Source organism: Dendrobates tinctorius, unplaced genomic scaffold (genome assembly GCF_039654945.1).
Source record: "Dendrobates tinctorius isolate UK_male_01 unplaced genomic scaffold, ASM3965494v1 ptg000200l, whole genome shotgun sequence".
Lineage (NCBI taxonomy): Eukaryota > Metazoa > Chordata > Amphibia > Anura > Dendrobatidae > Dendrobates > Dendrobates tinctorius.
The window spans coordinates 543705-687883 of NW_027361867.1; the positions used below are offsets into that span (position 1 = coordinate 543705).

The 144179-nt window shown below is 47.3% G+C and overlaps 1 protein-coding gene across 1 annotated transcript; it reads right to left on the bottom strand.

Annotated features, from left to right (window-relative positions):
* Positions 1–32717: 32717 nt before the first annotated feature.
* On the bottom strand, positions 32718–118193 carry LOC141056805 (uncharacterized). The gene is made up of 3 exons (XM_073553288.1): positions 118077–118193; positions 54463–54553; positions 32718–33960 (listed from the first exon to the last, which is right to left on the bottom strand). Exons 1-3 carry the CDS (start codon positions 118191–118193, stop codon positions 32843–32845), a joined length of 1326 nt encoding a protein of 441 aa, XP_073409389.1. The 3' UTR covers positions 32718–32842.
* Positions 118194–144179: the final 25986 nt, after the last annotated feature.

Consider the following 144179-nt stretch of genomic DNA (forward strand, 5'->3'; position numbering starts at 1 on the left):
GTGGGGAATTCAGCTCTTTTCACACTTAAGGGATCTGTATATGGAGTCTACAAACTACAGTGGGGGAAATAAGGATTTGTTACGCTGCCAATTTTGGGGCTAAAGTCACATTTTTGTGAGAAAAAAAGTAAAACTGTCATTTTTTCCTTCCACATTGCTTATATTCCTGTCACACTGTCCGAATTCAGATATTGTCCTGTCAGAATTGAGAATACAGGGAGCAAAAGGGTTAATAGGACTCACAGGAGGAACCGACCCAGAAAGCAGAAGGTCCAGGAGTGTCTGCCACATATATGACTGCTCTGTGTACAGGACCTGTGATGAGGTCACAGGAGGGGAGGAGTCAGGGGTCACATGATCAGGGCCTCAGTGTGTGCAGGACTCAGTGTGCTGGAGCGCTCCTGATCATCAGCTGCGTGTGTCGCGCTGTGTGATAGTCACAGCACCTGCATGGAGGGCGACACACGCAGCTGATTATCGGGAGCGCTCCAGGGATCCGGGGTCCCGATGCAGCTATTCGGTAAGCGGTATTACCCAATAACAACTTCTCCGACGATATTCACTCATCTCTAGTAATAACAGCTCAAAGAAATTCACCGAACTTTTCATTAAGTTTAATAGTAAGACCCTATTAAATATTGAGCACCAGCGGGATGAAGCATTCACAGCGGCATGTAAAAGTGTGGGCGCCCCTGGTCAAAATGACTGTGAACAGTAGTAAGATGAAGATGAAATGATCTCTAAAAGGCCGAACCTCTAAGATGACACATGGCCTTTGTATTCTAGGCAAAAATAATAATAATAAAATATATATATAGACTTTTTTACAATTTCATAATTGCAAAAAGGAAAAAGGGCGATGCAAAACTTTGGGCACCTTTAGAGATTTGTGTACTGAGATAATTTTGACCAAGATTTCAAACCTTAGTTAGCTTGTTAGGGTTATGGTGAGATCACATGGTGACCAGGAGCTACAGTCTGAGGAAAGGGCTAAAAAGCCTTCACTAGACTCCTGTACAGCTGTATAATGAGGCCCAGGCTTTATAGTGAAGGGACAGGAGTGAGGGCCTGTTCCCAGGAGCTACAGTCTGAGGAAAGGGCTAAAAAGCCTTCACTAGACCCCTGTACAGTTGTATAATGAGGCCAAGGCTTTATAGTGAAGGGACAGGAGAGAGGGCCTATGCCCAGGAGCTACAGTCTGAGGAAAGGGCTAAAAAGCCTTCACTAGACCCCTGTACAGCTGTATAATGAGGCCCAGGCTTTATAGTGAAGGGAAGGAGTGAGGGCCTGTGCCCAGGAGCTACAGACTGAGGAAAGGGCTAAAAAGCCTTCACTAGACCCCTGTACAGCTGTATAATGAGACCCAGGCTTTATAGTGAAGGGACAGGAGTGAGGGCTTGTGCCCAGGAGCTACAGTCTGAGGAAAGGGCGAAAAAGCCTTCACTAGACCCCTGTACAGCTGTATAATGAGGCCAAGGCTTTATAGTGAAGGGAAGGAGTGAGGGCCTGTGCCCAGGAGCTACAGACTGAGGAAAGGGCTAAAAAGCCTTCACTAGACCCCTGTACAGCTGTATAATGAGACCCAGGCTTTATAGTGAAGGGACAGGAGTGAGGGCCTGTTCCCAGGAGCTACAGTCTGAGGAAAGGGCGAAAAAGCCTTCACTAGACCCCTGTACAGCTGTATAATGAGGCCAAGGCTTTATAGTGAAGGGACAGGAGAGAGGGCCTATGCCCAGGAGCTACAGTCTGAGGAAAGGGCTAAAAAGCCTTCACTAGACCCCTGTACAGCTGTATAATGAGGCCAAGGCTTTATAGTGAAGGGACAGGAGTGAGGGCCTGTGCCCAGGAGTTACAGTCTGAGGAAAGGGCTAAAAAGCCTTCACTAGACCCCTGTACAGCTGTATAATGAGGCCAAGGCTTTATAGTGAAGGGACAGGAGAGAGGGCCTATGCCCAGGAGCTACAGTCTGAGGAAAGGGCTAAAAAGCCTTCACTAGACCCCTGTACAGCTGTATAATGAGGCCCAAGCTTTATAGTGAAGGGACAGGAGTGAAGGCCTGTTCCCAGGAGCTACAGACTGAGGAAAGAGCTAAAAAGCCTTCACTAGACCCCTGTACAGCTGTATAATGAGGCCCAGGCTTTATAGTGAAGGGACAGGAGTGAAGGCCTGTTCCCAGGAGCTACAGACTGAGGAAAGAGCTAAAAAGCCTTCACTAGACCCCTGTACAGCTGTATAATGAGGCCCAGGCTTTATAGTGAAGGGACAGCAGTGAGGGCTTGCCTGTGCCCAGGAGCTACAGACTGAGGAAAGGGCTAAAAAGCCTTCACTAGACCCCTGTACAGCTGTATAATGAGGCCCAGGCTTTATAGTGAAGGGACAGGAGTGAGGGCCTGTGCCCAGGAGCTACAGACTGAGGAAAGGGCTAAAAAGCCTTCACTAGACCCCTGTACAGCTGTATAATGAGGTCCAGGCTTTATAGTGAAGGGACAGGAGTGAGGGCCTGTGCACAGGAGCTACAGACTGAGGAAAGGGCTAAAAAACATTCACTAGACCCCTGTACAGCTGTGTAATGAGGCCCAGGCTTTATAGTGAAGGGACAGGAGTGAGGGCCTGTGCCCAGGAGCTACAGTCTGAGGAAAGGGCTAAAAAGCCTTCACTAGACCCCTGTACAGCTGTATAATGAGGCCAAGGCTTTATAGTGAAGGGACAGGAGAGAGGGCCTATGCCCAGGAGCTACAGTCTGAGGAAAGGGCTAAAAAGCCTTCACTAGACCCCTGTACAGCTGTATAATGAGGCCCAGGCTTTATAGTGAAGGGACAGGAGTGAGGGCCTGTGCCCAGGAGCTACAGTCTGAGGAAAGGGCTAAAAAGCCTTCACTAGACCCCTGTACAGCTGTATAATGAGGCCAAGGCTTTATAGTGAAGGGACAGGAGAGAGGGCCTATGCCCAGGAGCTACAGTCTGAGGAAAGGGCTAAAAAGCCTTCACTAGACCCCTGTACAGCTGTATAATGAGACCCAGGCTTTATAGTGAAGGGACAGGAGTGAGGGCCTATGCCCAGGAGCTACAGTCTGAGGAAAGGGCTAAAAAGCCTTCACTAGACCCCTGTACAGCTGTATAATGAGACCCAGGCTTTATAGTGAAGGGACAGGAGTGAGGGCCTATGCCCAGGAGCTACAGTCTGAGGAAAGGGCTAAAAAGCCTTCACTAGACCCCTGTACAGCTGTATAATGAGGCCCAGGCTTTATAGTGAAGGGACAGGAGTGAGGGCCTGTGCCCAGGAGCTACAGTCTGAGGAAAGAGCTAAAAAGCCTTCACTAGACCCCTGTACAGCTGTATAATGAGGCCCAGGCTTTATAGTGAAGGGACAGGAGTGAGGGCCTGTTCCCAGGAGCTACAGTCTGAGGAAAGAGCTAAAAAGCCTTCACTAGACCCCTGTACAGCTGTATAATGAGGCCCAGGCTTTACAGTGAAGGGACAGGAGTGAGGGCCTGTTCCCAGGAGCTACAGTCTGAGGAAAGAGCTAAAAAGCCTTCACTAGACCCCTGTACAGCTGTATAATGAGGCCCAGGCTTTATAGTGAAGGGACAGGAGGGAGAAAAGTGGGGAAAGGAGCCAGAAGAGCCGGACTGCCCATCACTAACCTGCAGAGCCGCACTCCACATATATGGCTGCTCTGTGCACAGGACCTGTGATGAGGTCACAGGAGGGGAGGAGTCAGGGGTCACATGATCTCCGGAGTGCAGACCTCCATGGAGCCTTCTCCTCAGTGACATTCCCGCCATTATTCGCCCCTCACTACTGGCACAATTACCCCGCGCCGCCTTCTCTACACAGTGTTATGTGTGGAATGTAACGTGTGATTTCTCTGGAGGGAAATAGACCCCACACAGGAGGGAATTCTCCCCAGTTGCCGGCCGTCTACTATATGGCGGCATATGATTGTGCTATCGACTCCACACCAGGAGCTAAAATGCCCAAATCTCTAATGTAACCGCTATAAGAGAAGATATAACAAATTTCCCATAAACTCACACAGCGGAGGAGGCCTCACTTGGAGCAATGTGACTCGCGCACAGAAAATCTATTCCCGGTTCTGTGATAAGTTATCGGCCGACAGGAAGAAGAAAGGTCTGAATTACAGCCCAGACTGGAGGAGAAACTGCAGGAGTCAGAATTGGCCAATCAGCGCTCTTCACCCCTATACTTATCTACACAAATACAAGATATGAAATGACAATTAGACGCCATTCTCACCACCAGAACGGAGAGGCGCTAACTTGGAGTAAAGCCGCGTTTTATCACCATGCCAATAAGCCTAATAAGATGCCGCTCGTAAGCTCAGAATGAGAGAGTCACTGCATATAATCTCCTCTATAAAAGACCCTAAGGGTCAGATCTCAGCCCACCCCGATGTCATGTATAGCACTTATAATGAATACCCCCAGAGTTTGTATTCGCCCCCACAATCACCCCCCCCTCACTACTGGAGTCATTCCTTCACACACTACATCTACCTAACCTGACTGAGTCCGCGGCACAACAACTCCATTTACACATCTCTGAGGAGGAAATAGTTTCACCAACCAAAAAACTAAAAAGAGGAAAGGCCCCGGGACCGGATGGTCTTACAGCAATATATTATATAAAATGCAGCGATGTGCTGACACCACATATAAAAACCTCTGTAATTCACTACTAAATGGCTCACAGCTGCCCCCTGAGCTCTACGTGGCGCATGTAACCGTAATCCCTAATCCTAAGAAAGATCATCTCACCACAAATTATAGACCTATATCCCTCTTATACATTGACTTCAAAATCTTTACATCCATTGTGACTAACAGGACCAATAAAATCCTCCCTCACCTCATCCATCGGGATCAGGTTGGTTTTATACCAGTGCGACAGGCCCCAGATAATATTAGGAGAGCGTTAAATATTATTCATACAACTAACCTACAGCGAAAGCGACTTCTCCTGCTTGCATTAGTTACTGAGAGGGCTTTCGATTCGGTGTCCTGGACGTATCTCTTTACGGTTCTATCGGAAGTCGGATTCTCCCCTAAACTTATAAAGTGCCTCCAATTGTTATATGATAGCCCTATCGCTTATGTAAAACTCCCGTCACCACACCCCCCTCCAATTAATATTCAGAGGGTACCAGGCAGGGCTGTCCTCTATCTCCGGATCTTTTTGCACTTACAATGGAACCCATTGTGGAAGCAATAAGGAGAGATCAGAATATCCTGGGCCCTGAGAATATGGGAGACCAATATAAAGTCAGCCTCTTTGCGGATGATCTCCTGCTAACATTAATAAGTCCCCACACTACACTCCCTCACTTGTTTTCCCTCCTTCAAGTATTTGAGAAGATCTCAGGGTTAAAGATTAACATTGAGAAATCCGAAGCATTATTTGTAAATTTTCCTAAGAGCAAACTATTATAGCCTCCCATTTTGGGTTTATACACAAAGAACATTATCTAACATATCTGGGTATCAACTTAACAGCCAACAGGTCACCTCTGTTTAGGTGGAATTACACTCCACTGATCCAAAACTTCCAGAGGGACCTGGATAGTTGGGCTTCCTCAAAGTTATCCTGGCTTGGCAAAATACATGCATTAAAAATGGTGTCACTGCCTCGCTTCTTATATCTATTTAGGTCCCTCCCAATTATGGTACCAGCCAGAACGTTCACTCAGTTACACTCTATGATGTCTTGGTTTCTTTGGCTAGGAAAACAACCCAGAATTGTGCAAAAACTTATGTTCCGTCACAGAAAAGAAGGGGGTTTATCCCTCCCTAATTTTACACTTTATTACAAGTCGGCACAGATTGCTCCATTAATAAGTGCGTGTTCATATCCCAATAGTCCGAGATGGGTTATTCTGGAATCATTTCTCTCCAAACCATTCTCTTTATCAGGCCTAATGTGGACCACAGACCGACTTCCACGGGGGTTAATGAATGTGGCTCCTTTTACAGTCCACTCGTTGCTTCTTTGGAGGAAAGTCCGATTTAAATATAACTTACAATCAAGCCCTTCTCCCCTGACAGCTATATTACAAAACCCCATGTTCCCGCCAGGCCTTGAGCCACAAATTTTTTCTTGGTGGAAGCTGAAAGGTATTCATATACTTAAACATTTGTGTTCCCCATTTAATATCTTACTTGACAGACAGGAATTTGTTCAAAAATTTGAACCTCCAGTTAGTGAGGTAATGCGACTGAACCAGATCTTCCACTTTGCAAAGCAGATCCTCCCGAGCGGTACTACTCTCAGGGCAATGAGTTTTGAAAAAAAATGTCTAAATGACCCTTTGGGCAGGGGAACGATCTCATTGATCTACTATGCTATAAATTCTCCACAAAATGATAAAAAATTGAAGTATATGTTACAATGGGAGGAGGATCTGGGGTTTGAACAGTCAATTGATGAATGGTATCGTAGCTATGACGCCATATCAAGAGGTAGTCACCAGACTTCCCTTCTTGAGACCTCTGTGGTAAAGTAAAGGGTGTTTTACTGGATGTGAGATACATTTCTCCAAGCAGGTTAATGTTTGGCTGGGTTTTTCCCTAAAGACAGGACCTGCGATGATGTGATGATCACGTGATCAGCCCATGTAATATTTACCTCACTTGTAGGAGGGGTTATGGGCTATGTAATGGAGGTTGGTGTTTGGCACATGGTGAGTGTGTGTCTGGAAGTTACAGGAGCTTGGTTGGACTTAGCCTGAACTTGTATACAGGATCCCAGTGCTGCAGGACTATAGCAGCAAGACTCTCATCAACCCTGGGAATGGCACCTGGCGGATGCTGCGGACCTGGCAGCCACTTAGTTAAGCCCATCCCGTGCAAGGGGTGAGTCTGGGACCAGTGGTTCTCCAAGCTGGAGTATATTTATGTTTTTGCTTACTTTCTGTTAATCTGTTTCCAACATGACATTAAACCACTGAAATTGGATTTTAAGCCTGTGTGTTGCCTCATTACTGCAGCCCTGCCATTACCTACCAGAGTCATTCCCTACAATTGGTGAAGAATGCGGGCAAACGCAGTGAGGCCAGGCTGTTTTTCTTATTTTTGATTTGTACCCCAGCCTATGTCCTGGGTGAAACGACTGGCACAGACCCAGGCGGGGAACTTTCCAGAAATGGAGGCCACAGTAAAAACGCTCATAAAGGCCATGCGACAGCAACAGCAGGCTATGCAGCAGCAGGCTACACAGCAGAAGCAGGCTATGCAGCAGCAGGAGGCCATGCGGCAGCAGCAGGAGGCCATGCAACAGCAGGCTATGCAGCAGCAGGCTATGCAGCAGCAGGAAACCAATCAGCTGTTGATACAGCATATCACAACAGCGCAGACAAAAGGAACTAACCGGGAAATCCATGATGCCCGGAAAGTGGTTCGTACAGCGGTTTCCAAAATGGAGAAGTTGGACGATGTGGAGACGTACCTGGAGATGTTCGAAGGAGTCGCTGAGAGAGAAAAGCTACCCCGGGACCAGTGGGCAGAAATCATCACTCTGTTTCTGGCCCCAGGACCTTTGAAAGCATATCAGGACCTACCCACGGAGCAAAGAGCGATCTACACGGTCTTCAAGGGTCGTCAAGGCACGTCTTGGGGTAAATGTGTTAGTTCGGGCCCAGCGGGTACACCAGTGGGAGTTTACCCCCTCCAAGCTGGCTCGGACCCAGTATTACGACCTGATGCACCTGTTACGAAAGTGCCTGCAGCCTGAGGTGTTTTCCCCCACGGCCATGCTGGACCACATAGTGACTGATAAGTTTTGGAGGGCATAGCCCCCCCTCCAGTCATGGGTCAGACAGGCATCCCCTACTAATGCCATGCAGATGATAAACCTCATAGAAAGAGCTACAGGGAGGGACTCCCCAGAAGGTAACAGGAAGGTTCCCTAAGTCTCCACCCCTGGTTCGGCGAACGGAGCCCAGGAAGGCTGCTCAGGACTTATCTGGGGAAGTAAGGAAGGAGCCCCATAATCATATGAAAGCTGATTGCCCCCACCTGGCTGAGCCCATGGACACAAACTTTGGGTACCGCCAGTCTCACTATGCCGAACCGATGTGTGCAATGGGCACCCCGAAAGGTCCCAATATGGAACATTTGTGCCGGGTTGAAGTGGAAGGCACCCCGGCTGTGGCCCTATTGGACTAAGGGAGTCTTGCAACCCTGGTACGAGCCAGTTGGATACAAACCAGCGAGTATACGGGTCGGAAAATAGGGGTGTTGTGTATATGGGGACTTAAAAGACTATCCCACCGCACTAGTGGTGATAATCACGCCAGCGGGAAGGCAGTGCCACGAGGTGGGGGTTGTGACTAATCTTCACTATGAAGTGATAATTGGAAGAGACTTTCCTTTAGTATCTGTGATGTGTCCATCTGTTGTCCCACCCACGGAGCAACTGCCGGCACCAGAGGCAACCAGGTTACATTCTCCAGAAGTAGGGCATGAACCTGGTGGCCCGGAGGAAGAAGTGCTGGCGGTAGGGATAACGTTCCCTTCGGTGGAGGAGTGGAAGAATTCTCCCATAGAAGTATTGGCTGGAGAGGTGGAAGACTTGCCGCCAGGACCCGAGTTGTCAGACTTGAATGTAGCAGGTGATAATTTTGGTACGGTGCAACTCCGAGACCCTACTTTGGCTCGTGCCAGAGAAAATGTACTGTTTGTAAATGGGGAACCCCAACAACCTGGGGCAACTACAGTGTTGCCACACTTTAAGCTGAACCAAGATTTGTTGTACCGAGTGGAGAAAATACGTGGGGAAATGGTAGAACAGTTACTGGTACCTCAGGCATATCGTAGGCTGGTAATGGACTTTGCGCATGCACATATCTTGGGGGCATTTGGGCCAAAAGAAAACCCTAGACCGAATTCTGCAGCAGTTCTACTGGCTAGGGGTCCATGAAGAAGTTAAACGGTATTGTAATTCCTGTCCAGTGTGCCAGGTAACCAGTCCCCAGCCTCACTTTCGGAGTCCCTTTGTGCCTTTACCAATCATAGAGGTACCCTTCGAAAGAGTGGCAATGGATCTGGTCGGGCCTTTCAATAAGTCGTTAAGGGGACACCAACACATCTTGGTAATTCTAGATTATGCTACCCGATATCCTGAGGCCATTCCTCTGTGCCACACATCAGCTAAGCTTATAGCAAAGGAACTCATGGGTATATTTTCGAGGGTGGGAATTCCTCAAGAAATTTTAACAGACCAGGGAACCCCCTTCATTTAAAAAATTATGAAGGAACTCTGCCGTTTGCGAAATGTTAAACAGTTGCGCACATCGGTCTATCATCCCCAAACAAATGGTCTGGTAGAAAGAGTCAATAAGACGCTGAAGAACATGTTAAAAAAAGCAGTTTCCAAAGATGGGAAGGACTGGGATCTCTTATTGCCAGAATTGTTGTTTGCAGTGTGTATTAGTACAGCAGTGGGGCCAGTGCCTGCGCCACCCAGCTCCCTAGCAAGGGATAGGTGTAGGGTGTGCTAGGGCGACAGGTTCCTGATCAGCGCCCGGTGTGGAGCCGGCATAGGGAACGTTAGGAGCGTTAGGGACACTGACTCAGGGGAGTGCAGGAGGTCTCCACGTCCCCTTTCCCTATCGCAGGGCCCACCATTGTAGCTGTTTCCCTTCCCTTTGTCTTGTTGTTTTAGTTAGCGGCCTGCGAGTCGTGTCACACAGGACAGTATCACGTGCCGCGTCCTGTTGTTCTAGTTACCGGCCTGCTGGTCGCGTCACACAGTACTGGTCCACATGACAGATCATGGAAAGGGTGGGGCCAGTAGACTACAAGGTACAACAGCCAGGACGGAGAAAGTCAGAACAGGTTTACCATGTAAATTTGCTTAAACCATGGAAAGATAGAGAAAACCTTGGTGGGGATAGTCTGCTGCCTGCGTTTCAGATGGAGAAGGCTCCATCACCTCGGGGCGAGGCAGGAGAAGCCCAACCCGCAGTCAAAATTGCAGACACTTTGTCTCCTAGACAAGTTCAGGAGGTCCGGGAGTTCATTAGCCTAAATACAGATGTCTCTTCGGAGCTCCACGGACGCACCTCCCTAATCCAACATGACATTGTCACGGAGCCACAGGCCAAAGTCCGACTAAAGCCATATCGGGTGCCTGAGGCCCGGCGACAAGCCATCTCGGAAGAGGTAAAAACTATGGTACAGTTAGGGGTCATAGAAGAGTCCCAAAGTGAGTGGGCCAGCCCAATAGTCCTAATACCGAAGCCTGATGGGTTGCTAAGATTCTGTAATGATGTTAGAAAACTTAATGACATTTCAAAGTTTGACACCTACCCTATGCCTTGGGTTGACGAGTTGATAGAGCGATTTGGGCAGGCACGGTATTTTACAACTCTGGACCTCACAAATGGTTATTGGCAGGTACTCCTAACAGAGGCGGTGAAGGAAAAAATGGCTTTTGTAACACCTGAGGGGCTGTTCCAGTATAAGGTGTTACCCTTTGGATTGCATGGCGCACCAGCAATGTTCCAGCGATTAATGGATATTGTTCTCCGTCCCCATCGCTGTTATGCCTCAGCCTATCTAGACGATATTATTGTGTACAGCACAGACTGGGAAAGTGACTTAGACTCTCTGCGACAAGCAGGGCTAACTGCCAACCCAAAGAAGTGCTCCATAGGGTTGGAGGAAGCTCGGTACTTGGGTTACGCCATTGGGAGAGGAGTTCTCAAGCCTCAAGTAAACAAAGTGGAGGCAATTCAGAACTGGCCCCATCCCCTCACAACAAAACAGGTAAAAGCCTTTTTAGGTTTGGTGGGATATTACAGGCGGTTCATTCCCAACTTTGCAACCCTGTCAGCGCCTTTAACAGACTGCTTAAAAGAGAGGAAATCAGTGATGGTCCACTGGAATGATCAGTTAGAGGAAGCCTTTACAAAGTTAAAAGGGGTACTGTGTGGTACACCAGTCCTGATCACTCCAAATTTCAAAAAAGAGTTTGTTGTGCAGACGGATGCCTCTGAGATAGGGCTCGGGGCCATCCTGTCCCAGTAGGAAGAGCATCCCGTTAGTTTCCTAAGCCGGAAGCTTACCCCAGCTGAAACCAGGTACAGTATTGTGGAGAGAGAGTGACTGGCTATCAAGTGGGCACTGGAGTCATTGTGCTACTATTTGCTGGGGAGAACATTTCGGTTGATGACAGATCATTCCCCTCTTACGTGGATGAGTCAAGCTAAGGAGAGGAATGCCCGAGTCACCAGGTGGTTCCTGTCCCTGCAAAATTTTAAATTTTCAGTAGAACATCGGACAGGCAGACTACAGGGGAAGCAAAAAAAGAAGAAATATGCAGCACTCACCAATGTAGCTGAAAAACTGTGAGTCTTTATTTCACATAATTTCCATCAAATGTGTGGACATGCAGGACGTGGAGGAATGCTAGGGGAGGGAGGTGCCGGACAACGGTCGTTTCGTGATTACTCGCTTCTACGGGTCCAGGTGAGGGGATTAACTAAAGGTCATTCCCTATATAGGATCATAGACCTTACTAATTAACATACATAACAAGTTGTGAAACAAACATTTACAAAAAAATATATAGTTATACAATATACAGAGTGCAAGATACTAGTAAAGAATAAATCTTTCCATATCGATTTACAAGATAATCTATATTTTTACAATATCATAGGAACATTATAATCTAAATAACTTTACATACAGTTTTTTATATGACATTTTTTATAAAAATACTGATAGACCGATACGGTCATTTAGTCCCAAAGGACCTTGTGCGTTCGTTTTCAGGATCCATTTTGCTTCTTGTTGCAATAAAGCTTTGTCATGGTTACCTCCTTGAGGTGGAAAATTGACCTTTTCAATCCCTGCAAAACTCAAAATTTCTGGGTTGGCTTTCTGCACATCTTGAATATGCTTAATTAGTCGCAGTGAGCCCTTTCCTGATGTAATAGATCTATAGTGTTCACCAAAGCGTATCGTAAGTGGTCTTATAGTTTTTCCAATATAAAAATAACCACATGGACAAAAAATAATACAAACCACGAATTTAGTTTGGCAAGAAATGTAGTTTTGTACCTTATGTTCCATAGAGCCGAAATGTATAGAATTCCCTGTCAGGTGAAGATGACAGTATCTGCAGTGACCATATTTATAATTTCCTTTTATTGATAAATCTCGTAGCCAATTTTTTTTGAGGGGGATGAAGTCTATGATGTACTAATAAATCCCCTATATTATGTGCCCTTTTGTATGCAAATTGAGGAACTAATTTACCATCTGTGTGTAAGGTTTTTTCTGCATCAATGAGATGCCAGTGTTTTCTCACTGCTGCATGTATTGCTCTATCCATTGCACTATGTTTGAAACAAAAATTATTTTTTTTGTAGGTTTGACTACACTATTTAATTTTTAGTCCTTTCCTTTAATAAATCCATCAGAGAAAATGTTTTTACCCTTTCATATGCTTCATTTAATAAATTCATAGGATATCCCCTTTGCAAAAAACGTTGTTTCAGCTCAGAAATTTGTTCATTAAAAATGGTTTCATCATTATTCAGTTTTCTTACTCTTAGCATTTGACTATATGGAAGTCCCTTTTTAGTGTGTAATGGGTGAGCGCTCTTATAATGTAAGTAATTATTTGTTGCGGTTTCTTTTCTAAACACTTCTGTTTTTAAAGAGCCATTTTTTATTTTAAATTTGACATCAAGAAAATCTATTGTGTTTCCCCCAAATGAAAATGTGAAGCGCATGTTGTCACTGTTCACATTGTTCAGGTATTTTACAAAATCTGCAAATTCTTCCTGAGAACCGCCCCAGATAATAAAAATATCATCCACAAAGCGAAAATATGCTTGTAAATGTTTTAAGTGTGGATTTAGGGCTGTTTTTATATAAAACTCTTCAAACCGTGCTAGGAATAAATTTGCATAAACACAAGAGACTGGCGTGCCCATTGCTGTGCCCACCCTTTGTATGACACAAGAGACTGGCATGCCCATTGCTGTGCCCACCCTTTGTACGACACTAGAGACTGGCGTGCCCATTGCTGTGCCCACTCTTTGTATGACACAAGAGACTGGCGTGCCCATTGCTGTGCCCACTCTTTGTATGACACAAGAGACTGGCGTGCCCATTGCTGTGCCCACCCTTTGTATGACACAAGAGACTGGCATGCCCATTGCTGTGCCCACCCTTTGTATGACACAAGAGGCTGGCGTGCCCATTGCTGTGCCCACCCTTTGTATGACACAAGAGACTGGCGTGCCCATTGCTGTGCCCACTCTTTGTATGACACAAGAGACTGGCGTGCCCATTGCTGAGCCCACCCTTTGTATGACACAAGAGACTGGCATGCCCATTTCTGTGCCCACTCTTTGTATGACACAAGAGACTGGCGTGCCCATTGCTGAGCCCACCCTTTGTATGACACAAGAGACTGGCATGCCCATTTCTGTGCCCACTCTTTGTATGACACAAGAGACTGGCGTGCCCATTGCTGTGCCCACTCTTTGTATGACACAAGAGACTGGCGTGCCCATTGCTGTGCCCACCCTTTGTATGACACAAGAGACTGGCGTGCCCATTGCTGTGCCCACCTTTGTATATACCACTTATCCAGAAATTTGAAGGCATTATGTGTCAAAACATAATTGACACACAATGCCAATCACAATGACAATCGAGTGACTCGATAATAAAGGAAATAAAATCCTGTGATTTGTTTGTGTAAAATCTCCTTTATTGCTGCTATGCCTTTATCATGGGGGATGCGGCTATATAGACTCTCAACATCAATAGATGCAAGGGCGAAATGTGGTTGCCAATGAAAATCTTTCAATTTTTTCAATAAATCTCCTGAGTCTTTTACAAAGGATATCACAGCTTTTAGTAAAGGTTTTAGTAGCCAGTCTAAGTATTGTGAAAGTGGTTCAGTCAAAGAGTTTTTCCCTGACATTATAGGGCGACCCGGAGGCTCTTTTAAAGACTTGTGCACTTTTGGCACACTATACCAATAGGGAATTTCTGGGTATTCTGGAAAGAGTTTTTCTGCTCTCTTTTTTGATAATATCCCCAATTGAACATACTTTCTTAAAAGAGATCTTAATTTGTCCTTATATTTATGCAAAGGGTTGTCATTTAGCATACAATAGGTATTACTATCATTCAAGTGATTTAGGGCATCTTGTATATAGTATGTCTTATCCAAAAGAACCAAATTCCCTCCTTTATCAGATCTCCTGAAAACAGTATCACTCCATCCCTTCATTTCTTGCAAAGCTTTCATCTCAGATGCTTTCAAATTTTTTTCTGACATGGGATAGAGTAAAGCTTCTACATCCTTGATGACCATATCATGGAAAAGATCGATACTGTTCCCAGGAGATATAGGAGGCATGAAATTTGATTTTATTCCTCCTTTAAAAGGTATTGGTATTTCTTCATTGGAATTAACTGATTCCAGGGAGAAATCCGGTTCAGTTATACTCATTAACATTTCAACATCACCTAAAAATTGTCTGGGACAGATATCTAAATTTAGCATAAAGCCTAAAGGACCAATAGTTGGAGTTTTCTCACCTTCATGTATAGGAACAGAAACTGCAGCTGAAACACTGGAAAAAGATTTTTTAAGATGTAGCTTTCTTATACTTTTAAACAATTCAATCCTAAAATCGACATAATCAAATTTTTCTGGAATACAAAAATTTAAGCCTTTAGATAGAACTTCAGTATGTTCACTGGATAATTGGCGCTTTGAAAGGTTTATTATACATAGATTGTCCTTGGAGGTGTTATTTCCTCCATGATACTTGCTTGCGTTTCTTTCCTTGATTTTGTAATTTTCCGGCCTCGTCTTGTTTTTTTCCTAAATGGGGCGAATTATTAGAGGTAGAAGGAAAAGTAAGCATGCTTGAGTCCTCTCGATCGTCTGCAACACTTGAGTCCGAATCCGTGGTCCATCCTTCATAGTTATTTTTCTTTTTATGAGCCATGTTGTATCTCTGTTTTTTTAGAAAAAGAGGAACGATTTTTATTCCAGGAAAAACGAAAAAAGTGGTTTGGTACCGTGTTAGCCAGTAGAAAAAAGTATATAAAGTGCTCTCAGTGAGAGAAACAAAATAGGAATCTTGTGGGTATGATACCTTTTAATGGCTAACAAATAATAGTGAATGTTGTTACAAAGCAAGCTTCCTGGACTGCTTATGTCCCTTCATCAGGCTGATATGACAAAATATTTGAAGAAACCTTATTTATATACAGTTTAACCCCTTCACCCCCAAGGGTGGTTTGCATGTTCATGACCAGGCCAATTTTTACAATTCTGACCACTGTACCTTTATGAGGTCATAACTCTGGAACGCTTCCATGGATCCCGGTGATTCTGACATTGTTTTCTCATGACATATTGTACTTCATGTTAGTGGTAAAATTTCATTCAAATAACTTGCGTTTATTTGTGAGAAAAACGGAAATTTGGCGAAAATTTTGAAAATTTTGCAATTTTCCAACTTTGAATTTTTATGCCCTTAAATCACAGAGATATGGCACCCAAAAAACTTGATAACTAACATTTCCCACATGTTTACTTTACATCAGCACAATTTTGGAACCAAAATTTTTTTTTGTTAGGAAGTTATAAGGGTTAAAAGTTGACCAGCGATTTCTCATTTTTACAACACCATTTTATTTTTAGGACCACATCACATTTGAAGCCACTTTGAGGGGTCTATATGATAGAAAAAAATACCCAAAAGTGACACCATTCTAAAAACTGCACCCCTTAAGGTGCTCAAAACCACATTCAAGAAGTTTATTAACCCTTTAGGTGCGTCACAGGAATTTTTTTGAATATTTAAAAAAAAATGAACATTAACTTGTTTTCATAAAAAAAATACTTCAGGTTCAATTTTTTTTATTTTACCAAGGGTAAGGCCGGTTTCACACTAGCGCTTTTTCAGCGCGCGCACGGCCGGGGGTAGCTCCGCCCCCGATCCGGCTCTCTGCCCGGCGTGCCCGCCCCTTCCTTTTAGCGCCGCCTCCTAGCGGACAGCGGCGCCTGCGATCGGCGCACCCTATCTTTAGCATAGGGTGCGCCGATCGTGCGCAGGCCGTGCGCTAGTTGCGCTTTGACCTGCGCTGCGCACTTTTGACGGTGCGCCGTGCGCGCCAAAATCAAACTTTTCGGATTTTGGCGCGCACGGCGCACCGTCAAAAGTGCGCAGCGCAGGTCAAAGCGCAACTAGCGCACGGCCTGCGCACGATCGGCGCACCCTATGCTAAAGATAGGGTGCGCCGATCGCAGGCGCCGCTGTCCGCTAGGAGGCGGCGCTACAAGGAAGGGGCGGGCACGCCGGGCAGAGAGCCGGCTCGGGGGCGGAGCTACCCCCGGCCGTGCGCGCGCTGAAAATGCGCTAATGTGAAACCGGACTTACAGGAGAAATTGGACTGCAAAAGTTATTGTGCAATTTGTCCTGAGTACGCTGATACCTGATATGTGGGGGGAACGACTGTTTCGGCGCATGGCAGAGCTCAGAATGGAAGGAGCGCCGTTTGACTTTTTCAATGCAAAATTGGCTGGAATTCAGATTGGACGCCATGTCACGTTTGGAGAGTCCCTGATGTACCTAAACAGTGGAAACCCCCTACAAGTGACCCCATTTTGGAAACTAGACCCCCCAAAGAACTTATCTAGATATGTGGTGAGAACTTTGAACCCACAAGGGCTTTACAGAAGTTTATAACGTACAGCGGTACAATTAAAAAATCATATTTTTTCCACAAAAATGATCTTTTCACCCCAATTTTTATCTTCCCAAGGGCAACAGGACCCTAAAAGTTATTGTGCAATTTGTCCTGAGTACGCTGATACCCCACATGTGGGGGTAAACCACTATTTGGGCGCATGGCAGAGCTCGGAAGGGAAGCAGCGCCATTTGACGTTTTTGGCTGGAATTGAGATCGGACACCATGTCGTGATTGGAAAACCCCTGATGTACCTAAACAGTGGAACCCCCCCACAAATGACACCATTTTGTAAACTAGACCCCCCAAGGAACTTATCTAGATGTGTGGTGAGCACTTTGAACCCCCCAGTGCTTCACAGAAGTTTATAACGCCCGGGCGTGAAAATAAAAAATTCGTATTTTTTCCACAAACATGATCCTTTAGTCACCATTTTTTTATTTTCCCAAGGGTACCAGGAGAAATTGGACCCCAAAAGTTGTTGTCCAATTTGTCCTGAGTATGCTGATACCCCATATGTGGGATAAAACTACTGTATGGACACACGTCAGGGCTCGGAAGGGAAGTAGTGACGTTTTGGAATGCAGACTTTGATGGAATGGTCTGCGGGTGTCATGTTGCCTTTGGAGAGCCCCTAATGTACCTAAACAGTGGAAACCCCCACAAATGACACCATTTTGTAAACTAGATCCCCCAAGGAACTTATCTAGATGTGTGGTGAGCACTTTGAACCCCCCAGTGCTTCACAGAAGTTTATAACGCCCGGGCGTGAAAATAAAAAATTCGTATTTTTTCCACAAACATGATCAAATAGTCCCCAATTTTTTTTATTTTCCCAAGGGTAACAGGAGAAATTGAACCCTAAAAGTTGTTTTCCAATTTGTCCTGAGTACGTTGACACCCCATATGTGGGATAAAACTACTGTATGGACACACGTCAGGGCTCGGAAGGGAAGTAGTGATGTTTTGGAATGCAGACTTTGATGGAATGGTCTGCGGGTGTCATGTTGCCTTTGGAGAGCCCCTAATGTACTTAAACAGTGAAAACCCCCACAAATGACCCCATTTTGGAAACGAGACCCCCTAAGGAACTTATCTAGATGTGTGGTGAGCACTTTGAACCCCCAAGGGCTTCACAGAAGTTTATAATGCCCGGGCATGAAAATAAAAAAATCGTATTTTTTCCACAAACATGATCAATTAGTTCCCAATTTTTTCATTTTTCCCAAGGGTAACAGGAGAAATTGGATCCCAAAAGTTGTTGTCCAATTTGTCCTGAGTACGCTGGACACCCCATATGTGGGAGAAAACTACTGTATGGACACACGTCAGGGCTCGGAAGGGAAGTAGTGACGTTTTGGAATGCAGACTTTGATGGAATGGTCTGCGGGTGTCATGTTGCCTTTGGAGAGCCCCTAATGTACCTAAAGTGGAAACCCCCCACAAATGACCCCATTTTGGAAACGAGACCCCCTAAGGAACTTATCTAGATGTGAGGTGAGCACTTTGAACCCCCAAGGGCTTCACAGAAGTTTATAATGCCCGGGCATGAAAATAAAAAAATCGTATTTTTTCCACAAACATGATCAATTAGTCCCCAATTTTTTCATTTTCCCAAGGGTAACAGGAGAAATTGGACCCCAAAAGTTGTTGTCCAATTTGTCCTGAGTACGCTGACACCCCATATGTGGGAGAAAACTACTGTATGGATACATGTCGAGGCTCAGAAGGGAAGCAGTGACGTTTTGGAATGCAGACTTTGATGGAATGGTCTGCGGGTGTCATGTGCATTTGGAGAGCCCCTGATGTACCTAAACTATTGAAACTCCCCACAAGTGACCCCATTTTGGACACTAGACCCCCACGGAACTTATCTAGATGTGTGGTGATCACTTTGAACCCCCAAGTGCTTCACAGAAGTTTATAACGCTCGGACGTGAAAATAAAAAAATCATTTTTTTCCACAAAAATGATATTTTTGCCCCCAATTTTTTATTTTCCTAAGGGTAACAGGAGAAATTGGACCCCAAAAATTGTTTTGCAATTTGTCCTGAGTAGGCTGATACCCTACATGTGAGGGTAAAACACTGTTTGGGCGCATGGCAGAGCTTGGAAGGGAAGGAGCACCATTTGACTTTTTCAACTCAGAATTGGCTGGAATTGAGATCAGACGCCATGATGCATTTGGAGAGCCCCTGATGTGCCCAAACAGTGGAAACCCCCAATTCTAACTCCAACCCGAACCCCAACACACCCCTAACCCTAATCTCAGCCCTAACCCTAACCCTAGCCCTAACCCTAGCCCTAGCCCTAACCCTAACCCTATCCCTAACCCTACCTAAACCCTAACCCTAGCCCTAACCCTAATGGAAAAATGGAAATAAATACATTTTTTTTATTTTATTATTTTTCCCTAACTAAGGGGGTGATAACGGGGGGTTTGATTTACTATTTATGGCGGTTTTTATATTTGGCAGCTGTCGCACGCTAAAAGACGCTTTTTATTGTAAAAATAGTTTTTGCATCACCACATATTGAGAGCTATAATTTTTCCGTATTTTGACCCACCGAGTCATGTGAGGTCTTATTTTTTGCGGGACGAGTTGATGTTTTTATTGGTACCAATTTCGGGCACGTGACATTTTTTGATCGCTTTTTATTCCGATTTTTGGGACGCAGAATGAACAAAAACCAGCGTTTCATGAATTTCTTTTGGGGGGGTGCGTTTACACCGTTCCGCGTGCGGTAAAATTGATGAAGCAGTTTTATTCTTTGGGTCAGTACGGTTACAGCGCTACCTCATTTAGGTCTTTTTTTATGTTTTGTCGGTTTTATGCAATGAAAACTATTTTATATAAAAAATAATTATTTTTGCATCGCTTTATTCTGCGAGCTATAACTTTTTTATTTTTTCGCTGATGATGCTGTGTGGCAGCTTGTTTTTTGCGGGACAAGATGACGTTTTCAGCGGTACCATGGATATTTATATGCGTCTTTTTGATCATGCGTTATTACACTTTTTGTTTGGCAGTATGATAATAAATCATTTTTTGCTTCGTTTTTTATTTTTATTTTTTAAGGGGTTCACTAAAGGGGTTAACTAATGGGACAGTTTTATATGGCGGGTCGTTACGGACGCGGCGATACCTAATATGTGTACTTTTATTGTTTTTTTATTTATTTCCAAAAAATGGATTTATTGGGGGAATATTTTTTTTTTTTTTCTAATTTATTTGGCGATTTTTTTTTAATTATTTTAACACTTTTTTTATTTTTTTTTTAGCTTTATTAAATAGTCCCAGGTGAGACATCACTGTCCTGTGACAGATCGCTGATCTGTCACATCAGAGATCACTGTGACAGATCAGCAATCTGTCACAGGCAGTGCAGAAGGCTTCCTCATGCCTGCGCTTTGCAGGCACTGAGGAAGCCAGCTTCCTGCAGGCCCCCGAAGGCCCCCGTCGCCATCTTGGATTCGGGGGCCTGGAGCAAAGGAGCCCCACGCAGCAGCGCTGCACATTGCGCTGCCGTGGGGGGCTCAGGGAAGCATGGAGGGAGCCCCCTCCCTGCCGATGCTTCCCTTTAACCCCCGGTACACCGCGATCATGTTTGATCGCGTTGTGCAAGGGGTTAACATGTCGGGGGCGGTCCGTGACCGCCCCTGACACATTGTGCCGGGTATCAGCTGACACCCGGCCGTGATCAGCGGCGCTCACCACGTGGGCGCCGCTGATCGCGGTAGACGTACTATCCCGTCCATGGGCATAGGGGCCCGGGTCCCATGGACGGGATAGTACGTCGGATGTCAGAAAGGGGTTAAAGCACAACATTTCAATAAACAAACAATGAGCTTGGAGAGAGAATCCTTAATTAATCCAGGGGAAGAGTCTTGAGGAGATCATTTGCATATTCCCAGTGCCTTCTGGGATAAGTGAAGAGTCTCCGCGAGCTCAACGATCACTGGGTTTTGGCCGTTGCAGCTGAAAAGAGGAAATCGGAAAACCAGGGGAAGAGTCTTGAGGAGATCATTTGCATATTCCCAGTGCCTTCTGGGATAAGTGAAGAGTCTCCGCGAGCTCAACGATCACTGGGTTTTGGCCGTTGCAGCTGAAAAGAGGAAATCGGAAAACCAGGGGAAGAGTCTTGAGGAGATCATTTGCATATTCCCAGTGCCTTCTGGGATAAGTGAAGAGTCTCCGCGAGCTCAACGATCACTGGGTTTTGGCCGTTGCAGCTGAAAAGAGGAAATCGGAAAACCAGGGGAAGAGTCTTGAGGAGATCATTTGCATATTCCCAGTGCCTTCTGGGATAAGTGAAGAGTCTCCGCGAGCTCAACGATCACTGGGTTTTGGCCGTTGCAGCTGAAAAGAGGAAATCGGAAAACCAGGGGAAGAGTCTTGAGGAGATCATTTGCATATTCCCAGTGCCTTCTGGGATAAGTGAAGAGTCTCCGCGAGCTCAACGATCACTGGGTTTTGGCCGTTGCAGCTGAAAAGAGGAAATCGGAAAACCAGGGGAAGAGTCTTGAGGAGATCATTTGCATATTCCCAGTGCCTTCTGGGATAAGTGAAGAGTCTCCGCGAGCTCAACGATCACTGGGTTTTGGCCGTTGCAGCTGAAAAGAGGAAATCGGAAAACCAGGGGAAGAGTCTTGAGGAGATCATTTGCATATTCCCAGTGCCTTCTGGGATAAGTGAAGAGTCTCCGCGAGCTCAACGATCACTGGGTTTTGGCCGTTGCAGCTGAAAAGAGGAAATCGGAAAACCAGGGGAAGAGTCTTGAGGAGATCATTTGCATATTCCCAGTGCCTTCTGGGATAAGTGAAGAGTCTCCGCGAGCTCAACGATCACTGGGTTTTGGCCGTTGCAGCTGAAAAGAGGAAATCGGAAAAACCGCGCGCCTATCGGCGCGCGAATTTGGGCTCATCTTTCATCGTTTTTAAGAAATCTCAAGATGGAAGAGGCCAGGAGCCATTTGGTGAGCTGCATTTCTTGCTACATGTTCACAGACTTACCAGTGGAAAAGCCAAACTTCACATGCCACAAATGCAAGCTTGTGTCCCTGTTGGAGGAAAAGTTGCAAAATCTCGAAGAGAGGTTAGCTACGTTGAAGATCATTAAGGAAGGTGAAGAGTTCTTGGACAGAGCAGAATTATCTCTTCATGTTACAGAAAGAGAAGAAATTCGAAGTGCACCTGAAGAAACAGAGGAATGGAGACATGTGACCCAGAGAAGCAGGAGGATCAGGAGGCAGTCAGCACCCATACTGCTCAGAAACCAGTACCAGGCTCTCACGCAGGAAAACAATGAAGAAATACATCAGGATAAGACTTTACCAACAAGCAGCAACCTTGTACGCCTTCAGAGTCCTCCTGGATGGAGAAAGAAAAATGTTGTGAAGAAGAAACGGAGAGTGGTGGTCATGGGGGATTCCCTGTTGAGAGGAACTGAGGCCGCTATCTGCAGACCGGATATTACTTCAAGAGAAATGTGTTGTCTTCCAGGTGCAAAAATTAAAGATGTGTCTGACAGGATATCAGGACTCTTCAGACCTACAGATGACTACCCATTCCTGCTACTACATGTGGGGACAAATGACACTGCAAGAAACGACCTGGAAACCATCTGCAGAGACTTTGAAGACTTAGGCAAGAAAGTGAAAGAACTGGGAGCGCAGGTGGTCTTCTCTTCCATCCTCCCAGTGGATGGCCATGGAACAAGGAGGTGGAATAAGATTCTGCAGGTGAACAACTGGCTACGTCGATGGTGCCGTCAGCAACGATTTGGATTTCTGGATCATGGAGTGAACTACTTATACGATGGACTACTTGCTAGAGATGGGGTGCACCTTACGAAGACTGGAAAGCATGTATTTGGAAGTCGCCTTGCTACACTTGTAAGGAGAGCTTTAAACTAGAACAACATGGGAAGGGAAGCAAAAGACCAGAAAAAGCCATACACCTGACAAATGCTATTGAGAACTCTGCTATTAGAAGTGGAAAGGAAGAACAAAGACGAAAGAATCTAATTAATAAAAATATTGGAGAAAGAGAAACCAATCACAAACTAAAATGTTTCTATACTAATGCACAAAGCATGGGCAACAAACAAGGAGAATTGGAACTACTAACACAGGAAAAGAAATATGATGTCATTGGAATCACTGAAACTTGGTGGGACAATACACATGATTGGAATACAAGACTAGAAGGATACAACTTATTTGCAAGAAACAGACTTGATAAACGAGGAGGGGGTGTCGCATTGTATGTTAGAAACGCGTATATCTGCACAGAGATTGAAGCTTCAGAGACTGGGAGTTCTGTGGAAACTGTTTGGGTAAGAATACAAGGACAGAAAAATGGAAAGGACACCATTGTAGGCATTTACTACAGGCCGCCTGTGCAAGCTGAAGCTATGGATGAACTCTTTATACATCAAATGGCCAAGTTCTCCAAAAAATATGACATAGTTGTCATGGGAGATTTCAACTATCCAGACATTTGTTGGGAATCTCTCTCAGGCAAAACTAACAGGTCAAGGAAATTCTTATCCTCTCTTGCTGACAACTTTATCTTCCAAAAGGTAAGGGAGAAAACAAGGGGAACTGCTACCTTGGATCTAATCCTTATAAACAGGGAGGAAATGGTTGAGGAGGTAAAAGTGGCTGGGACCCTAGGAGGTAGCGACCATGCTATTTTAGAATTTTGGATAACTAGAGGCGGAAGAACTGTGAAGACTCAGACGTCAAGGTTAGATTTCAGAAAGGCAGATTTTAAGGGATTCAGAAAGAGAATTGGAGGAATCCAATGGCTGGATATCCTTAAAGACAAAAATGTCCAGGAAGGATGGGAAATCTTGAAAAATGAAATTCTCAAAGCACAGTTGTTAACAATTCCGAAAAGAGGGAAGAATAGGAAGCAGTTAAGGAAACCAGGATGGATGAACACAGAACTTAAGCACATGCTAAAAAGGAAGAAAAAAATGTTTATAAAATGGAAAGAGGGAGGCATATCTAAAGAAGAATATAATGCTGTCTGCAGAACCTGCAGGGCACAAATCAGATTATCTAAAGCTGAAAATGAATTGAGGCTTGCAAGAGATGTCAAAAGCAATAATAAAGGATTTTGGGGATATGTCAAAAGTAAAAGAAAAGTCAAAGATGCTATAGGATTTTTACAGGATGAAAATGATGAAATGGTAAGACAGGATGTTGAGAAGGCTGAACTTTTAAATTCCTATTTTGCATCTGTTTTCTCTCAGAAAGGAAATGTAACATCAACTGTTATTCACTGTCCTATTAAGGGAATAGAAGAATCCAGGATATCTATAAACAGAAAGATAGTGAGGAAACACTTAGCTAGCCTAAATGAATTCAAGTCTCCAGGTCCAGATGAATTACACCCCAGAGTACTGAAGGAGATAGCAGAAGAAATTTTTGAACCCCTCTCTATAATCTTTGAAAATTCTTGGAGAACAGGAGAAGTGCCAGAAGACTGGAGAAGAGCAAATGTTGTTCCTATCTTCAAAAAGGGGAAGAAGGTGGACCCAGGTAACTATAGGCCGGTGAGTCTGACTTCTATACCAGGAAAGATCTTTGAACAAATTATTAAACAACATGTATGTCAATACCTGGATAAGAATGAAGTGATTAAACAGAGTCAGCATGGGTTTGTAACTAATAAGTCATGTCAGACTAACTTAATTTCCTTCTATGACGGTATCACTGATTGGGTGGATCAAGGAAATGCTGTAGATATAGTATATCTTGACTTCAGCAAAGCATTTGACAAAGTCTCTCATACAATCCTTATTGAAAAAATGATTAAGTATGGAATGGACAAGGCAACTGTTAGGTGGATTCATAACTGGCTTAGTGATCGGACCCAAAGAGTGGTCGTAAATGGCTGCACATCCAGTTGGAAGAATGTCTCAAGTGGGGTACCACAGGGCTCTGTCCTGGGCCCTGTATTGTTCAACATCTTTATCAACGATTTAGATGAAGGAATTGAGGGTAAACTGATTAAATTTGCTGATGACACAAAGCTAGGAGGGATAGCTAATACTAGAGAAGAGAGAGAGAGGATTCAAAAAGACTTAAATAAACTGGAGAAGTGGGCAGCAACAAACAGAATGGTTTTTAACAGGGAGAAATGCAAAGTACTACATCTGGGCAATAAAAATGGAAAAAGCATATATAGAATGGGAGGAATAGGGCTAAGTGACAGCACATGTGAAAAAGACTTGGGTATACTAATAGATCACAGACTGAATATGAGTCAACAGTGTGATGCAGCAGCAAAAAAGGCAAATGCAATTCTAGGATGTATTAACAGAAGCATACAGTCTAGATCACGTGAAGTCATTATTTCCCTCTACTCCTCTTTGGTCAGACCTCATCTGGAATATTGTGTCCAGTTTTGGGCACCACATTTTAAAAAAGACATCAACAAACTGGAGCAAGTTCAGAAAAGAGCGACCAGAATGGTGACCGGTCTGCAAACCCTGTCTTATGAGGAAAGGTTGCAGGATTTGGGAATGTTTAGTTTGCAAAAGAGAAGACTGAGAGGAGACTTAATAGCTGTCTACAAATATCTAAAGGGCTGTCACATTGTAGAAGGATCAACTTTATTCTCATTTGCACAAGGAAAGACTAGAAGCAATGGGATGAAACTGAATGGGAGGAGACACAGATTAGATATTAGAAAAAACTTTTTGACAGTTAGAGTGATCAATGAGTGGAACAGGCTGCCACGAGAAGTGGTGAGTTCTCCTTCAATGGAAGTCTTCAAACAGAGGCTGGACAGACATCTGACTGGGATGATTTAGCGAATCCTGCTTTGAGCAGGGGGTTGGACCAGATGGCCCAGGAGGTCCCTTCCAACTCTACGATTCTATGATTCTATGATTCTATGATTAGGTAAGATCAGATAGTTAGTATGAAAAGTTCTGAAGATCAAAGCGCTACTTGGAGGAGATAGCTCAGATATGGTAATGGGTCATAAAACCTTCTGACAAATTGAGTCCTGTGTGAATAGAATCAAAGATAGTAATGAATTTATGCTCCCACACTCTCCGATGCGTCTGTGATTTAAAATTGCCTTTTAAAATGACAACTTTCATATTGCCTATGTTGTGTCCTGGACCACAGAAATGTTTGGCCACAGGTAAATGGGTTTTTTTGTCTGTAATTGTATGACGATGAGACCTCATCCTTGCTCTCAGTCTCTGTCCTGTTTCTCCAACATAGAGGCCACCCACAGGACATATATTGCATAGAATTAAATACACCACATTGGAAGAGGAACATGTGAATGTCCCTGGGATCTTATAGTCCTGCTGTGTGTTGGGAATTTGGATTTTGTCTTTGGTCTCTATATGAATGCAGGTTTTGCATCTTCTCCCATGTTCCTCTTGGTGAATCTGAGGGCATTGAACTTCGGATAATGATGTTTCTTAGATTGGGAGGTTTTCTGTAACATAGCAAGGGGGGGTCTTTGAATAGTGTTTTTAACCGGTCATCCTTGTGTAGGATATGGTGAAGTTTCTTAGCCATTTTTCTGAGTATTTCAAGCTGTGTGTTGTAGGTCACTACCAGAGGTACACGATTTTCCTCTTTTTTTCTGTATTGAAGTACTTGACTTCTAGGGATCCTTGTGACCCTAACGATCTGACCATCAATGGAGGTGGGATGGTAACCTTGATTTAAAAATGACATTTTAAGCTGGGTTAGGTGTTCATCCCTGTCCTTGGGACTGGAACAGATATGGTTATATCTGAGGGCCTGGCTGTAGACAATGGATTTCTTAATGTGTTTAGGATGGAAGCTGTCCCATTTGAGGTATGTGGGACGGTCAATTGGTTTCCGATATACTGATGTTTGGAATGAACCATTTTGGATTTTTATGGTGGTGTCTAGGAAGTTGATTTTTGTTTTTGAATGGTCTAAAGTCAAGTTTATGGTTGGATGAAATTTGTTGAATTTGTCATGGAAATTTAGAAGTTCTTGTTCAGGCTCAGTCCAGATTATTAATATGTCATCAATGTAACGGAAATAGGCAAAGGGTTTGATGGAGCAGGATGCTAAAAAGTCATTTTCCAGTTTAGCCATGAAGAGATTAGCGTACTGGGGTGCCATTTTACTTCCCATAGCGGTGCCGGTGCGTTGTAGGTATAGCTCCTCACCGAAAGAGAAAACGTTGTGTGTGAGGATGAATCTGGTAAGTGCTATTACAGACTTGGAGGGGATCCCATTGGCCTCAAGAAACATTCGGCAGGCCGCTAGTCCATCTTCGTGTGGGATGTTGGAATATAAGGATTCGACGTCCATGGTGGCTAAGATGGTGCTGTCGGGGAGGGGACCGATCATGGATAGCTTATTAAGCAGGTCTGTAGTGTCCTGTATATAGCTGGCTGTCTTCCTTACCAGCGGCTTGAGGATGTTTTCAATCCACCCTGAGAATTTTTCAGTTAGTGTTCCCACCCCTGAGATGATTGGCCTCCCTGGGTTGCCTGGCTTATGAATCTTGGGAAGCATATAGAAAGTTCACATCCTTGGATTCTCGGGTATTAAGTCCAGAAGGTTTATGGGGTCTGTACATAGACCTTTGATGACTCTTTTCAACTCCCTCAGATATTTTGGAGTTGGGTCATCATCCAGTTTGGTGTAGTACTGTATATCCATCAGTTGTCTGTGAGCCTCTTTGATGTAGTCGGTTGTATTAAGGAGAACTATGGCACCATCTTTATCCGCAGGCTTAATAGTGATCTCCCTGTTGTTCTTAAGGCCGTGAATCGCCTTTTTCTCCTGCAAACTTATATTAGATGTTTCCTTTGCTTTTTTATCCAATATCGTGGACTGCATCGAATGTCTAAATGAGTCAATATATTGGTCCAAAATGGTGTTGCGGCCAGAGGGAGGAGTCCAGTCAGAGTTTTTCTTATTCTCTAGTTTGACTTGAGTTTGGCTGCCCAGAAGCCCCAAGTCCTCTTTGACAGAGAAGAACTCCTTCAGTCTAAGTCTCCTGAAGTATTGTTCCATGTCACTACAAAGTTCTGTTTTGTCTAGAGGTTTTGTAGGACAGAATGTGAGACCTCTGGAAAGTACATTAAGTTCTAGATTAGTGGGTTTGTAAGATGACAGATTAATAACACAGCTGACTGTACCTGTGTCCTTCTGGTGGTTTTGCCCCATGCTGTAGTGTTTAGGAGGGTCTTGACTGGTGCTGGAATGTAATCCTGCTTTCAGTCGAAGTCTGTGGAGTTTCTTTTTCTTGTTGTATATTAGGTACGACTGCAGTGTTGTATAGAAAAGCTGCATTTTCTGCTGTATGTCACCAGCAATTGTACTCCTTAAAGTTTGTATTTCCATTTGGACCGTTTTCTTGGTGCTGTAGAAAACATGAATAAGGTGGTTCCGTAGTCTCTCCGAAGTCCTATAGCAGAGGTGTTGTGAGTAATGAGTATTGTAGGTATTCCGAATGGGATTCTTTAAGCTTAGTCCTTTGGGTATTAAGTGCTCCTTCTTGCATCTTGTTAAAAAGAAGATGTCGCTATCCAGTTGTGCCAGTTTCTTCAGACGATCTTTCAGTTCCATAGATTTACGGTACATTCTGGTATCCTCCATTTAGTAAAACGAAAAAAGTGGTTTGGTACCGTGTTAGCCAGTAGAAAAAAATATATAAAGTGCTCTCAGTGAGAGAAACAAAATAGGAATCTTGTTATAGGAATTTTGAAATAGGAATTTTGTTTCTCTCACTGAGAGCACTTTATATATTTTTTTCTACTGGCTTTTTTCTGCTTCCACGAGATCAGGTAGGGAGTCCTCATCCTCTTGACCGTCTTCTGAAGCTAGCCGACAGCTTGCTATCATTGGAAAGTTCCGGTCATGGTACTCCTTAATCATATTCACATGGACAGTCTTTTGTCTTAGCCCCTGATCATCTAAGCAAGAAGATAATTGGTATCATTTAGTTTTCTGTGAACCCGGAAGGGACCCTCCCATGTTGTCTGCAGTTTATTCTGCCAATAGGGAACAATCATTAAGACCTGTTGTCCGTCTACAAACTCCCGATAGCGTGCTTTACGGTCATACCATGTCTTCTGTCTGGTTTGAGCCATACGCACATGACTCTGGGCTAAACTAGTGAGTTGAGCCAGGGTTTCTCGCAGCTTTAGGACATAAGGGACAACAGGGGCTCCTGTATCTTCAACTTGTCCCTCCCAATATTCTTTTAGCAGGGTTAAGGGTCCTCGGACCTTTCTTCCATAGAGTAGTTCAAAGGGGGAAAACCCGGGGGACTCCTGGGGAACTTCCCGATAGGTAAACAAGAGATGGGGTAGGTACTTCTCCCAGTCTGAATCTCTGTCAGTGAAGGCCCGCAGCATATTCTTCAGAGTGCCATTGAATCGTTCACAAAGTCCATTTGTTTGGGGATGATACGGGGTCGTTCGGATCGCTCGTACTCCACAGGTGCGCTACAGACACTGGACCAGCTCTGACATGAACTGGGATCCTTGGTCTGACAAGATCTCACTGGGGAATCCTACTCTGGTGAAAATGGTAACCAGGGCCTCGGCCACCTTGGCTGCAGAAATACTTGACAAGGCCACAGCTTCTGGATATCGGGTGGCATAGTCCACAACAGTGAGAATGTACTGCTTTCCAGATTTACTTGGTTTAGCCAGAGGTCCAATGATATCGACAGCTACTCTTTGAAAGGGTTCTTCTATTATAGGGAGCGGTTGCAGGGGTGCCTTTGGGTGATCTCCGGGTCGCCCTCTACTCTGACAAATGTCGCAAGTTCGGCAGAAATGCGCTACGGCTTGGGAAATCCCAGGCCAATAGAAAGATTGAGTCAATCGTCTCTCAGTGCGTGTTTTGCCTTGATGGCCAGCAGTAGGAATGTCATGAACAAGGTGTAATAGGGGAATTCTGTATTTCTGAGGAACAATCAGCTGTTTGCTATAAGTCCAGGGCTTATCTAGGGAATCAGCATTGGTAACCCGATACAGAAGTTCATTTTCTCTGATAAGAATCATAGAATCGTAGAGTTGGAAGGGACCTCCTGGGCCATCTGGTCCAACCCCCTGCTCAAAGCAGGATTTGCTAAATCATCCCAGTCAGATGTCTGTCCAGCCTCTGTTTGAAGACTTCCATTGAAGGAGAACTCACCACTTCTCGTGGCAGCCTGTTCCACTCATTGATCACTCTGTCAAAAAGTTTTTTCTAATATCTAATCTGTGTCTCCTCCCATTCAGTTTCATCCCATTGCTTCTAGTCTTGCCTTGTGCAAATGAGAATAAAGTTGATCCTTGTACAATGTGACAGCCCTTTAGATATTTGTAGACAGCTATTAAGTCTCCTCTCAGTCTTCTCTTTTGCAAACTAAACATTCCCAAATCCTGCAACCTTTCCTCATAAGACAGGGTTTGCAGACCGGTCACCATTCCAGTCGCTCTTTTCTGAACTTGCTCCAGTTTGTTGATGTCTTTTTTAAAATGTGGTGCCCAAAACTGGACACAATATTCCAGATGAGGTCTGACCAAAGAGGAGTAGAGGGCAATAATGACTTCACGTGATCTAGACTGTATGCTTCTGTTAATACATCCTAGAATTGCATTTGCCTTTTTTGCTGCTGCATCACACTGTTGACTCATTCAGTCTGTGATCTATTAGTATACCCAAGTCTTTTTCACATGTGCTGTCACTTAGCCCTATTCCTCCCATTCTGTATATGCTTTTTTCATTTTTATTGCCCAGATGAAGTACTTTGCATTTCTCCCTGTTAAAAACCATTCTGTTAATTGCTGCCCACTTCTCCAGTTTATTTATATCTTTTTGAATCCTCTCTCTCTCTTCTCTAGTATTAGCTATCCCTCCTAGCTTTGTGTCATCAGCAAATTTAATCAGTTTACCCTCAATTCCTTCATCTAAATCGTTGATAAAGATGTTGAACAATACAGGGCCCAGGACAGAGCCCTGTGGTACCCCACTTGAGACATTCTTCCAACCGGATGTGGAGCCATTTATGACCACTCTTTGGGTCCGATCACTAAGCCAGTTATGAATCCACCTAACAGTTGCCTTGTCCATTCCATACTTAGTCATTTTTTCAATAAGGATTGTATGAGAGACTTTGTCAAATGCTTTGCTGAAGTCAAGATATACTATATCTACAGCATTTCCTTGATCCACCCAATCAGTGATTCCGTCATAGAAGGAAATTAAGTTAGTCTGACATGACTTATTAGTTACAAACCCATGCTGACTCTGTTTAATCACTTCATTCTTATCCAGGTATTGACATACATGTTGTTTAATAATTTGTTCAAAGATCTTTCCTGGTATAGAAGGAAAAGCTGCAAACTCTCTTCCCTGTACAGCGCTTGCCATCCCTAAACCTTGATGATCAATTCTATTATGTAAACAATTCATTGATTTGAAACTTACCTTTGCAGTCTTCTCTTCTGTTCAGCAGGGGGGCTTCAAGCTCATGCGTGCTTGTCGCACACTGACACTGAGCCACTCACACTGCCCTTTCCAGACACAGCGGCTGGATTGATCTTTAGGGACAAAAATGCAGATTAGATAGATATTAGCATGGAATAACTTAGTAACATAGTTAGTAACGCCAAAAAAAAAACATTAGTCCATCCAGTTCAGCCTATAAAATTCTGTCAGAATAAATCCCCAGATCTACGTCCTTCTAAAGAACCTAACAATAACAAGCAGATTCTACCCTAAAATATTCCCCTTCATTGTCCCCTTCTTGTAGTAATATGCCCCATCATTGTCCCCTTCTTTGAGTAATATGCCCCATTCTTTTAATAATGTGCCCCATCCTGATCCCCTTCATGTAGAAATTGCCCCATCATGATCTCCTTCATGTAGAAATTGCCCATTCCACCTCCATCATTTCCTCCTCACCACCCAATCATTGCCCTCTCCATCACTCACATCATTGCCCTCTCCCCATCATTGCCTTCTCCCCCATCACCCGCATCATTGCCTTCTCCATAACTCCCATCCTTGCCCTCTTCACTACCACCCCATCTTTGCCCTCTCCCCCATCATTGCCTTCTCCATCACTCACATTATTGCTTTCTCCATCACTTCCATCATTGCTATCACCCCCATCACTCCCATCATTGCCTTCTCCATCACTCCCATCATTGCCTTCTCCCCATCATTTCCTTCTCCATCACTCACATCATTACACACACACACCTCTCACCTCTCCGCGAACTCGCCGGAAGCTTCCTCTCACTGGCACAGCGGCTGCGGAGCTGAATGATGATGTTATCCAGCAGCGCTGCTGACTGCCATGTGAGGCAGGAAGCTACAGATCTGGAGCGAGGACACTTGTAGATGAGGTGATACCACGTGCCAGCAGAGAGGGCTCTGCATGCCATAGGTACGCCATCACTGGTCTAGGACAATTTGTTTGCACCACTAATTAACAGCAGTTACAATACCAAACTAGGTCGGTCCCTATAGGATAAAAACACAAGAATTATACTGTATTTTCACATACTATCTATTCCTGACACTGGAGTGGCTTATAAACTTACAAAGTATATAGCTTGAGGTCTGGGGTCTGCCAATATGTGGCTAGTTTTCTGACTGTTTCGGATAACATGATTTTAGTTTTTTTTGTCTAGTCTCACTTGAATATAGGTCAATATTAAATTGTCTCCTGATGAGTCGTCTTTGGTGAGGATGATGAAACCCGTAGAAATGAGAGGCTTGGAGAGTGAGTGTGTATATGTCACCTCATCCTATATACCCTCAACCTATTAGTCACCTACTGACTAACCTTCAGGGAGTGAATTATGGGTATAGTTTTACATTTGGAATTAATAAGTTTATTTTTTCCTTTCATCAGTAAACATGAGGAATGACAAGAGACAACCCCTTTAAGAAGATCCAACATTATGAACATAAAAAAGGCTTCTCCCCTATGTGATGTCTCTGATGTTTATTAACAGTTGATTTTCAAGTAAAATATTTCCCACATTAAGAAAATGAAAAAAGCTTTTCCTCTGTGTGACTGCTGTGATGTCTAACAAGATGCTCTTTCCGGTCAAATCATTTCCCACATTCTGAACAGGAAAAAGGCTTCTCCCTTGTGTGAGTTCTCTGGTGCCTAACCAAATTTGAGTTAAGATTAAAAGATTTCCCACATTCTGAACATGAAAAAGGCTTCTCCCCTGTGTGACTTCTATGGTGAGTAACAAGCAGTGATTTATCTGCAAAAGATTTCCCACATTCTGAACATGAATATTGCTTCTCTCCAGTGTGAGTTCTTTGGTGCTTAACAAGATTTCTTTTCAGGTTAAAACATATCCCACATTCTGAACATGAAAAAGGCTTCTCTCCTGTGTGTATTCTTTGGTGTGCAACACAATGTGATTTGTTGTTAAAACGTTTCCCACATTCTGAACATGAAAAAGGCTTCTCCCCTGTGTGAGTTCTATGGTGAGTAACAAGCAGTGATTTATGTGCAAAACATTTCCCACATTCTGAACATGAAAAAGGCTTCTCCCCTGTGTGAGTTCTATGGTGAGTAACAAGCAGTGATTTATGTGCAAAACATTTCCCACATTCTGAACATGAAAAAGGCTTCTCCCCTGTGTGAGTTCTATGGTGAGTAACAAGCAGTGATTTACGTGTAAAACATTTCCCACATTCTGAACATGAAAAAGGCTTCTCCCCTGTGTGAGTTCTATGGTGTTTATCAAGATTCCCTTTCTGGTTAAAACATTTCCCACATTCTGAACATGAAAAAGGCTTCTCCCCTGTGTGAGTTCTCCGGTGTGTAACAAAATGTGATTTGTTGTTAAAACATTTCCCACATTCTGAACATGAAAAAGGCTTCTCCCCTGTGTGAGTTCTCCGGTGTGTAACAAAATGTGATTTGTTGTTAAAACATTTCCCACATTCTGAACATGAAAATGACTTCTTTGCTTTAGGAGCAGTTTGCTTTTTAATGTCTCTTTTGTGACTTTGATTTTCCTTAGTAGTCGGTAATGAATCAGAAGATGGGACCTGTTTCATAGGATCAGATGACAGATCTTTGCTGTGAATGGATGATGATATATCTGGAGTAATGGTAATCACTTCAGTTGTATCTTGTAGGATCTCAAGATCATCAGATTTAATAGTTGAAGATGTCAGCTGTCCCTCTGATCTCCTGGTACAGTCATCTGCTAAGATAAAAAAACAATTTTTTTAATAAAATATCCTTGAGTTTTATATTCTTGAACATTTCTACTTAAACTGTCCATAAAAATGGCAAGCTATGTAAAAAACTTTAATTATTTACCAAGACAATGACAATTCACAGTCTAATAGAAAACCTTGTTGGATGAACCAGTAGTGTGCGGTGTTCAACTGTCCGTTCATTCTGCCTCCCAAATATCAAATAGAAAGAAACCAATCAATGTTATGTAAGCAAAAATAATACCAATTCTCATCTCACAAAAACAAGTCCCCACTCAGGTCCATCATCTGTCATTAGAAAAACAGAGGTTCCCACACTATTAGTGGCTCAAAGGCTGTTGAAAAGCAACAGAGTTTCTATAAACCAATCCAGCAAAATCCGCTCTCACTCCGGAGTCTTGCAGTGTGCGCAAACAACATTTAGGATCCCTGTATTTAGCAATATTATAGTGAGAAGAATCCACTTAATTTTTGGTGTGTGTCTCCTGGAGCACAATCTGGGCATTATGTGCTGGGTATCAAAATGGCAAATGTGTAATTTTCACTCTCCAACATCCACTGCGTGTTAATTTCCGGAAAGTGGCTGTGGAATCAAAATATTCACTCCTCCTGTGGTCTAAATTGCTGGTACCCCTCGTTTGATGATAGAAAAACCCACAATGGTGACAGAAATATCTTGAATCTGACAAAAGTAGTAATAAATAAAAAATGACCCCCGCGGTCACAGGGGTCGCAGCTGCGACGGGGCCCAAGCGCTTAGGGGTCTGGGCCCCCAGTCAGGGCATTAATGCCCTGACTGGCGTATGGAGCCCAATGAGCAGAGGAGGCCCGCATTGGGCCCCAGCGGCGGGGCAGGCTGGGCGGGAGGGGGGTCAGAGAGGCACCATGTCAGCACCGACCCCCCCGCCGCATTGAACTGTACCGGCGTCTATGATGCCGGTACAGTTCAAAGCAATGATGGAGGAGAGCGTCAGCCGACGCTCCCTCTCCCATCATTCCCCTGTCTGCCTCTGACACATGCGCACTAACTGTTTATCAGGCAGAGCAGGAGACAGGAGCTGGGAGCAGCGGAAGCACGATTAGAAGGTGAGGAGAGTTTTTCTTTTAGTTTATGCAACAGTACAGCCAGGACTGTGGGGCCATTCTCGGGGGGGCTGTATACCATGGTGCTGTATACCATGGGGGGTGCTGTGCTGTATACCATGCAGGGCTGTATACCATGCAGTGCTGTATACCATGGGGGGTGCCGTGCTGTATACCATGGGGGGTGCCGTGCTGTATACCATGCCGTGCTGTATACCATGGGGGGTGCTGTACTGTACACCATGGGGGTGCTGTATACCATGGGGGTGCTGTATACCAAGGCGGGGTGCTGTGCTGTATACCATGGGGGGTGCTGTGCTGTATACCATGGGGGGTGCCGTGCTGTATACCATGCCGTGCTGTATACCATGGGGGGTGCTGTGCTGTATACTATGCTCTGCTGTATACCATGGCGGGGTGCTATGCTGTATACCATAGGGGACTGTATACCATGGGGGGTGCTGTGCTATACACTTCATGTCCTCAGAACTTCCAACCCTCATCCTGGGAAATTTCAACATCCCCATTAACAGCCCTACCTCCACATCTGCATCCCAGCTTCTATCACTAACCACCTCTCTAGGCCTCTCGCAGCTTTCAACCTCTGAGACACACAAGGACGGTAACACCCTGGATCTGGTCTTCGGTCAGCTCTGTTCAATCTCCCACCTAAATAACTCACCGCTTCCACTCTCTGACCACAACATTCTCTCCTTCACGCTCACAAATCCTCGCCCACCCCAGCTTACTCCTACCTACCACACAGTCAGAAATCTACAAGCCATTAACCCTCAGACACTTTCAGATTCCCTACACTCATCACTGTCCCCAATCTCCTCTTTATCCTGTCCTAATCTGGCTGTTCATCACTACAATGACACTCTTAGAAGCACCCTTGACCAAGTAGCTGCCCTCACCCTCAGAACCTCCAAGCACAGAGTAAAACAGCCCTGGCTCACATCGCAAACTCAACTTCTCCAGCAATGCTCTAGGAGTGCTGAATGCCTATGGAGAAAAACCCGCACACCTGAAGACTTCATCCACTTCAAATTTATGTAAGAACCTATAATGCTGCCCTTCACCTCGCCAAACAGACCTACTTCACCACCCTGATCTCCTCACTAGCCAACAACCCCAAGAAACTTTTTGACACTTTTCACTCCCTCCTCAGGCCAAAAGCACAAGCCCCTATCACAGACATTTGTGCTGATGCCCTGGCCTCCCACTTGACAGAAAAAATAGATAATATCCGTAAGGAAATCTCTCAACCACCAAGTGCTGTGACTCCCATCCCTTCCTGCATCTCCCCTGGCTCACTTTCCACATTTGATCCCATCACAGAAGAAGAAGTCTCCAGACTCCTCTCTTCTTCTCGTCCGACTACATGCACTACTGACTCCATTCCCTCCAGTCTCTCTCTCCAGTCGTCACAACCCACCTAACTACAATCTTTAATCTCTCCCTCTCCTCGGGCATTTTCCCATCCTCCTTCAAACACGCCATTGTTACTCCATTACTAAAGAAACCCGCTCTCAACCCATCCTGCACCAACAACTACAGACCAGTCTCCAATCTCCCCTTCATCTCTAAACTTTTGGAACTCTTAGTTTACTCCCGCCTTACCCGTTACCTCTCCACTCACTCCCCTTCACAGACCGGCTTCCGCCGCCTACATTCGACTGAAACTGCACTCATCAAAGTGACCAATGACCTTCTGACAGCAAAACGTAACGGTGACCACTCTCTACTCATTCTTCTTGACCTATCTGCAGCTTTCGATACTGTTGACCACCATCTCCTACTCTCTAGGCTCCAGTCACTAGGCATTAAGGACACTGCTCTCTCCTGGTTCTCTTCCTATCTCTCTGACCGCTCCTTCAGTGTTTTGTTCTCTGGCTTCACGTCATCTCCTCTTCCTCTTGCTGTCGGGGTACCTCAGGGCTCAGTCCTTGGCCCCCTTCTTTTCTCTCTCTACACAGCCCCAATTGGACAGACCATCAGCAGATTTGGCTTTCAGTAACATCTTTATGCTGATGACACACAACTATATACGTCTTCTCCCGACCTTACCCCCGCTGTACTACAGAACGCCAGTGACTGTCTGTCCACAGTCTCCAATATCATGTCCACTCTCTATCTGAAACTCAATTTCTCCAAAACTGAACTTCTTCTGCTCCCGCCGTCTACTAACCTCCCTAAATCTGACATTTCCCTCTCTGTGGGTGGTACCACAATAACACCCCGGCATCAGGCACGCTGTCTGGGTGTTATGTTTGACACCAATCTCTCCTTCACATCCCATATACAATCTCTTGCCCGCTCTTGCCGCTTACACCTAAAGAACATCTCTAGAATCCGCCCTTTTCTCAACATGGAAGCAACAAAAACCCTCACTGTAGCAATGATCCACTCCCGCCTGGATTACTGCAATGCTCTATTAATTGGCCTCCCTGTTATGGATGAGTCACCGAAGGAGGAAAAACAGGCCCTGAAGCCGCTAGGCTTCAAAAAGACTATATCAGCACTCAGGTAAATTCTGAAGACAGAGCCAGAGATCAACAGATCAGAGACAAAAATGGAATTCAGCTCACCCCCGGCCGGGGATCTCTGAACTCCATAAAACAAGGCAAACAAAACCAGAACTAAGGAGTACAAAAGGCAGAGACAAAACTTAGCTTTGAGAAGCAGAAATCAGACTGGTCTCCAAGATTCCAGCAGGAAAATCACCAGCAAGGCAGCAGGGCGTCGGCTGTCTTATATCCAGTCATCAGTTCCTGTGACCCAGTCATCATCTACCTGCTCAGCTGTTTGGTAATCAGCCTCACTACCTTCCTTCGCCAGAAGAGGGAGTTCATCAGACCTCACTGGTGAAGGGAAAAATGAACTCACAACAGTACCTCCCCCTTGAGGAGGGGTCACCGAACCCTCATCCATGCCACCAGGGCGATCAGGGTGAGCCCGATGAAAGGCACGCACCAATCTTTCGGCATGAATATCAGAGGCAGAGACCCAGGAATTATCCTCCTGACCATAACCCTTCCACTTAACCAAATACTGGAGTCTCCGTCTAGCCAGACGGGAATCCAGTATCTTCTCTACCTCATACTCCATGTTACCTTCAACCAATACAGGGTCAGGAGGTGCCACCCCAGGAACTACTGGTTCAACAAACCTCTTCAACAAGGACTTATGGAACACATTATGAATCTTAAACGTGACAGGAAGAGCCAACCGAAAAGAGACGGATTAATAATCTCCAAAATCTTGTAAGGTCCAATAAATCTAGGCTTTAAACTTAGGAGAAGCCACCTTCATAGCGATATTTTTTTATGACAACCAAACCATATCAGCCACCTTAAACTGGGGACCAATGGTACTATGCCGGTTGGAAAACCGCTGGGCCTTTTCCTGGGAGAGAGACAACTTATCCACCACTTGGTCCCAGATCCGATGCATTCTCTCCACCACAGTGTCAACACCTGGGCAGGCAGAAGGCTCCACCTGCCGAGGTGTTGACCATCTTAGAGAATCTATCACAAATCACCCAAATAACGGTCATTCTCTGAGAGACAGGCATATCAGAGATAAAATCCATTGAAATATGGGTCCATGGCCTCTTGGGCACCGGCAAAGGCATCAACAACCCACTAGAGCGAGAACAAGGTTTAGACCGGGAGCAAGTCCCACAGGACTGCACAAAATTCCAGACATCACGAGACAAGGCGGGCCACCAAAAAGACTGACTCACCAGATCTCTAGTACCAAAAATACCTGGATGACCAGCCAATGCAGAGCAATGAACTTCAGACATCACCTTCTTCCTCCACTGGTCAGGAACATACAACTTTCCACTGGGACAACGCTCAGGTTTGTCCTCCTGGAACTCTTCCAGAGCACGTCTCAAATCGGGCGAGATGGCAGAAAGAACTACCCCCTCGCCTAAGATGGTAGCAGGCTTGGTCACAACAGGAGAATCAGCAAAGAAACTCCTAGAGAGGGTGTCTGCCTTGACATTCTTAGTGCCAGGAAGAAAAGAGACCACAAAATCAAAACGTGTGAAAAACAAGGCCCACCTAGCCTGTCTAGGATTCAAGCGTTTGGCCGACTCCAGGTAAATCAAATTCTTGTTGTCAGTAAGGACCACAACCTGGTGTCAAGCTCCCTCCAACCAATGTCTCCACTCCTCAAATGCCCATTTCATGGTCAACAGTTCCCGATTCCCCACATCATAGTTACGTTCGGATGGGGAGAACTTTCGGGAAAAGAAAGCACAGGGATTAATTTTAGATGTCACAGGATCTTTTTGGGACAAAACAGCTACTGCATCAATCTCAGAGGCGTCCACCTCTACCTGAAACGGGAGTGAGACATCAGGTTGCCGCAGAACGGGAGCAGAAGTGAATCTTCGCTTCAGCTCCTGAAAGGAAAAAACAGCCTCCGGAGACCAATTCAGCACATCAGCACCCTTCTTAGTCAAATCAGTCAATGGCTTGGCAATACTAGAAAATTAGCTATAAATTTCCGATAAAAATTAGCAAAACCCAAAAACTTCTGGAGGGCCTTCAAAGAAGTGGGCTGAACCCAATCATAAATGGCCTGTACCTTGGCCGGGTTCATTTCAATAGTTGACGGAGACAAAATGAATCCCAAAAATGAAATCCTCTGTACCCCAAAAAGGCATTTCGATCCCTTGACATACAGGGAATTCTCCCTCAAAATCCGGAACACAGTCCGAACATGGTCCACATGAGAGTCCCAATCCTTGGAAAAGATCAAAATATCATCCAGATAGATAATCAAAAATTTATCCACAAAGTCTCGGAAAATATCGTTCATGAAGGACTGGAAGACAGAAGGGGCATTAGTGAGCCCAAAAGGCATCACCAAGTACTCAAAATGTCCCTTCGGAGTATTAAACGCCGTCTTCCATTCATCCCCATGCTTAATGTGAATAAGATTATACGCCCCCCTGAGGTCAAGCTTGGTAAACCAGCAAGCACCTTTAACTCTGGAGAATAGATCAGAAATCAGGGGTAACGGATACTGATATTTAACAGTAATTTTGTTGAGGGCACGATAGTCAATACAAGGCCTTAATGAACCATCTTTTTTAGCCACGAAAAAAAAACCGGCACCTAAGGGTGACGAGGATGGTCTAATATGACCCTTCTCCAACGCCTCCTTAATATAGGATCGCATAGCCTCGTGTTCGGGTACAGATAAATTGAAGAGCCAACCCTTGGGAAATTTGCACCCCGGGCTCAGCTCAATTGCACAGTCATAACTCCTATGAGGAGGCAAAGACGCAGACTCATTCTCACTAAATACATCATAAAAGTCAGCCAAATAGTCAGGAACATCATGCGACTGGGGAGAGGTGGAGAAAACAGGAGCATCACTAAGGGCACACCGACAACCCCAACTCACCACAGACACAGATTTCCAATCCAAAACTGGATTATGGATTTGCAACCAGGGAAACCCCAGAACAATGGTATCATGCAAATTATGCAACACCAAAAATCTGCAATTTTCTTGATGGTCTGGGGCGACCCGCATTACCACCTGGGTCCAAAACTGAGGTTTATTTTTCGCCAAAGGAGTCGCATCATTACCCCTCAAAGGGATAGGCATCCGCAAAGGCGTCATAGGAAATCCACAACGTTTAGCAAAATCCAAGTCCATCAGGTTCAGAGCTGCTCCCGAATCCACAAAAGCCTTAGCGGAAAATGTGGACAGGGAGCAGATCAGAGTAATTGCCAGAAGAAACTTAGGTTGAACACCAACCACAGAAAACGTGTGAGCACAACGTTTCTCTCGTTTAGGGCAGACAGAAATAATATGCGAGGCATCTCCACAAAAAAAAAACACAGCTTATTACGCCTTCTGAACTCCTGATGTTGCCCCCTTTCACAAAACTCTATCACATTGCATAGGTTCAGACATTTGTTCAACAGGTGGCAACACCTCTCGTGCGGTCTTACGTTCACGCAAACGCCGATCAACCTGAATGGCTAATGACATAGAATCGTCAAGACCTGAGGGAACAGGAAATCCCATCATAGTATCTTTTACGGTTTCTGACAAACCTTTCCGAAAGAGAGCTGCCAAGGCATCATCATTCCAGGTAGTAAGGACCACCCACTTTCGGAATTTTTGACAGTACAACTCTGCAGAATCCCGACCTTGGCTCAATGCCAACAGGGCCTTTTCAGCCTGATCAATAGCATTAGGTTCATCATACAACAACCCCAAGGCTTGAAAAAATGCATCCACATTATTTAGAATAGGATCATCAGGTTTCAAAGAAAACGCCCAATCCTGGGGATCGCCGCGCAGCAAAGACATGACAATTTTAATCCGCTGCGCGGAGCTCCCCGACGAGTTAGGCTTCAAGGCAAAAAATAATTTACAATTATTCTTGAAATTCAAAAATTTAGACCGATCCCCAAAAAACACATCAGGAGTAGGGATCTTTGGTCCAGCAGCATGTGAATGAGTAAGATAGGCGGAAATTCCCCGCACTTCCTCAGCGAGCTGCTCCACACGATCAGACAATTGCTTCACCTCCATTGAGAGAAAAAAAAAAATTCCCCCTACGGCCTCAGAGATAGAGGAAAAAATATACACAAAGAAATTCTGACACCTTTTTTTTTTCTTACAATTCTTTCCTGCTATTGAGTACCCTAGGATCTGCGGTATGGCTGGTGATTCTGTAATGGATGAGTCACCGAAGGAGGAAAAACAGGCCCTGAAGCCGCTAGGCTTCAAAAAGACTATATCAGTACTCAGGTAAATTCTGAAGACAGAGCCAGAGATCAACAGATCAGAGACAAAAATGGAATTCAGCTCACCCCCGGCCGGGGATGGCTGAACTCCATAAAACAAGGCAAACAAAACCAGAACTAAAGAGTACAAAAGGCAGAGCAAAACTTAGCTTTGAGAAGCAGAAATCAGACTGGTCTCCAAGAATCCAGCAGGAAAATCACCAGCAATGCAGCAGGGCGTCGGCTGCCTTATATCCAGTCATCAGTTCCTGTGACCCAGTCATCAGCTGTTTGGTAATCAGCCTCACTACCTTCCTTCGCCAGAAGAGGGAGTTCATCAGACCTCACTGGTGAAGGGAAAAATGAACTCACAACACCTCCCTGTCACTTGACTATCCCCTCTCCAGTCCATTCTTAATGCAGCTGCCAGGGTCGTCCATCTGGCTAATCGGTACTTGGACGTGTCCGCTCTTCGTCAGTCATTACACTGGCTGCCCATTCATTATAGGATCCAATTCAAAGTACTTGTTCTCACCCACAAAGCTCTCCACAGTGCGGCACCCCCCCACATCTCCTCCCTCATTTCTGTCTATCGGCATAGCCGATCGCTGCGCTCTGCAAACTTTCGACTTACCTCTGCACTAATCTGTACCTCCCACTCCCGACTCCAAGACTTCTCCATGCTGCTCCTATCTTCTGGAATGCTCTACCCCAAGAAATTACGACTAACCACAATTTGCATAGCTTTAGGCGCTCCCTCAAAACACATTTGTTCACAGTGGCCTATCACATTCACTAATCAAAGTCATTCTATGTGTAAGTGTGCGTGTGTAGCCCATTCACTATCTCTATCCATCCTTCACTCCCTCAAAATGGCTGGACCTTCATTGTAAAAATACAAATGTAAATACACACCTGTACTTTGTATCTCCCTCACCTCATTGTAGATTGTAAGCTCTCACGAGCAGGGTCATCAGGTTGCCGCAAAACCGGGGCGGAAGTGAATCTTCGCTTCAGCTCCTGAAAGGAAGAAACAGCCTCCGGAGACCAATTTAACACATCAGCACCCTTCTTAGTCAAATCAGTCAATGGCTTGGCAATACTAGAAAATTTTGCTATAAATTTCCGATAAAAATTAGCAAAACCCAAAAACTTCTGGAGGGCCTTCAAAGAAGTGGGCTGAACCCAATCGTAAATGGCCTGTACCTTGGCCGGGTCCATTTCAATAGTTGACGGAGACAAAATAAATCCCAAAAAAGAAATCCTCTGTACTCCAAAAAGGCATTTAGATCCTTTGACATACAGGGAATTCTCCCTCAAGATCCGGAACACAGTCCGAATATGTTCCACATGAGAATCCCAATCCTTGGAGAAGATCAAAATATCATCCAGATAGATAATCAAAAATTTATCGACAAAATCTCGGAAAATATCGTTCATGAAGCACTGTAAGACAGAAGGGGCATTAGTGAGCCCAAAAGGCATCACCAGGTACTCACAATGTCCCTCCGGAGTATTAAATGCCGTCTTCCATTCATCCCCATGCTTAATGCGAATAGGACAGGAAAGGAAGGTTGCTGTCTGCAATCTGCCAAAACCCTATCAAAGACATAAGCCAACAGCTGATATGGAAAAAGACCCTGAAGCAGCTAGGCTTCAAAAACTATATCAGCACTCAGGTATTTTCAGAAGACAGAGCTAAAGGAATTCAGCTCACCCCAGCAGGGAATGGCAGAAATCCAGAAAAACAAAGCAAACAAAGTCAAAGCACAAATGCAAAAAGCAGAGCAGAAAAACTTAGCTTTAGAAGAGCAGGAATTCAGACTGGTCTCCAAGGATCCCACAGAGAAATCACCCGCAGGGCAGAAGGGCGTAGGCAGCCTTATATCCAGTCCGTAACTCCACTCAGCCAGTCATCATCATTAGGCTCAGGTGCCTGATAATCAGGCTCACTACCTTTCCTTACCAGAAGAGGGAGTTCATCGGGCCTCAGTAGTGAAGGGGAAAATGAACTCACAACAAGCTCCATTACCTCCAGTAACCACAAGAGGGAGCCCAGAAAGAGAACTCACAATCCCTCTGTCAATCTGACCAGCTCCACTACCTTCAGTAATAACCAGAGGGAGGCCAGAAAGCGAATTCACAACAGGGGGTGCTGTATACCATGGTGGGTTGCTGTGCTGTATACCATGTGGTGCTGTGCTGTATACCATGCGATGCTATATACCATGGGGGGCTGTATACCATGCTACGCTGTATACCATGGGGGTGCTGTGTTGTATAGAATGGGGGGGGTGCTGTGCTGTATACCATGCGGTAATGTGCCGTATACCATGTGATGCTGTGCTATATACTATGTGATGGTTACATCACTCCGCCATACTCACCCGGCCTCCGCTCCCACGCCGCAGTTGGCCTCCGCTCCCATGCCGCAGCCTCTCTCCACCCGACGGCCGCAGCGGTCACCTGAGACGGGCTCGCGACCGATGCCGTCCCTGCATGCTATGCGCATGCACCATAGGCCGCGGCCGCGCCTCCTTCCTGCTTCTTATGCTCCGGCTGTGCCCTGACCCGGAAGCACCTTTGGACTAATGGTGGACCAGACGGGGCCATATCAGGCTGCTTCCCCCTGAGGGAGGCGCCTGATCATTGTGTTTCCAGCACTCTGGCCTCGCTACATCGTGTACGCTCTGCTCCTGCAGTTCCGTTCTCGGCTGCTCCCCGCAGCAGCTTCTCAGTCCTGCTTCCCGTGTTCCTTGTTCTCTTCCGCAGTTGTCTTCTGTGTTCCTGCTCCAGTCCTGTCTCCAGTGTTCCTGCCGTCCTACTCCAGTCCTGCCTTCAGTGTTCCTGCCGACCTACTCCAGTCCTGTCTCCAGTGTTCCTGCCGTCCTACTCCAGTCCTGCCTCCAGTGCTCCTGCCGTCCTACTCCAGTCCTGCCTCCAGTGTTCCTGTCGTCCTACTCCAGTCCTGCCTTCAGTGTTCCTGCCGTCCTACTCCAGTCTCAGTCTTACTCCGATCCATCCTGAGCCGCCCCTCTTGGTACCGGCTACCGTGGTACTCGAACCCCTGGGCCTGCTCCTAACGGTCCCTGTATAGGGGTCGGTTCCACCTGGCAGCTCGCCCGGGGTCCCTCGGTGCCACGGTCCAGAGGGTCCACTCCCGGGGTTTCCTGCTCCAGACCACTCACGCTAACAGTGATGCTGTGCTATGTACTATGCTGCTGTGTTATATACCATGGGGGGGTACATTATATTCTATGGGGGAGGCTGTGTTATATAATATGAGGGGCGGCATTATATTCTATGGTATAGCAAGTCAGACATCTGCCCTCTGCTCCTTTCATTCTCTATGTGGGGGTGGAATTATGGGAGCGATGAGGCTGTGGACAGTTCGGGGGATGGAGCCTGGGCTGGTCTCAAGGGGGCCCCGAAAATTTTGCCAGTATGGGGTCCCCGAAACTCCTAGTGGCAGCCCGGGGTGGGGGGACCCCATTTGAAAGTTCGCATAGGGGCCCATAACTTTGTAGTTACACCATAGCTTTTTAACCATGCTTCCACAGTATTTAAAAAAAAAGTAAAACTCATGAAATTTATTTTTTATTTTAGGATATTTGTGTTTTTTGCTTTTTGTTTTCTCTGGTTAATGGTCATGTGTTAATATGCACTTACATTGTGCATACACATTAACTTACCTTCTCAGTTCAGACTCCAGTTTTTTTTTTTTTTTTAACTCATGAAATAGGCCTGGACAGGAATTATGGTACCCTTAACTTAACCGCTTTGTGACCACCAAGAGTAGATAAACGTCGGCACTAGCAGGACTTTGTGCACCGCCGACGCTTGTCAGCGGTTTTGTGCTCATCGGGCCCCCCATGTACCTTATAACTGGGGGATTCTGGCACACAGCGCTTCCTGTGACCCCCGACCTCATTGAGACCTGATTGGTTCAGGTCCTTATGACGTCAGTGTCACACCAGCCAATGAGACAAATCACTAGATAAGTTTGTTGTAGCAGCAAACTTTTCTGGGCAATCTGCCTCAGATCTCCTGTCAGTGAGAGATTAGAGAAGAAACAGTGTTACAAGTGCTGCTGCAAACAGCTGTGTCAGTCAGCGATTGTGCTATAAAGTAAAAAGAAACAGATAAGGCATGTTAGAGTTAGTGCTAGAGTTAGGTTTAGTGTTGAGGCTAGAGTTAGGGTTACTGTTAGGGTTACTGTTAGGCTAAAGTTAGAGTTACTGTTAGGGTTTATTCTAAAGTGCGGTGGTGCTTTGTGCTGCGTGGAGAGCTCCGCTGGCATTTTGTCAAAGCCTGGAGACCCCCGCAGTTCCATTGCTGGGATGCGGTGGTCTCCGGAAAAATGGCCGCCGTGGGCGGCGCATGCTCGGATTCAGATCTCTGCCACCGCATCGCAGCAATGGAGCTGCAGGGGCCTCCGGCTTTGACAAAATGGCGGCATAGCCCCCCACGCAGCACAGAGCACCGCCGCCCCAGCATAGAGCGCTGCAGCCACACCAGCACAATGCGCTGCCGCCCCAGCACAAAACACTGCCGCCTCCCTAGCACAGAGCGCTGCCGCCGCCCCAGCACAGAGCACTGCCGCCGCCCCAGCACAGAGCGCTGCCACCCCAGCACAGAGCACCGCTGCCTCACCAGCCTGGGATGGGATTTTCCGGAGGCCTGGGCCACCAAACAACCTCTGTGACCACTCTTGCACCTGTGCTGATCCCCCCGATAAGCTGAATTCGGACTGTAAGATGGACCCCCATTTGGCACATTTTTTCCCCTATTTTCCTTTTGAAAATTTTGGGTGCATCTTATAGTCCGAAAAATACAGTTATTATTTTTTCTTCACTGCCCAATGGTATAATCTTCTATGGAACAGCTGTGGTGTCAGTATACTCACTGTACCACTAGAAGAATTCATTCAGGGAAGTATTTGGAAAAATGTAGTCACTTTTGGGGGCTTATGCTGTCCTGGCAACTCAGGGGCTCTGACAATGTGACATGTCACCCACAAACAATTCCAGCAAAATCTGATCTCCAATATGGCGCTACTTCCCTTCCAAGCTCTGTCATGCGGCCAAACAGTAGTATTCTTCCACATATGGGGTATGGGCGTACTCAGGAGAAATTGCTCAACAACTTTTGGCATCCAATTTCTCCTGTTACCCTTTGGAAAAAAAATGAGGGTGAATAGCTTAGTTACTCACCGATAACGGTGTTTCTCGGAACCCATGATAGCACCATGGAGAGAGGGGATCCGCCCATCAGGTACAGGAACCTACAGATAAAAAGGGCGGCACCTCTCCTCCGCCCCCAGTTGGTTACAGAGCATCAGAGGGTCTCCAGGTTAGTTAACAACAAAAGAATATACATAACATTGTAATGTTGCATATTATCAAGAAGCACCGTGTCTAAATGAAAACCAATCTACGAACAGTAAAACGTGCTCACCGCACACATGAAGGGGGGGAATAAGCGGGTGTTGTCATGGGTTCCGAGAAACACCGTTATCGGTGAGTAACTAAGCTATTCCCTCTCACCCATGACAGCACCACGGAGAGAATTTCAGAGATTTGTAGCTTAGGGAGGGACCACAGCCTGAAGGACCCTTCTCCCAAAGGTCAGGTCAGACGTAGAGGCTAGATCTAAACGATAGTGTCTGAAAAAGGTAGAAGGTGATGACCAGGTGGCCGCCTTACAGATCTGTTCTATAGATACCTCCGATCTTCCAGCCCATGAGGTCACCATCGCTCTTGTGGAATGAGCTCTCAACCCTTCCGGGATGGTATTTCCACTTGATGAATATGCCCTGGCAATCGCATCCCTTATTCACCTTGCCAGGGTACTCTTAGATGCTTTGAGTCCCTTCCGAGGTCCCTGGAAACACACAAAGAGAGAGCCTTCCTTCCTACATTCTTTGGTGGCCTCTAAGTACTGAACTAGGCACCTCTTTACATCTAGGGTATGAAATCTTTCCTCTCCCCTATTCCTAGGGTTTGGGCAGAAGAAGGAAGGACTGCCTCCTGGGACCTATGAAAATGTGATGCTACTTTAGATAGATATGCCGGGTCAGGCTTTAAGATGACTCTGTCGTCTAGTATTTTAGTAAACGGTGGCGCCGCTGATAAAGCTTGAATATCGCTCACCCTGCGAGTCGACGATAGCGCCACCTGAAGCACAGTTTTTAATGATAAGATATTTAGGGGTACTGACTGGATAGGTTCAAACGGGGGACCTGTTAGTGCGGATAGTGCGAGATTCAGGTCCCACAATGGTAATTTCAGGCTGACTATTGGCCTGGACCTGGTTGCGGCCCTAATAAACCATGTTACCCCGGGGCTGCCTGCCATATCCTGGTTATAAAGGGCACCTATGGCTGCTATCTGTATTTTCAGTGTGTTAACCGCCAGTCTCTGCTCTAAGCCCCTCTGCAGAAATTCAACAATTCTGTCAATCTGGACCCCATCCTGAACCCTTGTCCCGGAGGTGGACAGAAATTTCCTCAAAGTTCTCCCATAGGCTCGTCGTGGTCGGTTGCCTACTCTTTTGTAGTGTAGAAACTAGGCTTTCGGAGAACCCCCTTTTCCTCAGCAGTGCCCTTTCAAATTCCATGCTGTAAAATGGAGGTTCACTGCCCGAGGGTGTAACCTTGGTCTCTGAGACAGTAGGTCCGGGAGATCTGGTAAGATCCAGGGGTCAGTTATCGAGAGCATTCTCAGCCAGGAAAACCAAGTTCTTTTTGGCCAGAAGGGGGGTATCAGTATCATTCTCGACCCATCCTCTCTGACTTTCCTTATGACAGCCAGAATGAGAATGATCAGGGGAAAGGCATACGTTAGGTTCTGTGTCCACGGGAGCATCAAGGCGTCCAGGGCCCGAGGATTCCCCCTTTTCTTCCACTTTTTTATTTTTGTAGTCGGCAAACAGATCTATGTCTGGGATTCCCCACATTTCCACAATCTGCCGAAAATGGACCGTTTAAAGGCTCATTCTCCCTGGCGCAATTGAGTGCAACTCAGAAAGTTTGCTGTCTGGTTCTCTGTTCCCTGTATGTGCAGTGCAGGAAGAGATAGTAGGTTTATCTCGGCTAGGGTGAGGATTTTGGAGGACGTGTTCATTAGGGCTCGGGACCTGGATCCCCCCCCTGGTGATTTATATAGGCCACTGTCACTTGATTGTCCGAAAATATGCGGACATGATGACCTTGCAGCATGGATAGGAAGTGTGTTAAGGCATAGCCTACTGCCCAGAGTTCCTTTTGGTTTGAGGAGGCTTCTAATTCCTGGCCTCCCAATTCCCCCTGAGCCACCCTGCTGTTCATGTGTGCTCCCCATCCCATGGGACTGGCATCCGCGGTAATTATATGTGATTTTTATTACCCACGGAATCCATTTGGATAGGTTGTCTGTGTTTCCCCAACAGGCTAGGGAATGAAGTTTTGGAATCTAGGGTAATGCGACCCTCTAAGTGACCTCCTAATGCTAACTGGTTGGCTAATACATCCCATTGGAGATCTCTCCTATGTAGCTGTGCCCACTGGACCGCCGGCAGGCAGGCGGAGAGAGAGGAGAGAGCCTAGTAGTGACATTGCTTTTGTTAGTGTCATGGAAGGGTTCTGAATCGCCTTTGCTATCATTTGAGCAATTCTCTCTTTTTGTGGTCCGGGAGGTAACACTCTTGGGTGTTTGATTCCAGTGTTAGTCCTAGGAACTCCTGAATTTTGCTGGGCTGCAACCTTGATTTTTTCCAGGATTAGAAGCCAGCCGAGGTTCTGTAGAGTGTTCATCACTCTGTCCCTCCGTTCCTTGCATTTTGAGCCGAGTCGCTTGCTATTAAAAAGTCGTCCAAACATGGAATTATTAATATGTCCTGCTGCCTTAGGTGGGCCATCATTTCTGCCACTAGTTTCGTGAAAACTCGTGGGCTATAGATATTCCGAACGGAAGGGCCCTGTATTGAAACTCATCTCGCCATTTATAGAGACCGGCAGTCTGAGGTATTTTCGGTAGTCTTTGTGGATGGGGACGTCATAGTATGCGTCGCTGAGATCTAATACTGTCATAAGGCAGTGTGGGAACAGGATTTTGGTGGTTGACTCCATTTCCTCCTTTCTTTAGTAAACTTAGGACCTCATTTCCGAGAGTTTTTTGTTCTCATATAGATCTTATGGAGTATGGAGTTACCACGTATTTTTGAGGTGTGTGATGAACAGCCCACAGCTGCCACCAAATATGACGAACAGGGGTCCCGCTGCCACCAAAACGTGACGGACAGCAGACCCTGTGTCACCAATATGTCACAATCTCACCACTGACACGGGTGTATCAGTGGACGGAGGGACGCGACACACTGCCGGCACATGGCTATCACAGGCACAGTGGGGGCTTATCTTAGTTATCCCACCACTGGCACCATGTGAACAAAATGCAGCAAACTAACCTTGCTCTAACAATTTACCACAGGGGGGGTTATTTTGGATGCCCCCACCTCTGCTAACAACCTTCCAAGAACTGCGAATATTTATGTATATCCCACTTTCTCAGTTCCACTTTGGAACTTGCAGCTCTCCGGCGCCCCCCTTACCCTCAGGTCAGTCAGGGAACTGCACCTAGGATAATTAGCCGCCGGATGGGCTGCTTGTTGTGCACTGACCTCTAGACTACTGCAGTAAGGAATTATCAATGCTGTGGCCGCAGCCCCTCATTCAGCAATATAAGACCCTTCTGTACTGCCAGCTAGTCTCGGCAGCCGCGCACATTACGCTGCCACCAGCCACGCTTTACTTAATCACAGAGTTAATTAAGAGGGTCCGTGACAAACCCCAAATTAGTAGCGATTATCTAAATAAGGCGTATAGTTCATTTCTAAGAGCATGAAGACAGACTGAATTATTATATCATTTATTCCCCAAAATGAGGGCAGTGATTATATAGATGAAAGTTGCTATAAAGTTGAGACATTACATATGTACAGATACAAGTATAAAACAAAAGTGGATGAAAACAGAAAGTACACTCACGGTTGCTTATGAATCTTTAGGCATCCTATGTGGCTGGAGGGGGAGGGGCACGTAACCAAACGTCGCCACTCATCGGCACGTCTCTCTGGCATGAGGACTTCAGCTGCTCTGAACTGGTTTTGCCAAGGGAATGCCTTATAGCCTCTGCTGTGTGACATCACGGAAGGGGCAGTCTGGAGAGGGTCTGCCCCCTACTCTTGGATTTAGAATCAAACTACAAAACTTAATATAACTGTATCTCGCAGGAGGAAGTTCGCACAAACACGCACATGGTATCATTCTTTGTAGTTTGTTGATTACAATAATTCAAGACCAAATATGCAGTATTTCAGACACACCGTTTAGAAGGAATCCATATCTCATTTTCTAGAAGTCCGAGAATCGTGAAACTTAGGGGTTTAGACAGCTGGCTTTGTGCCCTTCGCAGAAATGTGGGTTTTATATCTCTGCTGCGTATGGTTTTTACGGTACAGTCTCTTTAATATCACCCATAGTTTCATTCAGCCACAGATCAGAGAACAAAGGAACATCTTTTCCACTAGCTTAATTAACATTCCTTGCTCACAGGAAATGGACAGCTTCAGGTTTCACAGAGCTGTGCCCATGAAGACACTGGTGTGTGTGTGTGTGTGTGTGTGGGGGAAGAGAAAGGGGGGATTTGCAGCAACATGGCAGGCTGCAATGTCCTGATAAGAAAATGGGAGACTTCTAGAAGGTTCCAACAGAAAACATCATATTTTGCAGACATTACATTACAGTGGGAGAGAGAGAGTCTATCCTTAGGCCCGAGCCAATCAGACTTACCAACCAAGGGCTGTTCGAGATTTCCCTCCAAGCTGGGAGAAAAAGGTTTAGACTCCCCCCCCCACCTTGGGCAACTGTCACCAAGAGGGTTTCTTGTCTCAGGACGAGTTACCGAAGAGAAACCCCATATCTCTCCTTCTGTCATCCTATTTCTGCTCTGAAAGAACTTTCTGTTACGAAAGGACCTCAAACACTGTAGGACCCAGATTTGGGAATCCCTTCTTTTATCCCCTGCCTTTTGGAGGATGTCATCTATCGTCTCCCCGAATAGGAACTTCCCTTTGCAGGGGATCGACCTAGGTTCATTTTAGTTTGTAAATCCCCTGGCCAACATTTGAGCAACAACGTTCTTTGGGCTGCGTTTGACATGGCTGCTGCTTTAGATGATAATCTCACCAAGTCAGCTGATGAGTCCGCCAAGAATGCCACCGCTCCCCTTATTTACTGGAATAGATTCCAGAATCTTCTCTCTGGGTGTACCTTCCCTTAACTGTCTCTTTAGTTGATCCACCCATACCATAAGGGCTCTGGAGGTACATATTGCCACAATAACTGGCTTCAGATTTCCCCCAGCTGATTCACAAGCGCCCTTGAGGAAGGTATCGGCCATTTTCTCTAAGGGGTCCTTCAGAGTACCCTAAAAGTGTCCTCAAAGGGGAGTGCAAAACTTTTTTGAGGCCTTGGCGACAGCTACGTCTAGTGTCGGGGCTTTGTCCCAAGATGTGGACGCCTCTTCATCAAAGGGATATTTCCTCTTAAGGGAAGGGACAGTGGAGTTTTTCCACTCTGGTTTTTCCCTTTTCTTTTTTTAAGGCCCTGTACGTTCTCGTTTATCGGGAACACTCTGTTTCTTTTGGCCCAGTCGCCCGGACATTATGTCCTGGACTGACCTATCAGGGCGAGGGACTGCCACCCCCATGGTAGATCTTATTGCCTTAACTAGCGTGTTTACCTCCTCTGGGGGAAAACAATGATGGCCTCCCGTTTCCTCGTCTGAGGATGATGAGCCGGTGACTGAGGTATGTGAGGTAACCTCCCCTGACGTCGAGACTTCTGACTGGGAACCCACTCCAGAGTCCTTCCTTTTAACTTTTTCCCCTTGTTTCAGGGATAAAAGGGCACTCTGAACCTCTGATCTGATTACAGGTCTTAGGTCCGAGGCGAAATCCGGGGTTTCCTCACAAAGAACTTCCTGTATGCAGGATTCGCAGGGCTCTGCTATAAGTGGGGCATTCCCTGTTCTTTGTTTCCCCTTCTTTTTTCCCTGATAAGGGAAAAGAAGTCTATTACAATGGTGAACATTCTCGAAGGTCACTCACCAGATATGCGCGGCTGCAGGTACCGGTTCGGGAGGTGGATTCAGGTCCCGTACGGGCTGATCCAAGGATGGTGACTTGCTCCTTGCAGCCGACCTGCTGCGTTGCGTGGAGTGGCGACTGGATCGGCCATCACTCCTGTCCTGCTCTTTTTGCCGGTGATGCTGGTGTTGCTGTTGCCTGGGCTGCTGCTTAGGCTGCTGCTTGAGCTGTTGCTCCCTTTGCTGGTCGCTGTCTTCCATACTTACAGGACGCCTCCAGCCAGGAGCAATTCCAGCACTTTCATTTTCGAATTTCGCGGCGCGTGACGTCACCTCCTCTACCAGACTGCACCGCTGTCTGCCCCGGGGAGTGCGCAGTGCGCTGACTCAGAAGACATTTATCCATTTCCGGGGCAGCACCATATTGGTACACCTCTGTACCATGGCGCTGCCCGTGTGTGTCCCGGGTCCCCACCAGCCCCAGAATCCTTTCCAGAGCGGCGGCTCAGTCCTCTCCCCCCCGCTCACCCTGTCGAGCCCGTCGGCTGCAGCGGTGGCGGCTTCAGGAACCGACCCGCCATGACAGGGGCTTCCCCGCTGTGAGCCCCCGGACGGGACAGCCCTGGATCTCCTATTAGTTAAGCTGCTGCGGTTCTGTAGGTCACCCGTCAGGGACAGGAACCCAACCAGGGGCGGAGGAGAGGTACCGCCCTTTTTATCTGTAGGTTTCTGTCCCTGATGGGCGGATCCCCTCTCTCCATGGTGCTGTCATGGGTGAGAGAGAAGCGATCATTTTTTGTGAAAAAAATATGATTTTTTATTTTCACGGCTCTACATAATTAACTTCTGTGAAGCACTTGAGGGTTCAAGGTGATCAATACACATCTGGATAAGTTGAAATTTTGCTGGATGAAATTTTTTTCTAAGCCTCACAATGGCCACAATATTATAGGCATTATCACCAATAATATCAATGCTATTATATGCATTATGTAATAATGGGGGGCAGGTCAGTGAGGGATCAGCGACCGGTCATAAGCCAATACAGAGGAATATGTAATCAGTGCACCACATAAAGCCCCGCCCACAGTCCTATCCACAGCCCCGCCCACAGCCCCGCCCCAGAGCACGAGAATCTCATTAACTGAAAACTACAAATACAGATTAAACAGTAAACCAGAGTTGCCCTCATTTATGGTGGACCATAGGAGCTACTATGGATCCTGAGCAGAAGATTAGAGAAAATAATATTGCTCCCCATTTCAGGAGAGATTGTGCAGTAATCTGAATTCCTTAGGATCAGAAACAATGTAATTGGTTGTAAGTTCTATAGAAAAGGGCTTTCACTGCCCAAAGTCATTAGAACAGTTTTGGGTGGAGGAGAATGTTGTGGTCTAGAGGGAAAATGGTGATCATGGTAATACGGCCGGACTACACCACCGATAAAGCAGCCACAGCCGGTGACTGAGAGGAATCTGTGACTTCTCTGCATTCAGTGGTTACTACTAACCTGGGTAGTCATATGTGGGAATCTCCTCTTTACACCGCTCATCATCTCTCACATATGTCTCTGTAGTATTAATATGGGTCAGATCTTCACCCTGAAACAAATATTGTAAAAGTCACAGACAGATGGAGAAGTCCCATCTATGATCAGCTCTAATCCTGCCATCTCCACCGCTCTCATTACACAAGTATAAAACATATAATACAGGTGGATAAAACAAGACTGAGCACAAGACCTTCACAGCCATCTACACATCATAGGGGGGATCTCCTGACACCTTCTCTCCATCTACCTGATGATCCTGAGGAGCACTGGGATCTTCTTGGTTACAGTCCTGTGGAAGAAGAGGACGGGGACATCTCTCTGGTGTTGTCCTCTTACTGGATAGATCTGGAGGAAACACATACAGGGACTGAATTCATTCTCTACATACAGATAATTATAGGCCGTGTGTATTTAGTCCTGTCTATTACCTGGTGATGTGAGGGGCTGGGGAACCTCCATTATGACGTTCTTGTACAGATCTCTGTGTCCTTCTAAATACTCCCACTCCTCCATGGAGAAATAGACAGCGACATCCTGACACCTTATAGGAACCTGACACATACAATGATACCGTCATCCCCCCGATCCCTTCATTGTGTTACTGCATAATGTCCCAGCATTCCCAGCAGTGTCACCTCTCCAGTCAGCAGCTCAGTCATCTTGTAGATGAGTTCTAGGATCTTCTGGTCATTGATGTCCTCATGGATCAGGGGGTGAGGTGGAGGCCCCGTGATTGGGCTCAGGGGTCTTCCCCATCCCTCAGACACAGGGTCCTGACAGCGATCACTAGAGGTCTTCTTCACCACTGTGTAATCCTGGTTATGGAGAGACACATTAATAAATCTCACTACAGACATTTCCAGAGTCCTCACCTCTCCAGTTCTGTCCATCTGTTATTCCCATAGATAAGAATGATGTAATGTGACGTCATCAGAATCTCTCACCTCTCCAGTGAGACGGAAGAGGATCTCTAGGGTGAGGTGTAACATCCTCTCCGCCATCTTGTCTCTGTCCATATCCATCCTTGATGGGTAAATCAGGAAAATTCTCTTTTGTAGAAGATCTTCACTGAGAGGATCCGATATTGTAGAGACCTGAATGAGAAGAAGATGATCCGATGTAACATCATAAGAATCCGGTGTAATAATACACTTACTGGAGATAATAAGGGAAACATATGAGGAGATTTATTATCTTACAGGGTTTAGTTTTCTTCCCTGACATCTACTAATAAAACCTATATATTTAGGCCACAGGCAACAAGCAGTTTCCTCCTCGGAGTCGGCAGCTGAACACGTTCCTCATAGACTCATCAACGTCACCATCAATTCCCATCAGAGTGAAGGAACATCGCTCCTCTATTCAGCTCTATGGATCCAGGATGAAATCCACTGCGGCCCCTGCAAGAAAAGAGCGAAGTCTGGTGAGACCCCCGAGCCGGAGATTTCTACAGCTGCTCTGTGCGCACAGGACCTGTGATGAGGTCACAGGAGGGGAGGAGTCAGGGGTCACATGATCAGGGGCCTCAGTGTGGGCAGGACTCTGCTGTGCTGGTTGTCATGGTGCTGGATGAGGGGAAGTTTCTGTGTGGGGTCAGGAGGGGTTTACAGGGTGGATGTAGCAGAGCCGTGTGTGTACGAGGTGTACGGAGCGGAGCCGTGTGTGTACGAGGTGTACGGAGCGGAGCCGCGTGTGTACGAGGTGTACGGACCGGAGCCGTGTGTGTACGAGGTGTACGGAGCGGAGCCGTGTGTGTACGAGGTGTACGGAGCGGAGCCGTGTGTGTACGAGGTGTACGGAGCGGAGCCGCGTGTGTACGAGGTGTACGGAGCGGAGCCGTGTGTGTACGAGGTGTACGGAGCGGAGCCGTGTGTGTACGAGGTGTACGGAGCGGAGCCGTGTGTGTACGAGGTGTACGGAGCGGAGCCGTGTGTGTACGAGGTGTACGGAGCGGAGCCGTGTGTGTACGAGGTGTACGGAGCGGAGCCGTGTGTGTACGAGGTGTACGGAGCGGAGCCGCGTGTGTACGAGGTGTACGGACCGGAGCCGTGTGTGTACGAGGTGTACGGAGCGGAGCCGTGTGTGTACGAGGTGTACGGAGCGGAGCCGTGTGTGTACGAGGTGTACGGAGCGGAGCCGTGTGTGTACGAGGTGTACGGAGCGGAGCCGTTTGTGTACGAGGTGTACGGAGCGGAGCCGTGTGTGTGCGAGGTGTGCGGAGCTGTGTGTTTAAGGTGTACGGAGAGGAGCCGTGTGTGTAGGAGGTGTACTGAGCGGAGTCGTGTGTGTATGAGGTGTACGGAGCAAAGCCGTGTGTGTCCGAGGTGTACGGAGCGGAGCCATATGTGTACGAGGTGTACGGAGTGGAGCTGTGTGTGTACGAGGTGTACGGAGCGAAGCCGTGTTTGTGTGAACCCCTCTGTGTACGCTGTATACCCCCAGCTTCGGTCTCAGACCCCACAGTGTACGCTGTATACACCCATTTACCCCCATCTTCGGGCGCAGACCCCTTTGTATGCTGTATACATCCATATACCCCCAGCTTCGGTTGCAGACGCCTCTTTGCACGCTGTATACACCCGTATACCCCCAGCTTCAGTCGCAGACCCCTCAGTGTACGCTGTATACACCTGTATTCCCTCAGCTTCGTCCGCAGACCCCTCAGTGTGCTCTTTATACACCCATATACCCTCAGCTTCAGTTGCAGACCCCTGTGTATACTGTATACACCTAGCTTCAGTCACAGACCCCGCGTCTCTCACACTATTTACACCTGTATACCCCCAGCTTCAGTCTCAGAACCCTGTGTGTATGCTGTATACACCCGTATACCCCCCAGCTTCGGTCACTGACCCCTCTCTTTACGCTGTATACACCCGTATACCCCCAGCTTCGGTCGCAAACCCCTCTGTGTACGCTGTGTACACCCGTATACCCCCAGCTTCGGTCACAGACCCGTGTTCACTGTATACACCTGTTTATCCCCAGTTTTGGTCGCAGACCCCTGTGTACACTGTATACACCCGTATACCCGCAGGTTCAGTCGTAGACCCCTGTGTATACTGTATTCACCTGTATACCCCCAGCTTCAGTCACAGACCCCGCGTCTCTCACACTGTATACACCTGTATACCCCCATCTTCAGTCTCAGAACCCTGTGTGTATGCTCTATACACCCGTATACCCCCAGCTTCGGTCACAGACCCTTCTGTGTATGCTGTATACACCCATATACCCCCAGCTTTGGTCACAGACCCCTCTGTGTACGCTGTATACACCGTATACCCCAGATTCGGTCACAGCCCCCTGTGTTCACTGTATACACCCGTATATCCCCAGGTTTGGTTGCAGTCCCCTGTGTATGCTGTATACATCCGTATACCCCCAGCTTTGGTCGCAGATCCCTGTGTACTCTGTATACACCCGTATACCCCCAGCTTTGATCGCAGACCCCTGTGTACGCTGTATACACCCGTATACCCCCAGCTTCGGTCACAGACCCCTCTGTGTATGCTGTTTACACCCATATACCCCAAGCTTCGGTCACAGACACTGCATCTCTCACACTGTAGAACTGACGCCGGACACACACGGTAAAACTGCGGTCGTCGGTCTCATCTCTCGCACTTATACTGATAACATAAGATGGAGTCAGACGAACCCTCCTACAAAACGTGAGAGCAAAGTCATTACTACAGGACTGTGTGAGAAAGGGATTTATTCTACAAGAAACGCTGGGGCCACAAATGAGAATAACATAATGTCGTTCATCTTCTCTTTCACCATAGATATTGACAGTGAGGGCGACTTCCACTTTGCCGCAATGTGGATTTTAGTGGCCGTACATAAGTAGTTTACTAGCTTCTGAAAGCTTTCTGGAAGCTGGGAAGGCCTGGTTCCCAGTAAAAGGGTAGAAGGTTCCAGAACAACCGGTCCACCATACATCTGTGCTATCAGACACTTCACCTTCTCCCAAAGCCCAGAAACCACCATACAAGACCACCAAATATGTCTCATGTCACCAGATATTCCACAGCCCCTAAAACAGTCTCCCGAGATTTTAGGAAAAATGCTGTGAACTTTTTCCGGTACATAATAGACTCTGTGCAATAGTTTTAAGGAGGTCTCCACAAGGGAAGTCTGGTGACTACCTCATGATAGGGTGTCACAGCTACGATACCATTCATCAATTGACTGTTCAAACCCCAGATCCTCCTCCCACTGTAACATATACTTCAATTTTTTATCATTTTGTGGAGAATTTATAGCATAGTAGATCAATGAGATCGTTCCCCTGCCCAAAGGGTCATTTAGACATTTATTTTCAAAACTCGTTGCCCTGAGAGTAGTACCGCTCGGGAGGATCTGCTTTGCAAAGTGGAAGATCTGGTTCAAATTTTTGAACAAATTCCTCTCTGTCAAGTAAGATATTAAATGGGGAACACAAATGTTTAAGTATATGAATACCTTTCAGCTTCCACCAAGAAAAAATTTGAGGCTCAAGGCCTGGCGGGAGCATGGGGTTTTGTAATATAGCTGTCAGGGGAGAAGGGCTTGATTGTAAGTTATATTTAAACCGGACTTTCCTCCAAAGAAGCAACGAGTGGACTGTAAAAGGAGCCACATTCATTAACCCCCGTGGAAGTCGGTCTGTGGTCCACATTAGGCCTGATAAAGAGAATGGTTTGGAGAGAAATGATTCCAGAATAACCCATCTCAGACTATTGGGATATGAACACGCACTTATTAATGGAGCAATCTGTGCCGACTTGTAATAAAGTGTAAAATTAGGGAGGGATAAACCCCCTTCTTTTCTGTGACGGAACATACGTTTTTGCACAATTCTGGGTTGTTTTCCGAGCCAATGAAACTTAGACATCATAGAGTGTAAATGAGTGATCGTTCTGGCTGGTACCATAATTGGGAGGGACCTAAATAGATATAAGAAGCGAGGCAGTGACACCATTTTTAATGCATGTGTTCTGCCGAGCCAGGATAACTTTGAGGGAGCCCATCTATCCAGGTCCCTCTGGAAGTTTTGGATCAGTGGAGTGTAATTCCACCGAAACAGAGGTGACCTGTTGGCTGTTAAGTTGATACCCAGATATGTTAGATAATGTCCTTTGTGTATAAACCCAAAATGGGAGGCTATATTACCGTATATACTCGAATATAAGTCGAGATTTTCAGCCCAAAAAATTGGGCTGAAAGTCCCCCTCTCGTCTTATATTCGAGTCATATACAAAGGTGGTCGGAGGGGGATGGGGGGCGGGGGTGTCAGGTCATACTTACCCGTCCTGACGCTGTGTCTTGAGCCCCAAGCTTCTCCCCGTGCTCTCTCTTCCTGCCTTCAGCGGTCACGTGGTGCCGCTCATTAAAACTCATGAATATGCGCATATTCATGAGTTTTAATGAGCAGTACCACGTGACCGCTGAAGGCAGGAAGAGAGAGCCCGGAGAAGCTGGGGGCTCAAGACACAGCGTCAGGACGGGTAAGTATAGCGATACTCACCTGTCCTGCGTCCATGGCTGCTTGCTGCTGTCTGTGTCTGTCATCGGTCAGTGACTTCAGACAGCAGAGGGCGCGGTGACGTGGTTAGTGCGCGCCCCCTGCAGTCTGAACGTCACTGACCAATGACGTGGCAGATAGCGGTGAGCAGCCATGGACGCAGGACAGGTGAGAATCTGACACCCAGCGACGGAGAGGTGAGTACAGTCATGGCCAAAAGTATTGACACCCCTGCAATTCTGTCAGATAATACTCAGTTTCTTCCTGAAAATGATTGCAAACACAAATTCTTTGGTATTATTATCTTCATTTAATTTTTCTTAAATGAAAAAACACAAAAAGAATTGTCCTAAAGCCAAATTGGATATAATTCCACACCAAACATAACAAAGAGGGTGGACAAAAGTATTGGCACTGTTCGAAAAATCATGTGATGCTTCTCTAATTTGTGTAATTAACAGCACCTGTAACTTACCTGTGGCACCTAACAGGTGTTGGCAATAACTAAATCACACTTGCAGCCAGTTGACATGGATTAAAGTTGACTCAACCTCTGTCCTGTGTCCTTGTGTGTACCACATTGAGCATGGAGAAAAGAAAGAAGACCAAAGAACTGTCTGAGGACTTGAGAAACCAAATTGTGAGGAAGCATGAGCAATCTCAAGGCTACAAGTCCATCTCCAAAGACCTGAATGTTCCTGTGTCTACCGTGCGCAGTGTCATCAAGAAGTTTAAAGCCCATGGCACTGTGGCTAACCTCCCTAGATGTGGACAGAAAAGAAAAATTGACAAGAGATTTCAACGCAAGATTGTGCGGATGTTAGATAAAGAAACTCCACTAACATCCAAATAAGTTCAAGCTGCCCTGCAGTCCAAGGGTACAACAGTGTCAGCCCGTACTATCCGTCGAAGTCAATGCAAGAAAGCGGACGGCACCGCTGTTACCGTGCTAAGGTCCGTGGCTGGCAGCAGGCGGAGAGCTCACATCCAGGACTCCCAGGTGCTTGACCTCGTAGCAAGACGAATGTAGTTTCCAAGAGAAAAAGGTCGCACTCTGCGGGATAATGATGAATGTTTATTGACACTGAATTACATGTCACGTCGGAGATGTGAAGGAGAGTGTGTCAAATGGCTGACTACGGCCGTTTCACGCTACTCGAGCGCTTCCAGGACCCGTGGAAGCGCTCGAGTAGTGTGAAACGGCCGTAGTCAGCCATTTGACACACTCTCCTTCACATCTCCGACGTGACATGTAATTCAGTGTCAATAAACATTCATCATTATCCCGCAGAGTGCGACCCGTACTATCCGTCGGCATCTGAATGAAAAGGGACTGTATGGTAGGAGACCCAGGAAGACTCCACTTCTTACCCCGAGACATAAAAAAGCCAGGCTGGAGTTTGCCAAAACTTACCTGAAAAAGCCTAAAACATTTTGGAAGAATGTTCTCTGGTCAGATGAGACAAAAGTAGAGCTTTAGGGCAAAAGCATCAACATAGAGTTTACAGGAGAAAAAAGAGGCATTCAAAGAAAAGTACATGGTCCCTACAGTCAAACATGGCGGAGGTTCCCTGATGTTTTGGGGTTGCTTTGCTGCCTCTGGCACTGGACTGCTTGACAGTGTGCATGGCATTATGAAGTCTGAAGATTACCAACAAATTTTGCAGCATAATTTAGGGCCCAGTGTGAGAAAGCTGGGTCTCCCTCAGAGGTCATGGGTCTTCCAGCAGGACAATAACCCAAAACACACTTCAAAAATGGTTTGAGAGAAAATGGTTTGAGAGAAAGCACTGGAGACTTCTAAGGTGGCCAGCAATGAGTCCAGACCTGAATCCCATAGAACACCTGTGGAGAGATCTAAAAATGGCAGTTTGGAGAAGGCACCCTTCAAATATCAGGGACCTGGAGCAGTTTGCCAAAGAAGAATGGTCTAAAATTCCAGCAGAGCATTGTAAGAAACTCATTGATGGTTACCGGAAGCGGTTGGTCGCAGTTATTTTGGCTAAAGGTTGTGCAACCAAGTATTAGGCTGAGGGTGCCAATACTTTTGTCCGGCCCATTTTTGGAGTTTTGTGTGAAATGATCAATGTTTTGCTTTTTGCTTCATTCTCTTTTGCGTTTTTTCATTTAAGACAAATTAAATGAAGATAATAATACCAAAGAATTTGTGTTTGCAATCATTTTCAGGAAGAAACTGAATATTATCTGACAGAATTGCAGGGGTGTCAATACTTTTGGCCATGACTGTATGTCATTTTTTTATTTTTACATGCAGCAGCAGCGGCAGCACATGGGGGAATAATTTTAAGGAGCTTCTAATGGGGGCAGCACATGGGGGAACAATATGGAGCTTCTAATGGGGGCAGCATATGGGGGAACAATCTATGGAGCTGCTTATGGGGGCAGTATATGGGGGAACAATATGGAGCTTCTAATGGGGGCAGCATATGGGGGAATAATCTATGGAGCATTTCCCACCCTAGACTTATACTCGAGTCAATAAGTTCTCCCAGTTTTTTGTGGCAAAATTAGGGGGGTCGACTTATACTCAGATCGACTTATACTCGAGTATATACGGTAGTTTGCTCTGTCTTAGGAAAATTTACAAATAATGCTTCGGATTTATCAATGTTAATCTTTAACCCTGAGATCTTCTCAAATTCGTGAAGGAGGGAAAACAAGTGAGGGAGTGTAGTGTGGGGACTTATTAATGTTAGCAGGAGATCATCCGCAAAGAGGCTGACTTTATATTGGTCTCCCATATTCTCAGGGCCCAGGATATTCTGATCTCTCCTTATTGCTTCCACAATGGGTTCCATTACAAGTGCAAAAAGATCCGGAGATAGAGGACAGCCCTGCCTGGTACCCTCTGAATATTAATTGGAGGGGGGTGTGGTGACGGGAGTTTTATATAAGCGATAGGGCTATCATATAACAATTGGAGGCACTTTATAAGTTTAGGGGAGAATCCGACTTCCGATAGAACCGTAAAGAGATATGTCCAGGACGCCGAATCGAAAGCCCTCTCAGTATCTAATGCAAGCAGGAGAAGTCGCATTCGCTGTAGGTTAGTTGTATGAATAATATTTAACGCTCTCCTAATATTATCTGGGGCCTGTCGCGCTGGTATAAAACCAACCTGACCCTGATGGATGAGGTGAGGGAGGATTTTATTGGTCCTGTTAGTCACAATGGATGTAAAGATTTTGAAGTCAATGTATAAGAGGGATATAGGTCTATAATTTGTGGTGAGATGATCTTTCTTAGGATTAGGGATTACGGTTACATGCGCCACGTAGAGCTCAGGGGGCAGCTGTGAGCCATTTAGTAGTGAATTACAGAGGTTTTTATATGTGGTGTCAGCACATCGCTGCATTTTTTATAATATATTGCTGTAAGACCATCCGGCCCCGGGGCCTTTCCTCTTTTTAGGTTTTTGAGTGATGAAACTATTTCCTCCTCAGAGATGTGTAAATGGAGTTGTTGTGCCGCGGACTCAGTCAGGTTAGGTAGATGTAGTGTGTGAAGGAATGACTCCAGTAGTGAGGGGGGGTGATTGTGGGGCGAATACAAACTCTGGGGGTATTCATTATAAGTGCTATACATGACATCGGGGTGGGCTGAGGTCTGACCCTTAGGGTCCTTTATAGAGGAGATTATATGCAGTGACTCTCTCATTCTGAGCTTACGAGCGGCATCTTATTAGGCTTATTGGCATGGTGATAAAACGCGGCTTTACTCCAAGTTAGCGCCTCTCCGTTCTGGTGGTGAGAATGGCGTCTAATTGTCATTTCATATCTTGTATTTGTGTAGATAAGTATAGGGGTGAAGAGCGCTGATTGGCCAATTCTAACTCCTGCAGTTTCTCCTCCAGTCTGGGCTGTAATTCAGACCTTTCTTCTTCCTGTCGGCCGATAACTTATCACAGAACCGGGAATAGATTTTCTGTGCGCGAGTCACATTGCTCCAAGTGAGGCCTCCTCCGCTGTGTGAGTTTAGGGGAAATTTGTTACATCTTCTCTTATAGCGGTTACATTAGAGATTTGGGCATTTTAGCTCCTGGTGTGGAGTCGATAGCACAATCATATGCCGCCATATAGTAGACGGCCGGTAACTGGTGAGAATTCCCTCCTGTGTGGGGTCTATTTCCCTCCAGAGAAATCACACGTTACATTCCACACATAACACTGTGTAGAGAAGGCGGCGCGGGGTAATTGTGTCAGTAGTGAGGGGCGAATAATGGCGGGAATGTCACTGACTGAGGAGAAGGCTCCATGGAGGTCTGCACTCCGGAGATCATGTGACCCCTGACTCCTCCCCTCCTGTGACCTCATCACAGGTCCTGTGCACAGAGCAGCCATATATGTGGAGTGCGGCTCTGCAGGTTAGTGATGGGCAGTCCAGCTCTTCTTTCTCCTTTCCCCACTTTTCTCACTCCTGTCCCTTCACTATAAAGCCTGGGCCTCATTATACAGCTGTACAGGGGTCTAGTGAAGGCTTTTTAGCCCTTTCCTCAGACTGTAGCTCCTGGGCACAGGCCCTCACTCCTGTCCCTTCACTATAAAGCCTGGGCCTCATTATACAGCTGTACAGGGGTCTAGTGAAGGCTTTTTAGCCCTTTCCTCAGTCTGTAGCTCCTGGGATCAGGCCCTCACTCCTGTCCCTTCACTATAAAGCCTGTGCCTCATTATACAGCTGTACAGGGGTCTAGAGAAGGCTTTTTAGCCCTTTCCTCAGACTGTAGCTCCTGGGAACAGGCCCTGACTCCTGTCCCTTCACTATAAAGCCTGGGCCTCATTATACAGCTGTACAGGGGTCTAGTGAAGGCTTTTTAGCCCTTTCCTCAGACTGTAGCTCCTGGGAACAGGCCCTGACTCCTGTCCCTTCACTATAAAGCCTGGGCCTCATTATACAGCTGTACAGGGGTCTAGTGAAGGCTTTTTAGCCCTTTCCTCAGACTGTAGCTCCTGGGAACAGACCCTCACTCCTGTCCCTTCACTATAAAGCCTGGGCCTCATTATACAGCTGTACAGGGGTCTAGTGAAGGCTTTTTAGCCCTTTCCTCAGACTGTAGCTCCTGGGAACAGGCCCTCACTCCTGTCCCTTCACTATAAAGCCTGGGCCTCATTATACAGCTGTACAGGGGTGTAGTGAAGGCTTTTTAGCCCTTTCCTCAGACTGTAGCTCCTGGGAACAGTCCCTCACTCCTGTCCCTTCACTATAAAGCCTGGGCCTCATTATACAGCTGTACAGGGGTCTAGTGAAGGCTTTTTAGCCCTTTCCTCAGACTGTAGCTCCTGGGAACAGGCCCTGACTCCTGTCCCTTCACTATAAAGCCTGGGCCTCATTATACAGCTGTACAGGGGTCTAGTGAAGGCTTTTTAGCCCTTTCCTCAGACTGTAGCTCCTGGGAACAGGCCCTCACTCCTGTCCCTTCACTATAAAGCCTGGGCCTCATTATACAGCTGTACAGGGGTCTAGTGAAGGCTTTTTAGCCCTTTCCTCAGACTGTAGCTCCTGGGAACAGGCCCTGACTCCTGTCCCTTCACTATAAAGCCTGGGCCTCATTATACAGCTGTACAGGGGTCTAGTGAAGGCTTTTTAGCCCTTTCCTCAGACTGCAGCTCCTGGGAACAGGCCCTGACTCCTGTCCCTTCACTATAAAGCCTGGGCCTCATTATACAGCTGTACAGGGGTCTAGTGAAGGCTTTTTAGCCCTTTCCTCAGACTGTAGCTCCTGGGAACAGGCCCTGACTCCTGTCCCTTCACTATAAAGCCTGGGCCTCATTATACAGCTGTACAGGGGTCTAGTGAAGGCTTTTTAGCCCTTTCCTCAGACTGTAGCTCCTGGGAACAGACCCTCACTCCTGTCCCTTCACTATAAAGCCTGGGCCTCATTATACAGCTGTACAGGGGTCTAGTGAAGGCTTTTTAGCCCTTTCCTCAGACTGTAGCTCCTGGGAACAGGCCCTCACTCCTGTCCCTTCACTATAAAGCCTGGGCCTCATTATACAGCTGTACAGGGGTGTAGTGAAGGCTTTTTAGCCCTTTCCTCAGACTGTAGCTCCTGGGAACAGTCCCTCACTCCTGTCCCTTCACTATAAAGCCTGGGCCTCATTATACAGCTGTACAGGGGTCTAGTGAAGGCTTTTTAGCCCTTTCCTCAGACTGCAGCTCCTGGGAACAGGCCCTGACTCCTGTCCCTTCACTATAAAGCCTGGGCCTCATTATACAGCTGTACAGGGGTCTAGTGAAGGCTTTTTAGCCCTTTCCTCAGACTGTAGCTCCTGGGAACAGGCCCTGACTCCTGTCCCTTCACTATAAAGCCTGGGCCTCATTATACAGCTGTACAGGGGTCTAGTGAAGGCTTTTTAGCCCTTTCCTCAGACTGTAGCTCCTGGGAACAGACCCTCACTCCTGTCCCTTCACTATAAAGCCTGGGCCTCATTATACAGCTGTACAGGGGTCTAGTGAAGGCTTTTTAGCCATTTCCTCAGACTGTAGCTCCTGGGCACAGGCCCTCACTCCTGTCCCTTCACTATAAAGCCTGGGCCTCATTATACAGCTGTACAGGAGTCTAGTGAAGGCTTTTTAGCCCTTTCCCCAGACTGTAGCTCCTGGGAACAGGCCCTCACTCCTGTCCCTTCACTATAAAGCCTGGGCCTCATTATACAGCTGTACAGGAGTCTAGTGAAGGCTTTTTAGCCCTTTCCTCAGACTGTAGCTCCTGGGAACAGGCCCTCACTCCTGTCCCTTCACTATAAAGCCTGGGCCTCATTATACAGCTGTACAGGGGTCTAGTGAAGGCTTTTTAGCCCTTTCCTCAGACTGTAGCTCCTGGGCACAGGCCCTCACTCCTGTCCCTTCACTATAAAGCCTGGGCCTCATTATACAGCTGTACAGGGGTCTAGTGAATGCTTTTTAGCCCTCTCCTCAGACTGTAGCTCCTGGAAACAGGCCCTCATTCCTGTCCCTTCACTATAAAGCCTGGGTCTCATTATACAGCTGTACAGGGGTCTAGTGAAGGCTTTTTAGCCCTCTCCTCAGACTGTAGCTCCTGGGAACAGGCCCTCATTCCTGTCCCTTCACTATAAAGCCTGGACCTCATTATACAGCTGTACAGGGGTCTAGTGAAGGCTTTTTAGCCCTCTCCTCAGACTGTACCTCCTGGGAACAGGCCCTCACTCCTGTCCCTTCACTATAATGCCTGGGCCTCATTATACAGCTGTACAGGGGTCTAGTGAAGGCTTTTTAGCCCTCTCCTCAGACTGTAGCTCCTGGGAACAGGCCCTCACTCCTGTCCCTTCCCTATAAAGCCTGAGCCTCATTATACAGCTGTACAGGGGTCTAGTGAAGGCTTTTTAGCCCTCTCCTCAGACTGTAGCTCCTGGGAACAGGCCCTCATTCCTGTCCCTTCCCTATAAAGCCTGAGCCTCATTATACAGCTGTACAGGGGTCTAGTGAAGGCTTTTTAGCCCTTTCCTCAGACTGTAGCTCCTGGGAACAGGCCCTCACTCCTGTCCCTTCACTATAAAGCCTGGTCCTCATTATACAGCTGTACAGGGGTCTAGTGAAGGCTTTTTAGCCATTTCCTCAGACTGTAGCTCCTGGGAACAGGCGCTGACTCCTGTCTAGAGTTGAGCGATACCGTCCGATACTTCAAAGTATCGGATCGGAATGGATCGGCCGATCTTAAAAAAAAGTATCGGTATCGCCGATTCCGATACCGGAAGTCCCATTCAAGTCTATGGGACTTCCGGTATCGGAATAAGAAAAACCCTGTTTTTGCCTTGTACAGCCTCTCTGGGGTCTGTACGGGCCTTTCGGGGGGCTGTGCCGGCCTGCCAGGGGGTCTGTGCAGGCTCCGGTGGTCTGTGCCGGCCTGCCGGGGGGCTGTGCCGGCCTGCCGGTGGTCTCTGCAGGCTCCGGTGGGCTGTGCCGGCCTGCCGGGGGGCTGTGCCGGCCTGCCGGGGGGCTGTGCAGGCTCCGTGGGGCTGTGTCGGCCTGCCGGTGGTCTGTGCAGGCTTCGGGGGTCTGTGCAGGCATCGTCCGATGGGACTACAAGTCCCATCAGGCAATGCCTGCTACCATGACAGTGATTGACACATTAGCCAATGATGGGACAGTAGTAGTCCCATCATCCGGCTAATGTGTTGAATGTAAAAAAAAAAAAAAAAAAAAATTACATACTACATACATGCTACATTCATACTACATACTACATACATGCTACATTCATACTACATATATACTACATGCAACATACATACTACATATATACTACATGCATGCAACATGCATACTACATATATACTACATGCAACATACATACTACATATATACTACATGCATGCAACATGCATACTACATATATACTACATGCTACATACATACTACATATATGCTACATACATACTACATATATACTACATGCATGCTACATACATACTGCATGCTACATACATACTACATGCTACATACATACCACATATATACTACATACTACATGCATGCTACATACATACCACATACATACTACATACATACTACATGCATACTACATGCATGCTACATGCATGCTACATGCTACATACATAACACATATATACTACATGCATGCTACATACATACTACATGCTACATACATACCACATACATACCACATACATACTACATGCATGATACATACATACTACATATATACTACATGCATGCTACATACATACTACATGCTACATACATACTACATATATACTACATACATACTACATATATACTACATACATACTACATGCATGCTACATACATACTACATATATACTACATGCATGCTACATACATACTACATACATACCACATACATACCACATACATACTACATACATACTACATGCTACATACATACTACATATATACTACATGCATGCTACATACATACTACATGCTACATACATACTACATATATACTACATGCATGCTACATACATACTACATGCTACATACATACTGCATGCTACATGCATGCTACATACATACTACATACATACTACATGCTACATACATACCACATATATACTACATACATACTACATACAATACATTCATACAATACATACATAGACATACAGTACATATAACATAGAGTAACATACTTACCAATACTTGTCACATTGTTCCCCGAAGCCATTGTCTTTTACGGAATAAATATTAACATAACAAACCACAAAAATACTCACCCACGATCCGAAGCAGTCCACGAGTGTGTCCCACGACGATCTTGGGTAGAGAACTGCAGCATCAGCTGATGCTGCCGTTCTCTACGGGCTGCAGGAATCCAATGACGGAAGGTAGGTATCCTTCCGCACTGTATTCCTCCGCCACTTAAAAAAAAAAAAGTCCCTAGTCTCACTTTATGCCATTGCTGTGTGGGAACTGATGCTGCAGTTCTCTACCCAAGATCGTCGTGGGACACACTCGTGGACTGCTTCGGATCGTGGGTGAGTATTTTTGTGGTTTGTTATGTTAATATTTATTCCGTAAAAGACAATGGCTTCGGGGAACAATGTGACAAGTATTGGTAAGTATGTTAATCTTTGTTATATGTACTGTATGTCTATGTATGTATTGTATGAATGTATTGTATGTAGTATGTATGTAGTATATATGTGGTATGTATGTAGCATGTAGTATGTATGTAGTATATATGTAGCATGCATGTAGCATGCAGTATGTATGTAGCATGCATGTAGTATATATGTAGTATGTATGTAGCATGTAGTATGTATGTAGTATGTATGTGGTATGTATGTAGCATGTAGTATGTATGTAGCATGCATGTAGTATGTATGTAGTATATATGTAGTATGTATGTAGCATATAGTATGTATGTAGCATGCATGTAGTATATATGTGTTATGTATGTAGCATGTAGCATGCATGTAGCATGCATGTAGTATGTATGTAGTATGTATGTAGTATGTATGTGGTATGTATGTAGCATGCATGTAGTATGTATATAGTATATATGTGGTATGTATATAGCATGTAGTATGTATGTAGCATGCATGTAGTATGTATGTAGTATGTATGTGGTATGTATGTGGTATGTATGTAGCATGTAGTATGTATGTAGCATGCATGTAGTATATATGTGTTATGTATGTAGCATGTAGCATGCATGTAGCATGCATGTAGTATGTATGTAGTATGTATGTAGTATGTATGTGGTATGTATGTAGCATGCATGTAGTATGTATATAGTATATATGTGGTATGTATATAGCATGTAGTATGTATGTAGCATGCAGTATGTATGTAGCATGCATGTAGTATATATGTAGTATGTATGTAGCATGTAGTATATATGTAGCATGCATGTAGTATGTATGTAGTATGTATGTAGTATTTTTTTTTTTTTTTTTTTAACATTTAACACATTAGCCGGATGATGGGACTACTACTGTCCCATCATTGGCTAATGTGTCAATCACTGTCATGGTAGCAGGCATCGCCAGATGGGACTTATAGTCCCATCGGACGATGCTTGCACAGACCCCCGGACATCAGCACAGCCCCCCGGCAGGCCGGCACAGCCCCCCGGCAGGCCGGTACAGACCCCCACAGGGTGCACAGACCACCGGCAGGCCGGCACAGCCCCCCGGCAGGCCGGTACAGACCCCCACAGGGTGCACAGACCACCGGCAGGCCGGCACAGCCCCCCGGCAGGCCGGTACAGACCCCGGGCAGTCCACACAGCCCCCCGGCAGGCCGGCAGAGACCCCCGGAAGGCCCGAAATGACGGTGCATCATGATGCGCACACACCGCGCATCATGATGATGTCATTTCGGCTGTCAATCAACTTTGAACTTCAACTTCCGATTCCGATGCCGACTTCCGATATTGAAAAAATGATCAGGCCCCTGCTCCTCGCTCCGGTCTCTCCTGTACAGTGAGGCCTCATTATACCCCTGTATAAGGATCTAGTGACGCAGTGTAGACTGTTATTCAGCATTGCTGTCTCCTCAGATTGTCAGCTCTTGTGATCAGGCCCCTGCTCCTCGCTCCGGTCTCTCCTGTACAGTGAGGCCTCATTATACCTCTTTATAAGGATCTAGTGACGCAGTGTAGATTGTTATTCAGCATTGCTGTCTCCTCAGATTGTCAGCTCTTGTGATCAGGCCTCTGCTCCTCGCTCCGGTCTCTCCTGTACAGTGAGGCCTCATTATACCCTGTATAAGGATCTAGTGACGCAGTGTAGACTGTTATTCAGCATTGCTGTGTCCTCAGATTGTCAGCTCTTGTGATCAGGCCCCAGCTCCTCGCTCCGGTCTCTCCTGTACAGTGAGGCCTCATTATACCCCTGTATAAGTATCTAGTGACGCAGTGTAGACTGTTAATCAGCATTGCTGTTTCCTCAGATTGTCAGCTCTTGTGATCAGGCCCCTGCTCCTCGCTCCGGTCTCTCCTGTACAGTGAGGCCTCATTATACCCCTGTATAAGGATCTAGTGACGCAGTGTAGACTGTTATTCAGCATTGCTGTGTCCTCAGATTGTCAGCTCTTGTGATCAGGCCCCGACTCCTCGCTCCGGTCTCTCCTGTACAGTGAGGCCTCATTATACCCCTGTATAAGGATCTAGTGACGCAGTGTAGACTGTTATTCAGCATTGCTGCTTCCTCCGATTGTCAGCTCTTGTGATCAGGCCCCCGCTCCTCGCTCCGGTCTCTCCTGTACAGTGAGGCCTCATTATACCCCTGTATAAGGATCTAGTGAGGCAGTGTAGACTGTTATTCAGCATTGCTATGTCCTCAGATTGTCAGCTCTTGTATCCAGTCCCCTGCTCCTCGCTCCGGTCTCTCCTGTACAGTGAGGCCTCATTATACCCCTTTATAAGGATCTAGTGACGCAGTGTAGACTGTTATTCAGCATTGCTGCTTCCTCCGATTGTCAGCTCTTGTGATCAGGCCCCCGCTCCTCGCTCCGGTCTCTCCTGTACAGTGAGGCCTCATTATACCCCTGTATAAGGATCTAGTGACGCAGTGTAGACTGTTATTCAGCATTGCTGTTTCCTCAGATTGTCAGCTCTTGTATCCAGTCCCCTGCTCCTCGCTCCGGTCTCTCCTGTACAGTGAGGCCTCATTATACCCCATTATAAGGATCTAGTGACGCAGTGTAGACTGTTATTCAGCATTGTTGTGTCCTCATATTGTCAGCTCTTGTGATCAGGCCCCTGCTCCTCGCTCCGGTCTCTCCTGTACAGTGAGGCCTCATTATACCCCTGTATAAGGATCTAGTGACGCAGTGTAGACTGTTATTCAGCATTGCTGTTTCCTCAGATTGTCAGCTCTTGTGTCCAGGCCCCTGCTCCTCGCTCCGGTCTCTCCTGTACAGTGAGGCCTCATTATACCCCTGTATAAGGATCTAGTGATGCAGTGTAGACTGTTATTCAGCATTGCTGTGTCCTCAGATTGTCAGCTCTTGTGATCAGGCCCCTGCTCCTCGCTCCGGTCTCTCCTGTACAGTGAGGCCTCATTATACCCCTGTATAAGGATCTAGTGACGCAGTGTAGACTGTTATTCAGCATTGCTGTTTCCTCAGATTGTCAGCTCTTGTGTCCAGGCCCCTGCTCCTCGCTCCGGTCTCTCCTGTACAGTGAGGCCTCATTATACCCCTGTATAAGGATCTAGTGACGCAGTGTAGACTGTTATTCAGCATTGCTGTGTCCTCAGATTGTCAGCTCTTGTGATCAGGCCCCGACTCCTCGCTCCGGTCTCTCCTGTACAGTGAGGCCTCATTATACCCCTGTATAAGGATCTAGTGACGCAGTGTAGGCTGTTATTCAGCATTGCTGCTTCCTCCGATTGTCAGCTCTTGTGATCAGGCCCCCGCTCCTCGCTCCGGTCTCTCCTGTACAGTGAGGCCTCATTATACCCCTGTATAAGGATCTAGTGAGGCAGTGTAGACTGTTATTCAGCATTGCTGTTTCCTCAGATTGTCAGCTCTTGTATCCAGTCCCCTGCTCCTCGCTCCGGTCTCTCCTGTACAGTGAGGCCTCATTATACCCCTGTATAAGGGTCTAGTGACGCAGTGTAGACTGTTATTCAGCATTGCTGTCTCCTCAGATTGTCAGCTCTTGTGATCAGGCCCCTGCTCCTCGCTCCGGTCTCTCCTGTACAGTGAGGCCTCATTATACCCCTGTATAAGGATCTAGTGACGCAGTGTGGACTGTTATTCAGCATTGCTGTCTCCTCAGATTGTCAGCTCTTGTGATCAGGCCCCTGCTCCTCGCTCCGGTCTCTCCTGTACAGTGAGGCCTCATTATACCCCTGTATAAGGATCTAGTGACGCAGTGTACACTGTTATTCAGCATTGCTGTGTCCTCAGATTGTCAGCTCTTGTGATCAGGCCCCCGCTCCTCGCTTCGGTCTCTCCTGTACAGTGAGGCCTCATTATACCCCTGTATAAGGATCTAGTGACGCAGTGTAGACTGTTATTCAGCATTGCTGTTTCCTCAGATTGTCAGCTCTTGTGATCAGGCCCCCGCTCCTCGCTTCGGTCTCTCCTGTACAGTGAGGCCTCATTATACCCCTGTATAAGGATCTAGTGACGCAGTGTAGACTGTTATTCAGCATTGCTGCTTCCTCAGAATGTCAGCTCTTGTGTCCAGGCCCCTGCTCCTCGCTCCGGTCTCTCCTGTACAGTGAGGCCTCATTATACCCCTGTATAAGGATCTAGTGACGCAGTGTAGACTGTTATTCAGCATTGCTGTGTCCTCAGATTGTCAGCTCTTGTGATCAGGCCCCGACTCCTCGCTCCGGTCTCTCCTGTACAGTGAGGCCTCATTATACCCCTGTATAAGGATCTAGTGACGCAGTGTAGACTGTTATTCAGCATTGCTGCTTCCTCCGATTGTCAGCTCTTGTGATCAGGCCCCCGCTCCTCGCTCCGGTCTCTCCTGTACAGTGAGGCCTCATTATACCCCTGTATAAGGATCTAGTGAGGCAGTGTAGACTGTTATTCAGCATTGCTGTTTCCTCAGATTGTCAGCTCTTGTGATCAGGCCCCCGCTCCTCGCTTCGGTCTCTCCTGTACAGTGAGGCCTCATTATACCCCTGTATAAGGATCTAGTGACGCAGTGTAGACTGTTATTCAGCATTGCTGCTTCCTCCGATTGTCAGCTCTTGTGATCAGGCCCCCGCTCCTCGCTCCGGTCTCTCCTGTACAGTGAGGCCTCATTATACCCCTGTATAAGGATCTAGTGAGGCAGTGTAGACTGTTATTCAGCATTGCTGTTTCCTCAGATTGTCAGCTCTTGTGATCAGGCCCCCGCTCCTCGCTTCGGTCTCTCCTGTACAGTGAGGCCTCATTATACCCCTGTATAAGGATCTAGTGACGCAGTGTAGACTGTTATTCAGCATTGCTGTTTCCTCAGATTGTCAGCTCTTGTGTCCAGGCCCCTGCTCCTCGCTCCGGTCTCTCCTGTACAGTGAGGCCTCATTATACCCCTGTATAAGGATCTAGTGACGCAGTGTAGACTGTTATTCAGCATTGCTGTTTCCTCAGATTGTCAGCTCTTGTATCCAGTCCCCTGCTCCTCGCTCCGGTCTCTCCTGTACAGTGAGGCCTCATTATACCCCTTTATAAGGATCTAGTGACGCAGTGTAGACTGTTATTCAGCATTGTTGTGTCCTCATATTGTCAGCTCTTGTGATCAGGCCCCTGCTCCTCGCTCCGGTCTCTCCTGTACAGTGAGGCCTCATTATACCCCTGTATAAGGATCTAGTGACGCAGTGTAGACTGTTATTCAGCATTGCTGTTTCCTCAGATTGTCAGCTCTTGTGTCCAGGCCCCTGCTCCTCGCTCCGGTCTCTCCTGTACAGTGAGGCCTCATTATATCCCTGTATAAGGATCTAGTGACGCAGTGTAGACTGTTATTCAGCATTGCTGTGTCCTCAGATTGTCAGCTCTTGTGATCAGGCCCCGACTCCTCGCTCCGGTCTCTCCTGTACAGTGAGGCCTCATTATACCCCTGTATAAGGATCTAGTGACGCAGTGTAGGCTGTTATTCAGCATTGCTGCTTCCTCCGATTGTCAGCTCTTGTGATCAGGCCCCCGCTCCTCGCTCCGGTCTCTCCTGTACAGTGAGGCCTCATTATACCCCTGTATAAGGATCTAGTGAGGCAGTGTAGACTGTTATTCAGCATTGCTGTTTCCTCAGATTGTCAGCTCTTGTATCCAGTCCCCTGCTCCTCGCTCCGGTCTCTCCTGTACAGTGAGGCCTCATTATACCCCTGTATAAGGATCTAGTGACGCAGTGTAGACTGTTATTCAGCATTGCTGTCTCCTCAGATTGTCAGCTCTTGTGATCAGGCCCCTGCTCCTCGCTCCGGTCTATCCTGTACAGTGAGGCCTCATTATACCCCTGTATAAGGATCTAGTGACGCAGTGTGGACTGTTATTCAGCATTGCTGTCTCCTCAGATTGTCAGCTCTTGTGATCAGGCCCCTGCTCCTCGCTCCGGTCTCTCCTGTACAGTGAGGCCTCATTAAACCCCTGTATAAGGATCTAGTGATGCAGTGTAGACTGTTATTCAGCATTGCTGTCTCCTCAGATTGTCAGCTCTTGTGTCCAGGCCCCTGCTCCTCGCTTCGGTCTCTCCTGTACAGTGAGGCCTCATTATACCCCTGTATAAGGATCTAGTGACGCAGTGTACACTGTTATTCAGCATTGCTGTTTCCTCAGATTGTCAGCTCTTGTGATCAGGCCCCCGCTCCTCGCTTCGGTCTCTCCTGTACAGTGAGGCCTCATTATACCCCTGTATAAGGATCTAGTGACGCAGTGTAGACTGTTATTCAGCATTGCTGCTTCCTCAGAATGTCAGCTCTTGTGTCCAGGCCCCTGCTCCTCGCTCCGGTCTCTCCTGTACAGTGAGGCCTCATTATACCCCTGTATAAGGATCTAGTGACGCAGTGTAGACTGTTATTCAGCATTGCTGTGTCCTCAGATTGTCAGCTCTTGTGATCAGGCCCCGACTCCTCGCTCCGGTCTCTCCTGTACAGTGAGGCCTCATTATACCCCTGTATAAGGATCTAGTGACGCAGTGTAGACTGTTATTCAGCATTGCTGCTTCCTCCGATTGTCAGCTCTTGTGATCAGGCCCCCGCTCCTCGCTCCGGTCTCTCCTGTACAGTGAGGCCTCATTATACCCCTGTATAAGGATCTAGTGAGGCAGTGTAGACTGTTATTCAGCATTGCTGTTTCCTCAGATTGTCAGCTCTTGTGATCAGGCCCCCGCTCCTCGCTTCGGTCTCTCCTGTACAGTGAGGCCTCATTATACCCCTGTATAAGGATCTAGTGACGCAGTGTAGACTGTTATTCAGCATTGCTGTTTCCTCAGATTGTCAGCTCTTGTGTCCAGGCCCCTGCTCCTCGCTCCGGTCTCTCCTGTACAGTGAGGCCTCATTATACCCCTGTATAAGGATCTAGTGACGCAGTGTAGACTGTTATTCAGCATTGCTGTGTCCTCAGATTGTCAGCTCTTGTGATCAGGCCCCGACTCCTCGCTCCGGTCTCTCCTGTACAGTGAGGCCTCATTATACCCCTGTATAAGGATCTAGTGACGCAGTGTAGACTGTTATTCAGCATTGCTGTCTCCTCAGATTGTCAGCTCTTGTGATCAGGCCCCTGCTCCTCGCTCCGGTCTCTCCTGTACAGTGAGGCCTCATTATACCCCTGTATAAGGATCTAGTGATGCAGTGTAGACTGTTATTCAGCATTGCTGTATCCTCAGATTGTCAGCTCTTGTGATCAGGCCCCGACTCCTCGCTCCGTTCTCTCCTGTACAGTGAGGCCTCATTTTTCCCCTTTATAAGGATCTAGTGACGCAGTGTAGACTGTTATTCAGCATTGTTGTGTCCTCATATTGTCAGCTCTTGTGATCAGGCCCCTGCTCCTTGCTCCGGTCTCTCCTGTACAGTGAGGCCTCATTATACCCCTGTATAAGGATCTAGTGACGCAGTGTAGACTGTTATTCAGCATTGCTGTGTCCTCAGATTGTCAGCTCTTGTGATCAGGCCCCTGCTCCTCGCTCCGATATCTCCTGTACAGTGAGGCCTCATTATACCCCTGTATAAGGATCTAGTGACGCAGTGTAGTCTGTTATTCAGCATTGCTGTCTCCTCAGATTGTCAGCTCTTGTATCCAGTCCCCTGCTCCTCGCTCCGGTCTCTCCTGTACAGTGAGGCCTCATTATACCCCTTTATAAGAATCTAGTGACGCAGTGTAGACTGTTATTCAGCATTGTTGTGTCCTCATATTGTCAGCTCTTGTGATCAGGCCCCTGCTCCTCGCTCCGGTCTCTCCTGTACAGTGAGGCCTCATTATACCCCTGTATAAGGATCTAGTGACGCAGTGTAGACTGTTATTCAGCATTGCTGTTTCCTCAGATTGTCAGCTCTTGTGATCAGGCCCCTGCTCCTCGCTCCGGTCTCTCCTGTACAGTGAGGCCTCATTATACCCCTGTATAAGGATCTAGTGACGCAGTGTACACTGTTATTCAGCATTGCTGTTTCCTCAGATTGTCAGTACTTGTGTCCAGGCCCCTGCTCCTCGCTCCGGTCTCTCCTGTACAGTGAGGCCTCATTATACCCCTGTATAAGGATCTAGTGACGCAGTGTAGACTGTTATTCAGCATTGCTGTCTCCTCAGATTGTCAGCTCTTGTGATCAGGCCCCGACTCCTCGCTCCGGTCTCTCCTGTACAGTGAGGCCTCATTATACCCCTGTATAAGGATCTAGTGACGCAGTGTAGACTGTTATTCAGCATTGCTGTTTCCTCAGATTGTCAGCTCTTGTGATCAGGCCCCTACTCCTCGCTCCGGTCTCTCCTGTACGGTCAGGCCTCATTATACCCCTGTATAAGGATCTAGTGACGCAGTGTAGACTGTTATTCAGCATTGCTGCTTCCTCAGATTGTCAGCTCTTGTGATCAGGCCCCTGATCCTTGCTCCGGTCTCTCCTGTACAGTGAGGCCTCATTATACCCCTGTATAAGGATCTAGTGAGGCAGTGTAGACTGTTATTCAGCATTGCTGTTTCCTCAGATTGTCATCTCTTGTGATCAGGCCCCTGCTCCTCACTCCGATCTCTCCTGTACAGGGAGGCCTCATTATACCCCTGTATAAGGATCTAGTGACGCAGTGTAGACTGTTATTCAGCATTGCTGTGTCCTCAGATTGTCAGCTCTTGTGATCAGGCCCCTGCTCCTCTCTCCAGTCTCTCCTGTACAGTGAGGCCTCATTATACCCCTGTATAAGGATCTAATGACGCAGTGCAGACTGTTATTCAGCATTGCTGTCTCCTCAGATTGTCAGCTCTTGTGATCAGGCCCCTGCTCCTCGCTCCGGTCTCTCCTGTACAGTGAGGCCTCATTATACCCTGTATAAGGATCTAGTGACGCAGTGTAGACTGTTATTCAGCATTGCTGTGTCCTCCGATTGTCAGCTCTTGTGATCAGGCCCCTGCTACTCGCTCCGATCTCTCCTGTACAGTGAGGCCTCATTATACCCCTGTATAAGGATCTAATGACGCAGTTTAGACTGTTATTCAGCATTGCTGTCTCCTCAGATTGTCAGCTCTTGTGATCAGGCCCCTGCTCCTCGCTCCGGTCTCTCCTGTACAGTGAGGCCTCATTATACCCTGTATAAGGATCTAGTGACGCAGTGTAGACTGTTATTCAGCATTGCTGTGTCCTCAGATTGTCAGCTCTTGTGATCAGGCCCCTGCTCCTCGCTCCGGTCTCTCCTGTACAGTGAGGCCTCATTATACCCTGTATAAGGATCTAGTGACGCAGTGTAGACTGTTATTCAGCATTGCTGTGTCCTCAGATTGTCAGCTCTTGTGATCAGGCCCCGGCTCCTCGCTCCGGTCTCTCCTATACAGTGAGGTCTCATTATACCCCTGTATAAGGATCTAGTGACGCAGTGTGGACTGTTATTCAGCATTGCTGTGTCCTCAGATTGTCAGCTCTTGTGATCAGGCCCCTGCTCCTCGCTCCGGTCTCTCCTGTACAGTGAGGCCTCATTATACCCCTGTATAAGGATCTAGTGACGCAGTGTAGACTATTATTCAGCATTGCTGTGTCCTCAGATTGTCAGCTCTTGTGATCAGGCCCCTGCTCCTCGCTCCGGTCTCTCCTGTACTGTAAGGCCTCATTATACCCCTGTATAAGGATCTAGTGACGCAGTGTAGATTGTTATTCAGCATTGCTGTGTCCTCAGATTGTCAGCTCTTGTGATCAGGCCCCTGCTCCTCTCTCCAGTCTCTCCTGTACAGTGAGGCCTCATTATACCCCTGTATAAGGATCTAATGACGCAGTGCAGACTGTTATTCAGCATTGCTGTCTCCTCAGATTGTCAGCTCTTGTGATCAGGCCCCTGCTCCTCGCTCCGGTCTCTCCTGTACAGTGAGGCCTCATTATACCCTGTATAAGGATCTAGTGACGCAGTGTAGACTGTTATTCAGCATTGCTGTGTCCTCCGATTGTCAGCTCTTGTGATCAGGCCCCTGCTACTCGCTCCGATCTCTCCTGTACAGTGAGGCCTCATTATACCCCTGTATAAGGATCTAATGACGCAGTTTAGACTGTTATTCAGCATTGCTGTCTCCTCAGATTGTCAGCTCTTGTGATCAGGCCCCTGCTCCTCGCTCCGGTCTCTCCTGTACAGTGAGGCCTCATTATACCCTGTATAAGGATCTAGTGACGCAGTGTAGACTGTTATTCAGCATTGCTGTGTCCTCAGATTGTCAGCTCTTGTGATCAGGCCCCTGCTCCTCGCTCCGGTCTCTCCTGTACAGTGAGGCCTCATTATACCCTGTATAAGGATCTAGTGACGCAGTGTAGACTGTTATTCAGCATTGCTGTGTCCTCAGATTGTCAGCTCTTGTGATCAGGCCCCGGCTCCTCGCTCCGGTCTCTCCTATACAGTGAGGTCTCATTATACCCCTGTATAAGGATCTAGTGACGCAGTGTGGACTGTTATTCAGCATTGCTGTGTCCTCAGATTGTCAGCTCTTGTGATCAGGCCCCTGCTCCTCGCTCCGGTCTCTCCTGTACAGTGAGGCCTCATTATACCCCTGTATAAGGATCTAGTGACGCAGTGTAGACTATTATTCAGCATTGCTGTGTCCTCAGATTGTCAGCTCTTGTGATCAGGCCCCTGCTCCTCGCTCCGGTCTCTCCTGTACTGTAAGGCCTCATTATACCCCTGTATAAGGATCTAGTGACGCAGTGTAGATTGTTATTCAGCATTGCTGTGTCCTCAGATTGTCAGCTCTTGTGATCAGGCCCCTGCTCCTCGCTCCGGTCTCTCCTGTACAGTGAGGCCTCATTATACCCCTGTATAAGGATCTAGTGACGCAGTGTAGACTGTTATTCAGCATTGCTGTTTCCTTAGATTGTCAGCTCTTGTGATCAGGCCCCGGCTCCTCGCTCTGGTCTCTCATGTACAGTGAGGCCTCATTATACCCCTGTATAAGGATATAGTGACGCAGTGTAGACTGTTATTCAGCATTGCTGTGTCCTCAGATTGTCAGCTCTTGTGATCAGGCCCCTGCTCCTCGCTCCGGTCTCTCCTGTACAGTGAGGCCTCATTATACCCCTGTATAAGGATCTAATGACGCAGTGTAGACTGTTATTCAGCATTGCTGTCTCCTCAGATTGTCAGTTCTTGTGATCAGGCCCCTGCTCCTCGCTCCGCTCTCTCCTGTACAGTGAGGCCTCATTATACCCCTGTATAAGGATCTAGTGACGCAGTGTAGACTGTTATTCAGCATTGCTGTCTCCTCAGATTGTCAGCCCTTGTGTTCAGGCCCCTGCTCCTCGCTCCGGTCTCTCCTGTACAGTGAGGCCTCATTATACCCTGTATAAGGATCTAGTGACGCAGTGTAGACTGTTATTCAGCATTGCTGTGTCCTCAGATTGTCAGCTCTTGTGATCAGGCCCCTGCTCCTCGCTCCGGTCTCTCCTGTACAGTGAGGCCTCATTATACCCCTGTATAAGGATCTAGTGACGCAGTGTAGATTGTTATTCAGCATTGCTGTCTCCTCAGATTGTCAGCTCTTGTGATCAGGCCTCTGCTCCTCGCTCCGGTCTCTCCTGTACAGTGAGGCCTCATTATACCCTGTATAAGGATCTAGTGACGCAGTGTAGACTGTTATTCAGCATTGCTGTGTCCTCAGATTGTCAGCTCTTGTGATCAGGCCCCTACTCCTCGCTCCGGTCTCTCCTGTACAGTGAGGCCTCATTATACCCCTGTATAAGGATCTAGTGACGCAGTGTAGACTGTTATTCAGCATTGCTGTTTCCTTAGATTGTCAGCTCTTGTGATCAGGCCCCTGCTCCTCGCTCCGGTCTCTCCTGTACAGTGAGGCCTCATTATACCCCTGTATAAGGATCTAGTGACGCAGTGTAGACTGTTATTCAGCATTGCTGTGTCCTCAGATTGTCAGCTCTTGTGATCAGGCCCCTGCTCCTCGCTCCGGTCTCTCCTGTGCAGTGAGGCCTCATTATACCCCTGTATAAGGATCTAGTGACGCTGTGTAGACTGTTATTCAGCATTGCTGTTTCCTCAGATTGTCAGCTCTTGTGATCAGGCCCCTGCTTCTCGCTCCGGTCTGTCCTGTACAGTGAGGCCTCATTATACCCCTGTATAAGGATCTAGTGACGCAGTGTAGACTGTTATTCAGCATTGCTGTGTCCTCAGATTGTCAGCTCTTGTGATCAGGCCCCTGCTCCTCGCTCCGTTCTCTCCTGTACAGTGAGGCCTCATTATACCCCTGTATAAGGAGCTAGTGACGCAGTGTAGACTGTTATTCAGCATTGCTGTGTCCTCAGATTGTCAGCTCTTGTGATCAGGCCCCTGCTCCTCGCTCTGGTCTCTCCTGTACAGTGAGGCCTCATTATACCCCTGTATAAGGATCTAGTGACGCAGTGTAGACTGTTATTCAGCATTGCTGTTTCCTCAGATTGTCAGCTCTTGTGATCAGGCCCCAGCTCCTCGCTCCGGTCTCTCCTGTACAGTGATGCCTCATTATACCAATGTATAAGGATCTAGTGACGCTGTGTAGACTGTTATTCAGCATTGCTGTTTCCTCAGATTGTCAGCTCTTGTGATCAGGCCCCAGCTCCTCGCTCCGGTCTCTCCTGTACAGTGAGGCCTCATTATACCCCTGTATAAGGATCTAGTGACGCAGTGTAGACTGTTATTCAGCATTGCTGTTTCCTCAGATTGTCAGCTCTTGTGATCAGGCCCCTGCTCCTCGCTACGGTCTCTCCTGTACAGTGAGGCCTCATTATACCCCTGTATAAGGATCTAGTGACGCAGTGTAGACTGTTATTCAGCATTGCTGTTTCCTCAGATTGTCAGCTCTTGTGATCAGGCCCCTGCTCCTCGCTCCGGTGTCTCCTGCACAGTGAGGCCTCATTATACTCCTGTACAAGGATCTAGTGACGCAGTGTAGACTGTTATTCAGCATTGCTGTTTCCTCAGATTGTCAGCTCTTGTGATCAGGCCTCTGCTCCTCACTCCGGTCTCTCCTGTACAGTGAGGCCTCATTATACCCCTGTATAAGGATCTAGTGACGCAGTGTAGACTGTTATTCAGCATTGCTGTCTCCTCAGATTGTCAGCTCTTGTGATCAGGCCCCTGCTCCTCGCTCCGGTCTCTCCTGTACAGTGAGGCCTCATTATACCCCTGTATAAGGATCTAGTGACGCAGTGTAGACTGTTATTCAGCATTGCTGTCTCCTCAGATTGTCAGCTCTTGTGATCAGGCCCCAGCTCCTCGCTCCGTTCTCTCCTGTACAGTGAGGTCTCATTATACCCCTGTATAAGGATCTAGTGACGCAGTGTAGACTGTTATTCAGCATTGCTGTGTCCTCAGATTGTCAGCTCTTGTGATCAGGCCCCTGCTCCTCGCTCCGGTCTCTCCTGTACTGTAAGGCCTCATTATACCCCTGTATAAGGATCTAGTGACGCAGTGTAGATTGTTATTCAGCATTGCTGTCTCCTCAGATTGTCAGCTCTTGTGATCAGGCCTCTGCTCCTCGCTCCGGTCTCTCCTGTACAGTGAGGCCTCATTATACCCTGTATAAGGATCTAGTGACGCAGTGTAGACTGTTATTTAGCATTGCTGTGTCCTAAGATTGTCAGCTCTTGTGATCAGGCCCCTACTCCTCGCTCCGGTCTCTCCTGTACAGTGAGGCCTCATTATACCCCTGTATAAGGATCTAGTGACGCAGTGTAGACTGTTATTCAGCATTGCTGTTTCCTTAGATTGTCAGCTCTTGTGATCAGGCCCCGGCTCCTCGCTCTGGTCTCTCCTGTACAGTGAGGCCTCATTATACCCCTGTATAAGGATCTAGTGTCGCAGTGTAGACTGTTATTCAGCATTGCTGTTTCCTCAGATTGTCAGCTCTTGTGATCAGGCCCCTGCTTCTCGCTCCGGTCTCTCCTGTACAGTGAGGCCTCATTATACCCCTGTATAAGGATCTAGTGACGCAGTGTAGACTGTTATTCAGCATTGCTGTCTCCTCAGATTGTCAGCTCTTGTGATCAGGCCCCCGCTCCTCGCTCCGTTCTCTCCTGTACAGTGAGGCCTCATTATACCCCTGTATAAGGAGCTAGTGACGCAGTGTAGACTGTTATTCAGCATTGCTGTGTCCTCAGATTGTCAGCTCTTGTGATCAGGCCCCTGCTCCTCGCTCCGGTCTCTCCTGTACAGTGAGGCCTCATTATACCAATGTATAAGGATCTAGTGACGCTGTGAAGACTGTTATTCAGCATTGCTGTCTCCTCAGATTGTCAGCTCTTGTGATCAGGCCCCCGCTCCTCGCTCCGTTCTCTCCTGTACAGTGAGGCCTCATTATACCCCTGTATAAGGAGCTAGTGACGCAGTGTAGACTGTTATTCAGCATTGCTGTGTCCTCAGATTGTCAGCTCTTGTGATCAGGCCCCTGCTCCTCGCTCCGGTCTCTCCTGTACAGTGAGGCCTCATTATACCAATGTATAAGGATCTAGTGACGCTGTGTAGACTGTTATTCAGCATTGCTGTTTCCTCAGATTGTCAGCTCTTGTGATCAGGCCCCAGCTCCTCGCTCCTGTCTCTCCTGTACAGTGAGGCCTCATTATACCCCTGTATAAGGATCTAGTGACGCAGTGTAGACTGTTATTCAGCATTGCTGTCTCCTCAGATTGTCAGCTCTTGTGATCAGGCCCCTGCTCCTCGCTCCGGTCTCTCCTGTACAGTGAGGCCTCATTATACCAATGTATAAGGATCTAGTGACGCTGTGTAGACTGTTATTCAGCATTGCTGTTTCCTCAGATTGTCAGCTCTTGTGTTCAGGCCCCAGCTCCTCGCTCCTGTCTCTCCTGTACAGTGAGGCCTCATTATACCCCTGTATAAGGATCTAGTGACGCAGTGTACACTGTTATTCAGCATTGCTGTGTCCTCAGATTGTCAGCTCTTGTGATCAGGCCCCTGCTCCTCGCTCCGGTCTCTCCTGTACAGTGAGGCCTCATTATACCAATGTATAAGGATCTAGTGACGCTGTGTAGACTGTTATTCAGCATTGCTGTTTCCTCAGATTGTCAGCACTTGTGATCAGGCCCCAGCTCCTCGCTCCGGTCTCTCCTGTACAGTGAGGCCTCATTATACCCCTGTATAAGTATCTAGTGACGCAGTGTAGACTGTTATTCAGCATTGCTGTTTCCTCAGATTGTCAGCTCTTGTGATCAGGCCCCTGCTCCTCGCTACGGTCTCTCCTGTACAGTGAGGCCTCATTATACCCCTGTATAAGGATCTAGTGATGCAGTGTAGACTGTTATTCAGCATTGCTGTCTCCTCAGATTGTCAGCTCTTGTGATCAGGCCCCTGCTCCTCACTCCGGTCTCTCCTGTACAGTGAGGCCTCATTATACCCCTGTATAAGGATCTAGTGACGCAGTGTAGACTGTTATTCAGCATTGCTGTCTCCTCAGATTGTCAGCTCTTGTGATCAGGCCCCTGCTCCTCGCTCCGGTCTCTCCTGTACAGTGAGGCCTCATTATACCCCTGTATAAGGATCTAGTGACGCAGTGTAGATTGTTATTCAGCATTGCTGTCTCCTCAGATTGTCAGCTCTTGTGATCAGGCCTCTGCTCCTCGCTCCGGTCTCTCCTGTACAGTGAGGCCTCATTATACCCCTGTATAAGGATCTAGTGACGCAGTGTAGACTGTTATTCAGCATTGCTGTGTCCTCAGATTGTCAGCTCTTGTGATCAGGCCCCTACTCCTCGCTCCGGTCTCTCCTGTACAGTGAGGCCTCATTATACCCCTGTATAAGGATCTAGTGACGCAGTGTAGACTGTTATTCAGCATTGCTGTGTCCTCAGATTGTCAGCTCTTGTGATCAGGCCCCTGCTCCTCGCTCCGGTCTCTCCTGTACAGTGAGGCCTCATTATACCAATGTATAAGGATCTAGTGACGCTGTGAAGACTGTTATTCAGCATTGCTGTGTCCTCAGATTGTCAGCTCTTGTGATCAGGCCCCCGCTCCTCGCTCCGTTCTCTCCTGTACAGTGAGGCCTCATTATACCCCTGTATAAGGAGCTAGTGACGCAGTGTAGACTGTTATTCAGCATTGCTGTGTCCTCAGATTGTCAGCTCTTGTGATCAGGCCCCTGCTTCTCGCTCCGGTCTCTCCTGTACAGTGAGGCCTCATTATACCAATGTATAAGGATCTAGTGACGCTGTGTAGACTGTTATTCAGCATTGCTGTTTCCTCAGATTGTCAGCTCTTGTGATCAGGCCCCAGCTCCTCGCTCCGGTCTCTCCTGTACAGTGAGGCCTCATTATACCCCTGTATAAGGATCTAGTGACGCAGTGTAGACTGTTATTCAGCATTGCTGTTTCCTCAGATTGTCAGCTCTTGTGATCAGGCCTCTGCTCCTCGCTACGGTCTCTCCTGTACAGTGAGGCCTCATTATACCCCTGTATAAGGATCTAGTGACGCAGTGTAGACTGTTATTCAGCATTGCTGTCTCCTCAGATTGTCAGCTCTTGTGATCAGGCCCCTGCTCCTCACTCCGGTCTCTCCTGTACAGTGAGGCCTCATTATACCCCTGTATAAGGATCTAGTGACGCAGTGTAGACTGTTATTCAGCATTGCTGTCTCCTCAGATTGTCAGCTCTTGTGATCAGGCCCCTGCTCCTCGCTCCGGTCTCTCCTGTACAGTGAGGCCTCATTATACCCCTGTATAAGGATCTAGTGACGCAGTGTAGATTGTTATTCAGCATTGCTGTCTCCTCAGATTGTCAGCTCTTGTGATCAGGCCTCTGCTCCTCGCTCCGGTCTCTCCTGTACAGTGAGGCCTCATTATACCCTGTATAAGGATCTAGTGACGCAGTGTAGACTGTTATTCAGCATTGCTGTGTCCTCAGATTGTCAGCTCTTGTGATCAGGCCCCTACTCCTCGCTCCGGTCTCTCCTGTACAGTGAGGCCTCATTATACCCCTGTATAAGGATCTAGTGACGCAGTGTAGACTGTTATTCAGCATTGCTGCTTCCTCAGATTGTCAGCTCTTGTGATCAGGCCCCTGATCCTTGCTCCGGTCTCTCCTGTACAGTGAGGCCTCATTATACCCCTGTATAAGGATCTAGTGAGGCAGTGTAGACTGTTATTCAGCATTGCTGTTTCCTCAGATTGTCATCTCTTGTGATCAGGCCCCTGCTCCTCACTCCGATCTCTCCTGTACAGGGAGGCCTCATTATACCCCTGTATAAGGATCTAGTGACGCAGTGTAGACTGTTATTCAGCATTGCTGTGTCCTCAGATTGTCAGCTCTTGTGATCAGGCCCCTGCTCCTCTCTCCAGTCTCTCCTGTACAGTGAGGCCTCATTATACCCCTGTATAAGGATCTAATGACGCAGTGTAGACTGTTATTCAGCATTGCTGTCTCCTCAGATTGTCAGCTCTTGTGATCAGGCCCCTGCTCCTCGCTCCGGTCTCTCCTGTACAGTGAGGCCTCATTATACCCTGTATAAGGATCTAGTGACGCAGTGTAGACTGTTATTCAGCATTGCTGTGTCCTCCGATTGTCAGCTCTTGTGATCAGGCCCCTGCTACTCGCTCCGATCTCTCCTGTACAGTGAGGCCTCATTATACCCCTGTATAAGGATCTAATGACGCAGTTTAGACTGTTATTCAGCATTGCTGTCTCCTCAGATTGTCAGCTCTTGTGATCAGGCCCCTGCTCCTCGCTCCGGTCTCTCCTGTACAGTGAGGCCTCATTATACCCTGTATAAGGATCTAGTGACGCAGTGTAGACTGTTATTCAGCATTGCTGTGTCCTCGGATTGTCAGCTCTTGTGATCAGGCCCCTGCTCCTCGCTCCGGTCTCTCCTGTACAGTGAGGCCTCATTATACCCTGTATAAGGATCTAGTGACGCAGTGTAGACTGTTATTCAGCATTGCTGTGTCCTCAGATTGTCAGCTCTTGTGATCAGGCCCCGGCTCCTCGCTCCGGTCTCTCCTATACAGTGAGGTCTCATTATACCCCTGTATAAGGATCTAGTGACGCAGTGTGGACTGTTATTCAGCATTGCTGTGTCCTCAGATTGTCAGCTCTTGTGATCAGGCCCCTGCTCCTCGCTCCGGTCTCTCCTGTACAGTGAGGCCTCATTATACCCCTGTATAAGGATCTAGTGACGCAGTGTAGACTATTATTCAGCATTGCTGTGTCCTCAGATTGTCAGCTCTTGTGATCAGGCCCCTGCTCCTCGCTCCGGTCTCTCCTGTACTGTAAGGCCTCATTATACCCCTGTATAAGGATCTAGTGACGCAGTGTAGATTGTTATTCAGCATTGCTGTGTCCTCAGATTGTCAGCTCTTGTTATCAGGCCCCTGCTCCTCGCTCCGGTCTCTCCTGTACAGTGAGGCCTCATTATACCCCTGTATAAGGATCTAGTGACGCAGTGTAGACTGTTATTCAGCATTGCTGTTTCCTTAGATTGTCAGCTCTTGTGATCAGGCCCCGGCTCCTCGCTCTGGTCTCTCATGTACAGTGAGGCCTCATTATACCCCTGTATAAGGATATAGTGACGCAGTGTAGACTGTTATTCAGCATTGCTGTGTCCTCAGATTGTCAGCTCTTGTGATCAGGCCCCTGCTCCTCGCTCCGGTCTCTCCTGTACAGTGAGGCCTCATTATACCCCTGTATAAGGATCTAATGACGCAGTGTAGACTGTTATTCAGCATTGCTGTCTCCTCAGATTGTCAGTTCTTGTGATCAGGCCCCTGCTCCTCGCTCCGCTCTCTCCTGTACAGTGAGGCCTCATTATACCCCTGTATAAGGATCTAGTGACGCAGTGTAGACTGTTATTCAGCATTGCTGTCTCCTCAGATTGTCAGCCCTTGTGATCAGGCCCCTGCTCCTCGCTCCGGTCTCTCCTGTACAGTGAGGCCTCATTATACCCTGTATAAGGATCTAGTGACGCAGTGTAGACTGTTATTCAGCATTGCTGTGTCCTCAGATTGTCAGCTCTTGTGATCAGGCCCCTGCTCCTCGCTCCGGTCTCTCCTGTACAGTGAGGCCTCATTATACCCCTGTATAAGGATCTAGTGACGCAGTGTAGATTGTTATTCAGCATTGCTGTCTCCTCAGATTGTCAGCTCTTGTGATCAGGCCTCTGCTCCTCGCTCCGGTCTCTCCTGTACAGTGAGGCCTCATTATACCCTGTATAAGGATCTAGTGACGCAGTGTAGACTGTTATTCAGCTTTGCTGTGTCCTCAGATTGTCAGCTCTTGTGATCAGGCCCCTACTCCTCGCTCCGGTCTCTCCTGTACAGTGAGGCCTCATTATACCCCTGTATAAGGATCTAGTGACGCAGTGTAGACTGTTATTCAGCATTGCTGTTTCCTTAGATTGTCAGCTCTTGTGATCAGGCCCCTGCTCCTCGCTCCGGTCTCTCCTGTACAGTGAGGCCTCATTATACCCCTGTATAAGGATCTAGTGACGCAGTGTAGACTGTTATTCAGCATTGCTGTGTCCTCAGATTGTCAGCTCTTGTGATCAGGCCCCTGCTCCTCGCTCCGGTCTCTCCTGTGCAGTGAGGCCTCATTATACCCCTGTATAAGGATCTAGTGACGCTGTGTAGACTGTTATTCAGCATTGCTGTTTCCTCAGATTGTCAGCTCTTGTGATCAGGCCCCTGCTTCTCGCTCCGGTCTCTCCTGTACAGTGAGGCCTCATTATACCCCTGTATAAGGATCTAGTGACGCAGTGTAGACTGTTATTCAGCATTGCTGTGTCCTCAGATTGTCAGCTCTTGTGATCAGGCCCCTGCTCCTCGCTCCGTTCTCTCCTGTACAGTGAGGCCTCATTATACCCCTGTATAAGGAGCTAGTGACGCAGTGTAGACTGTTATTCAGCATTGCTGTGTCCTCAGATTGTCAGCTCTTGTGATCAGGCCCCTGCTCCTCGCTCTGGTCTCTCCTGTACAGTGAGGCCTCATTATACCCCTGTATAAGGATCTAGTGACGCAGTGTAGACTGTTATTCAGCATTGCTGTTTCCTCAGATTGTCAGCTCTTGTGATCAGGCCCCAGCTCCTCGCTCCGGTCTCTCCTGTACAGTGATGCCTCATTATACCAATGTATAAGGATCTAGTGACGCTGTGTAGACTGTTATTCAGCATTGCTGTTTCCTCAGATTGTCAGCTCTTGTGATCAGGCCCCAGCTCCTCGCTCCGGTCTCTCCTGTACAGTGAGGCCTCATTATACCCCTGTATAAGGATCTAGTGACGCAGTGTAGACTGTTATTCAGCATTGCTGTTTCCTCAGATTGTCAGCTCTTGTGATCAGGCCCCTGCTCCTCGCTACGGTCTCTCCTGTACAGTGAGGCCTCATTATACCCCTGTATAAGGATCTAGTGACGCAGTGTAGACTGTTATTCAGCATTGCTGTTTCCTCAGATTGTCAGCTCTTGTGATCAGGCCCCTGCTCCTCGCTCCGGTGTCTCCTGCACAGTGAGGCCTCATTATACTCCTGTACAAGGATCTAGTGACGCAGTGTAGACTGTTATTCAGCATTGCTGTTTCCTCAGATTGTCAGCTCTTGTGATCAGGCCTCTGCTCCTCACTCCGGTCTCTCCTGTACAGTGAGGCCTCATTATACCCCTGTATAAGGATCTAGTGACGCAGTGTAGACTGTTATTCAGCATTGCTGTCTCCTCAGATTGTCAGCTCTTGTGATCAGGCCCCTGCTCCTCGCTCCGGTCTCTCCTGTACAGTGAGGCCTCATTATACCCCTGTATAAGGATCTAGTGACGCAGTGTAGATTGTTATTCAGCATTGCTGTCTCCTCAGATTGTCAGCTCTTGTGATCAGGCCTCTGCTCCTCGCTCCGGTCTCTCCTGTACAGTGAGGCCTCATTATACCCTGTATAAGGATCTCGTGACGCAGTGTAGACTGTTATTCAGCATTGCTGTGTCCTCAGATTGTCAGCTCTTGTGATCAGGCCCCTACTCCTCGCTCCGGTCTCTCCTGTACAGTGAGGCCTCATTATACCCCTGTATAAGGATCTAGTGACGCAGTGTAGACTGTTATTCAGCATTGCTGCTTCCTCAGATTGTCAGCTCTTGTGATCAGGCCCCTGATCCTTGCTCCGGTCTCTCCTGTACAGTGAGGCCTCATTATACCCCTGTATAAGGATCTAGTGAGGCAGTGTAGACTGTTATTCAGCATTGCTGTTTCCTCAGATTGTCATCTCTTGTGATCAGGCCCCTGCTCCTCACTCCGATCTCTCCTGTACAGGGAGGCCTCATTATACCCCTGTATAAGGATCTAGTGACGCAGTGTAGACTGTTATTCAGCATTGCTGTGTCCTCAGATTGTCAGCTCTTGTGATCAGGCCCCTGCTCCTCTCTCCAGTCTCTCCTGTACAGTGAGGCCTCATTATACCCCTGTATAAGGATCTAATGACGCAGTGTAGACTGTTATTCAGCATTGCTGTCTCCTCAGATTGTCAGCTCTTGTGATCAGGCCCCTGCTCCTCGCTCCGGTCTCTCCTGTACAGTGAGGCCTCATTATACCCTGTATAAGGATCTAGTGACGCAGTGTAGACTGTTATTCAGCATTGCTGTGTCCTCCGATTGTCAGCTCTTGTGATCAGGCCCCTGCTACTCGCTCCGATCTCTCCTGTACAGTGAGGCCTCATTATACCCCTGTATAAGGATCTAATGACGCAGTTTAGACTGTTATTCAGCATTGCTGTCTCCTCAGATTGTCAGCTCTTGTGATCAGGCCCCTGCTCCTCGCTCCGGTCTCTCCTGTACAGTGAGGCCTCATTATACCCTGTATAAGGATCTAGTGACGCAGTGTAGACTGTTATTCAGCATTGCTGTGTCCTCGGATTGTCAGCTCTTGTGATCAGGCCCCTGCTCCTCGCTCCGGTCTCTCCTGTACAGTGAGGCCTCATTATACCCTGTCTAAGGATCTAGTGACGCAGTGTAGACTGTTATTCAGCATTGCTGTGTCCTCAGATTGTCAGCTCTTGTGATCAGGCCCCGGCTCCTCGCTCCGGTCTCTCCTATACAGTGAGGTCTCATTATACCCCTGTATAAGGATCTAGTGACGCAGTGTGGACTGTTATTCAGCATTGCTGTGTCCTCAGATTGTCAGCTCTTGTGATCAGGCCCCTGCTCCTCGCTCCGGTCTCTCCTGTACAGTGAGGCCTCATTATACCCCTGTATAAGGATCTAGTGACGCAGTGTAGACTATTATTCAGCATTGCTGTGTCCTCAGATTGTCAGCTCTTGTGATCAGGCCCCTGCTCCTCGCTCCGGTCTCTCCTGTACTGTAAGGCCTCATTATACCCCTGTATAAGGATCTAGTGACGCAGTGTAGATTGTTATTCAGCATTGCTGTGTCCTCAGATTGTCAGCTCTTGTTATCAGGCCCCTGCTCCTCGCTCCGGTCTCTCCTGTACAGTGAGGCCTCATTATACCCCTGTATAAGGATCTAGTGACGCAGTGTAGACTGTTATTCAGCATTGCTGTTTCCTTAGATTGTCAGCTCTTGTGATCAGGCCCCGGCTCCTCGCTCTGGTCTCTCATGTACAGTGAGGCCTCATTATACCCCTGTATAAGGATATAGTGACGCAGTGTAGACTGTTATTCAGCATTGCTGTGTCCTCAGATTGTCAGCTCTTGTGATCAGGCCCCTGCTCCTCGCTCCGGTCTCTCCTGTACAGTGAGGCCTCATTATACCCCTGTATAAGGATCTAATGACGCAGTGTAGACTGTTATTCAGCATTGCTGTCTCCTCAGATTGTCAGTTCTTGTGATCAGGCCCCTGCTCCTCGCTCCGCTCTCTCCTGTACAGTGAGGCCTCATTATACCCCTGTATAAGGATCTAGTGACGCAGTGTAGACTGTTATTCAGCATTGCTGTCTCCTCAGATTGTCAGCCCTTGTGATCAGGCCCCTGCTCCTCGCTCCGGTCTCTCCTGTACAGTGAGGCCTCATTATACCCTGTATAAGGATCTAGTGACGCAGTGTAGACTGTTATTCAGCATTGCTGTGTCCTCAGATTGTCAGCTCTTGTGATCAGGCCCCTGCTCCTCGCTCCGGTCTCTCCTGTACAGTGAGGCCTCATTATACCCCTGTATAAGGATCTAGTGACGCAGTGTAGATTGTTATTCAGCATTGCTGTCTCCTCAGATTGTCAGCTCTTGTGATCAGGCCTCTGCTCCTCGCTCCGGTCTCTCCTGTACAGTGAGGCCTCATTATACCCTGTATAAGGATCTAGTGACGCAGTGTAGACTGTTATTCAGCATTGCTGTGTCCTCAGATTGTCAGCTCTTGTGATCAGGCCCCTACTCCTCGCTCCGGTCTCTCCTGTACAGTGAGGCCTCATTATACCCCTGTATAAGGATCTAGTGACGCAGTGTAGACTGTTATTCAGCATTGCTGTTTCCTTAGATTGTCAGCTCTTGTGATCAGGCCCCTGCTCCTCGCTCCGGTCTCTCCTGTACAGTGAGGCCTCATTATACCCCTGTATAAGGATCTAATGACGCAGTGTAGACTGTTATTCAGCATTGCTGTCTCCTCAGATTGTCAGCTCTTGTGATCAGGCCCCTGCTCCTCGCTCCGGTCTCTCCTGTACAGTGAGGCCTCATTATACCCTGTATAAGGATCTAGTGACGCAGTGTAGACTGTTATTCAGCATTGCTGTGTCCTCCGATTGTCAGCTCTTGTGATCAGGCCCCTGCTACTCGCTCCGATCTCTCCTGTACAGTGAGGCCTCATTATACCCCTGTATAAGGATCTAATGACGCAGTTTAGACTGTTATTCAGCATTGCTGTCTCCTCAGATTGTCAGCTCTTGTGATCAGGCCCCTGCTCCTCGCTCCGGTCTCTCCTGTACAGTGAGGCCTCATTATACCCTGTATAAGGATCTAGTGACGCAGTGTAGACTGTTATTCAGCATTGCTGTGTCCTCGGATTGTCAGCTCTTGTGATCAGGCCCCTGCTCCTCGCTCCGGTCTCTCCTGTACAGTGAGGCCTCATTATACCCTGTCTAAGGATCTAGTGACGCAGTGTAGACTGTTATTCAGCATTGCTGTGTCCTCAGATTGTCAGCTCTTGTGATCAGGCCCCGGCTCCTCGCTCCGGTCTCTCCTATACAGTGAGGTCTCATTATACCCCTGTATAAGGATCTAGTGACGCAGTGTGGACTGTTATTCAGCATTGCTGTGTCCTCAGATTGTCAGCTCTTGTGATCAGGCCCCTGCTCCTCGCTCCGGTCTCTCCTGTACAGTGAGGCCTCATTATACCCCTGTATAAGGATCTAGTGACGCAGTGTAGACTATTATTCAGCATTGCTGTGTCCTCAGATTGTCAGCTCTTGTGATCAGGCCCCTGCTCCTCGCTCCGGTCTCTCCTGTACTGTAAGGCCTCATTATACCCCTGTATAAGGATCTAGTGACGCAGTGTAGATTGTTATTCAGCATTGCTGTGTCCTCAGATTGTCAGCTCTTGTTATCAGGCCCCTGCTCCTCGCTCCGGTCTCTCCTGTACAGTGAGGCCTCATTATACCCCTGTATAAGGATCTAGTGACGCAGTGTAGACTGTTATTCAGCATTGCTGTTTCCTTAGATTGTCAGCTCTTGTGATCAGGCCCCGGCTCCTCGCTCTGGTCTCTCATGTACAGTGAGGCCTCATTATACCCCTGTATAAGGATATAGTGACGCAGTGTAGACTGTTATTCAGCATTGCTGTGTCCTCAGATTGTCAGCTCTTGTGATCAGGCCCCTGCTCCTCGCTCCGGTCTCTCCTGTACAGTGAGGCCTCATTATACCCCTGTATAAGGATCTAATGACGCAGTGTAGACTGTTATTCAGCATTGCTGTCTCCTCAGATTGTCAGTTCTTGTGATCAGGCCCCTGCTCCTCGCTCCGCTCTCTCCTGTACAGTGAGGCCTCATTATACCCCTGTATAAGGATCTAGTGACGCAGTGTAGACTGTTATTCAGCATTGCTGTCTCCTCAGATTGTCAGCCCTTGTGATCAGGCCCCTGCTCCTCGCTCCGGTCTCTCCTGTACAGTGAGGCCTCATTATACCCTGTATAAGGATCTAGTGACGCAGTGTAGACTGTTATTCAGCATTGCTGTGTCCTCAGATTGTCAGCTCTTGTGATCAGGCCCCTGCTCCTCGCTCCGGTCTCTCCTGTACAGTGAGGCCTCATTATACCCCTGTATAAGGATCTAGTGACGCAGTGTAGATTGTTATTCAGCATTGCTGTCTCCTCAGATTGTCAGCTCTTGTGATCAGGCCTCTGCTCCTCGCTCCGGTCTCTCCTGTACAGTGAGGCCTCATTATACCCTGTATAAGGATCTAGTGACGCAGTGTAGACTGTTATTCAGCATTGCTGTGTCCTCAGATTGTCAGCTCTTGTGATCAGGCCCCTACTCCTCGCTCCGGTCTCTCCTGTACAGTGAGGCCTCATTATACCCCTGTATAAGGATCTAGTGACGCAGTGTAGACTGTTATTCAGCATTGCTGTTTCCTTAGATTGTCAGCTCTTGTGATCAGGCCCCTGCTCCTCGCTCCGGTCTCTCCTGTACAGTGAGGCCTCATTATACCCCTGTATAAGGATCTAGTGACGCAGTGTAGACTGTTATTCAGCATTGCTGTGTCCTCAGATTGTCAGCTCTTGTGATCAGGCCCCTGCTCCTCGCTCCGGTCTCTCCTGTGCAGTGAGGCCTCATTATACCCCTGTATAAGGATCTAGTGACGCTGTGTAGACTGTTATTCAGCATTGCTGTTTCCTCAGATTGTCAGCTCTTGTGATCAGGCCCCTGCTTCTCGCTCCGGTCTCTCCTGTACAGTGAGGCCTCATTATACCCCTGTATAAGGATCTAGTGACGCAGTGTAGACTGTTATTCAGCATTGCTGTGTCCTCAGATTGTCAGCTCTTGTGATCAGGCCCCTGCTCCTCGCTCCGTTCTCTCCTGTACAGTGAGGCCTCATTATACCCCTGTATAAGGAGCTAGTGACGCAGTGTAGACTGTTATTCAGCATTGCTGTGTCCTCAGATTGTCAGCTCTTGTGATCAGGCCCCTGCTCCTCGCTCTGGTCTCTCCTGTACAGTGAGGCCTCATTATACCCCTGTATAAGGATCTAGTGACGCAGTGTAGACTGTTATTCAGCATTGCTGTTTCCTCAGATTGTCAGCTCTTGTGATCAGGCCCCAGCTCCTCGCTCCGGTCTCTCCTGTACAGTGATGCCTCATTATACCAATGTATAAGGATCTAGTGACGCTGTGTAGACTGTTATTCAGCATTGCTGTTTCCTCAGATTGTCAGCTCTTGTGATCAGGCCCCAGCTCCTCGCTCCGGTCTCTCCTGTACAGTGAGGCCTCATTATACCCCTGTATAAGGATCTAGTGACGCAGTGTAGACTGTTATTCAGCATTGCTGTTTCCTCAGATTGTCAGCTCTTGTGATCAGGCCCCTGCTCCTCGCTACGGTCTCTCCTGTACAGTGAGGCCTCATTATACCCCTGTATAAGGATCTAGTGACGCAGTGTAGACTGTTATTCAGCATTGCTGTTTCCTCAGATTGTCAGCTCTTGTGATCAGGCCCCTGCTCCTCGCTCCGGTGTCTCCTGCACAGTGAGGCCTCATTATACTCCTGTACAAGGATCTAGTGACGCAGTGTAGACTGTTATTCAGCATTGCTGTTTCCTCAGATTGTCAGCTCTTGTGATCAGGCCTCTGCTCCTCACTCCGGTCTCTCCTGTACAGTGAGGCCTCATTATACCCCTGTATAAGGATCTAGTGACGCAGTGTAGACTGTTATTCAGCATTGCTGTCTCCTCAGATTGTCAGCTCTTGTGATCAGGCCCCTGCTCCTCGCTCCGGTCTCTCCTGTACAGTGAGGCCTCATTATACCCCTGTATAAGGATCTAGTGACGCAGTGTAGACTGTTATTCAGCATTGCTGTCTCCTCAGATTGTCAGCTCTTGTGATCAGGCCCCAGCTCCTCGCTCCGTTCTCTCCTGTACAGTGAGGTCTCATTATACCCCTGTATAAGGATCTAGTGACGCAGTGTAGACTGTTATTCAGCATTGCTGTGTCCTCAGATTGTCAGCTCTTGTGATCAGGCCCCTGCTCCTCGCTCCGGTCTCTCCTGTACTGTAAGGCCTCATTATACCCCTGTATAAGGATCTAGTGACGCAGTGTAGATTGTTATTCAGCATTGCTGTCTCCTCAGATTGTCAGCTCTTGTGATCAGGCCTCTGCTCCTCGCTCCGGTCTCTCCTGTACAGTGAGGCCTCATTATACCCTGTATAAGGATCTAGTGACGCAGTGTAGACTGTTATTTAGCATTGCTGTGTCCTAAGATTGTCAGCTCTTGTGATCAGGCCCCTACTCCTCGCTCCGGTCTCTCCTGTACAGTGAGGCCTCATTATACCCCTGTATAAGGATCTAGTGACGCAGTGTAGACTGTTATTCAGCATTGCTGTTTCCTTAGATTGTCAGCTCTTGTGATCAGGCCCCGGCTCCTCGCTCTGGTCTCTCCTGTACAGTGAGGCCTCATTATACCCCTGTATAAGGATCTAGTGTCGCAGTGTAGACTGTTATTCAGCATTGCTGTTTCCTCAGATTGTCAGCTCTTGTGATCAGGCCCCTGCTTCTCGCTCCGGTCTCTCCTGTACAGTGAGGCCTCATTATACCCCTGTATAAGGATCTAGTGACGCAGTGTAGACTGTTATTCAGCATTGCTGTGTCCTCAGATTGTCAGCTCTTGTGATCAGGCCCCCGCTCCTCGCTCCGTTCTCTCCTGTACAGTGAGGCCTCATTATACCCCTGTATAAGGATCTAGTGACGCAGTGTAGACTGTTATTCAGCATTGCTGTCTCCTCAGATTGTCAGCTCTTGTGATCAGGCCCCTGCTCCTCGCTCCGTTCTCTCCTGTACAGTGAGGCCTCATTATACCCCTGTATAAGGAGCTAGTGACGCAGTGTAGACTGTTATTCAGCATTGCTGTGTCCTCAGATTGTCAGCTCTTGTGATCAGGCCCCTGCTCCTCGCTCCGGTCTCTCCTGTACAGTGAGGCCTCATTATACCAATGTATAAGGATCTAGTGACGCTGTGAAGACTGTTATTCAGCATTGCTGTCTCCTCAGATTGTCAGCTCTTGTGATCAGGCCCCCGCTCCTCGCTCCGTTCTCTCCTGTACAGTGAGGCCTCATTATACCCCTGTATAAGGAGCTAGTGACGCAGTGTAGACTGTTATTCAGCATTGCTGTGTCCTCAGATTGTCAGCTCTTGTGATCAGGCCCCTGCTCCTCGCTCCGGTCTCTCCTGTACAGTGAGGCCTCATTATACCAATGTATAAGGATCTAGTGACGCTGTGTAGACTGTTATTCAGCATTGCTGTTTCCTCAGATTGTCAGCTCTTGTGATCAGGCCCCAGCTCCTCGCTCCTGTCTCTCCTGTACAGTGAGGCCTCATTATACCCCTGTATAAGGATCTAGTGACGCAGTGTAGACTGTTATTCAGCATTGCTGTCTCCTCAGATTGTCAGCTCTTGTGATCAGGCCCCTGCTCCTCGCTCCGGTCTCTCCTGTACAGTGAGGCCTCATTATACCAATGTATAAGGATCTAGTGACGCTGTGTAGACTGTTATTCAGCATTGCTGTTTCCTCAGATTGTCAGCTCTTGTGATCAGGCCCCAGCTCCTCGCTCCTGTCTCTCCTGTACAGTGAGGCCTCATTATACCCCTGTATAAGGATCTAGTGACGCAGTGTAGACTGTTATTCAGCATTGCTGTGTCCTCAGATTGTCAGCTCTTGTGATCAGGCCCCTGCTCCTCGCTCCGGTCTCTCCTGTACAGTGAGGCCTCATTATACCAATGTATAAGGATCTAGTGACGCTGTGTAGACTGTTATTCAGCATTGCTGTTTCCTCAGATTGTCAGCTCTTGTGATCAGGCCCCAGCTCCTCGCTCCGGTCTCTCCTGTACAGTGAGGCCTCATTATACCCCTGTATAAGTATCTAGTGACGCAGTGTAGACTGTTATTCAGCATTGCTGTTTCCTCAGATTGTCAGCTCTTGTGATCAGGCCCCTGCTCCTCGCTACGGTCTCTCCTGTACAGTGAGGCCTCATTATACCCCTGTATAAGGATCTAGTGACGCAGTGTAGACTGTTATTCAGCATTGCTGTCTCCTCAGATTGTCAGCTCTTGTGATCAGGCCCCTGCTCCTCACTCCGGTCTCTCCTGTACAGTGAGGCCTCATTATACCCCTGTATAAGGATCTAGTGACGCAGTGTAGACTGTTATTCAGCATTGCTGTCTCCTCAGATTGTCAGCTCTTGTGATCAGGCCCCTGCTCCTCGCTCCGGTCTCTCCTGTACAGTGAGGCCTCATTATACCCCTGTATAAGGATCTAGTGACGCAGTGTAGATTGTTATTCAGCATTGCTGTCTCCTCAGATTGTCAGCTCTTGTGATCAGGCCTCTGCTCCTCGCTCCGGTCTCTCCTGTACAGTGAGGCCTCATTATACCCTGTATAAGGATCTAGTGACGCAGTGTAGACTGTTATTCAGCATTGCTGTGTCCTCAGATTGTCAGCTCTTGTGATCAGGCCCCTACTCCTCGCTCCGGTCTCTCCTGTACAGTGAGGCCTCATTATACCCCTGTATAAGGATCTAGTGACGCAGTGTAGACTGTTATTCAGCATTGCTGTTTCCTCAGATTGTCAGCTCTTGTGATCAGGCCCCAGCTCCTCGCTCCGGTCTCTCCTGTACAGTGATGCCTCATTATACCAATGTATAAGGATCTAGTGACGCTGTGTAGACTGTTATTCAGCATTGCTGTTTCCTCAGATTGTCAGCTCTTGTGATCAGGCCCCAGCTCCTCGCTCCGGTCTCTCCTGTACAGTGAGGCCTCATTATACCCCTGTATAAGGATCTAGTGACGCAGTGTAGACTGTTATTCAGCATTGCTGTTTCCTCAGATTGTCAGCTCTTGTGATCAGGCCCCTGCTCCTCGCTACGGTCTCTCCTGTACAGTGAGGCCTCATTATACCCCTGTATAAGGATCTAGTGACGCAGTGTAGACTGTTATTCAGCATTGCTGTTTCCTCAGATTGTCAGCTCTTGTGATCAGGCCCCTGCTCCTCGCTCCGGTGTCTCCTGCACAGTGAGGCCTCATTATACTCCTGTACAAGGATCTAGTGACGCAGTGTAGACTGTTATTCAGCATTGCTGTTTCCTCAGATTGTCAGCTCTTGTGATCAGGCCTCTGCTCCTCACTCCGGTCTCTCCTGTACAGTGAGGCCTCATTATACCCCTGTATAAGGATCTAGTGACGCAGTGTAGACTGTTATTCAGCATTGCTGTCTCCTCAGATTGTCAGCTCTTGTGATCAGGCCCCTGCTCCTCGCTCCGGTCTCTCCTGTACAGTGAGGCCTCATTATACCCCTGTATAAGGATCTAGTGACGCAGTGTAGACTGTTATTCAGCATTGCTGTCTCCTCAGATTGTCAGCTCTTGTGATCAGGCCCCAGCTCCTCGCTCCGTTCTCTCCTGTACAGTGAGGTCTCATTATACCCCTGTATAAGGATCTAGTGACGCAGTGTAGACTGTTATTCAGCATTGCTGTGTCCTCAGATTGTCAGCTCTTGTGATCAGGCCCCTGCTCCTCGCTCCGGTCTCTCCTGTACTGTAAGGCCTCATTATACCCCTGTATAAGGATCTAGTGACGCAGTGTAGATTGTTATTCAGCATTGCTGTCTCCTCAGATTGTCAGCTCTTGTGATCAGGCCTCTGCTCCTCGCTCCGGTCTCTCCTGTACAGTGAGGCCTCATTATACCCTGTATAAGGATCTAGTGACGCAGTGTAGACTGTTATTTAGCATTGCTGTGTCCTAAGATTGTCAGCTCTTGTGATCAGGCCCCTACTCCTCGCTCCGGTCTCTCCTGTACAGTGAGGCCTCATTATACCCCTGTATAAGGATCTAGTGACGCAGTGTAGACTGTTATTCAGCATTGCTGTTTCCTTAGATTGTCAGCTCTTGTGATCAGGCCCCGGCTCCTCGCTCTGGTCTCTCCTGTACAGTGAGGCCTCATTATACCCCTGTATAAGGATCTAGTGTCGCAGTGTAGACTGTTATTCAGCATTGCTGTTTCCTCAGATTGTCAGCTCTTGTGATCAGGCCCCTGCTTCTCGCTCCGGTCTCTCCTGTACAGTGAGGCCTCATTATACCCCTGTATAAGGATCTAGTGACGCAGTGTAGACTGTTATTCAGCATTGCTGTGTCCTCAGATTGTCAGCTCTTGTGATCAGGCCCCCGCTCCTCGCTCCGTTCTCTCCTGTACAGTGAGGCCTCATTATACCCCTGTATAAGGATCTAGTGACGCAGTGTAGACTGTTATTCAGCATTGCTGTCTCCTCAGATTGTCAGCTCTTGTGATCAGGCCCCTGCTCCTCGCTCCGTTCTCTCCTGTACAGTGAGGCCTCATTATACCCCTGTATAAGGAGCTAGTGACGCAGTGTAGACTGTTATTCAGCATTGCTGTGTCCTCAGATTGTCAGCTCTTGTGATCAGGCCCCTGCTCCTCGCTCCGGTCTCTCCTGTACAGTGAGGCCTCATTATACCAATGTATAAGGATCTAGTGACGCTGTGAAGACTGTTATTCAGCATTGCTGTCTCCTCAGATTGTCAGCTCTTGTGATCAGGCCCCCGCTCCTCGCTCCGTTCTCTCCTGTACAGTGAGGCCTCATTATACCCCTGTATAAGGAGCTAGTGACGCAGTGTAGACTGTTATTCAGCATTGCTGTGTCCTCAGATTGTCAGCTCTTGTGATCAGGCCCCTGCTCCTCGCTCCGGTCTCTCCTGTACAGTGAGGCCTCATTATACCAATGTATAAGGATCTAGTGACGCTGTGTAGACTGTTATTCAGCATTGCTGTTTCCTCAGATTGTCAGCTCTTGTGATCAGGCCCCAGCTCCTCGCTCCTGTCTCTCCTGTACAGTGAGGCCTCATTATACCCCTGTATAAGGATCTAGTGACGCAGTGTAGACTGTTATTCAGCATTGCTGTCTCCTCAGATTGTCAGCTCTTGTGATCAGGCCCCTGCTCCTCGCTCCGGTCTCTCCTGTACAGTGAGGCCTCATTATACCAATGTATAAGGATCTAGTGATGCTGTGTAGACTGTTATTCAGCATTGCTGTTTCCTCAGATTGTCAGCTCTTGTGATCAGGCCCCAGCTCCTCGCTCCTGTCTCTCCTGTACAGTGAGGCCTCATTATACCCCTGTATAAGGATCTAGTGACGCAGTGTAGACTGTTATTCAGCATTGCTGTGTCCTCAGATTGTCAGCTCTTGTGATCAGGCCCCTGCTCCTCGCTCCGGTCTCTCCTGTACAGTGAGGCCTCATTATACCAATGTATAAGGATCTAGTGACGCTGTGTAGACTGTTATTCAGCATTGCTGTTTCCTCAGATTGTCAGCTCTTGTGATCAGGCCCCAGCTCCTCGCTCCGGTCTCTCCTGTACAGTGAGGCCTCATTATACCCCTGTATAAGTATCTAGTGACGCAGTGTAGACTGTTATTCAGCATTGCTGTTTCCTCAGATTGTCAGCTCTTGTGATCAGGCCCCTGCTCCTCGCTACGGTCTCTCCTGTACAGTGAGGCCTCATTATACCCCTGTATAAGGATCTAGTGACGCAGTGTAGACTGTTATTCAGCATTGCTGTCTCCTCAGATTGTCAGCTCTTGTGATCAGGCCCCTGCTCCTCACTCCGGTCTCTCCTGTACAGTGAGGCCTCATTATACCCCTGTATAAGGATCTAGTGACGCAGTGTAGACTGTTATTCAGCATTGCTGTCTCCTCAGATTGTCAGCTCTTGTGATCAGGCCCCTGCTCCTCGCTCCGGTCTCTCCTGTACAGTGAGGCCTCATTATACCCCTGTATAAGGATCTAGTGACGCAGTGTAGATTGTTATTCAGCATTGCTGTCTCCTCAGATTGTCAGCTCTTGTGATCAGGCCTCTGCTCCTCGCTCCGGTCTCTCCTGTACAGTGAGGCCTCATTATACCCTGTATAAGGATCTAGTGACGCAGTGTAGACTGTTATTCAGCATTGCTGTGTCCTCAGATTGTCAGCTCTTGTGATCAGGCCCCTACTCCTCGCTCCGGTCTCTCCTGTACAGTGAGGCCTCATTATACCCCTGTATAAGGATCTAGTGACGCAGTGTAGACTGTTATTCAGCATTGCTGTGTCCTCAGATTGTCAGCTCTTGTGATCAGGCCCCTGCTCCTCGCTCCGGTCTCTCCTGTACAGTGAGGCCTCATTATACCAATGTATAAGGATCTAGTGACGCTGTGAAGACTGTTATTCAGCATTGCTGTGTCCTCAGATTGTCAGCTCTTGTGATCAGGCCCCCGCTCCTCGCTCCGTTCTCTCCTGTACAGTGAGGCCTCATTATACCCCTGTATAAGGAGCTAGTGACGCAGTGTAGACTGTTATTCAGCATTGCTGTGTCCTCAGATTGTCAGCTCTTGTGATCAGGCCCCTGCTTCTCGCTCCGGTCTCTCCTGTACAGTGAGGCCTCATTATACCAATGTATAAGGATCTAGTGACGCTGTGTAGACTGTTATTCAGCATTGCTGTTTCCTCAGATTGTCAGCTCTTGTGATCAGGCCCCAGCTCCTCGCTCCGGTCTCTCCTGTACAGTGAGGCCTCATTATACCCCTGTATAAGGATCTAGTGACGCAGTGTAGACTGTTATTCAGCATTGCTGTGTCCTCAGATTGTCAGCTCTTGTGATCAGGCCCCTGCTCCTCGCTACGGTCTCTCCTGTACAGTGAGGCCTCATTATACCCCTGTATAAGGATCTAGTGACGCAGTGTAGACTGTTATTCAGCATTGCTGTCTCCTCAGATTGTCAGCTCTTGTGATCAGGCCCCTGCTCCTCACTCCGGTCTCTCCTGTACAGTGAGGCCTCATTATACCCCTGTATAAGGATCTAGTGACGCAGTTGGTGCGAGAAGTTGGTGCGAGCAGTGTAGACTGTTATTCAGCATTGCTGTCTCCTCAGATTGTCAGCTCTTGTGATCAGGCCCCTGCTCCTCGCTCCGGTCTCTCCTGTACAGTGAGGCCTCATTATACCCCTGTATAAGGATCTAGTGACGCAGTGTAGATTGTTATTCAGCATTGCTGTCTCCTCAGATTGTCAGCTCTTGTGATCAGGCCTCTGCTCCTCGCTCCGGTCTCTCCTGTACAGTGAGGCCTCATTATACCCTGTATAAGGATCTAGTGACGCAGTGTAGACTGTTATTCAGCATTGCTGTGTCCTCAGATTGTCAGCTCTTGTGATCAGGCCCCTACTCCTCGCTCCGGTCTCTCCTGTACAGTGAGGCCTCATTATACCCCTGTATAAGGATCTAGTGACGCAGTGTAGACTGTTATTCAGCATTGCTGCTTCCTCAGATTGTCAGCTCTTGTGATCAGGCCCCTGATCCTTGCTCCGGTCTCTCCTGTACAGTGAGGCCTCATTATACCCCTGTATAAGGATCTAGTGAGGCAGTGTAGACTGTTATTCAGCATTGCTGTTTCCTCAGATTGTCATCTCTTGTGATCAGGCCCCTGCTCCTCACTCCGATCTCTCCTGTACAGGGAGGCCTCATTATACCCCTGTATAAGGATCTAGTGACGCAGTGTAGACTGTTATTCAGCATTGCTGTGTCCTCAGATTGTCAGCTCTTGTGATCAGGCCCCTGCTCCTCTCTCCAGTCTCTCCTGTACAGTGAGGCCTCATTATACCCCTGTATAAGGATCTAATGACGCAGTGTAGACTGTTATTCAGCATTGCTGTCTCCTCAGATTGTCAGCTCTTGTGATCAGGCCCCTGCTCCTCGCTCCGGTCTCTCCTGTACAGTGAGGCCTCATTATACCCTGTATAAGGATCTAGTGACGCAGTGTAGACTGTTATTCAGCATTGCTGTGTCCTCCGATTGTCAGCTCTTGTGATCAGGCCCCTGCTACTCGCTCCGATCTCTCCTGTACAGTGAGGCCTCATTATACCCCTGTATAAGGATCTAATGACGCAGTTTAGACTGTTATTCAGCATTGCTGTCTCCTCAGATTGTCAGCTCTTGTGATCAGGCCCCTGCTCCTCGCTCCGGTCTCTCCTGTACAGTGAGGCCTCATTATACCCTGTATAAGGATCTAGTGACGCAGTGTAGACTGTTATTCAGCATTGCTGTGTCCTCGGATTGTCAGCTCTTGTGATCAGGCCCCTGCTCCTCGCTCCGGTCTCTCCTGTACAGTGAGGCCTCATTATACCCTGTATAAGGATCTAGTGACGCAGTGTAGACTGTTATTCAGCATTGCTGTGTCCTCAGATTGTCAGCTCTTGTGATCAGGCCCCGGCTCCTCGCTCCGGTCTCTCCTATACAGTGAGGTCTCATTATACCCCTGTATAAGGATCTAGTGACGCAGTGTGGACTGTTATTCAGCATTGCTGTGTCCTCAGATTGTCAGCTCTTGTGATCAGGCCCCTGCTCCTCGCTCCGGTCTCTCCTGTACAGTGAGGCCTCATTATACCCCTGTATAAGGATCTAGTGACGCAGTGTAGACTGTTATTCAGCATTGCTGTTTCCTTAGATTGTCAGCTCTTGTGATCAGGCCCCGGCTCCTCGCTCTGGTCTCTCATGTACAGTGAGGCCTCATTATACCCCTGTATAAGGATATAGTGACGCAGTGTAGACTGTTATTCAGCATTGCTGTGTCCTCAGATTGTCAGCTCTTGTGATCAGGCCCCTGCTCCTCGCTCCGGTCTCTCCTGTACAGTGAGGCCTCATTATACCCCTGTATAAGGATCTAATGACGCAGTGTAGACTGTTATTCAGCATTGCTGTGTCCTCAGATTGTCAGTTCTTGTGATCAGGCCCCTGCTCCTCGCTCCGCTCTCTCCTGTACAGTGAGGCCTCATTATACCCCTGTATAAGAATCTAGTGACGCAGTGTAGACTGTTATTCAGCATTGCTGTCTCCTCAGATTGTCAGCCCTTGTGATCAGGCCCCTGCTCCTCGCTCCGGTCTCTCCTGTACAGTGAGGCCTCATTATACCCTGTATAAGGATCTAGTGACGCAGTGTAGACTGTTATTCAGCATTGCTGTGTCCTCAGATTGTCAGCTCTTGTGATCAGGCCCCTGCTCCTCGCTCCGGTCTCTCCTGTACAGTGAGGCCTCATTATACCCCTGTATAAGGATCTAGTGACGCAGTGTAGATTGTTATTCAGCATTGCTGTCTCCTCAGATTGTCAGCTCTTGTGATCAGGCCTCTGCTCCTCGCTCCGGTCTCTCCTGTACAGTGAGGCCTCATTATACCCTGTATAAGGATCTAGTGACGCAGTGTAGACTGTTATTCAGCATTGCTGTGTCCTCAGATTGTCAGCTCTTGTGATCAGGCCCCTACTCCTCGCTCCGGTCTCTCCTGTACAGTGAGGCCTCATTATACCCCTGTATAAGGATCTAGTGACGCAGTGTAGACTGTTATTCAGCATTGCTGTTTCCTTAGATTGTCAGCTCTTGTGATCAGGCCCCTGCTCCTCGCTCCGGTCTCTCCTGTACAGTGAGGCCTCATTATACCCCTGTATAAGGATCTAGTGACGCAGTGTAGACTGTTATTCAGCATTGCTGTGTCCTCAGATTGTCAGCTCTTGTGATCAGGCCCCTGCTCCTCGCTCCGGTCTCTCCTGTGCAGTGAGGCCTCATTATACCCCTGTATAAGGATCTAGTGACGCTGTGTAGACTGTTATTCAGCATTGCTGTTTCCTCAGATTGTCAGCTCTTGTGATCAGGCTCCTGCTTCTCGCTCCGGTCTCTCCTGTACAGTGAGGCCTCATTATACCCCTGTATAAGGATCTAGTGACGCAGTGTAGACTGTTATTCAGCATTGCTGTGTCCTCAGATTGTCAGCTCTTGTGATCAGGCCCCTGCTCCTCGCTCCGTTCTCTCCTGTACAGTGAGGCCTCATTATACCCCTGTATAAGGAGCTAGTGACGCAGTGTAGACTGTTATTCAGCATTGCTGTGTCCTCAGATTGTCAGCTCTTGTGATCAGGCCCCTGCTCCTCGCTCTGGTCTCTCCTGTACAGTGAGGCCTCATTATACCCCTGTATAAGGATCTAGTGACGCAGTGTAGACTGTTATTCAGCATTGCTGTTTCCTCAGATTGTCAGCTCTTGTGATCAGGCCCCAGCTCCTCGCTCCGGTCTCTCCTGTACAGTGATGCCTCATTATACCAATGTATAAGGATCTAGTGACGCTGTGTAGACTGTTATTCAGCATTGCTGTTTCCTCAGATTGTCAGCTCTTGTGATCAGGCCCCAGCTCCTCGCTCCGGTCTCTCCTGTACAGTGAGGCCTCATTATACCCCTGTATAAGGATCTAGTGACGCAGTGTAGACTGTTATTCAGCATTGCTGTTTCCTCAGATTGTCAGCTCTTGTGATCAGGCCCCTGCTCCTCGCTACGGTCTCTCCTGTACAGTGAGGCCTCATTATACCCCTGTATAAGGATCTAGTGACGCAGTGTAGACTGTTATTCAGCATTGCTGTTTCCTCAGATTGTCAGCTCTTGTGATCAGGCCCCTGCTCCTCGCTCCGGTGTCTCCTGCACAGTGAGGCCTCATTATACTCCTGTACAAGGATCTAGTGACGCAGTGTAGACTGTTATTCAGCATTGCTGTTTCCTCAGATTGTCAGCTCTTGTGATCAGGCCTCTGCTCCTCACTCCGGTCTCTCCTGTACAGTGAGGCCTCATTATACCCCTGTATAAGGATCTAGTGACGCAGTGTAGACTGTTATTCAGCATTGCTGTCTCCTCAGATTGTCAGCTCTTGTGATCAGGCCCCTGCTCCTCGCTCCGGTCTCTCCTGTACAGTGAGGCCTCATTATACCCCTGTATAAGGATCTAGTGACGCAGTGTAGACTGTTATTCAGCATTGCTGTCTCCTCAGATTGTCAGCTCTTGTGATCAGGCCCCAGCTCCTCGCTCCGTTCTCTCCTGTACAGTGAGGTCTCATTATACCCCTGTATAAGGATCTAGTGACGCAGTGTAGACTGTTATTCAGCATTGCTGTGTCCTCAGATTGTCAGCTCTTGTGATCAGGCCCCTGCTCCTCGCTCCGGTCTCTCCTGTACTGTAAGGCCTCATTATACCCCTGTATAAGGATCTAGTGACGCAGTGTAGATTGTTATTCAGCATTGCTGTCTCCTCAGATTGTCAGCTCTTGTGATCAGGCCTCTGCTCCTCGCTCCGGTCTCTCCTGTACAGTGAGGCCTCATTATACCCTGTATAAGGATCTAGTGACGCAGTGTAGACTGTTATTTAGCATTGCTGTGTCCTAAGATTGTCAGCTCTTGTGATCAGGCCCCTACTCCTCGCTCCGGTCTCTCCTGTACAGTGAGGCCTCATTATACCCCTGTATAAGGATCTAGTGACGCAGTGTAGACTGTTATTCAGCATTGCTGTTTCCTTAGATTGTCAGCTCTTGTGATCAGGCCCCGGCTCCTCGCTCTGGTCTCTCCTGTACAGTGAGGCCTCATTATACCCCTGTATAAGGATCTAGTGTCGCAGTGTAGACTGTTATTCAGCATTGCTGTTTCCTCAGATTGTCAGCTCTTGTGATCAGGCCCCTGCTTCTCGCTCCGGTCTCTCCTGTACAGTGAGGCCTCATTATACCCCTGTATAAGGATCTAGTGACGCAGTGTAGACTGTTATTCAGCATTGCTGTCTCCTCAGATTGTCAGCTCTTGTGATCAGGCCCCCGCTCCTCGCTCCGTTCTCTCCTGTACAGTGAGGCCTCATTATACCCCTGTATAAGGAGCTAGTGACGCAGTGTAGACTGTTATTCAGCATTGCTGTGTCCTCAGATTGTCAGCTCTTGTGATCAGGCCCCTGCTCCTCGCTCCGTTCTCTCCTGTACAGTGAGGCCTCATTATACCAATGTATAAGGATCTAGTGACGCTGTGAAGACTGTTATTCAGCATTGCTGTCTCCTCAGATTGTCAGCTCTTGTGATCAGGCCCCCGCTCCTCGCTCCGTTCTCTCCTGTACAGTGAGGCCTCATTATACCCCTGTATAAGGAGCTAGTGACGCAGTGTAGACTGTTATTCAGCATTGCTGTGTCCTCAGATTGTCAGCTCTTGTGATCAGGCCCCTGCTCCTCGCTCCGGTCTCTCCTGTACAGTGAGGCCTCATTATACCAATGTATAAGGATCTAGTGACGCTGTGTAGACTGTTATTCAGCATTGCTGTTTCCTCAGATTGTCAGCTCTTGTGATCAGGCCCCAGCTCCTCGCTCCTGTCTCTCCTGTACAGTGAGGCCTCATTATACCCCTGTATAAGGATCTAGTGACGCAGTGTAGACTGTTATTCAGCATTGCTGTCTCCTCAGATTGTCAGCTCTTGTGATCAGGCCCCTGCTCCTCGCTCCGGTCTCTCCTGTACAGTGAGGCCTCATTATACCAATGTATAAGGATCTAGTGACGCTGTGTAGACTGTTATTCAGCATTGCTGTTTCCTCAGATTGTCAGCTCTTGTGATCAGGCCCCAGCTCCTCGCTCCTGTCTCTCCTGTACAGTGAGGCCTCATTATACCCCTGTATAAGGATCTAGTGACGCAGTGTAGACTGTTATTCAGCATTGCTGTGTCCTCAGATTGTCAGCTCTTGTGATCAGGCCCCTGCTCCTCGCTCCGGTCTCTCCTGTACAGTGAGGCCTCATTATACCAATGTATAAGGATCTAGTGACGCTGTGTAGACTGTTATTCAGCATTGCTGTTTCCTCAGATTGTCAGCTCTTGTGATCAGGCCCCAGCTCCTCGCTCCGGTCTCTCCTGTACAGTGAGGCCTCATTATACCCCTGTATAAGTATCTAGTGACGCAGTGTAGACTGTTATTCAGCATTGCTGTTTCCTCAGATTGTCAGCTCTTGTGATCAGGCCCCTGCTCCTCGCTCCGGTCTCTCCTGTACAGTGAGGCCTCATTATACCCCTGTATAAGGATCTAGTGACGCAGTGTAGACTGTTATTCAGCATTGCTGTGTCCTCAGATTGTCAGCTCTTGTGATCAGGCCCCTGCTCCTCGCTCCGGTCTCTCCTGTACAGTGAGGTCTCATTATACCCCTGTATAAGGATCTAGTGACGCAGTGTAGACTGTTATTCAGCATTGCTGTTTCCTCAGATTGTCAGCTCTTGTGATCAGGCCCCAGCTCCTCGCTCCGGTCTCTCCTGTACAGTGAGGCCTCATTATACCCCTGTATAAGTATCTAGTGACGCAGTGTAGACTGTTATTCAGCATTGCTGTTTCCTCAGATTGTCAGCTCTTGTGATCAGGCCCCTGCTCCTCGCTACGGTCTCTCCTGTACAGTGAGGCCTCATTATACCCCTGTATAAGGATCTAGTGACGCAGTGTAGACTGTTATTCAGCATTGCTGTCTCCTCAGATTGTCAGCTCTTGTGATCAGGCCCCTGCTCCTCACTCCGGTCTCTCCTGTACAGTGAGGCCTCATTATACCCCTGTATAAGGATCTAGTGACGCAGTGTAGACTGTTATTCAGCATTGCTGTCTCCTCAGATTGTCAGCTCTTGTGATCAGGCCCTTGCTCCTCGCTCCGGTCTCTCCTGTACAGTGAGGCCTCATTATACCCCTGTATAAGGATCTAGTGACGCAGTGTAGATTGTTATTCAGCATTGCTGTCTCCTCAGATTGTCAGCTCTTGTGATCAGGCCTCTGCTCCTCGCTCCGGTCTCTCCTGTACAGTGAGGCCTCATTATACCCTGTATAAGGATCTAGTGACGCAGTGTAGACTGTTATTCAGCATTGCTGTGTCCTCAGATTGTCAGCTCTTGTGATCAGGCCCCTACTCCTCGCTCCGGTCTCTCCTGTACAGTGAGGCCTCATTATACCCCTGTATAAGGATCTAGTGACGCAGTGTAGACTGTTATTCAGCATTGCTGTGTCCTCAGATTGTCAGCTCTTGTGATCAGGCCCCTGCTCCTCGCTCCGGTCTCTCCTGTACAGTGAGGCCTCATTATACCAATGTATAAGGATCTAGTGACGCTGTGAAGACTGTTATTCAGCATTGCTGTGTCCTCAGATTGTCAGCTCTTGTGATCAGGCCCCCGCTCCTCGCTCCGTTCTCTCCTGTACAGTGAGGCCTCATTATACCCCTGTATAAGGAGCTAGTGACGCAGTGTAGACTGTTATTCAGCATTGCTGTGTCCTCAGATTGTCAGCTCTTGTGATCAGGCCCCTGCTTCTCGCTCCGGTCTCTCCTGTACAGTGAGGCCTCATTATACCAATGTATAAGGATCTAGTGACGCTGTGTAGACTGTTATTCAGCATTGCTGTTTCCTCAGATTGTCAGCTCTTGTGATCAGGCCCCAGCTCCTCGCTCCGGTCTCTCCTGTACAGTGAGGCCTCATTATACCCCTGTATAAGGATCTAGTGACGCAGTGTAGACTGTTATTCAGCATTGCTGTTTCCTCAGATTGTCAGCTCTTGTGATCAGGCCCCTGCTCCTCGCTACGGTCTCTCCTGTACAGTGAGGCCTCATTATACCCCTGTATAAGGATCTAGTGACGCAGTGTAGACTGTTATTCAGCATTGCTGTCTCCTCAGATTGTCAGCTCTTGTGATCAGGCCCCTGCTCCTCACTCCGGTCTCTCCTGTACAGTGAGGCCTCATTATACCCCTGTATAAGGATCTAGTGATGCAGTGTAGACTGTTATTCAGCATTGCTGTCTCCTCAGATTGTCAGCTCTTGTGATCAGGCCCCTGCTCCTCGCTCCGGTCTCTCCTGTACAGTGAGGCCTCATTATACCCCTGTATAAGGATCTAGTGACGCAGTGTAGATTGTTATTCAGCATTGCTGTCTCCTCAGATTGTCAGCTCTTGTGATCAGGCCTCTGCTCCTCGCTCCGGTCTCTCCTGTACAGTGAGGCCTCATTATACCCTGTATAAGGATCTAGTGACGCAGTGTAGACTGTTATTCAGCATTGCTGTGTCCTCAGATTGTCAGCTCTTGTGATCAGGCCCCTACTCCTCGCTCCGGTCTCTCCTGTACAGTGAGGCCTCATTATACCCCTGTATAAGGATCTAGTGACGCAGTGTAGACTGTTATTCAGCATTGCTGTGTCCTCAGATTGTCAGCTCTTGTGATCAGGCCCCGGCTCCTCGCTCTGGTCTCTCCTGTACAGTGAGGCCTCATTATACCCCTGTATAAGGATCTAGTGACGCAGTGTAGACTGTTATTCAGCATTGCTGTTTCCTCAGATTGTCAGCTCTTGTGATCAGGCCCCTGCTTCTCGCTCCGGTCTCTCCTGTACAGTGAGGCCTCATTATACCCCTGTATAAGGATCTAGTGACGCAGTGTAGACTGTTATTCAGCATTGCTGTCTCCTCAGATTGTCAGCTCTTGTGATCAGGCCCCCGCTCCTCGCTCCGTTCTCTCCTGTACAGTGAGGCCTCATTATACCCCTGTATAAGGAGCTAGTGACGCAGTGTAGACTGTTATTCAGCATTGCTGTGTCCTCAGATTGTCAGCTCTTGTGATCAGGCCCCTGCTCCTCGCTCTGGTCTCTCCTGTACAGTGAGGCCTCATTATACCAATGTATAAGGATCTAGTGACGCTGTGTAGACTGTTATTCAGCATTGCTGTTTCCTCAGATTGTCAGCTCTTGTGATCAGGCCCCAGCTCCTCGCTCCGGTCTCTCCTGTACAGTGAGGCCTCATTATACCCCTGTATAAGGATCCAGTGATGCAGTGTAGACTGTTATTCAGCATTGCTGTTTCCTCAGATTGTCAGCTCTTGTGATCAGGCCCCTGCTCCTCGCTACGGTCTCTCCTGTACAGTGAGGCCTCATTATACCCCTGTATAAGGATCTAGTGACGCTGTGTAGACTGTTATTCAGCATTGCTGTCTCCTCAGATTGTCAGCTCTTGTGATCAGTTCCCTGCTCCTCACTCCGGTCTCTCCTGTACAGTGAGGCCTCATTATACCCCTGTATAAGGATCTAGTGATGCAGTGTAGACTGTTATTCAGCATTGCTGTCTCCTCAGATTGTCAGCTCTTGTGATCAGGCCCCTGCTCCTCGCTCCGGTCTCTCCTGTACAGTGAGGCCTCATTATACCCCTGTATAAGGATCTAGTGACGCAGTGTAGACTGTTATTCAGCATTGCTGTCTCCTCAGATTGTCAGCTCTTGTGATCAGACCCCTGCTCCTCGCTCCGGTCTCTCCTGTACAGTGAGGCCTCATTATACCCCTGTATAAGGATCTAGTGACGCAGTGTAGACTGTTATTCAGCATTGCTGTGTCCTCAGATTGTCAGCTCTTGTGATCAGGCCCCCGCTCCTCGCTCCGTTCTCTCCTGTACAGTGAGGCCTCATTATACCAATGTATAAGGATCTAGTGACGCAGTGTAGACTGTTATTCAGCATTGCTGTGTCCTCAGATTGTCAGCTCTTGTGATCAGGCCCCTGTTCCTCGCTCCGGTCTCTCCTGTACAGTGAGGCCTCATTATACCCCTGTATAAGGATCTAGTGACGCAGTGTAGACTGTTATTCAGCATTGCTGTGTCCTCAGATTGTCAGCTCTTGTGATCAGGCCCCTGCTCCTCGCTCCGGTCTCTCCTGTACAGTGAGGCCTCATTATACCCCTGTATAAGGATCTAGTGACGCAGTGTAGACTGTTATTCAGCATTGCTGTGTCCTCAGATTGTCAGCTCTTGTGATCAGGCCCCTGCTCCTCGCTCCGGTCTCTCCTGTACAGTGAGGCCTCATTATACCCCTTTATAAGGATCTAGTGACGCAGTGTAGACTGTTATTCAGTATTGCTGTGTCCTCAGATTGTCAGCTCTTGTGATCAGGCCCCCGCTCCTCGCTCCGTTCTCTCCTGTACAGTGAGGCCTCATTATACCAATGTATAAGGATCTAGTGACGCAGTGTAGACTGTTATTCAGCATTGCTGTGTCCTCAGATTGTCAGCTCTTGTGATCAGGCCCCTGCTCCTCGCTCCGGTCTCTTCTGTACAGTGAGGCCTCATTATACCCCTGTATAAGGATCTAGTGATGCAGTGTAGACTGTTATTCAGCATTGCTGTGTCCTCAGATTGTCAGCTCTTGTGATCAGGCCCCTGCTCCTCGCTCCGGTGTCTCCTGTACAGTGAGGCCTCATTATACCCCTGTACAAGGATCTAGTGACGCAGTGTAGACTGTTATTCAGCATTGCTGTTTCCTCAGATTGTCAGCTCTTGTGAGCAGGCCCCTGCTCCTCGCTCCGGTGTCTCCTGTACAGTGAGGCCTCATTATACCCCTGTATAAGGATCTAGTGACGCAGTGTAGACTGTTATTCAGCATTGCTGTTTCCTCAGATTGTCAGCTCTTGTGATCAGGCCTCTGCTCCTCACTCCGGTCTCTCCTGTACAGTGAGGCCTCATTATACCCCTGTATAAGGATCTAGTGATGCAGTGTAGACTGTTATTCAGCATTGCTGTGTCCTCAGATTGTCAGCTCTTGTGATCAGGCCCCTGCTCCTCGCTCCGGTCTCTCCTGTACAGTGAGGCCTCATTATACCCCTGTATAAGGATCTAGTGACGCAGTGTAGACTGTTATTCAGCATTGCTGTCTCCTCAGATTGTCAGCTCTTGTGATCAGGCCCCTGCTCCTCGCTCCGGTCTCTCCTGTACAGTGAGGCCTCATTATACCCCTGTATAAGGATCTAGTGACGCAGTGTAGACTGTTATTCAGCATTGCTGTCTCCTCAGATTGTCAGCTCTTGTGATCAGGCCCCTGCTCCTCGCTCCGGTCTCTCCTGTACAGTGAGGCCTCATTATACCCCTGTATAAGGATCTAGTGACGCAGTGTAAACTGTTATTCAGCATTGCTGTTTCCTCAGATTGTCAGCTCTTGTGATCAGGCCCCTGCTCCTCGCTCCGGTCTCTCCTGTACAGTGAGGCCTCATTATACCCCTGTATAAGGATCTAGTGACGCAGTGTAGACTGTTATTCAGCATTGCTGTGTCCTCAGATTGTCAGCTCTTGTGATCAGGCCCCCGCTCCTCGCTCCGGTCTCTCCTGTACAGTGAGGCCTCATTATACCCCTGTATAAGGATCTAGTGACGCAGTGTAGACTGTTATTCAGTATTGCTGTGTCCTCAGATTGTCAGCTCTTGTGATCAGGCCCCCGCTCCTCGCTCCGTTCTCTCCTGTACAGTGAGGCCTCATTATACCAATGTATAAGGATCTAGTGACGCAGTGTAGACTGTTATTCAGCATTGCTGTGTCCTCAGATTGTCAGCTCTTGTGATCAGGACCCTGCTCCTCGCTCCGGTCTCTCCTGTACAGTGAGGCCTCATTATACCCCTGTATAAGGATCTAGTGACGCAGTGTAGACTGTTATTCAGCATTGCTGTGTCCTCAGATTGTCAGCTCTTGTGATCAGGCCCCTGCTCCTCGCTCCGGTGTCTCCTGTACAGTGAGGCCTCATTATACCCCTGTACAAGGATCTAGTGACGCAGTGTAGACTGTTATTCAGCATTGCTGTTTCCTCAGATTGTCAGCTCTTGTGATCAGGCCCCTGCTCCTCGCTCCGGTGTCTCCTGTACAGTGAGGCCTCATTATACCCCTGTATAAGGATCTAGTGACGCAGTGTAGACTGTTATTCAGCATTGCTGTGTCCTCAGATTGTCAGCTCTTGTGATCAGGCCCCTGCTCCTCGCTCCGGTGTCTCCTGTACAGTGAGGCCTCATTATACCCCTGTATAAGGATCTAGTGACGCAGTGTAGACTGTTATTCAGCATTGCTGTGTCCTCAGATTGTCAGCTCTTGTGATCAGGCCCCTGCTCCTTGCTCCGGTCTCTCCTGTACAGTGAGGCCTCATTATACCCCTGTATAAGGATCTAGTGACGCAGTGTAGACTGTTATTCAGCATTGCTGTCTCCTCAGATTGTCAGCTCTTGTGATCAGGCCCCTGCTCCTCTCTCCGGTCTCTCCTGTACAGTGAGGCCTCATTATACCCCTGTATAAGGATCTAGTGACGCAGTGTAGACTGTTATTCAGCATTGCTGTCTCCTCAGATTGTCAGCTCTTGTGATCAGGCCCCCGCTCCTCGCTCCGTTCTCTCCTGTACAGTGAGGTCTCATTATACCCCTGTATAAGGATCTAGTGACGCAGTGTAGACTGTTATTCAGCATTGCTGTGTCCTCAGATTGTCAGCTCTTGTGATCAGGCCCCTGCTCCTCGCTCCGGTCTCTCCTGTACAGTGAGGCCTCATTATACCAATGTATAAGGAGCTAGTGACGCAGTGTAGACTGTTATTCAGCATTGCTGTGTCCTCAGATTGTCAGCTCTTGTGATCAGGCCCCTGCTCCTCGCTCCGGTCTCTCCTGTACAGTGAGGCCTCATTATGCCCCTGTATAAGGATCTAGTCACGCAGTGTAGACTGTTATTCAGCATTGCTGTTTCCTCAGATTGTCAGCTCTTGTGATCAGGCACCTGCTCCTCGCTCCGGTCTCTCCTGTACAGTGAGGCCTCATTATACCCCTGTATAAGGATCTAGTGACGCAGTGTAGACTGTTATTCAGCATTGCTGTATCCTCAGATTGTCAGCTCTTGTGATCAGGCCCCTGCTCCTCGCTCCGGTCTCTCCTGTACAGTGAGGCCTCATTATACCCCTGTACAAGGATCTAGTGACGCAGTGTAGACTGTTATTCAGCATTGCTGTCTCCTCAGATTGTCAGCTCTTGTGATCAGGCCCCTGCTCCTCGCTCCGGTCTCTCCTGTACAGTGAGGCCTCATTATACCCCTGTATAAGGATCTAGTGACGCAGTGTAGACTGTTATTCAGCATTGCTGTCTCCTCAGATTGTCAGCTCTTGTGATCAGGCCTCTGCTCCTCACTCCGGTCTCTCCTGTACAGTGAGGCCTCATTATACCCCTGTATAAGGATCTAGTGACGCAGTGTAGACTGTTATTCAGCATTGCTGTCTCCTCAGATTGTCAGCTCTTGTGATCAGGCCCCCGCTCCTCGCTCCGTTCTCTCCTGTACAGTGAGGTCTCATTATACCCCTGTATAAGGATCTAGTGACGCAGTGTAGACTGTTATTCAGCATTGCTGTTTCCTCAGATTGTCAGCTCTTGTGATCAGGCCCCTGCTCCTCGCTCCGGTCTCTCCTGTACAGTGAGGCCTCATTATGCCCCTGTATAAGGATCTAGTCACGCAGTGTAGACTGTTATTCAGCATTGCTGTTTCCTCAGATTGTCAGCTCTTGTGATCAGGCCCCTGCTCCTCGCTCCGGTCTCTCCTGTACAGTGAGGTCTCATTATACCCCTGTATAAGGATCTAGTGACGCAGTGTAGACTGTTATTCAGCATTGCTGTTTCCTCAGATTGGTGGGCACTGATCTGATTAAGGAAAGTGCCACTGACTGGGTGTGCCTTTCCTACCCTCCCCTTACCCCTGATTGGTTCGGGCATGACAGCTGCCCTTCCATGATTTAATGAGGTGGGATTTAAGTATGGGGAGCCAATTGGGATAAAGAAGGGATTAGCACAGCCCCTTCCTATGTATATAAAGTCCTGGGATTTTAGCAGCCCTTCCTCTTCCTCCGTTCACTGCGGTCCTGGAAGTGCTTTTTTAGCACTGTCTGGCAGGAAGATGGCAGATTCTCTGATGGAGGCCCTGCGAGCTCAGGTTATGCAGGAGGGTGAGCCCTGGTTTCGGACATTGGTAGAGGGGATCAGCGCTCACCTGTCCTCGGCGGTTATGCCCCCTGGCGCGGTTCCAGCGGCAGTCGCCCCGGCCGCCACCGCTGTGGCTCAGTGTGTGCAGCCGGCGGCGGGGGGGCGGGGAGGAGGCAGGCGGTCTGAGCGCCGAACCCGCCCTCCTCTGCATCTTCGGGAGGCCTCACCGGTGCCTGTCGGGGTTCGTGGGCGGAGCGCGGTGAGGCGGCGACATTACAGGACGCGGCGCCGCGGTCTCCGGCAGCAGCACGCCGCAGCGCCAGCGTGCGCACGTCAAGGACAGCGTCTAAAGAGTCGGGTATAGGGAGGGAGGTGTGGGGTCAGCACAGCATGGGGCTGCCGGTCGTGGCGGCGGGGCCCATTATGGGGAGCAGGAATAGTACCTCCTCCGCCGGGTCGGCGGAGGAGGCGAGCCATGAACAGGCCACGGTGGCTTTGGGGGGGGTACAGGGCCAAGCCACAGCTCTGCAGCAGCCGGGATCAAGCCCTGCTCAGCCGCCCTTGATTACGCCCGTTAGTGTCACAAGGGGTAGCTTAGATACAGGGGCAACTGGGGCTTCTTATAATGATGCCCAGTCTCCGGCGGCCCATGCCCCGAATGTTATGGATGCAGAAGGGGTTACAGTGGTCCATGCAGGGGTAAGGGGTTCCCCAGGCAGGAGGGAGGACAGGCGTAGGCGCCAGAGATCCTCGTCCTCTTATTCGTCGTCCCCACAGACGCGGCGGGAGCGTCGCACTTCTCGGAGGAATAGGAAGAGGTCCCGGCGGTCGGGGCGCAGGGAAACTTCTCGTGGTCGTCATCATCATCAGTCCTCGAGGCGTGGCTCCCCATCTTCGGTGTCGGAGGTGTCCAGCACGTCTGCGAGTCCTGAACATGGCCAGGGCCCTCCTCCTAGTCATCGGGAGTCGAGGGCGCGGTCAAGGACTTTCAGCCTGGTCGAGGTGGCCGTGCCTCCCAGGGCTTCAAGTCGCAGCACGTTCAGCCAGGAGAGGTGTCCAGGAGCCGGAGTACCTCCATCGATGGGAGTCCCTCCTCCATCAGCGGACACGGGTGAGTGTTCCCTTTTGGGACTAAAAAGTGCGGATAATGCTGTGGTTCTTTCAGCTCTTAAGGCGTTGCTTGGGCAATTGCCCTTAACATCCGATGTTGTACAAGACAAAGCAAAAGTTGATACCGCACCAGCGGGAGTATATAAAGATACCATGTTTTGTGGGGTGAGTGCGCTTGGATCGCACATCGACGAGGAAACAAAAATAAAAATTTGGAATAATGGTTTTATAGATATTTGGTCGCTAATTTCTGTGGATCAACATACGGTGGATAAAGAGAGGAAAACGTTTGAGAGATTTACGGATAAAGGGCGCCAGAAGGTGGCAAAAACGATGAACAATTGGTTGCAGGCTTTTGCAGTGCTGGGTTGCATTATGGGTCAGAAGTATCCGGGTCGTTGTTCGGAGCTTTTTATTTACCAAGATTTGATTTACAACTCTTATAAGGCTCATGGTGGATCGGCATGGTGGCGGTATGACGAAGAATTCCGGAGGAGATTGGCTCTCCATCCAGATATTGGTTGGGGGGTGAAAGCGACCGAGGTTTGGTTAAGGCTGATGATGACACAAAGGCCATCTCCCTTTCCATCAGCGGCTGCTGGACAAAGTGCAACAGGTTCCAGTTCAGTGGTCGTGCGCAGACCTGGTGCCTGTTGGTTGTTCAATGAAGGGCACTGCAGATTCTACGGCCTTTGTAAGTTTAAACACGAATGTTCGGCATGTGGCGGTTCCCATCCAGCATGTAAATGTACGCGGCCAGCAGGAAAGTTGACAATTAAGCCGCAGCAAACGGATAGGAAGGACGCCGGTGAGCGTAGTCGAGATGGGACCGTGGTTAGACCGTTATCCTAATAAAGAAGCGGCTGGTCAGCTGCGTTTTGGTTTTTCTGAGGGTTTTTTCATTCCGTTCCGACTGCAAAAATGCAGTGGTTTCCCGGCGAATTTGAAATCAGCTCGGGAACATCCAGAGGTTCTTGTCGAGAAGATACAAAAGGAGGTTCGTCTTGGTAGAATGGCTGGCCCCTTTTCAATACCGCCGTTTTCGGAGTTTAGAGTGTCGCCGTTAGGGGTTATTCCAAAGAAGGAGCCGGGTTCGTTTCGATTGATACATCACTTATCGCATCCGAAAGGGTTTTCCGTTAATGACGGGATTTCGCCCGAAGATGCATCGGTGTCTTATGCATCGTTTGATCGGGCGGTAACGTTGATCAGAACGGCGGGAGAAGGTGCTTGGTTGGCAAAATCGGATATTGACTCGGCGTTTCGTTTGCTGCCAGTGCACCCGGATTGTTTTCATTTGCTAGGTTGCCAAGTGGACGGCGAATTTTACTATGACATGTGTCTCCCCATGGGATGTTCTATCTCTTGCTATTATTTTGAGCTTTTTAGTTCATTTTTGGAATGGGTAGTGAGATGGGAATCGGGGAGCAGGTCCGTTACCCACTACCTTGATGATTTTCTTTTTGTTGGCCCAAAGGGCTCGGATTTGTGTCACAGGTTGCTTATGGCTTTCACGACCATGGCAGACAGATTTGGTGTGCCATTGTCCCAAGAGAAGACCATCGGCCCGGAGCAAGTTTTATCGTTCTTGGGCATCGAAATTGATACGGTCGCAATGGTGTACCATCTTCCCAATGAGAAAGTTCAAAAATTGATGTCGATGATTGATGGATTCATGTCAGTTAACAATGTGACCCTTTTACAGATGCAATCGCTGTTGGGTCTCTTGGTTTTTGCCAGCAGAATCATGCCAGTGGGCAGGGTTTTTTCGCGGAGGCTATCCTTAGCTACGAAAGGTGCGTCTAGCCCCCATCACAGGGTGCGGGTTACAAGGACTATGAAGGCAGATTTGGAAGTGTGGCGGTTGTTTTTGGAAAAGTTCAATGGTCATACCTGTTTCATGCTGCCCCGCCGCATGGCTCGTGATTTGGGATTGCGTTTCACAGGAGATACAGAGACTGGTTTTTTGGCGGTTTTCGAGAACAGGACGTGTAGGGAGCCGTGGCCGGAGGTTTGGCGGAGTTCGGAGTTATGTCGTGACGGGACATTTTGTGAGATTTTTGCGATTGTCGTTTCAATTGAACTTTGGGGTGAGTTACTCCGTAACCAGGAGATACATATGCAGACTGCTGATTTGCGCGTTGCTAGATGTATCAATCATATGTCGTCCAAGTCGCAGCCGGTATTGAGCCTGCTGCGCCGGTTGGCTTTATTGAGTTTGAGATTTATTATCTGGCTTCGAGCTCAATTGGTACAAGAAAGTGATCTTTGCATGTCTAACTTTTCCATTCACCCTGATTTACAGGTGCTATCAGGTTCTTGCCCCAATGCTCTCCAGGAGGTTTTTCGATGTCCGCCGCACCTGTGGGAGTTGGTCGCGAACAGCTGATGTCGCTGGTTCGCTCGTCGGTGTCTGCGTCTACGTGGCAAGCTTACGGTAAGGCGTGGAAGGAATGGTGTTTAGTAGCGGGTTCCAGGCCAGTGCAAGTCTGCGGGGAGGCGAGATTTCAAGTGGTAATAGAGTACCTCTGCCATTTGAGGGATAGGGGTTTGTCAGGGACATCAGTACAGCAGCGTTTGTCGGGTATTGCCTTTCATTTTCAATTGTTAGGTTGGGGGATGTGACGAAATCCTTTATTATTCGGCAGGCCATTAAAGGGTGGAAAAGGATTCATCCTACTAGTGAGTGTCGGCGTCCTATTTCGCTAGCCTTACTGGGCCAGCTGATAGAGATTTCGCAAAAGGTCTGTAGTTCAAAGTTCGAAGCGACTCTCATATCCGCGGCGTTCAGTTTAGCATTTTTTGGAGCATTAAGGGTTGGGGAATTAGTTCCGTGGGGAAAACACGGTTCAGAATGTGGATTACTAGTTGGGGATGTGGTTTTCTTGGACACAGCGGTGCGGGTACGAATAAGGAAGTCCAAGACTGATACATTGGGACGGGGCTCTTGGGTGTTGCTGAATGCCTCAAACTCCCCGACGTGCCCGGTGGGTTTGCTGACGGTATACTTGGATATTAGATGCGGTGGTGAATTTTTCTTCACGCACGCAGATTCATCGCCATTGACGAGATACCAATTCCAGGCGGTATTCAATAAATGTTTGAAGGGTGTGGGAGTGGCTGTGCGTGATTATGGCACACATTCTTTTCGAATTGGGGTTGCTACGGAGGCTGCTAAGGAAGGTTTACCTGATGAGGAAGTTCAGCGGATTGGGAGGTGGCGTTCAGCGTGTTTTGCTAGGTACATTCGTCCGGATTTATTGTACTAACGCTTCATTTCTTTCTGCAGATCCGGTTAGACCAACGATATGGCTGCTGGGACACTCGTATATATTTTGGGCAGCGCAGTGAGCGGAGTGCCGCCCTGGTGGGAGGCACTTAGGCTTTCGAGATGTGTCCTGCATGTGGAGAGGCATCAGGGGGTTGCAATGGCCGCAAGTTCTCCCAGAAGTGGTGTCGATTTCAAGAGGAACCAGGGGTCCGGCAATTTTGGTTTTGCATGCAGGGGGAAATGATTTATGTTCCTACAAAATGGCGGAGCTCCTTACAATGATGCGAGCCGACATGGAGCGATTTCATGGTTTTTTTCAAGAATTGGTTTTCGTATGGTCAGAAATTGTTCCGAGGGCAGTGTGGCAAGGAGCGAGGGATGGTATAGCCGTGGAGCGTACCAGGAGGAACATAAATGCTCGGATTTCTAAGTTCGTTCTCGAGCGTTTTGGGGTAGTGGTTAGGCATAGACAGTTGGAAGGGGACAATGCTGCATTGTTGAGACCCGATGGTGTACATCTGAATGATATCGGGCTCAATATTTTCCTCTCTGGTCTCCAAGATGGCATTGAGCAGGCATTGCTGTTGATGGGTGGGGGTCGGAGTCCTGTCTGATGTCAGGATCCTCCGTGGCGTTGGAGAAGTTATTGCACGAAGCTACGGCTTGCCGGCTGACTTGCCTGCGTCTATGGAGCGGGGCATTGAGCGGCAAGCGCGTTTTAAGAAAGCTAAGTGCCTGTTTACAAAAGGTTGTTAAATTTTATAAAAGAAGTTTAATAAAGCTGTGACCGACTTTCACCCATCAATCGTTCTCAGTGTCTAATTAATAGTGGTTAAGAGGGGCTGAGGAAATGCGTTAAGGGGTTACCTTCCCCTCCTTTTAGGTCAACACAGTCTGGTGGGCACTGATCTGATTAAGGAAAGTGCCACTGACTGGGTGTGCCTTTCCTACCCTCCCCTTAACCCTGATTGGTTCGGGCATGACAGCTGCCCTTCCATGATTTAATGAGGTGGGATTTAAGTATGGGGAGCCAATTGGGATAAAGAAGGGATTAGCACAGCCCCTTCCTATGTATATAAAGTCCTGGGATTTTAGCAGCCCTTCCTCTTCCTCCGTTCACTGCGGTCCTGGAAGTGCTTTTCCCACCCTCCCTCCCTTTTTTGTTACAAATTTGCTGATGTTATGTTATTTCGTTCTTTTATTCGTAGTTATTACAAGTCACGGCGTTGGAGAAGTTATTGCACGAAGCTACGGCTTGCCGGCTGACTTGCCTGCGTCTATGGAGCGGGGCATTGAGCGGCTAGCGCGTTTTAAGAAAGCTAAGTGCCTGTTTACAAAAGGTTGTTAAATTTTATAAAAGAAGTTTAATAAAGCTGTGACCGACTTTCACCCATCAATCGTTCTCAGTGTCTAATTAATAGTGGTTAAGAGGGGCTGAGGAAATGCGTTAAGGGGTTACCTTCCCCTCCTTTTAGGTCAACACAGTCTGTCAGCTCTTGTGATCAGGCCCCTGCTCCTCCCTCCGGTCTCTCCTGTACAGTGAGGCCTCATTATACCCCTGTATAAGGATCTAGTCACGCAGTGTAGACTGTTATTCAGCATTGCTGTGTCCTCAGATTGTCAGCTCTTGTGATCAGGCCTCTGCTCCTCGCTCCGGTCTCTCCTGTACAGTGAGGCCTCATTATACCCCTGTATAAGGCTCTAGTGACGCAGTGTAGACTGTTATTCAGCATTGCTGTTTCCTCAGATTGTCAGCTCTTGTGATCAGGCCCCTGCTCCTCGCTCCGGTCTCTCCTGTACAGTGAGGCCTCATTATACCCTGTATAAGGATCTAGTGACACAGTGTAGACTGTTATTCAGCATTGCTGTCTCCTCAGATTGTCAGCTCTTGTGATCAGGCCTCTGCTCCTCGCTCCGGTCTCTCCTGTACAGTGAGGCCTCATTATACCCCTGTATAAGGCTCTAGTGACGCAGTGTAGACTGTTATTCAGCATTGCTGTTTCCTCAGATTGTCAGCTCTTGTGATCAGGCCCCTGCTCCTCGCTCCGGTCTCTCCTGTACAGTGAGGCCTCATTATACCCCTGTATAAGGCTCTAGTGACGCAGTGTAGACTGTTATTCAGCATTGCTGTTTCCTCAGATTGTCAGCTCTTGTGATCAGGCCCCTGCTCCTCGCTCCGGTCTCTCCTGTACAGTGAGGCCTCATTATACCCTGTAAAAGGATCTAGTGACGCAGTGTAGACTGTTATTCAGCATTGCTGTCTACTCAGATTGTCAGCTCTTGTGATCAGTCCCTGGCTCCTCGCTCCGGTCTCTCCTGTACAGTGAGGCCTCATTATACCCCTGTATAAGGATCTAGTGACGCAGTGTAGACTGTTATTCAGCATTGCTGTCTCCTCAGATTGTCAGCTCTTGTGATCAGGCCTCTGCTCCTCGCTCCGGTCTCTCCTGTACAGTGAGGCCTCATTATACCCCTGTATAAGGCTCTAGTGACGCAGTGTAGACTGTTATTCAGCATTGCTGTTTCCTCAGATTGTCAGCTCTTGTGATCAGGCCACTGTTCCTCGCTCCTGTCTCTCCTGTACAGTGAGGCCTCATTATACCCCTGTATAAGGATCTAGTGACACAGTGTAGACTGTTATTCAACATTGCTGTCTACTCAGATTGTCAGCTCTTGTGATCAGTCCCCGGCTCCTCGCTCCGGTCTCTCCTGTACAGTGAGGCCTCATTATACCCCTGTATAAGGATCTAGTGACGCAGTGTAGACTGTTATTCAGCATTGCTGTCTCCTCAGATTGTCAGCTCTTGTGATCAGGCCCCTGCTCCTCGCTCCGGTCTCTCCTGTACAGTGAGGCCTCATTATACCCTGTAAAAGGATCTAGTGACGCAGTGTAGACTGTTATTCAGCATTGCTGTCTACTCAGATTGTCAGCTCTTGTGATCAGTCCCTGGCTCCTCGCTCCGGTCTCTCCTGTACAGTGAGGCCTCATTATACCCCTGTATAAGGATCTAGTGACGCAGTGTAGACTGTTATTCAGCATTGCTGTCTCCTCAGATTGTCAGCTCTTGTGATCAGGCCTCTGCTCCTCGCTCCGGTCTCTCCTGTACAGTGAGGCCTCATTATACCCCTGTATAAGGCTCTAGTGACGCAGTGTAGACTGTTATTCAGCATTGCTGTTTCCTCAGATTGTCAGCTCTTGTGATCAGGCCACTGTTCCTCGCTCCTGTCTCTCCTGTACAGTGAGGCCTCATTATACCCCTGTATAAGGATCTAGTGACGCAGTGTAGACTGTTATTCAACATTGCTGTCTACTCAGATTGTCAGCTCTTGTGATCAGTCCCCGGCTCCTCGCTCCGGTCTCTCCTGTACAGTGAGGCCTCATTATACCCCTGTATAAGGATCTAGTGACGCAGTGTAGACTGTTATTCAGCATTGCTGTTTCCTCAGATTGTCAGCTCCTGTGATCAGGCCCCTGCTCCTCGCTCCGGTCTCTCCTGTACAGTGAGACCTCATTATACCCCTGTATAAGGATCTAGTGATGCAGTGTAGACTGTTATTCAGCATTGCTGTCTACTCAGATTGTCAGCTCTTGTGATCAGGCCCCTGCTCCTCGCTCCGGTCTCTCCTGTACAGTGAGGCCTCATTATACCTCTGTATAAGGATCTAGTGATGCAGTGTAGACTGTTATTCAGCATTGCTGTTTCCTCAGATTGTCAGCTCTTGTGATCAGGCCCCTGCTCCTCGCTCCGGTCTCTCCTGTACAGTGAGGCCTCATTATACCCCTGTATAAGGATCTAGTGATGCAGTGTAGACTGTTATTCAGCATTGCTGTGTCCTCAGATTGTCAGCTCTTGTGATCAGACCCCTGCTCCACGCTCCGCTCTCTCCTGTACAGTGAGGCTTCATTATACCTGTTAAATATTATGGATTTATATTAGTTATGGATTTATATATTAGTTGTGGAGTTGTATTCTTATCACACTCAGTTCTGTACAGGACATTGCCTTCTACTAACACTGCATGTGCTATTTTAGCAAGTGGTAAATGTCAAACTCCATATATGCCAGGATCACGTGCTTCAAGAGACGTATATAATTCATGGCTAACTGTAGAGGTCGCTGGATCCTTCCCTCACCATCATGAGACACAGACGCAAGATGACATAACTGAACAGCTGGTATGTTACTTTACTACGAAGAAGCCTAAGAGAGACAGAGGCCATTTGCCATGTGGGATCTCAGAGAAAGAAGGTGACAAGCTTTTGCAATGAACTAATGGACAATCTCTCTTTCACCTATTTTTATATTTTTCCTGTAATAATCTTTTCTTTGATGGAGAAATCCAAATAAATCACTATATTTTTATCTGGTAACTAGTCCTGAGTATTTTACAGGATAAGCATTATTTTACATTGGAGAGCCAGCCAGATCTGAATTTTTGTACTTTTTTTTGCGGATTTCCCTCAACTTGCCCAAAAGGGGGATTGAACTTTGATAACGTCAGTCATATGTGCAAGTTATCAGGAATTCCACTATTCACAAGAATCAGACAGAATCTAGAAGTGAGGACTAAGAATTGCCAGATGGATTGAGAAGTACTACAAGTGCCAAAGTGCCAGACGTGTGAAGACCGGAGCCCAGCGTTGTCCATCAAAGGAACAAGCTGAGACATTTCAAGGTAAGAGAAATGGATGTCATTAATTCTCTTGCTAAGCAGAGTAAATTGAAATTTAAGTCTGTAGACAAGTCTAATCCAGAAGTATTATGGCTTAGATTATATACTGAGTGCGAACTGGCGAATCAGAAGTTAGATTGTAAATTCTTCAATAGAGAAAGAGAGAGATTAAAAAATATTCTACAGATGGTAGATATATTTCATAGATCTGTGTCAGAGAAATCCAAAAATGATTGTTGTGATGTTCTCGAGATTGCCTGTAATCAAGTGTCTGTAGCAGCCATTGAAGGTGACCTTGCAGATGTGGAACAAGATGGAGAAGTAGGAGGAGACTTCAGAACTGACGTAGAGGACGTACACGGGATAGACGGACCACTAAAAATAGACGACTCACAGGCCCAACTTCGAAGGAAAGTAAGAAAAACGTTGCTAAAAATATGCAAAATCATTCCTGCATATGATAACACAATCCATGTTTGTAGAAACTCTGAGGTTTTTGAAAGTTGTGTTGACAAATTTGATTTATCTAACGAGGAGAAGAATCAGTTGTTCAAAATGTGGATCCCTGTAAACTTTGCTAGGAGATTGACTTTAAAGTTATCTGGTGAAACACATGAGAATTTATCTGATAAGGACAGATTACAAATTCTCATTTTTTGTTCATCAAGTGAAAATCATCCAGATATTGATATTCTTCAAGAATTAAGGATTGGTCGGAAGGAATGTACTTTCACGTTTTTGTCAATATATGAACGTTTGTACAAAATGCTGATTGAGAATGTCAAAACACCGTCCCTCATAAGGAGTTTTGTAAGCAAATTTTGGTTTTTAAATCCTGCATCTCGTGTTATTGCGTCGCAAAAAGATTCTTTATTGGAATGTGCGCAATCCCTTGATTTTGCCAGAAAACACGAGAATCGTGAAAGGAAAGTAAATTGTGCTAATTTTGTGAAGACAGGCGGAGTAAAATCTTATCAGAAGCCTGTATTAGCAAAGCCTTCTAAAATGAGTTTTCCCCGAAATCAAATCTATGAAGAACGAAGAAAATCACATGTTTGTTATAAGCCTTATGGAATGATGCAAAGGATCACCGAAAAGACACAAATTGAGTTAAGAAAAATGATGAGTTTTGATCTTCTTTCTGTAACCAAGATGGCCGAATTTGACAGACAGAAGCAGGTGGTGAGTGACATCATGGCCTGTAAACTGAATACTCTGCTCCAACAATCTATCAGCTTCAAAATGGCAAGAACCTTTCAGGATATTTTTTGCAGAGAAATAAGTATGGGTGTAGGAATTGGCTAGAAAAAGTAATTATATATATATTGTGTAAAGTGTTATGCAATGTATTAGTTATATGTAATTATTATATAGAGTATAATCCTGTAGTTTTATGGTTTGTGGATATATACATATTCATACAGTATATATAGAGTGTTTGTAGAAGTAGAAATAGTAGAACTGTATTTAATGAAAATTAAAATCTACATCAGTAATAATATTTAGAATTATGAATATGATATTAACCTTCTCTTTTATTTTTCCTTAGAATTTTCATTTCAAAGCAGGACTTAATCGGGAAAAATTCTCTTACAAGGATTTATGACTTTATTTACACAGGAAGTTGCAATAATTGCATGATTTTATATCTAACCCTTAAAAGGAAATAACTAACTGCATTTTAAATGTGTTCTGTGTGTATGCTTTTACTGCATGGCTTGAATGACAGCCACAGCATGTGGAATTTGAACCTTGTTCTAATAATAAGTAAAAGAATTTTTAAGGGGGTCTCAACTTTTGCAAACCAATGGAATTTTTTTTCCAGGCCTAAATGTCAAGTATAGCTATACAACATATATTTATGTCATGTGGGGAATATTCAAAGAAATATTAAGACTAAATTTAAATAGTTTACAATGCATTGATAATTAGGATAATTTGGGTTAAAATACGTGTATTCATCACACCTTTGTATGTGGGGTATTTGGTTTAAACTTAAATATGTGACACAGTCTGAGTGACAGTGACTGAGTGTATGAGCAGCTGCTGAGCGAGTGATGTGATACGTTTGTATGAGGCCTCAGGATTCTGAATGCTAGAGAGAAAAAAAACAAAAAACCAAAAGCCTTTATCTTTAGGAGAAATATGCAGATCATTTAAATTATTAGAATATTAGGATATATAATGAAATATTATCTACACAACATATATTTCTATATTTCTATAGTAATTATTATTTCTTGATTTAGTTAATTGTGGATAAGTGCAATCGCACATCAATATGGTTTATGAAGAAAATCTACATTTAAATTAATTTTCCAAAGGATAATTTTATGATATTCAAATTAGTTTTAATGGTTACATAGATGGTTACACATCTTCAGACAAATAATGGTATAAGCAAGTATAAATTCACATAATTTATAAATTAATTATTTTTAATTTTGGTTTTGATAAATGAATTATTTCATGAAACAATATTTTTTGGTATTAAGGGGGAAATATGTTTTTGATCCTGACTACATCATCACATTTGATTAATACCTCTTCTTCACACATTTTAATAAAGAAGAAATATTAATAAGGTACAATGGTATAAGTATTGGGTATAATAACATTAAATATTATAAAGAGTCATTTTTTTACAGTAAGAGGAGTAATACATGCAAAGTTGCATAATTTGAATATTTTGATAACACAAGTTTATGACAATTATGAAATAATCCAGATCATGGAAATATTAAGGGTATATGTTACTGAAGACATAACTACTCTGCATCAACATAAAGGCCTTATTCTTATTTTTATTCTTATTCTTATTTTTAATTTTCAATTTTTTTAATCTATTTTTATTATAATTCTTAAATTTTTATTTTTTCTTTCATCAATATTTAGTAAAGTAATATCTACTGAGAATATTGATTCATTAAATATAGCGATGATATGGTTCTATTACAAAGGAAATGTTTCACTTCTGAGTTATATGCAACAATTCTTTTATTCATTCATTCGCTCACTCATATTTTCTTATTTTGGTTCATGGCTATACATTCCTACATATTATTAGTATAATAAATATATTCCTTATTAATAAAGATGAAAACACTGGTTACATAAAACACAGTGGCACCTATGGGTTGGAAAAGGTAATTACACCTATGACATAAAAAAAAAAATGTTCTATCACATGAAGAATATGGATAATAATGTATTATCACTTATTATTGGTTTATTATTTCAAACATTGAAATCCATATACGGTACAAATTCTGATAATGATTATATGGATATTACTGATTGCTATGGTACGCTGTGATATTATAGGATAGGAAAATTACCAGATTTGGTATAGAATAGGGAATGAAGACTTCAAGCAAGATACTGAAATTACGTTAATAAAGACTTTTCATATTTCTAAACTTTATTGATTCTTACCAGTTGCAAGAAGAAGAATGCCGCTATCCAGAAGTCCCAGAAGGTAACAAAGCTATGATTACTGAGTAACTGTGTTAATTACAAGTGCAGAATCCACCACCGACAGCCACAAGTGCAGTATTCACCACTGACAGTCACAAGTGCAGTATCCACCACTGACAGTCACAAGTGCAGTATCCACCACTGACAGTCACAAGTGCAGTATCCACCACTGACAGTCACTAGTGCAGTATCCACCACTGACAGTCACAAGTGCAGTATCCACCACCGACAGTCACAAGTGCAGTATCCACCACTGACAGTCACAAGTGCAGTATCCACCACTGACAGTCACAAGTGCAGTATCCACCACCGACAGTCACAAGTGCAGTATCCACCACTGACAGCCACAAGTGCAGTATCCACCACTGACAGCCACAAGTGCAGTATCCACCACTGACAGTCACAAGTGCAGTATCCACCACTGACAGTCACAAGTGCAGTATCCACCACTGACAGTCACAAGTGCAGTATCCACCACTGACAGTCACAAGTGCAGTATCCACCACTGACAGCCACAAGTGCAGTATCCACCACTGACAGTCACAAGTGCAGTATCCACCACTGACAGTCACAAGTGCAGTATCCACCACTGACAGTCACAAGTGCAGTATCCACCACTGACAGTCACAAGTGCAGTATCCACCACTGACAGTCACAAGTGCAGTATCCACCACTGACAGCCACAAGTGCAGTATCCACCACTGACAGCCACAAGTGCAGTATCCACCACTGACAGTCACAAGTGCAGTATCCACCACTGACAGTCACAAGTGCAGTATCCACCACTGACAGTCACAAGTGCAGTATCCACCACTGACAGTCACAAGTGCAGAATCCACCACTGACGGTCACAAGTGCAGTATCCACCACTGACGGTCACAAGTGCAGTATCCACCACTGACGGTCACAAGTGCAGTATCCACCACTGACGGTCACAAGTGCAGTATCCACCACTGACAGTCACAAGTGCAGTATCCACCACTGACAGTCACAAGTGCAGTATCCACCACTGACAGTCACAAGTGCAGTATCCACCACTGACAGTCACAAGTGCAGTATCCATTACTGACAGTCACAAGTGCAGTATCCACCACTGACAGCCACAAGTGCAGTATCCACCACTGACAGTCACAAGTGCAGTATCCACCACTGACAGCCACAAGTGCAGTATCCACCACTGACAGTCACAAGTGCAGTATCCACCACTGACAGTCACAAGTGCAGTATCCACCACTGACAGTCACAAGTGCAGTATCCACCACTGACAGTCACAAGTGCAGTATCCACCACTGACAGCCACAAGTGCAGTATCCATCACTGACAGTCACAAGTGCAGTATCCACCACTGACAGCCACAAGTGCAGTATCCACCACTGACAGTCACAAGTGCAGTATCCACCACTGACAGTCACAAGTGCAGTATCCACCACTGACAGCGACAAGTGCAGTATCCACCACTGACAGTCACAAGTGCAGTATCCACCACTGACAGTCACAAGTGCAGAATCCACCACTGACAGTCACAAGTGCAGTATCCACCACTGACAGCCACAAGTGCAGTATCCACCACTGACAGCCACAAGTGCAGTATCCACCACTGACAGCCACAAGTGCAGTATCCACCACTGACAGTCACAAGTGCAGTATCCACCACTGACAGTCACAAGTGCAGAATCCACCACTGACAGTCACAAGTGCAGTATCCACCACTGACAGTCACAAGTGCAGTATCCACCACTGACAGTCACAAGTGCACTATCCACCACTGACAGCCACAAGTGCAGTATCCACCACTGACAGTCACAAGTGCAGTATCCACCACTGACAGCCACAAGTGCAGTATCCACCACTGACAGCCACAAGTGCAGTATCCACCACTGACAGTCACAAGTGCAGTATCCACCACTGACAGCCACAAGTGCAGTATCCACCACTGACAGTCACAAGTGCAGTATCCACCACTGACAGTCACAAGTGCAGTATCCACCACTGACAGCCACAAGTGCAGTATCCACCACTGACAGTCACAAGTGCAGTATCCACCACTGACAGCCACAAGTGCAGTATCCACCACTGACAGTCACAAGTGCAGTATCCACCACTGACAGTCACAAGTGCAGTATCCACCACTGACAGCCACAAGTGCAGTATCCACCACTGACAGCCACAAGTGCAGTATCCACCACTGACAGCCACAAGTGCAGAATCCACCACTGACAGCCACAAGTGCAGTATCCACCACTGACAGTCACAAGTGCAGTATCCACCACTGACAGCCACAAGTGCAGTATCCACCACTGTCAGCCACAAGTGCAGTATCCACCACTGACAGCCACAAGTGCAGTATCCACCACTGACAGCCACAAGTGCAGTATCCACCACTGACAGTCACAAGTGCAGTATCCACCACTGACAGTCACAAGTGCAGTATCCACCACTGACAGCCACAAGTGCAGTATCCACCACTGACAGCCACAAGTGCAGTATCCACCACTGACAGTCACAAGTGCAGTATCCACCACTGACAGTCACAAGTGCAGTATCCACCACTGACAGCCACAAGTGCAGTATCCACCACTGTCAGTCACAAGTGCAGTATCCACCACTGACAGCCACAAGTGCAGTATCCACCACTGACAGTCACAAGTGCAGTATCCACCACTGACAGTCACAAGTGCAGTATCCACCACTGACAGCCACAAGTGCAGTATCCACCACTGACAGCCACAAGTGCAGTATCCACCACTGACAGCCACAATTAAAGTGTCTAACCTGACAACCAGAGGACGATGATCCTGTGATGCTGAGATGAACTGTGTTATCACGTTCTTACCAAGTTCCAGAGGTTTCAATCACCTGAAAAGCTTCGATGAAGGCTGGTGAACAATAAGGTAATTGTCAGGAAGCTCCAACCCTGACATATGTCCTGTGCATTAGGACAAGGACTGGTTATGGTGCTATGATTAGCAAGGAAGAGTCATTTTAACCCTTGCTTTGCTGACCAAAGACGTCACACCTGTTCAAAGACCAGTGCCGATGGGGGATTCCAGAATATCCAAGGCGAGCCAATGTAAGCCCAGGTTTTCAAAGGTGACACTGCACAGATATTAAAGCTGCATTTCATCTATAGACTTTGTTTCTTATCAACATTTGAATTTATGGACTTTGATTTGATACACAACACGATTTCTACAACATCTATATGCTATAGAAAAACTTTTTTTTTTAAAAAAAGAACCAAGAAGAAGACAGAAGACATCAAAATGAAGACCAGATGACATCAGATGATGATGACTGGACCTGAGATGCTTCAATTTAGACTTAGGGAAGTATAATTATACATTTTTTTATATGAATATTGTTCACGGCTTACCATAACATGAATTCACATCAATTATGTCATTGAGTACTTATAACGGTAATCTGATATTATTATTATTATTGATATTAAATTATTTTGTCAAAGAAGAAGAAAAGAAGAAAGAAGATCTTGTTATATTTCGAGGGTTCCAATTAATGTCTGTCTCCCTCAAAAGGGGGAATTGTTAAATATTATTAGTTATGGATTTATATTAGTTATGGATTTATATTAGTTATGAAGTTGTATTCTTATATGTTCTGTACGGGACATTGTCTTCCATTGCATGTGCTATTTTAGCAAGTGGTAAATGTCAGCTCCACTACATATTTTAAGCTTGGCTCATGGTAAATGTCAAACTCCATATATACCAGGATCACGTGCTTCAAGAGACGTATATAATTCATGGCTAACTGTAGAGGTCGCTGGTTCCTTCCCTCATCATCATGAGACACAGACATCTCTGCTTGGACATAACTGAACAGCTGGTATGTTACTTTACTACGAAGAAGCATAAGAGAGACAGAGGCCATTTGCCATGTGGGATCTCAGCGTAAGAAGGTGACCAATCTTCGCACTAATGAACTAATGGACAATCTCTCTTTCACCTGTTTTTATATTTTTCTGTAATAATCTTTCCTTTGATGGAAGAATCCAAATAAACCACTATATTTTTATCTGGTAACTAGTCTTAAGTATTTTACAAGGATAAGCATTATTTTACACTGCCCCACCTGAAGGCCTGGTGAGCAACAACACCCAGGTAACATGCAGCGGGGTTGCCCCTGAGCAAGTGGCTCTCCCACCGGACTCCAGTTACTCGGAGGAAAGTGGGAGCGAGGGGGAGGTTGGTGGAAGTGGGGACAGTAGTAGTGAGGGGGGCTGCCTCGTCCTACAACAGGTGAGGCAGATCGAGTCCCCAGAGCGGTTTGGCACACTGCTCTTTGGGGATGAGGTCTGCCCTGAGGACGGGGCAACCGGAAAGAGGAAAAAGAAAAAAAACAAGCGCAAGCCAAAAAACACCGTGGCTGACAGTCTCAAGTGCAGTATCCACCACTGACAGTCACAAGTGCAGTATCCACCACTGACAGTCACAAGTGCAGTATCCACCACTGACAGCCACAAGTGCAGTATCCACCACTGACAGTCACAAGTGCAGTATCCACCACTGACAGTCACAAGTGCAGTATCCACCACTGACAGTCACAAGTGCAGTATCCACCACTGACAGTCACAAGTGCAGTATCCACCACTGACAGCCACAAGTGCAGTATCCACCACTGACAGCCACAAGTGCAGTATCCACCACTGACAGTCACAAGTGCAGTATCCACCACTGACAGTCACAAGTGCAGTATCCACCACTGACAGTCACAAGTGCAGTATCCACCACTGACAGTCACAAGTGCAGAATCCACCACTGACAGTCACAAGTGCAGTATCCACCACTGACAGTCACAAGTGCAGTATCCACCACTGACGGTCACAAGTGCAGTATCCACCACTGACGGTCACAAGTGCAGTATCCACCACTGACAGTCACAAGTGCAGTATCCACCACTGACAGTCACAAGTGCAGTATCCACCACTGACAGTCACAAGTGCAGTATCCACCACTGACAGTCACAAGTGCAGTATCCACTACTGACAGTCACAAGTGCAGTATCCACCACTGACAGCCACAAGTGCAGTATCCACCACTGACAGTCACAAGTGCAGTATCCACCACTGACAGCCACAAGTGCAGTATCCACCACTGACAGTCACAAGTGCAGTATCCACCACTGACAGTCACAAGTGCAGTATCCACCACTGACAGTCACAAGTGCAGTATCCACCACTGACAGTCACAAGTGCAGTATCCACCACTGACAGCCACAAATGCAGTATCCATCACTGACAGTCACAAGTGCAGTATCCACCACTGACAGCCACAAGTGCAGTATCCACCACTGACAGTCACAAGTGCAGTATCCACCACTGACAGTCACAAGTGCAGTATCCACCACTGACAGCGACAAGTGCAGTATCCACCACTGACAGTCACAAGTGCAGTATCCACCACTGACAGTCACAAGTGCAGAATCCACCACTGACAGTCACAAGTGCAGTATCCACCACTGACAGCCACAAGTGCAGTATCCACCACTGACAGCCACAAGTGCAGTATCCACCACTGACAGCCACAAGTGCAGTATCCACCACTGACAGTCACAAGTGCAGTATCCACCACTGACAGTCACAAGTGCAGAATCCACCACTGACAGTCACAAGTGCAGTATCCACCACTGACAGCCACAAGTGCAGTATCCACCACTGACAATCACAAGTGCACTATCCACCACTGACAGCCACAAGTGCAGTATCCACCACTGACAGTCACAAGTGCAGTATCCACCACTGACAGCCACAAGTGCAGTATCCACCACTGACAGCCACAAGTGCAGTATCCACCACTGACAGTCACAAGTGCAGTATCCACCACTGACAGTCACAAGTGCAGTATCCACCACTGACAGCCACAAGTGCAGTATCCACCACTGACAGTCACAAGTGCAGTATCCACCACTGACAGTCACAAGTGCAGTATCCACCACTGACAGCCACAAGTGCAGTATCCACCACTGACAGTCACAAGTGCAGTATCCACCACTGACAGCCACAAGTGCAGTATCCACCACTGACAGTCACAAGTGCAGTATCCACCACTGACAGTCACAAGTGCAGTATCCACCACTGACAGCCACAAGTGCAGTATCCACCACTGACAGCCACAAGTGCAGTATCCACCACTGACAGCCACAAGTGCAGTATCCACCACTGACAGCCACAAGTGCAGAATCCACCACTGACAGCCACAAGTGCAGTATCCACCACTGACAGTCACAAGTGCAGTATCCACCACTGACAGCCACAAGTGCAGTATCCACCACTGTCAGCCACAAGTGCAGTATCCACCACTGACAGCCACAAGTGCAGTATCCACCACTGACAGCCACAAGTGCAGTATCCACCACTGACAGTCACAAGTGCAGTATCCACCACTGACAGCCACAAGTGCAGTATCCACCACTGACAGTCACAAGTGCAGTATCCACCACTGACAGCCACAAGTGCAGTATCCACCACTGACAGCCACAAGTGCAGTATCCACCACTGACAGTCACAAGTGCAGTATCCACCACTGACAGTCACAAGTGCAGTATCCACCACTGACAGCCACAAGTGCAGTATCCACCACTGTCAGTCACAAGTGCAGTATCCACCACTGACAGCCACAAGTGCAGTATCCACCACTGACAGTCACAAGTGCAGTATCCACCACTGACAGTCACAAGTGCAGTATCCACCACTGACAGCCACAAGTGCAGTATCCACCACTGACAGCCACAAGTGCAGTATCCACCACTGACAGCCACAATTAAAGTGTCTAACCTGACAACCAGAGGACGATGATCCTGTGATGCTGAGATGAACTGTGTTATCACGTTCTTACCAAGTTCCAGAGGTTTCAATCACCTGAAAAGCTTCGATGAAGGCTGGTGAACAATAAGGTAATTGTCAGGAAGCTCCAACCCTGACATATGTCCTGTGCATTAGGACAAGGACTGGTTATGGTGCTATGATTAGCAAGGAAGAGTCATTTTAACCCTTGCTTTGCTGACCAAAGACGTCACACCTGTTCAAAGACCAGTGCCGATGGGGGATTCCAGAATATCCAAGGCAAGCCAATGTAAGCCCAGGTTTTCAAAGGTGACACTGCACAGATATTAAAGCTGCATTTCATCTATAGACTTTGTTTCTTATCAACATTTGAATTTATGGACTTTGATTTGATACACAACACGATTTCTACAACATCTATATGCTATAGAAAAACTTTTTTTTAAAAAAAAAGAACCAAGAAGAAGACAGAAGACATCAAAATGAAGACCAGATGACATCAGATGATGATGACTGGACCTGAGATGCTTCAATTTAGACTTAGGCTAGTTTCACACTTGCTTTTTTTTGCAGCGCGTTTTTCCCGCAAAAAAACGCATTAAAAAAACGCATACAAATGCATACAAACGCTGCGTTTTTTTCCAGCATTTTAATGCGCATGCAGGAAAAAAACGCAGCGTTTTTGCGCGTTTGTATGCGTTTTTTGTGCGTTTGCGTTTTTTTACAGATTTTGGAAAAACCCCACAAAAAAGAAAAAACAACCATTCAACAACACACAAGACCAATGGGACTTCATTGTGGGTGTGGTATGTTAATATATATACACCCTGTCTACAGTATTCTTCACATTTGCTTGATTCTTCTCGTGACCATGGATCTGCGCTGGAAGAGTTTTCACTTCAACTTGGATTTGGACATCGCGATGGCTCAGGCGTATGCAGTTGCTTGCCATGAACAAAGGAAGAGAGAGAGGCAGCGAAGACGGCGGCGTATGTGGATACATCCGATTGTTGAACTCCGGGAGAGCCGTGGGGCATACCATACCCTCTACAGCGAGCTCCAGTCAAACCCGGAGAAATTTACAGATTATATCCGGATGTCCCACGAAAGTTTCATGGATTTGCTTGCTCGTGTCCAACAATCCATCCGGAGACAGGACACACAGCTCCGTCGTGCGATTCCTCCTGAGGAACGGCTACTGGTGACATTACGGTATGTTTTAAAAACAAAGGGGTGTGGTCTGATGTTTTTTTTTGTAAATTTAGTATTCAAAACCTTGGGTAATTAGTTTTCGTGAATGTACTAATATTTTTTTTATAGTTTTTAAAAATAATATACATAAATATTAATTTTACTTCTTTGTCTGTTCACAGATTCCTGGCGACTGGAGAAACCCTATCCTCACTACACTTCCAGTACCGTATTGGAATCTCTACCTTGTCTGGAATTGTTGCTGACACCTGCCGGGCTCTCTGGAATGTTCTTTGCCCAGAATTTATGCCCCTGCCCACCGCTGAAAAGTGGATGGAAATTGCTGACAAATTCTGGACAGTATGCAATTTTCCCAACTGTTTGGGAGCTGTTGATGGGAAACACATACGGATCATCAAACCCCAAAGAACGGGATCTGAGTACTATAATTACAAAAAGTACTTTTCAATAGTACTCATTGCAATTGCGGATGCCGGATGTATGTTTGTAGCAGTGGACATTGGAGCATTTGGCCGTGGTAATGACTCGCAGGCTTTTAAAAACTCAGACATGGGCCGGAGGTTGTATGGCAACCAATTTAATTTCCCTATGCCACGGCCTCTTCCTCACACCGAAGCTCCGCCACTGCCCTTTGTAATGGTTGGCGATGAGGCTTTTCAAATGTGCGGAAACTTACTGAAACCCTACTCCAGCCGGGACTTGGACCACACCAAAAAAATTTTTAATTACAGGCTGACCAGGGCCAGAAGAACTGTCGAGTGTGCTTTTGGGATTCTTGTTTCCAGATGGCGAATTCTGGGCACGGCCATTAATCTTAAACTTGAAACAGTCGATGAGGTGGTGAAGGCCTGTGTGGTTCTACATAACTTTGTGATGGCTAAAGAGCACCCGACCTTTGAACTGGACGATGATGCTCCTAACCCATTGCCTGAATTCACTCAGCACACTCTCAGGTCATCCGTTGAAGTTGGCCAAATGAGGGACAAATTTGCGGCCTACTTTATTTCTGATGTAGGACGGGTGCACTGGCAAGATGAAATGGTGTAATGTTGTTGTTTATGGTAATAAAAATCCTTATTTGATACCATTACTGAGTGCACTATATTTTTTAAACTCCGATTAATTAAAAAACTTCCCATGTATAACTGAATTTTGTTATGTTCACACACCTGGGCAGGTAAATACACATACGAGTTAAAATGCAGCATTGCTAGTCTGCGTGAAATATATTGGAATGAGCAAAGCTGCAGGCCATGAATCAGGAAACCATTTTTTTTCAAGATAAAATTGTGCAAATAGTTTAAAACAAAGTATGTGATTTTCTCAAAACACAACACTCAAAACCCAACCCCAATGAAAGTCCATGGGGAATACAAGTCAGCATTGAGTGGATGAATGTAATCTGCTCCATTAAAAGTTATTACACTAGGCCTTTGAATGACTATACTAGGCCGTGGTATTTCAAATATGAGTATACTAGGCCTTGGGGCTAGTAGTATATGTGAAATACCACGGCCTAGTATAGTCATACCAAGGCCTACTGTAATAACTCGATTTTTAACAACTAGCATCTTGTTTCAACAAAAACAAACTGGTGAAACTAGAAAGAAACTTATTTTTTAGACAAGTTTCAACAGTTTGTTTTTCATGAAACCAGATTCTATTTGGTAAAACTAGAGTTATTACACTAGGCCTTGGAATGACTATACTAGGCCGTGGTATTTCAAATATGAGTATACTAGGCCTTGGGGCTAGTAGTATATGTGAAATACCACGGCCTAGTATAGTCATACCAAGGCCTACTGTAATAACTCGATTTTTAACAACTAGCATCTTGTTTCAACAAAAACAAACTGGTGAAACTAGAAAGAAACTTATTTTTTAGACAAGTTTCAACAGTTTGTTTTTCATGAAACCAGATTCTATTTGGTAAAACTAGAGTTATTACACTAGGCCTTGGAATGACTATACTAGGCCGTGGTATTTCAAATATGAGTATAGTAGGCCTTGGGGCTAGTAGTATAGTAATATGTGAAATACCACGGCCTAGTATAGTCATACCAAGGCCTACTGTAATAACTCGATTTTTAACAACTAGCATCTTGTTTCAACAAAAACAAACTGGTGAAACTAGAAAGAAACTTATTTTTTAGACAAGTTTCAACAGTTTGTTTTTCATGAAACCAGAATCTATTTGGTAAAACTAGAGTTATTACACTAGGCCTTGGAATGACTATACTAGGCCGTGGTATTTCAAATATGAGTATACTAGGCCTTGGGGCTAGTAGTATATGTGAAATACCACGGCCTAGTATAGTCATACCAAGGCCTACTGTAATAACTCGATTTTTAACAACTAGCATCTTGTTTCAACAAAAACAAACTGGTGAAACTAGAAAGAAACTTATTTTTTAGACAAGTTTCAACAGTTTGTTTTTCATGAAACCAGATTCTATTTGGTAAAACTAGAGTTATTACACTAGGCCTTTGAATGACTATACTAGTCCATGTTATTTCACATATGACTATACTAGCCCTTGGGTTGGTTTTTAACATGTATTTACCCATCAGTGTGTGTGAGCGGCGCAAACAACATTAATGAAACTTATTAATGGTGAACCACAAATGTAAATTTATTTTTTATCACAAAAAAAAAATTTAAAAATTATTTTTTACGGCGTTTGGGGGCAGATGGTTTCAATTTGGGGGTGTGCAGGGAATATGCAACACTTGCAGTTGAAGACGGTGTTTGAGGGGAAGGGGCAACAAAACTTGTGGGGGAAGGTAGTCCAGTTAAGGGAATTAAACTTGGAACACTTGTAGGAGAGGAAATCTGTTCAGTTACATTAGTTGTAATGGCATGTCGCCGTAGGCTTGTGTGCCTGGACCGACTTTGGCCCAATGCCCGCCTTGATTGATTTCGCCTTGAAGTAGGGGCAAATATGGAATGTAGGTCCCCCGTCTGCTGGTATGGCTGCTGCTGCTGAGGTGGCGGCTGCTGCTGCAGAGGTTGCGGCTGCTGCTGAGGTGGCGGCTGCTGCTGAGGTGGCGGCTGCTGCTGAGGTGGCAGCTGCTGCTGAGGTGGTTGCTGCTGCTGCTGAGGTGGCGGGTGCTGCTGAGGTGGTTGCTGCTGCTGCTGAGGTGGCGGCTGCTGCTGAGGTGGCTGCTGCTGCTGAGGTGGCTGCTGCTGCTGAGGTGGCGTCTGCTGAGTTGGCTGCTGCTGCTGAGGTGGCTGATGCTGCTCTTCTTGTTCAGTGCTCGTCCTTGCAGGAGGACTGGTGGCGGCAGTGATGGCCCAGGTTTGCAGAGTGGTGGTGGCAGGGCTACTACATGTTGTTGTAGCGGCAGGGCTGTTCCATGTTTGCCTAGTGGTGGCTGAGCTCCACGCATGCATGGGATTGGCGGTGGTGCTCCAGACAGGAGCAGCGCTTGCCATGGTGGTGTCGGTGAAGTGACCAGCTGCACTCAGACTTGTGGTGGTGTAACGGTGGGTGTCCAGCCTTTGAAGAGAGGTGTCCGTGCAGTGGTATGCAGCACAAGTCGGTAGTGAGGTGAAGCGAGTCAATGGTGGCACAGGTGGAAAGGACACCACTGACTGCTGACCGTACCGATTATGCTGCATAGCCTGCAAGAAAGCATTGTTGCAGGCCTGCAGCACATTCAGCTGTTGATCAGGACTAAGGTGTTCCGCCATGCCCTTTTCAATCTTACTAAAAAAATGGTGTGCTGGTCTGTTGAGGTCGGCCTCCAGACGGTCAAGGCGCTGTTCTACAGAATTGAAGCGGTGTTCAAAGTGGTTAAAACCACGTTCCATCAGTGCAAAACCGCTTTCAACTCTGTCGGACAGTGACTTGAGGCTGGAATTAAATGTCTCGCTCAAATGCATAAACTCGGGCAAGACATTCCTGTCCAAGGCCCTCTGCCGCTGGCGGGTAGTGCCCGCATAACCAGTGGCAGAGACCTGGGACAGGGGAACACCTGATGGCCCAGCTTCCTGGTCACCAGCTGTGTGTGTGTGGGACCTGCAAGGTGCTTCCTGGCTGTCGGATGGCTGGGACGGGTCAGAGGACGTCCGACGAAGGACCGCTCCAGGGCCAGGTTGCAGGGTGCTGCTCCAGGTGCTGTGGAAGAAAGGAAAATCATTACTACCATGCCTTTACAAGAAGCATCAGCTGTGGATTAGAAAAACACAGATTAATAAAAATAAAAACCCAAAATGTATAATACTTACGATCTTGTGGCAAGGACCGGTCGTAGGAACTGCAACGCGTGATAGTGACGGTATCTAGTTCTGGTCCTTGACGCAGATCCACTGCGAACCTGGCCCTCAGCACGAACATCACTGTTGAAGCGGTCCTTGATCGAACGCCAACGTGTTCGGACTTTGTCCACTGTTGATAAAAAAAAACAGTGCCGTCAAGTACAACAGTCACTGCTTCACAATTTAGCAATACAATACTCAAAGCAGTTACTGTACACCCCGATGACACTGTTGGGTTTCCTGCTAGAATACACCTAGCACGAAACCCAACAGTGCCGTCAAGGACAACAGTCACTGCGGCACAATGTAGCAATACAATACTCAAAGCAGTCACTGTAGACCACGATGACACTGTTGGGTTTCCTGCTAGAATACGCCTAGCACGAAACCCAACAGTGCCGTCAAGGACAACAGTCACTGCGGCACAATGTAGCAATACAATACTCAAAGCAGTCACTGTAGACCCCGATGACACTGTTGGGTTTCCTGCTAGAATACGCCTAGCACGAAACCCAACAGTGCCGTCAAGGACAACAGTCACTGCGGCACAATGTAGCAATACAATACTCAAAGCAGTCACTGTAGACCACGATGACACTGTTGGGTTTCCTGCTAGAATACGCCTAGCACGAAACCCAACAGTGCCGTCAAGGACAACAGTCACTGCGGCACAATGTAGCAATACAATACTCAAAGCAGTCACTGTAGACCCCGATGACACTGTTGGGTTTCCTGCTAGAATACGCCTAGCACGAAACCCAACAGTGCCGTCAAGGACAACAGTCACTGCGGCACAATGTAGCAATACAATACTCAAAGCAGTCACTGTAGACCACGATGACACTGTTGGGTTTCCTGCTAGAATACGCCTAGCACGAAACCCAACAGTGCCGTCAAGGACAACAGTCACTGCGACACAATGTAGCAATACAATACTCAAAGCAGTCACTGTAGACCACGATGACACTGTTGGGTTTCCTGCTAGAATACGCCTAGCACGAAACCCAACAGTGCCGTCAAGGACAACAGTCACTGCGGCACAATACAGAGCAGGGAAATACTCACTAAACGCCTTTTTGGCGGATGCTGTGGCGCTGTCCCAGCCATCCATCAACGCTGCGGCCACCTCATTCCATAGCCGCCGTGTCACCACATTGTCCTTGTACAGCCGGTCACGGCTGTCCCACAACGGCGAACGCTCCTGGACCAGGCTGATGAGCTGCTCATTATCCAGGTAGACGTCTTCATCCCGTTGTGGAACCTAGACAAAACACATTCATTAGAATAATCAAATTTAAATTGACTAAAAAGTTACAAAAAAAGAAAAAAAAAAAAGAGTAAAAATAGAAGATAAAAAAAAAAAAAAAAAAATTACAAATCATTTGATACTTACATTACGTATCACCACCGGGACTTGGCTTCGCTGCTCCTGCTGTTCGCCCTCACTATTCCCGTCCGCAGATGATGATGACGATGTCTGAAAGTTGAAAAAAACGTAAGAGATTTGGAGAAGCAGCAGATATACTTACCAGATGCACGAAAATAATCACCTCACGGTCTGCTTGCGCCAATTCCTGCCGCGATGGGGAATACTCCGATTCTGAAGACATACTGCATGTAAAAATAATAAAAATCATTAGTACATACATAATTTAAAAGGACAGGCATATAATGTAATATACTCACATTCTTCGCTGATATAATGTGTTCTTGGTTGAATGTCTGCTCTTCAATCTGTCTAGTGTAGTAGTGGCAGAGTTTTGGCAGGCACCTCCTTTATATAGCCTTTTTTTTTTGGACTTTAGAAGATTCTAACTAGGATAAAAAGTGGACACCACCCAAAAAACGCTGCGCTAAAAAAGCGCATACCTGCGCATGCCAGTGCGCACGTATGCGCATCCATAGGCTATAATGGCCATTTTTAGCGCAAAACGTGCGCATACGTGCGCATGCGATTTTTTCAAGGGCCAAAAAATGCAACATGCAGCGTCTGGAAAATACCATCGCACACCCCAAAAAAACGCAGCGCATGAAAATCGCATACACGCGCTTACAAGTGCGCAGGTATGCG

What these genes read in the sequence shown, in the direction of transcription:
- LOC141056805 (XM_073553288.1), bottom strand. Translation starts at nt 118,193, where the DNA reads ATGGGGAGCCACGCCTCGAGGACTGATGATGATGACGACCACGAGAAG. An exon ending in GCGACGCTCCCGCCGCGTCT is followed by an intron (nt 54,554 to 118,076) that starts GTGGGGACGACG and finishes TATTTGTTTCAG; the next exon opens with GGTGAAGATCTGACCCATAT. An exon ending in TCCCACATATGACTACCCAG is followed by an intron (nt 33,961 to 54,462) that starts GTTAGTAGTAAC and finishes TTATCTTAGCAG; the next exon opens with ATGACTGTACCAGGAGATCA.